The sequence below is a fragment of the Dunckerocampus dactyliophorus genome, chromosome 1 (genome assembly GCF_027744805.1).
Source record: "Dunckerocampus dactyliophorus isolate RoL2022-P2 chromosome 1, RoL_Ddac_1.1, whole genome shotgun sequence".
NCBI classification, from domain to species: domain Eukaryota; kingdom Metazoa; phylum Chordata; class Actinopteri; order Syngnathiformes; family Syngnathidae; genus Dunckerocampus; species Dunckerocampus dactyliophorus.
In genome coordinates, this window is record NC_072819.1 from 31847295 (window position 1) to 31973524 (window position 126230).

The 126230-nt window shown below is 40.5% G+C and overlaps 3 protein-coding genes across 6 annotated transcripts; 2 read left to right on the top strand and 1 right to left on the bottom strand.

Annotated features, from left to right (window-relative positions):
- Nucleotides 1-7342: 7342 nt before the first annotated feature.
- sp5l (Sp5 transcription factor-like) lies at nt 7343-9941 on the top strand. Its single transcript, XM_054783912.1, has 2 exons — nt 7343-7805; nt 8484-9941. The coding sequence occupies exons 1-2, from the start codon at nt 7752-7754 to the stop codon at nt 9522-9524; spliced, it is 1095 nt and encodes a 364-aa protein (XP_054639887.1). The 5' UTR covers nt 7343-7751; the 3' UTR covers nt 9525-9941.
- Nucleotides 9942-14566: 4625 nt separating this feature from the next.
- On the bottom strand, nt 14567-104673 carry arhgef25a (Rho guanine nucleotide exchange factor (GEF) 25a). 4 transcript variants are annotated; one of them, XM_054770600.1, is made up of 17 exons: nt 104543-104669; nt 97636-97747; nt 46361-46668; nt 43206-43316; nt 37479-37612; nt 35619-35685; nt 33267-33370; nt 33085-33154; nt 29543-29632; nt 28206-28298; nt 27900-27950; nt 27725-27802; nt 27445-27636; nt 24558-24738; nt 19294-19523; nt 19081-19209; nt 14568-15587 (listed from the first exon to the last, which is right to left on the bottom strand). In XM_054770600.1, exons 1-17 carry the CDS (start codon nt 104645-104647, stop codon nt 15465-15467), a joined length of 2178 nt encoding a protein of 725 aa, XP_054626575.1. In that variant the 5' UTR covers nt 104648-104669; the 3' UTR covers nt 14568-15464. The 4 variants fall into 4 exon arrangements, with proteins under 4 accessions (XP_054626596.1, XP_054626575.1, XP_054626582.1 ...); XM_054770607.1 differs by lacking the exon at nt 104543-104669 and adding an exon at nt 100745-101205; XM_054770621.1 differs by lacking the exon at nt 43206-43316 and having other exon boundaries at nt 14567-15587; nt 104543-104673.
- A 4798-nt stretch (nt 104674-109471) lies between these two features.
- On the top strand, nt 109472-118395 carry ankrd33aa (ankyrin repeat domain 33Aa). Its single transcript, XM_054770658.1, has 5 exons — nt 109472-109774; nt 111884-112199; nt 112797-112926; nt 113008-113148; nt 114344-118395. The coding sequence occupies exons 2-5, from the start codon at nt 111942-111944 to the stop codon at nt 115156-115158; spliced, it is 1344 nt and encodes a 447-aa protein (XP_054626633.1). The 5' UTR covers nt 109472-109774; nt 111884-111941; the 3' UTR covers nt 115159-118395.
- Nucleotides 118396-126230: the final 7835 nt, after the last annotated feature.

Here is a 126230-nt window from a genome sequence, read left to right on the forward strand (position 1 = left end):
TTTGTCTAAATGAAGGTGATTTTATGGTTCCCTTTTTCATATTATATAGCCAGTAGCCAGGAATCGTGGGTCCCATGAACAAAATCACGTTGCCCCACCCTTGCAAAATAAATTTCTCATTTTTATTAGTAGTTACCTATTTTATGGGACCCCTTGGCAGTCAAAGGACATTGGAATTGTCCTGACTTTTCCCCTTTATACGGCACCCCTGGCCGATAGCACTCATCATAAATAAACTGAAAAATGTATAATTAATCCATGTGATTGGTATCGGCCCATTTCAGTCCTGGATGATCGATACTGGAATCGGCAACATAAAACCTTATTTGAAGCATTATTAAAATTATAATTTTTTTTAAATGAAAAAAACAAAATAAATTAATACATTTTAAACCAATTAGGGACGAGACGTACACCACTATCTGTATCTGTATCTGGTCACCCATCTAAATGATCCATATCCGTGGCTCCGTGGAAATTAATCGGAGTGGGCGGGGCGTCGACCGGAAATGGGTGTGGTCTGACCGGAAATGGGCGGTGCTTAAAGTGGTAAATTATTTTAAGTCTGAAATTGACATGGATTGATGAGAAGTTGCTATATTTATTGTTTATTATTCAGCTATATGTGTACTGTGTATGTGTGTAAATCATCTGTAAGACTTTTTAAATTATTTTCTAATGATCTTTGTGAAGTTGGTGATTCATGCAAACATCCACTGATGGCAAACAGGTAAATAATCTGTCAGCCTTGTTCACTGTAGCTTTCTCAAAAGCCAACTGAAAACTAACAAAATTCTTATGTTATAGTTTGCACGCCTGTTTTATGATGACTTCATGGAATAAGACAAAAATACATTTCAAGGGAAAAAGCGGTCATGAGTTGCATAAGTGACTAACGCAACACAGCGCTGTCTTGTCAAATGCATCGCGTACTTTACGAAACAAGTTGACCAAGTAACTTTAGATACCAACCGATATCGAGGCGATCTGGGGAAAACCTAATTAAGCGGAGGCAACGCCACACGAGCCGTTTTCAACGTGCCAATTGCACCGTGTACGTGAATGAGGCACCGCTCAGCTCCTACGTGGCCCCAGGCCTGCGCAGTCTGTCTCGGGAGGGGCGGTCGCTGTGTGTGACTGGCCAATCACAGGGCGTGAAGAGTGAATACGTAATGAGGATTTTCTTTCGTCACGATAACAGATGTACTTGTATCATGCTCGTATTCGGCAAAAATGCATTAACCGTAATGGATACTCGTTTATAACGAGTATCCGGCTCATCCCTACTATGAACAGTCCTATTTTTAGGACGGCTGCTATTATATTTACCTTTAAAAGGCTGTACCAAATTAATTATTAACTAAGCATAAATTAAAAAAAGATTTAATGAAAATATTTACATTTTTGTCATTATGTTTACCCTACAAAGGGCCTAAGAATTTAATTATTTACACATAAATAAATAAGCATAAATAAATAAAAAATAATTTAAAAAACTGATCAAATAACTTTATTTTCAGGTTTTATTTAATGTAATTGCTACTATGAACAATGGTATTTTTAGGGGTGCTGAGATTATTTTACTTTAAAATGGTCTAACTAATTAATTAAATAATAATTGTAAAAAAAATATATATTTTTAATAATTAATTTGTATTAATTTTTTAATAATGAAAAAATAATTAAATTTTTTTAAATGAAAAAAATTAAACACATTTTAAATAAAATGTGTAAATCAAATTCAAATGGTCAGAAAAAAACAGTAAAATGAAAAACAAATAAACATAATTCAGCACTAAAATAGCAAAATAAAAGAGAATTAATCATAACCCAAAAATTGTGTCTAAATGCCCTCCTCTAATAATAGATAGCCATGTCATAATTGCCATTACATTGTCTTTTTAAAAATGACTTAAAGTCAGAAAGTGGTTACATTTGTTCAAAGCATTCCATGTGGCTGCTGGAGCAGTGACTGTGACTGTGTACGGGTTTGACCTTTGACCTTAGCTACTTTAGCCACCTTGTGTGTTGTGCTTGATATCGCTATCAAATTCACGGTGTTAGCGCTTTGAAACAAGACAATGATCCCTGCAAGTGTAAAGAAGATGCACTTTTAACCTCCACTATCTTGAGCTGGATAAACAATAGGGTTGTTACTTTGAGAAAAACAGTTCCTCATCCACTGACCTCTATGGAGACAATGAGGTGAATTTAGGTGTATTTTCTTCACGTTACCTCTTTAAAATGAACTTGCTATGCTGGTTTTCCAGGATTTAGTGCATGTCGGTTTTGGAGTGAAAATGTGTGGCAGCCACCCAGTCAGTCAGAGCAGCACAAAATGTGTGACGGTGTGGGCCTGATTAGCGGCGATCTGAGCAGCTGTTTAATGAACACAGGGACGTCTTTCTGTGGAAATGAGTTTTCCCTTGAAAACCCTGGAAGCCGTATCCAGGTCTATTTAAATGAGCTAACGTGGGGAAGGTAAGCAGCGCCACATGAGCATTGTTTTCACAGTTCAAAGTGAGGAGAGGGTACTTTGCACTTCAAAGCCACTCATCTGGGAGGCAGCGTGCTGGGGGTGGGGGGCGCTGGCATGGTGGTGGGAGAGATTTGGGGAGGGAGATGGGGCTGATGAGAGGGGACAGGAAATAAGAATCAAAGTAATTAACAACTTGTGCTCTGTAATAAAGCCGAGATGCAGCGCACCTCTCCCTCCGTGACACATTCCCATGTCCACAGTTCAGTCCTGAACATTTTGGACAATTAAACGTCTCACTGATATTAAAGCCGATTGGAGGATTACTTCAATAAAATACAAGTATTCATGCTGTAGTGGCCCTCGATCATCTCACTGGCAAACATTTCAAACATTTTATATCGCCTTAGCTGCATTTTATGTTGCTGAATATGTGCAAGAATATATAATCTTATAACATGGACTCCAAAATAAATAGTCTTTGCAGCATTAAAACTGTACTGTATTGCACATGGCGTTTTCTCATATTTGTCTGTTTTGATTTTCATTATGACACCTTGATATACTGCATATATTTTTTCCTTATGCACCAAGGCACATTTTTGCTTGTGTGGCAAAAAAATGTTTTTTCACAGAAAATACACAGAAAAAACAATGGGATTTAGGAGACTTTCTCTTGTGAAACTTGTGCAATTTGTTAACAAGCTAAGTGAAAAGGGCTACTTTGTTGCAAGTTTCAAGGACAACACAAAGTGAGAGAAAAAGCTCAAACCTCAGTCTGCAGGCAACTCAGCTCTACGACACAGTACAAGTGTAAATAAAGTCAGTTTGAACAAATGGCTCAATGTAAACTTTGTATTTTCTGTGCACTTGAATTGTCCCACAAAATTTGCCATCCTACTCAAATGTAATTTGTTTGAGCAGTTTTATTAATTCCAGAGTTGATCTCCCTTTTCCTTGAAGTGTGTTTATTTATGGATTACCGTCTGTGAAACAAGGAGCAGAAGATAAGTGAAGAACTGTGATTTACATGAGAAGCGGGTTCCCAGCCTGGATCTCAACTCTTAACATTGTAATGGTGAGCAGATTTACAGAATGAGATTAAGCCTCAATCTGCATTTAATGGGGCACATCTGAAGTCGCCCTCTACTTGAACTTTCAAATGTGAGATGTCACACAGGGCGGCCTATTTGACGTGTCACCTACTGGTGAGAATTCTCAGCCTTTGATTGAGTTTTATCAATTAGCTTTGTCGATAATGTGTGTGTGTGTGTGTGTGTGTGTGTGTGCGTGTGTGTGTGAGACAGGCCAGGGAGAACATCATCTGACTGGGTAAGAACTTCACAGTCAGTATATTTCCATGCACTAAATTAGTCAGATTACTGAAATAATTTGTTTTCTCCAGTTTTCACACCTAAACGTGACATCCGTGGTTACTTGCACAGTCTCCACTGTGTTTATTGGCCATGCACCGTGTGCCTCCCATCACGCTAAAAAGTGCTTACGCTCCTTTCAACGCCGGTAAAAGTTTGGCTTTTCCTGTTGACCTGCTACGTCACTGCCAGCTTTGCCAGATTCGTAAAAGTGCTTTGTTTTTCGTAAAAGTTGTACTAAATTCCTTGTTGTACTGGGCTCGTGTTTGAAAAGTCACTTGCAAAGTCCCAAGTTGCCTGTTGGTTGGGGCTTGTTTTCAGAGAGCTAATTGCTTGTTTCTCTCGCGAGACCTGGCAACCGTCTCTCCACGTCTCGGCGGCAAATGTGCATGAGGAAGAATTCTACTAGCTACATTGTGCTGTGCTGTCGATGATGTCTCATTTAAAGTGATTATGCAAAACGCTATTCAATTCATGACGAGCATCTTGACCCGGATGGCGAGAGATTTGCACAGAAACAATACAGGTCGCTGCAGTGTGATGGCTACTTTTTTACATCACAAAGTACAGTGTGAGCTTTTAGCTTTCCCCACTTTATGTCTTTAATAACCAGTAACGGAACGGTCCAGTTGCGATCGATTGAATGCCCTGAGAATACAATGACGTGGATCAATGAGAATATTCACAGGCAACCAATAACGGTGGTCACAGTTGTCTGTTTTGTCCACATTCATGAGTGAACTGGCAACAATTTAGGCCGTAGCTAAATTTCCATCTACCGAACATATACTAGCGTGAACTGCTACAAGCAACAACCACTGAACATCCACACATATTAGCTTGAACCACCAGTAGCAATGGGCATACAGCAAAAATGTATCCGTTTCTACACAATCATGACACACTTTGCCACAATTCATTCCGGGTTACATCCGGATGTGCAGACTGGCGTGTGCGTGGCCACTCCGCTCCAGTAGAACACACATGCAAGAGAGACAACTAGTTTCCATTCGCATCATCTAGGTATGTTAATCGGACTTCTGACTGACTTCTGAAGCCAAACGGGATCTAATTAAGGTGTTTACACAGCGAGAAATAACACAAAACCATTGCAAGAACATTCATTCCATTCAGTTTTTCATCATTCTGATAGTCAGGAGGTAAATCAATGTTGTCGAGTGGGCAGCAGAAATGTGAGCCAAGTCAGCGTTAAACTTCATAATTACTACTTGTAACAGATTTATGAACAATGGTACATATGTTGTTGATACCTTGCCATGTAATCACTTGTAAATACCATGATAAATTATGCAGGAAAAAATAACATATGTTGATGATGTATTTAAACATTTTGTAAAAAAAAAAAAAAAAAAAGGGCTGAAAACACTTTATATATACTTCAAGACAAAGCTTTGTGTTGTTATACAGTAAGTTATTAGTATCCACATACCAGCTTCTTCTCTTCACATTTTAGCACGTTGGCCACACAGTCAGGATATCGGGAAGATCTGCGTTCGAATCTCCTTTGGGCATCTTCTCTGTGTGGAGTTTGCATGTTCTCCCCATGTGTGCGTGGTTTTCCTCCCACATTCCAAAAACATGCATGTTAGGTTCATTGGCGACTCTAAATTGTCCATAGGTATGAATGTGAGTGTGAATGGTTGTTTGTCTATATGTGCCCTGCCATTGGCTGGCGACCAGTCCAGGGTGTACCCCGCCTCTCACCCGAAGTCAGCTGGGATAGGCTCCATCATACCTGCGACCCTAGTGAGGATAAGCAACATAGAAGATGGATGGATGGACTAAGGCCCTGTCCACACGGGAATGCTCATAGTTTTTTTTGTTTTTTTTGTTTTTGGCAGGTTGAAAAAAAACTGGTCAACAGTCACATCCACTGGGTGAAAACAATGTAATACATAAGGCACGCCTACGTGTCTAAACAGACACACAGACAGAACCACATGACACCCCAAAGAGGAAAGAATGCATGTGCATAAGATCTGTTGTCTTGTCCAGTTCTTACCACAAAGTGGAAATACTTCTGAGCGTCACTTTGGAGTATAAGACGAATAAATATCCTGAGACTGTCGACTGGGAGTTGAAACATGGAGAAAATATGATGGCAGCGGTACATAGCCGCTCACTTCTGGCCACGGGGCGGTGATGTTTTCCTTTTCAGAAAGCTGTGTTTTGTTTGTCCGCACGGCAACGACAAGGTGGCGTTGCCAGATTTTCTCACCCTGGAAGCCGTTTAAAAAAATACAGTGTATGGATGAAAGACTGAAATGATCAAATAGTTTTCTGTTTTCACCTGAAAACGTTTCCGTGTGGATAGCCCCTAAAATACCGTTTCCTGAAGACGTTCCCCGCCTTAAAAGTCGTTGGTTGTAGTGCCTTTTGGAATGTTATGCACTAAAGGAAAGTATTCCAATACTTGAAGGCTTTTCTTTGAAATCTCTGCAGCTCGTACTTAAATCTTCCTGTATTTAAATTTATCTGCAACATTGTATAGTTGCCGTTTTGCACAATAAAGGTTCACAAAACTACATACTACATGTCTTTCTCTGTCTCTCTTTTTTTTTTTTAACAGTTTGGCTTCAATTTGGGCCGATGTAACCCGTAACCTGAAATAGTCCTATTCTCGTTTACGTGCCAAAGAATATATCTTGATATGTATCATTGTGGCAATAGCAATACTTATTGCAATATGTTATTGCAGTATGGATTTCAGGCCATATCGCCCATCCCTATTAGGACACACCACTGACAAAATGTTTTTTTTAAATAAAGCAAATGACATCTCAGCTGTGTGACATATGAAATGGTTAACAATATTATTGAGACATCTTGTAACATTCAACTTTTTCCTTTTTTCACAGAGTGCGCATCATCCTCCTTGGTAAGGGCCAGGGCTGAGTTTTATTCACTTCTGAATTGATCTATTTTTAGAATATTCTGCGGACAAATTAAAATTAAGCTGCGGGCCACACTTTGGACACACCTGTCCAACAGTAGTCTATACCTGTAAACATTTCTACACTTGGTTGACGTGCATTGCATTGGCAGTTGACTAAAACCTCTCAGTTCCATGCATAATACTGATGTTGAATGTGTCTCACTGTAAATGTAAGCTTGCACATTTAAAAGCTGCGTCAGATGTTGTTGTGATCTAAATAAAAAGTGTATCTATAATATTCAAATTCCCACGGTGGAGTTGAAAGACGTTAAAAATAATTTTTGACTGAGCTGCTCTTTTTTTTTAACAGACTAAGCAAGTTTTGGGTCCTCAGTGTGGATACAAAATGTTGCTGAATTCTTTGAAATGTTTCACAATAATACTGAAAAAGGAGAGGGTATTTGGTGGTGGGGGAGGGGGGGGGGCTCGCCAGTTTATAACAATAAAGGGGTGGAGTCAAATGTCGGGGTCAGTTTTTGGTTGAAATTGAGTTAAATTATGAGTAGCCAACCCCTTCATCTAACGACCCCCTCCTCCTCTTTCTCCTCCTCCTTCCTCCCTCAAATGTTGTCTCTATTGACTGACTCTCCTGCATCATACAGGAGAGACCCCGTTGAGCGGATCTTTAGCCTCTATAAAGACAAGATGCAGTTCAGGCTCCTCAGGAGATGATCGCAGGGATTTATAGCGCGCCTCTCCACATCCCACCGTCCTCACATCTTCACCTCCTCGCTGATGCTTGAACACTTCCACGCTGTGGACGAAATAAAACACCCGTGTGGATCAAATGAGGAGGAATTTTTGATGTTCCTTTTCAATGAGGAGGGATTGTCCCAGTTTGGCCACTGCAAAGAGTGACTCGGGAGAGAGTTGGTGTACTTTCCACACATCCACCCACGCGTGGACGTCTGCGTTGTAAGTGCGTGGAGGAGCAGCGCCAGGACAGATGGCTGCGCTGACGATACAAAGGACTGACAACTTTTTGCACACCTTTTTGCAGGTTTGTGGCATAATTTGATCTCATCAGTGCTGTCGTCTTTTCTTGCCTTCTGTGGGAACTGCGACTCACAGATGATTTCTTCTGTGACTTCATGTTCTTAATTAATAACCGGTTATGTAAAGTGAATCGAAATATTAACTTTGATTGAACATTATTACATTAACGATGTATATTACACAACTGGGTGGAACTCAATGAGCGGAAAATACTTATAACAACTTTTTAAATGATCTAATTCAAACTTTGTGTGCGTAGTAATGGCACGTCAGGAAATAATTGAAGCCTAATTCTAGTCTTATTATTAGTATTGCAGAAATGAATACATTGTCAAGAACTTCAGAGCACTTCAACGAGTGATGATACACTTTTTTTTAATGATACAATACCTCTACGTATATTTAAATTTTATTTTGTAATGCATCCGAAAAATGTACTTTCCTTTTATGTATTTGATTTATTATAGTTATTATAATTCCGCAAAGGGAAATTCATTTTACACTATGCTGTATACAGTGTAATGTTGGATTCATTGGTTATATTTATGTTCACTAACAAATTGACTGATACAAAGCCAACATTGTAGATTATTTAAGCATTATTTCAATAAAATATCATTAAAAATGATTTGCAATTTAAAGATTTTTTTTGTAAACATGTGTTTACCTTGTCACCGCACAGGACCGCACACCCAGCTCCTCTCCAGAGGGCCCCCCCAACGCCCTGTCCTTCCTGGCCACCACCTGCAGCCAGGCCTGGCAGGTGGGCAGCACCATGGGCTCCGAGGGCTCCCAGTTCCCCTACGAGGGCACTGTCAGTTCCACGTCAGGGATGTTTCAGCTGTGGAGCAATGACATGGCGCCCAGCACGGCCCTCAGCACGCACCAAATGACCTTCACCGTGCCCAAGGTGCAGTTCCCTCATGGACACATGCAGTCTGGCCTGGGTCACCACCACCATCATCACCCCCACCATCACCACCATGAGCTGCCTCTCACGCCGCCGGCTGAGCCCGCCTCGTCATACTCATTTGATCTCTCCCCAGTCAAAGTGCTGTCCTCTCAGCCGCAGACCAACGCCTCCTACTACCCTCAGCACAACAGCGTGGGACAAAACTTCCCCAGCTTCCTCCAGAACTCCTCAGCCAGACATCACTTACCTGGAGGTCACGGGGAGGAAGGGCAGCAATGGTGGAGCCTTCCTCAAACCAACGCAACCCCCTCCAACCACCCCTTCGCCCTGGGCAGACAGCTCGTGTTGGGCCACCAGCCTCAGATAGCTGCTCTCCTGCAGGGGACCTCCAAAGGCCTGCTCAGTTCCACACGCCGCTGCAGGCGTTGCAAGTGCCCCAACTGCCAAGCTAGCGGCGGAGGGCTGGAGTTCGGCAAGAAGAGACTGCACATCTGCCATATTCCAGAGTGCGGCAAGGTGTACAAGAAGACCTCACACCTAAAGGCCCACCTGCGCTGGCATGCCGGTGAAAGGCCCTTCATCTGTAACTGGCTCTTCTGCGGCAAAAGCTTCACTCGATCGGATGAGCTCCAGCGGCACCTGCGCACGCATACCGGAGAGAAACGTTTCGGGTGCCAGCAGTGCGGAAAGAGGTTCATGAGGAGTGACCACCTCTCCAAACACGTCAAGACCCACCAGACCAGGAAGAGTCGGTCTGGGCAGCCGTCGCAAGTCACAGACCCTCTGCTCACAAACATCAAGAGAGAGTAATGCCGCCTGTACAGCTTTCCAAAATGATAAAAACTGTGTGACTTTCACTTTTGCACTGTGGGGTAAGCATGCAAGCTTACATCTTTCAAACATTTTTTAGGGGTCATCATGCATCAAGTAAATGTGTGCTTAAAATCAGATTTTAGGCCTTCACAATTCAAAAATGTGTTTTCTGCATCAATGTGAAACCGAATGTGTTTGTTATATATTATTACGCCTTAGTGCAATTAAAGGTAGCCATACAAGAAAATGGGAAAGAATTCCGAGCTGATGTTAATTGTCTGCTTCACTCTTACTTGTAAAACTTGACAATCATCTTCTCTCACTCAGTGATGATTTCTCTGTAAATGATGTAGAAATGTGAACTATGTAATCGGGTTAATGGCTGCATGTACATTTGAATAATAAACGATCTCTGTGTTGAAACAATGCACGCTTCCTTAATGTTACTTTCTCACATCCTGACAGCTAATTGCCATGTAAATAGTGATGACAATGGCTTTAATTTCTTTCACCGGCTCATTCACTAAACGTGTGACTCCTTCCCCTGCCTGGGCTTAAAAAAAACCCTAACATTGTATTTAAATGATAATTTGATCCTCTGCAGTATACAAATGCTGGCCCATTGTGCCACCAGTGTGAAGGAAGACCAACATGCTGAGCTGTTCAAAGACCGTCGCACCTTAGAGTAAATACTGGGCCCATTGATGGGGCTGTTTGTTGCGCCTTCTGCAATCAAGTTCACAGTCATGTGGCCTTTTAATGGCTGTTTTCTTTCTCTCCATGGAGAAGATTGAGTCAACAGATGCCATGGAGGGCACCGGCCAGGAATTTTGTGTGAATGGGACCCCTGTTGCTGAGACCCCCTCAGTGGTGACAGAAATTCCCTTTGATTTTGCACCCTTGTGAAAGTTAATACCCCTCAACACTCCCCCCCCCCACCCAGCACCCCGCCGTTGTATATCACAGTCGTGTTACGATAGGCTCTGCTTTACGGCCCAGAATGGGGCTTTATTCAGAGAGGCCGGCCAACCAGATGTCTGCTCTTCCAGGGGTTCCCTCTCTTTGTTTTTAGTCCGTTTGAAACTTCTTCAAGGGGGACGACAGACGCTTGTATGTGTTCTTATAAAGGTGTCCTATAGAAGAGCAAAATTTTATTTTCCCATTTACAGTGGATCGCTTTTAACAGAAAACTGATTTTAAAAAAACTGTTGTTTCGGTTGCTTGTCTAGCACAACACACAAACACAAACTCGGCTCTCAAAGTGTCATAGTTTTGGTTCAAACATTAAAAATTACAAGACATATATGCGCCAAGATCAAAAAGTGTCCAGTGGCTAACCACCGCATTGGCCACCACCAGCATTGCCTTATACTGTATTATACGTGTCAACATTTGCATCTGAAAATAAGAAAAACTTTCCAAAAAATTAGGGAAAATAAGAGAAATTCTGGTCTTGTGCATGGTGAATATTGTAGCGTCTGGGGGGAGTTGCTGCTGGGCTCCCCAGCATGCTTCACAGGCACTTTGTAAGAGTTTATGTGTTTGTTAGTGCATAGTTGGTGTTGTAATATCCATGTAATAGTAGTAGTTTGTTTATGTTATGTGCTAACTTACTGTGTTAGGTGTTGTGTCAGTGTTTGGTTTGTACCATGAGTAAAACAGACGTTCTGTGTAGCGACCCCTGTCTGTTTGAGCTGTGTTGGTTAAGCTTGTTATTGGCCGTTGGTTGCATCAAAGTATAGAGTAACTTCCCTAAGCAAGCGAAAGTGCCGATTACCATATTCTTTGTGGCCTCTTTGCTAAAATATATTATAATTTCATTTGAACTTTTCTTTAAGACATGTTTATTTTCAAAATGCAAAAAACCATTTCATATAATTATTTTATTTATGTATTTATAATTATCTTATTTATAACGTGTCCGGGAAACAGATGGCAACACCAAGAATTCTTAATGAAAAACATTTCATTTTCTCAAAAGATGAAACAGTGCAAAATTTGAATGGTATAACTAGAACATAAAATAAAGCAAAAAAAACCCCTTTTCTACTTCCAAATGAAAATGAAATAAAAAACTAAATGAAAATAGATCAACCAATACTGCAAAATTATAATAAATTAAGAAATGAAGATTAATAGTGCAAAATTTTAATACAAATATATACACAAATAATGTGTACATTTTAAATTTTTAACTAAATGATGTGCATAATAAACCTCTCTAAAAACTAAATGCATTTTTAGAGTGCAATATATTGTAGCCTGCTTTCTATTGTACCAAATTGGTCCAGGCCTGCCTAAGGTGACTAGGTTAACTATTCTAAAAAAATTATATATACACCATAATACAAAATGTTATATGGGTCTATGTGTTTGTTTGTCAAAAATATATTTTAGCTTTAAAAATAAAATCTTCACCAACAAATTAGTTATATTCAACATACTCATCCAGTTTTGGTCAAACGCACAATACAGTACAGTGGAACCTTGGTTAGTGTCATTAACTCGTTCCAGACTCTATAACCGAAACAGATGCTAACCGAATCCCTTTTTCCCATGACAAATTATGTAAATCCAATGAATCCTTGACAGAAAGCCAAAAATGTTAAACAAATATGTTTTTATAGTTTTACAATTATAGTTTGGCATGCAGAAAACAAATTGAAATGCATATAAATACATATAAATGATGAATGAAAGGGATGAATGAACATTTAAGGTTACTTTTACCTTCATGGACGACTACTGTTCCCAAAGACATTTGATGGTTGTTTGGTGGAGAATGAACGGTTTATACCACTTACCCTCGACTCCTGTCTCCTTTTCAATCGCATCTCCACATTTGGTGACCATTGACGTGGGTGATATGTCGACCGACATCGCTCAATGCTAACAAGACAGCTAACGACTTTTGGCGACACACCGAAGCTCAGTTGCGACTGCAAGGAATAACACAGGACCTGACAAAGTATTTCCATGTAGTGGCCGCAGTGGACCTTCACTTTCTTTCATATCATACAAACGTCATGACGCACAATTTTATTGGTTTTGAAACCCTGACTTTTTCATACCGTTGTGTACCTTGAAACCGGCCCATGCCTACTGCACACTATTTTAATATTTTATAGATTACGATATGAATCATTTCTGAGTAGCTCTGAGTGGCCTCGATAGTAAAGACATATACTGTACAGGATGTAAAAGTGGTAACCAATGTTCCCTCTAATTTGCGCGCGTGCGCAATCGCGCAGGTGAGCGTATAGCTAATGTGCAGCAGAAGTTAAGAGAGCTAAATGTTGCAGGCTAACCCCGTATTATGCCGAAACCAACTGGCAGTGAAACATCCTCTCGCCAAGCTAAAGTAAAAAAAAAAAAAAAGCGTTTTTTTAGCGTGGACTGACTGTCGGGAGTATGCGGGAACAGAAGAACAAGAGGTGAAATTGGGTGAGATTATTATTTTCGAATGAGAAAGGGCTTCTCTAAAAAAAAAAAACATGTTGCAAAGCCAAAGTTTGAATTGAATCCCTTATTGACATACTAAAAGGTGAAGCAAATATTCTTTGGTGAACTACTCAACATCAGCTGGTGAGCTACTGCTAGCTTACGAGCTACCTGTTGGGAGACCCCTTTGACAGCATCACTATCTTAAAGTTGTACACACTACGTGTTTCTTCTGCACAACTTCGACACACAACTAGTGTTTTGAAGACAAGCCTTAAGTATTATAATGATAACAAGAGAGCAAGATTGAGTGACACTTTTAAAAAGTAAGTTATGATGATCGTAGCTGGACAAAAGCGATCTAGCTAGATGCCGCCAGCCAGGTATATAAACAAAAACGCCTTTAAGTGGAATGAGATTGAAACGTGAGCGATCACACACGCTGGCATAGAGTGGCTTAGCATGTGACAAGCTGTCGTCAATTGGCCACACACTTTAGGGGCTATTGTTCATTCCCCCGATAATAAGAAAACAAGTGAAAATCAAGACAAGCAGTGTCGCGTATCTGTTGACATGCGCAAGTGGCAGCAAGGCAGATAGGCGATTCCGGTGCATGCTTATCAAAATAAAGCACTGTAAAACATTTTTATATTTTAAATCGTTTTCAAACTAACCGTGGTCAATATGTGCGTAAACAATAACACATATATAAGTATCTATATAGCACATATATATCCATTCATACAATATATTACTTAAAATTGTTTTCAAGTGAAAAAAAACAAAACTAATTTTTAAGGTGGGTCGGCTTTTATTTTGTAGTGGCACACCGCCACGATCAATTACATGTAGCGGAAACCCTGAATGTTTACTAAACCCCAACCGTGTCCAATAAAATTTTATTACTTACCAAAAGTCTTCATTCACATGTCAAAAAAGCGGTTTAGTGTGTGGTCTTCTTACAATGTGGTATTGCTAACTACTGGCCGGATATGGATATGACAGTGGTTTAGATTTTTGTTTTGCAGGTCCAAGTCAGTCTTTGTCAGTTTTTACCGTGTTGTTGTCAAAATGTTACTTATTAATTTGTGAGCACCAAAATAATTACAGCAAACACCCAAGGGATCATTTCTATCTAAACATGATCATTTTTAAATAAAGCTGTTGTGTTGAATCTCATTTACATATATGAAACATGTGTGTGTGTGTAATTATATATATATATATATATATATATATATATATATATATATATATATATATATATATATATATATATATATATATGTATATATATATATATACATATACACACACACATATATATATACACATACATACATACATACATATATATTTATTTCATATGAAGCATGAAGGCTGTTGGTGCTCTTGTGACCCATCTGAATTTGTGGAATGGAAGGACTGTGTCGAACCCTAGTGGCCAAAATCAAGAACTGATGTTCAGAAGAGACAACCACATCTGTTGTTCATACCCACAAAGAGCCTGTAGAGGACGCCAGAAGGTTTTGTTGCGTATTGAACAGCACAACCTAGAGCCATTAACTTACAGTCAATTTCATCTTAATGATAAGAAACGTTAAAAAAAAAGACTGCCAACAACTGATTACAAGTTTTTAATTCTCTGACATGACAGTATCGTATCAGTCTGAATCCCAAATTTAAAGTCACTTCTCAGCTTTGAATGAAATAAGAAAACCCTAAAAAGACACCAGATAAGTTCACGGTGAACAGATAAAACACACAGCCTGAGTACTGCAGCACTGTCCGACGCTCTGCGCCCTCCAGAGGTCGCATTTGTCCGACCTGATCCACTCCACATGACCCATGACCTGGAGGTTGTGCAAGCCCAGCAAAAAGCAAAATGAAACCAAAACCTTTCTGCAGAGTATGATAGCCCTGTGGTGATACGGATGAAGACGAAAGTCCTTCATGTACTCTTGAATTACGGTAGGTTTTAGTGTGAAACAAATACTGTAGCCAACTCAACCGCTGGCTGAGGAATCACATGTGTGACTGCAGTTTTCAGTTCTTTCCTCAGGGGCCAAAACAAAAATATTAGCAGTGAGTACAGGAGGAGCTCATGCACACTCTCATGCACACAAAATCGCTCATACACAGTCATTGAAACGCGCACTCCAGTGACCGCCCCAATTAGGAATGGATATTTGATGGTCAAACTGCCACTCATACAAATACAAGTAAGTAATAAGCAGTAATTATCACAACACTGACGGTCCTTTCTTTGAGGGCCCAGTGACATCCTGCCGGGTGATTTAAGTTCATGTGCACAAAGGATGGCCGCACCTTCATCTTTCATTTGAAAGCTCTAGAAAAAAAAGAAGTCATTTTACAGGTGCAGCGTTAATTTCCTTCATAGGTTGCTTCAGGTTCCTGAACCAGGCCTAGGTATGTCTTCATTTTTTCTGGTCTTCATGCTGTCCCATTGACTCATGAGACAGAAGCCATCAGAGGTCATAGGTCATCTTCGGCAAGCTGGGCCAGGTTGCTAGGGCGTCGTCCAGCTGAGGGAGTGGAAAATGGAGCATGGCTTCCAAAATCGGCTGGCTGACCCCTGCGGCAGCCGTCGTCTGCTCTCTGCGGGGTGGAGGGAACATTTTTCACACCAACAGAAAGGATTTTAAATAGCATGCATTCAAGTAACAGACAAGTAAAACCTTGACTGACTTTTCCTGCTTGCAAAAATACCAATATTTATGTAAAAATGTAATATTTACAGCCTCAGTCTGAGTAATGCAAAGGCCCAAGTTCCTCCTATTCACTACAGGACACGTACAGGAAACAATTATCTGCTTTTGATAGGCATCTCTTACTGACTTCCTCATCTGGCTCAGCCTGCTTCCTGTTTGTTATGTACTAAGCCATTGCAGCTTGAGTCAATTGAGAACGCTGTGGAGAACAACAACTGCTGCCCTGTCACACCAGAACCCCACACAGAGAGCAACAGATGTCTCGACAGAGTTTTTCTAAATGTGACGTAACGGTCCACAACAGGATGCTCCCAAAGGCGAGTGAGTGGCTTGAACTAAACTCACTGTTTTGCTTTCATTGCCTTTCTTTGTAGACCATATGTTTTAGCGTGCGTCTTATAATACGGTGGGCCTTATGTATGGTTTAAGTAGAGAAATAGACCCCGTAACTGAGAGTACGCCTTATAAAATGGTGCGACTTATAAAATGGTGCGCCTTATGGTGCGGAAAATACGGTAATCATTGTAAAAAAATGAAGTTGGCTACTTCGCAGATTTCATTTATTGCGGGCTATTTTGGGAACCTATACCCTGGGACAGTGTTGTCCCGTTCATTGAACACGTTCATTTTTCTAAGAACATTGAGCTGAACGCAACGTGTTTGTAAATTAAGAACTTGAACATGAACTCGTTCAAATTATGTGAGAATCAGAGCCACTGTTTAGGTCCACTTATTACCTGACAAGAGATATTTGCACTCCTGCTGCAACAGCATGTTATTTTCACTGCCCAAATGTTACACACATGAAGTACTCGACAGCATTACCCACGAAGCATTGCGCATACTTGAATAACAAACCAGCAGTCCAAAGGCAACGCCGGCCAGTGCGGTCAAGTCAAATGGCAAGTGAAGATGAACACACTGTAGGCGATTATTTACGGGAATTTTATGTATTGTCTCCCATAGATTCCGACAGTAAAAACTTAACCTTTCTGTGCAAGTCATGTCCACCTGCACTGACAAAACAAGTCCGCACGTCAGCATTGTCAACTTTTTGGGGTTGAAGCATCCGTTCAGTGTGAGAAAATATCTGCAAGTCCTTGACAATCACAAAAAGTCATCAGGAAAGGGCAAGAACACCCCCTGCCAGCCCCAGACGACCCAAGCCACACTGCCTGCAGCCTTCAGGGGTATGACTTCCCAGCAACAGGTAAACAAATTAATAATGGACTACATTGTTGGAGATTTACAGCCTTTGAGTAAGGTTGAAAAACCCTCCATCATCAAGCTAGTGACTGGTTTGCAACCAAGCAGGCGCGTGCCTTCAATAAGGCAGGTGCAGGGACTGTTAAATAAAGAATTCAGTGAGGTTATCACAAACCTAAAAGCTTGCTGAGATAGACTATGTATGCACAACAGCAAACTGCTGGTCAGCTGTCAACAAAGGATTCATGGGCATTGCCATTCATTGGCTTGACAAAAATGATGTGTCACACAGGAGATCAGCAGTCCTTGCATTCCGCCGTGTCAGAGGAGCACACGCATATACGTGCTGACGTGTGTAAGGAATTTAAAATTCAAAACAAGATTGTGTGCACAGTGACTGACAATGCTTTACATTTTGTGAAAGCATTTAACTGTTTTGGAGCGATTGTTGCTATTAATGCAGCAGCAACTGATCAAGCAACTGAGGATAATGAATCAGAGTCTGCCCCTGCTTGTGAAGACGAAGATGATGATGATGATGGGATTGAGCCTGCAACTCTGTCAGTCCCCCCCCTGCCACATAAGGTGCATGGCTCACACATTCAATCTGGTTGCCAAAGACACAGAAAAGGTAACTGATCAACAATACAAAACACTAGCGAGGCCGGTGTTTTCAACAGAGTAAAACTAAGTCTGAAAGCCTCAGATTTTGTTGAGGAAAAGCTTGAGATTAGCTTTGTCACTCCAAATGACACACGCTGGAACTTTATGTTCCATGCAGCGACTGTCTCACACAGCCACCTTAACTCCCCAGGCCAGCAGCCTGTCTATGGATCCTATTCCTGCAGACTCCTTCTGCACACCATCTGCGATGAGTTCGGTTTTCGTCGGTTCACTCCAGAAGAAATTGACTTTATACACAACTTTGTGAGTGTAATGAGCCCCTTAGCATCTGCGCTAAACATCCTTCAGGGAGAGAAAAGTACATTCCTTGGGTACTTGGCACCCACTATTGTGAAAAGTGATTTGAATGGACTGTTGAAAGATTTTAAAGCCTACTGCGACACAAGGTCTGACTATATACTGTCCCCTCATCCAGAACCTGATGTCGTCACTCTCAACAAGACTGGAGGGCATGCTTGTTAAGTAAGAACACATACTCGCAGCTATACTGCTCCCGGCGTTCAAGCTGGACTGGGTGGAGGACGAGATTAAGCGCTTGCAATACTAAGTGATGTTGAAGCAAGAGTTTCAGTCTGTTGACATGGCTAATGACTCCGATCAAGCCCAGCCCTCTGACCAACTTGAGAGGAAAAGCAGTGCTTTGTCCTTTTTCAAGTTCAACCGCATCCAATCAAGTGTCAAAAAATCTGAGGTGGACATCTACCTGGATGCACAGACCAATGATGAGCTCACTGAGTACATGCTCCTACCCACACTGAAAAAGCTGTTCGTCAGATACAACACAGCCATGCCCTCAAGCGCTCCAGTAGAGAGGCTATTTAGTACTGGTGACCACATATTTAGGCCCAGGAGAAACAGACTGGGTGGTGCAAACTTTGAGAAGCAATTGCTTTTAAATGCCAACAAAAAACAGTATGCTGGACTTAAGTTGCATGTTTTTTTCCTCATGTTTGTTTACTCACTTTGGGAAAGTGTTCACATTCCCATGACAGAGGAATACCTAGTTCTACATGGCTGATGCTGTTGATAAAAGAGAAAAACAACATTCTGGGGACCCTAAAGATTTATTGAATGTTGTTCAAATGCAGTGTGATGTCATTGCCAATTTGTCAAGCTGCCTAAGCATTATTTCAGCATGTTGGAGCATATTGTTTTCTTTCCTTAATATTTAATGCAAGAGGTAATCTGAAAAGTTAATAGTACCTCAAGTTGTTCGAATAATTTGTTATGACTTTATGATTTATTTCTTAATTGAAGTCCTTTTTTAAAGGAACAGCATCGGGGAAACATGCATAAAAGACAATTAAACAAAAATTGTGTCCATTGTCCACACATTTCTTCTATATGCAATAACTTAATCCATTTTATGTAATAGAATTTATACATTCTATTGTAATTCATTGTATTAATTCCTATTTACTTATTAATTTCTTTGATGTTGGAGTACAATTGTGACTCTTATATTGTGCATTAGCAAGTATTTGCACTACCTGTGTAGCCTGCGTGGAGGGTGCGTAGAGGCCATTTGAAACAGCAGGACAGCTCTGCGGATCGGACAAGGTCAGTTGAACATGCGATGGCGAAACAGTGTCAGCAGGGCACGGCTGCACCAGAGTGGGCTGCAAATGCAAAATATTGTGTTCAAAACAGCAGTTAGGTCAGAACATTGTGACTGTACCATAACACAAGTTAGGTAATCCTACACCCTGCAGCATGGAGGTCTCACTGAGACCTCGAGCCGGGCCTTGGCTGGGCAGGTAGAGGGCAGGCAGGGAGGTGTTATGAGAATGGAGGGAGGGCTGCCTGTGGCGGTCAATTGAAGCAGAAGAGTGGGGTCTCAGGGCACTGCCGGTGGACAGGGGGGGCCTCATGGAGCGACCCAGGCTATTGGACTTGCTTTCTCTCCGTTGATACTCAATAGGTGACTGTAAGGCTAAAAGACACAGAAACAAAGACAGTTACTTTATTTAATGCTTCAGGCATTGGCCATCATTGATATACCTTGTTGTACAAAGTCACTCACAATGTATAACAATAAGAAATGCTGATCTAGCAAAATACGTGTCACAAGATTAAGTTATGACAATATTTCTCAATTACAGAAACGTTGTCTTGTGAGACCAGGGCTTAGACTGTGAGGCAAATTCTCTGAGATCCATAATGAAGTCATAAACCTTAAGGAGGACAATAGAGCACTGATACCAAGGATACCAAGGCACTATGAGATGATAACAAGGTACTACAAGATACTGCTGCCTTCACGCTGCTCTTAAAAGAAAACTGCACTTTTTTGGAATTTCATCATCCACAATCCTTATGTGAGACATGAACACATATGTCTCTCTCTTTTCTGCGACTTCTAAAGATACAAAAGCAGATAAAAAAAGAAAGCTCAGTACTGCACGTATGGGACCCTCTTATTCCGCCTATTAAGCCTTCTGAAAAATGCTCCAAAACGCACCAACAATGTTCCATTTACTGTACATATAATGCGACGTGCATATAACATTGTTATTATTATTATTAACATTGTTGCCGCAATCAAACTATGTTACTGGCGCATTGACACTTAGCCATAACACACCAGCTAGCTACTAGCCGGCTAGCAACTAGCTTCACCACAGACTCTGCCTCAGCGCATCAGCGTTGCGCTCACAACACCTCAGACCACTATAAAAAAGGTAAGGTTACAAATTTCAGCTGACACCACAGCTGCTGTGTTTTTATTTCTGGAAAAGTTAACGATTGGTGTCGGCGCTCGTTTCAATATTGTGAAATCTAGAATGAAATATATATATGTGAAATCATTGCACTGAGTACGTCAAAGTTCTGGTAATGCTTAGAATGGGCAAATACGGCAAAATACGTAACAAGTATTACATGTTATCATGTAATGTACCTGTTACTACATGGTCATGGCATGTACTGTATATAAAACCATAAAACGTTGTTGGAGGTTTTTGGAGGTGTTTTAGCTATGTCGGCGGCATAGGTGGATCCTATTACATGCAGTACTGAGCTGTCTGTTTTGATCTGTTTTTTTATTTTTAGAACACAGAAAAGAGAAAGACATATGTGTTCATGTCTCACATAAGGATTGTGGATGATGAGCAAAATTCCCAAAAAAAGTGCAGTTTTCCTTTAAGGAGATAAAAAAAAAAAAACCCAATGGAGGAAAATAGACATTGTGCAATGACAACAAGGTTCTACAGGATGATATCAAGGCACTACTGGATCCTAGCGCATCACTCTTGAGGAAGACAAATAAGCATAGGAAAATATCACTGAGCAAATGAAAAATACAATTGATGAGATGGATCAGAATGCATAAATGAACGATGTGATCCTCACAGGGCTCGGAATTACACCCAGGACAAATGCCAAGGCAGTCCAAAACAGCGAACCAGATGAAATGGATGTTGCTTCAACAAAGCAACAAATTGCCAATTTCCTACAATCAAAGAAGGTGGATATAGATATCGACACAGTCAATACTTGAATCTCACTGTATGGCAGAAACAACAGGTTTAAGTTCACTAAGAGGGAATTCAAGATTGCACTGCTGAGAGGAAGAGAAGCTAAAAGGTACAAACGCCTACATTAATGATAATCTGACAAAACGCAACGCCGACATCGCCAAGAAACCACAAGACTGGAGGAAGCAGAGAAAGATACATAGTACTAGGAGCACCAACGGCAAAATATACATCAAGCTACAGTACATGGAGGACCAGTAGAGGCAAGAGTGCTTGTTGTCAAAGATATCAACGATCTGGATAAATATTAAAGGTCGTATCACCATGACAACAAGGAAAATGGAGCATATAACCCACAAAGAAAGAATCATGCAGCTAGAAGGATTACATTCAATGACATTTGACTTTTGATATCATCGTTGCAAGGGCCTTCTCAACAATGTACTCGAATGAGGAAGCCATGTTTCTACATTCAATGACACAGCACAACATGGAAGACGGCAAGACCGGAAGACCACTAGTTATCCAGAGCAAAAACTATTGGATTGGACAACAACAAGAGAAAAAGAAAAACTTTTTTTGTTCGCTTACAAACAACTGCTTTTATTTTATGGAAGAATAACGTAAATAATGAATTAGTGCAAGTTGAATACAGGAAGTGAACAAATGGTAGGATTAAATAAGCTCTGCTTCTTCCTACTCCTTTTCGGACATGTGGAATTGTGAATTGTAACATGAAGCATTTCAATTTAAACTGTATGTATGTTCGAAATAAATTAAACCATAACCATTGCTACTATGAATGATAATACACGTAACGTGGCACTGGCAGGATTGGAACCGCACATCAGGTGCTATGTGCACACTATAAAAGTCATCTCATCCTCTGTAAGCTTCACGAGTGATATATGCTCTCTTGAAAAAGTAAGTAAAATATGTTTTTGTCTAAATGAAGGTGATTTTATGGTTCCTTTTCTCATATCGTATAGCCAGTAGCAGGGGTGTAGCCAGGAATTCTGGGCCTCATGAAAAAAATCACATTGCCCCCCCACCCTCTTATTAATTAATTATTCATTTAATTAGTAATTAACTATGTTTTTGGGCCCCCCTGGCAGTCAGGGGACCTTGGAATTGTCCTGACTTTCGCCTAATGCGGCACCCTTGGCCAATAGCACTCATCATGAATAAATTAGGGCTGCAACTAATGATTATTTTAATAACCGGTTAATCAGTCGATTATTTTTTTGATTAACTGATGAATCAGATTAAAAAAAACAACACATTTTTAATTTAGCAGCAGTGCCTTTAAGAATGCATGAATTGACTTTTTTCCTCCCCAAAATCATAGCAAAGAGGGCGAGGAAGAGAGATTTCTCCGACACCAAAATTGAAGTAGAGAAGTATAAACAATCAACTGACAAACATCACAAACACTTTACTGCAAATCAATGAGTCACTGGCACAGACCGCTACATGTGCAACACAAATAAATAAATAAGAAATAACAAATAAATCAACTGTTGGAGCAGGCTTTGCGTTTGGCATCGGCCCGTCTGCTCGGGGGGAGGGTCAGTGCCTTGTTTGATGGTCAAGTTGTGAAGCATTTAGCAAGATGATACAGTATGCCATAACTATATTGTAGTTTCACTGTTCTACCACTAGGTTTTGCGGGTACGCATGGTAAGAGTTGTGCATAAATGTACGCATTTTCCTACGCACAAGTACAAGTGGATAAATCCCATACTTTGCATGGGAATGTTCTTACGCACGCTCTACGGACACATCTTTACAGTGGTTTGCTTCGCAAGATATCAGAAAGAAGACAAAATGTCGATTGCTCATCCCAAAGTCAAAGCTCATGTGTGTGACTATGTTGTTTTGCCTGAAACACAAAGATAATAGATTTGCTTTCATGGATGACTAAGGAAATTAAAAAATAGTCACATTTGAGAGGCTGAATGCAGGATGTTTACAGTACATTTTTAAATGAAATGATTTATCGATTACCAAAATAGTGGTCGCTTAATTGGATAATCGATGAATCATCGATTCATCGTTGCAGCTCTAAAATAAATAGAATCATGTATAATTAATCCCTGTGGTCTGTATCGGCGGATTTCACTCATGGATGATTGGTGTCTGAATGGGCAGCATAAAACCCCGATTGCCGCATCCCTAATTAGTACTAGCAGCTATAACCGCCGTCATTTTTATTTATTTTTATTTTTTGCTATTTGTTGTTTGTTTTTTTTAAATTGCAGACACAGCAGCAGCACGACACAGCGGCGGCTGTCTGCACTCCGATGCAGCCCACCACCACAGCTTCAAAAAATCCTAGGGGAAACCCTGAAAACATTTCAATATGTGTGTGCACTGTTTTGTGATTCAGTTAAATGAAAAAGTCAGTTTGTCCAGTCCTTTATTTTGCCATTGTAGTTTTGAAATGTTCAAATATCATCTTGCTTGATCACGTGAACCCAATATTGTGTATTGTCTCGTCTAGTGAGCTGAGTGTATCGTGACTTCCCCAGTAAAAATCCATACACATTTGAAAAAAATTACCAATTGCAATGGCAGATTTCAGATTTTTCAGAATAAAATAATGGAAATTACATTGATTGATTTAACAACATAACATTTTGATTGCATTGACGTTGATATTTTACTCAGTTAAAAAAGAAAAAATAATTTCATTCAAAAATGTAGACTTATTTTGATTAGAAATTAAATATAGGTATTACATTTGTGACATGCCGTGTCAGTTTCCATTCTACTGCTGCCTTACTGAGGAAACTTGACAGTGACTCCCCAAAACTTACAATGCATTCGCTCTGACTGAAAAAAATCAATAACGGCAGTGTCGTGATCTGTGTTGTCGCTCTGCTGCCGCCTGTCTCCTCCCTGTTGTAGCACATGCTGTCCAGCAGAGGCGGAGCTATCAGCGCACACCTGCAGCCAATTCGTCATCCACCTTCTTAAGCTGACTGAAGGCAGCCATTCAGTGCCAGATTGTTCACTCGTACTCACCTGCAACCTGCGCCATCCTGCCTTGTTCTCACCTTGCTTGCTAGCTTTGTCGATTTGCCTCCTACTTTGTAGTGAGTATCTTTTCCTGCTTGGTTATTCCAGCAGGGAGCCTGTCCGGTGTGCTACCGCTAATGATAAGTAGCTGCTTGGTTCTCAGCAGCGTTTTCAGTTACTCATAGTGTGTTTTTTTCATGCAGCTCATTTTTGATGGCAGCGTCTTTCGTTATCTATTTTTCGGTAGATCAGCCCTGTATTTTCATTCCTGGCCTGTGTCACCACTTTTTGTATTTTGTGTTGCCTTTTCCTCCTATTTTCCTACTTTTCCTCCTAAACCCTTTTTTTTGTACTCTGCCGTCGTGTTCCTCTCTGCATCTTGGCGTCCAATAGCTTTAACACACCAGCGCGTGACAAACAGAGCTGAAACATAATTATGGACGGAAGAATAAATGACATGTGAGGTTTACCATTGAGGAAGTTGCGCTGTGTTTCCAAGAGCTGAACCACATCGTTGACCCAGGCCCTGCACGTCTCCAGCGAAGAGGCCAGCAACTGGAAGCGCACTACACTCCCATCTGGATTGCGTGATGTCAACACAAAGCGTGCATCATCACCGTCCACAGTGGGCTCCACCCCCAAGCAGCTCACCTGGAAAAGATTACATTTGAGAAGACATGTTGACGTGCCTTATTTGTGTAATACGTATCCAAATTTGTAGTGTTATTAATAGGAGTGTCATGATACACTCGGCTCACGGGACGACACGATAAGACAGATATTGGCTTCAAAGAGAACGAGACGAGACAAGATACAGTACTTTTAAGAAAACTAAAATGACAAAATGTCGGGTTGGATAAAATAGACCTTTTGATTGAAAACAATGCAGATACATTTTGAAATGTTATGCAACTTTGCATGCATAACCTAAGCATGATGCTTTTAACTGGTGAACTTTTTCCACAAAGTGAAACAAAAACTAAAACTGATAAATGTTCAAATAATGACAGCAATTGTAGCTGCTACTACTAATCATTTATGTTGATGGGCAGTTATGTAAAGACTACCCAACCCCTGAGATGAGATTTTAACATTCATTTTAAAGAAAGTACAATGACAAAAGATGACTGGACAAACTTTTTAAAATTTTTATTTAACTTAGTCACAAAACAATGCAGGAGCGTTTTACGGTATTATCGGTATTATCGGTATTATCAAGATTTATAATAGAGAAGATATATATAAAGATATATAATCATAACAATATATCATAATAATGCAATATTTCCTTTTAATATATATCTTACTCTCTGTAAAGTATGTGTAATCACCGTTTGTGACATGTATTTTCTCACAGGCAATTCGTATTGTGTGTCAAACGTTTGCAGCATTTCTTGAAATGCTGGCGTTTAGTCTACTTGTCTTTGTCTATTTTCGAAAGGGCTGTCCTTTGATATTCATAATTTAACGTGAATTTAATTTAACGTTTAATTTTAATGTCATGCATATATTTAAAGACAAATCTTTGTGTTTTTATTAGTTATTCGTATCAACATTTTTACTTTGTATAGCTAGTCACATTATGTCTTTTTCCTCTACTCAATTGTTTTTTTTTGTTTATTTTATTTCTGCAATGAGCCATGTTCCACAGATGGCCGCTGGGCCACACTTTGGACAGCCATGCGTGTTTGCGAGGCGACGGAGGAGTGTGTCCAAGCTCTGCCTTCTCATCGCGTTTTAATCTGACACCCCTAGTTATTACTACGGGTGTCAAACGACTGAAGAAAAAAAACAAAATTGCACAAATTACCACAGCTTAGCGCAATGTCAACGTCTTTAACAATTTTCTGATATTTCTGACATGCTTACAAGTCAACAATGGTGTGTGTTTTCGGAAGGAATGCTTAAAAGGACCAAAATATGGCAAAATATTGTAAATATTACATGTTATCATGAATGTAGCTGTTACAGCATGTGTATATAAAACATTGTTGAAGGTGTTTTAATAATGATCTTTGTCGGCGGCATAGATGCGTCCCATTAAGTGCAGTAATGAGCTCTGTCTCTTTTTGATCAGTTTCTCACTATCGATAAGGATGGCAAAGTGGTCCTCAGATCAGTTTCTCACTGATGTATCAAAAAAGGAAATCACTGATATTTTCAATAATTGTCAAGCAAACACATCAACTGATTGTAATGGAATCGAAATGGAAACAATAAAAAGGGTTATCAATGAGCTCGTCCAACCACTGATATACATCAGTGACTTATCATTTCAGACTGGAACATTTCCTAACAAAATGAAAATAGCTATAGTAGTTCACATTTTTTTAAATGGAGACAAACATCAATTTACAAATTACCGACCAGGAACAGCGGTTCCACTTATGCTCATTTACATTTGACTGAGCGGCAACTTTACAAGCTGCATTTATCACCGGTTTTGCTTCATAACACACCTCATACGTAAAATAGATCTGTGTTGACAATTTAGCGACATGGTCGCTATATTTACCAACTAGGGGTGCACATTAAAAGTGAAAGTCAGAAAATGTTTCTTGTTTGAAGTAGCAGCCGTGCGCACCTCCGATTGTACATAAGTATTGCCATGCAATTCCAGTTTGATGTCGGTCTGAAAGCTGCATAAACCCCTCCACAATGCAGCCCAACTCCAAGAACCAAGAAGGCAGAGCTTGGACATACTACTCCATCGCCTGGCAAAGACTCACCTTCATGGCCAAACCAAGACAGTCTGACTTGCCGAACACGCTTGGATGTTCAAAGTGTGGCTCAGGGGCCATCTGGGGCCATCACAGAAATAAAATAAACAAAAACCCATCAAAAGTGGAAAAATAAAGAAAAAAGACATAATGTAACTAGAAAAAGCTAAAATGCTGATACTAATAACTAATAAAAACACAAAGATTTGTCTTTAAGTTTGACAGCCAAATTTCCTGTGATAAAATACATGTCACAAACGCCAATTCCGCAACTTCACAGAGTGAAAGATGACCTATTAAAGGAAATATTGCATTAAAGTATTATGATATATTATTATTTATTGTTATTATTCTATATTCTGCGATTGGCTGGCGACCAGTCCAGGGTGTACCCCACCTCTCGCCCAAAGTCAGCTGGGATAGGCTCCAGCATACCACTGCGACCCTAGAAAATGGTTGGACGGATATTATATACTATCATAACTGTGGTTTATTTGGTTTAAAAAAATGTACACCATAATATCGTTTAGCATCTATTTGTGGGACAATAATGATCTCGTCTCATCTTGTGAGTTGCGTGTCTTGTGACACCCTAGTTATTACTAACAAGGATTATGTTTTATATGCAGGCACATACCTTGATGCTGTTTTTAAAGATGTACCCGGGAAGTGAGAAGCCCTTCTTCCTGTCAATGGGCTCACTGAAGATGACCAACTGCTCAAACAGGAAGACCCTTCTTTCCTTAGCTCGGGACAGGAAGCCAGAGTCCTGCTCCGTAACGGTGAAGGTGTCCTGCTGGAGCAGCTTCCCCTGGGCTGTGATCTTTCCCTGGTACACAACAATAAGTGGAAGTGGTTTTCACTGAATTTTTGGCACAAAATGTTATTTTCTTGATGTCCTAATTCTTGACATGTACCTCAAAGCCTTGTAGTCGACCCACATTCATCATGTCATTGCAACGTTTTGGCACAAAGCACATCACTTCTACTGCTTTCTGTTAAAAAAAAAAAAAAAAGCTGAAACCAAATACCGATCATTTCTACACCAAAACAAGGCTTTAACTACCTAACCTAACCTCACAAAATACCGACCTCCAACTCTTCTGTGTCCATCCCAGCTTTGGTGTAATACTTCAGGAAGTCCTGTTCAAATAAACACAGCATGGTCACCACAGCATTCCAGGTTTACTAGTCAGAAAGACATGTGGACCAGAATTCAGTTACATCTTAAATTACTTCTAGATTTCAATTACATTTTGGACCCTAACAAATTTAAAGACATTTGGAAATCACATAAAAAATTGATCCACTCTCATAATGGATCATATTTAATTGTGTAGCTGGACATAATGTTGTGACCAGTAAGTGTTTGTGTGTGTGATGCACCCTGCTGTTCACCTTGAGCAGCAACTGGTACTTCATGATCCTCTGGACGGGTTTGATGAGTAGGTCATTCAGTTGCAACCTGTGACCCAGCTGCTGCCGCAACTCCTAAGAAGCCAACAATGAACACGACAACAGTGACTCCCTACAGCATGATTTGTAATCACAGGAGCAACTAATACACATGTTGGTAATATTCGATTTAAGATTTGTTCGTGTTAAATCATTGTCTCGCTGGGTGACAGCCAAAGAACTTTATATCTCTGTGTGGAGTTTGCATGTTCTCCCCGTGTGTGCGTGGGTTTTCACCGGGTACTTCGGTTTCCTCCCACATTCCAAAAACATGCATGTTAGGTTAATTGGCAACTCTAAATTGTCCATAGGTATGAATGTGAGAGTAAATGGTTGTTTGTCTATATGTGCCCTGCGATTGGCTGGCGACCAGTCCAGGGTGCACCCCGCCTCTCGCCTGAAGTCAGCTGGGATAGGCCCCAGCATACCCACGACCCCAGTGAGGATAAGCGGAATAAAAGATGGATGGATGGACAGCCACGTATAGTTGTAATGTATTAAATATAACGAGAGAATCATTATTTACATTATTAAGAAAAAGTGTTGGGATCCAGATTCTCTCATGAGAACACAACAATGTTGTCCTCACTATTAAGGGAACACTATTAATTTATTAAATGTTTAATTTAGTTAAGTTAAATGTCCCACACTGTGTGCACAGTTATTAGGCAAGTGGGTATTTTGGCCATATCATGCTTTGTATGCACATTTTCCAACTCAAAGCTGTGTACAAAATTCAATGTGTATTTCAGCACATCTTCTGTGTAGTTGTGTCTTAAGGGAGGGTGTGGCCGAAGGAGATCAACACCCATTATCAAGGTTTGCATAATTATTAGTCAGTTTCTGTTCCTCAGGTCAAAAAGGGGACCAAGAATGACTCTGCAAAGTCAAATATTGTAAAAAGTACAGTGCCTTGCAAAAGTAGTCACCACCCGTTGGACATTTCATATTATTTATTATAACAGTGGTTTATTTGGTCTCAAAAATGTCGACAATAATAGAGTTTAGTGTCAATTTGTGGGACAATATATGTTTCAAAATGCACATCGTTTTATGACTCAGTTAAATAAAAAAGTTTGTTAGTCCAGTCATATTTTTTCATTGTAGTTTTCTTAAAATTAATGTTAAAACCTTCTCATGGACCCAATCTCATGCATTCTTTTGTCTTGTGAGTCTCGTGACACTCCTAGTAAATATAAATGTACAATGTACATTATGTACAAATGTACATTATCTTCATATTTGGCACCAATCGGTTGTTAAGAGTGATACACACTCACCTCAAAGTAGGTTTCGATGTACTCTGAGACAATGTGCTCAGACTTGGGCTTGTTCTGACAGTATACCACATACATATTCAGACGCCGCTCCTGCAGGACAAACCAAAGAAAAACATATTATCAAACTTATAGTAATTGGGTCAAATTTGCTTCAAACTTGTGTGATTTTTTTTCTTCCATTTGCTTGTGTGATTTGCTTCCATGTGAGAACCTTTAATGTAATTGCAAAAGAGATACTATATATCAAAGTAACGGGATAAAATGGAGCAGAGAAGCAGAGAAATGAAGCAAACTGTCTGCTTAGCGGCCACTCTTCTGTGACTAATTGGCCTTGGGAGGTGGCGCCATCCTGAGAGTCCCAATGCAGCTAGTGTGTAGATAAGCACCATGTTATGTATAATTTACCCAGGTGACCTTGTGTGTAACCAGAACCTTTCAGAGCCCATCAACACGAGGCTGTACCTAGCAACAAGCTTTGTCACTTAGAAACTGCTGAGCTGCTTCACTGCTGAATATGGACATGTTGTGACACCGCATGGCCTGGATTCCTCACACTAGCATTATTATTGCATTTTAAGTATGTTTACTTATGTGTGGTTGTGCACACATGCTGCATTTTGGTGTTGCAGATCTTGGTAAAAGCAGATCGGATTCTCTGCTTTTCATTACTCCCCAATCTGCTTGTTGTCTTGTTTTTTTCAAGTAGATTTCTGTGCCGACTAACATTATTGTTTTGTTTGAAGCGCTGCAAAGGGCAGGAACACGATAAAAAGAGAAGCCAACATTAATCTTCAACAGAAAAAGAATAGTTGGTCAAATTACTCAGCATGTGTGTCCTGTCTACATGTGACACCACTTAACAAGTAAAAACAAATCGAATTCCCCAGTGTCCAGCCCTGTGACTCTATTGCAGTAAAAATGTGACTATGCAAAATAAAATATACACTACTCGCAAAAAGTTTGGGATATTCGGCTTACGGAGTAAATTTTAGGATGAAGTTAAAATGCACCTTTACAGTTGAACTTAATTTCACCTCCAAACCTTTGAATGCCAATGTCCACCTGTTCAATGTTTCAGTACTTTATCCAAAACGTGCTATTATGGCAAAACAGGTGTTTTTTAAAAACATTTTTCAAACTTTTTCAAAAGAGTCACTCTTCCAGTCTCTCTGTTGCAAACTGCTGATGACACTGTGACGCCCCAAGCTCAGTGGCCACTTGCCTCTGAGAACATCCTGTTTGAAGCCTTACAATGTTGATCAATTGTTAGGCATTGTCTTGATCGCATGATGTCAGAATGTGAACAGCATGATGAAGAGGACTGTTTAAATGCCAATTCCAAATGAACCCGGAAAGTTATTGGCTGATTCATGGATCACAAATAGAAATGTGTGCAAAAAGTACTGGAATATTGAACGGTTGGACATGTGCATTCAAAAAGTTTAGAGAAGACCAATTTAAGTTCACCTATAAAGATTATATTGCATTTTAGGTTCATCGTGAAATTTCAGCTGACAGCCGAATATCCCTAACTTTTTGCAAGTAGTGTACCATATATTGTACTTAGTAGCTCCCTTTTATAATGCATTAGAGTTCCATTCATTAATAATTCACATACGAGTGAATGTGTATGTTGAATACAGAATATCTAGGTCACTTACAGCTGAAAGAAACGAAAGGGTCAGAAGATAAAAAAAAGTCAATGAGTATACAGTGGAACCTTGGTTGGTGTCCGCCCGGGTTAACGTGTTTTTCTGTTAAAGTAAAAAATGTACACTCAAATTTTGCCTCGGTTTGCGTACATTTTCCGGTTAGTGTCCTATAATGTCTTGTTGTGTTATCAATACACTGCATGAGCCCAACTGTGTACTTTATATATTTTTATCACAAACGTCCTCGGGAGCATCCTTAGCTTGCTAACAAAATGGCAACCTGAACAGGAAGTCAGCTATATTGCCCATCTATGACGTCATCAGCGGTTGACTCTCAAAAATGCTAACGCAAAACACCTTTTTATAGTTTTACAATTATAGTTTTACATGCATAAAACAATTATAAATGCTTTTAAATGACAAATTATTTGGATAAATTAACATTTAAGGTTACTTCTACTTCTACTGATGACGTGATTGTTCCCAAAGACACAATGTGGCAGCGAGATCAACATCTTCCTCTGAAACACCACCTTCTTGTTTTGTCATCAGTTCTTTCTTGAATTCAACAGTCTTTCTCACCTTCTTTGTCAAAATGCTGGCACTTGCTACTTTCTTTTGCTCCATTTTGGGTTATTCAGGCTAGAATCACCGTTGAATTTAAGAAATAACTCATACCAAAACCGTAAGGTGGTGTTGAAAAGGAAGGTGTTGATCTCGCTGCCACATCATGTCTTTGGGAACAGTATCAACAAGAATCATGTCGTCTTCAATGACAGTAAAAGTAACCTTAAAGGAAAACTACACCTTTTTTGGTATTTTGCCCATCTTCCTCATGTGAAACATGACCACACGTCTTTCACTTTTCTGTGCATTCTAAAGAGAGAAAAACAGCTAGCATGAGGGAGCTAACGATGCATGTAACGGGACACACCTATTTAGACTATAAAACCCTCCAAAAAATGCCAACAATGTTCTATTTACATAACTGACCTGTATATACAGTAAACCAAGCTACAGCGACATTGTTACTGCAGCAGCTAGCATGAGGAACCATTTTCCTGGCGTAGTGATGCAGCACCTCACACCACTACCGAGAGGTAACAGGCCCTCTCCAAAACAATGCGGTACAACACCAATCTGTACTGTACTGAGAAACAAGAAGAGGCATATGAACAACTACGAATAGACAACCCAATTATCTGTAAAGTATTGGCCCACATTCCATGTTTTGTTTGTACAAAACGTTAAAGGCATTTACATTTCTAAAATGTATATGTATTCACCACTAATGAATCATAATGTAAGACCATCACCAAACAGACATAATCGGAGTCACTGTTTAGAAGTTACTTGTAAGTTTCACTTTTGTGGCTCCAGAAACTATGGTGCGTTCAAGGACCGCCAAATAAAGTGCAAAATTGCTTGATGAAAAAACATTAGCAATGAAGCATAAAGACCTAAGTATGTAAAAATTGTGGACTTTTTCAACAGTGGTAAATGTATGCTGTACACCTTATCTTTATTATTGCAGGTTTATAAATTATTACCAACTTATAGTGAATGAGATGTGTTTTCTGCTAAAAATGTCAGAAAAATAAAAATGTACAAAGTTGTTTGGAACAAAAAGAATACTGAATTACAAATGTGTGAGGATCCATGTAGTTGTTTCCTGTTATGTCTGACCCAAACTTGCACGTGTTGTTTGTAGTCGTGTGTGTGTCAAGTGGAAGCTGGCAGTGATGAGGGATGGAAGGCAGTACAGGATAGTATCAACAGACTCTCTGCATGTTTTCTTTGCTCTATTTACTTCCACTGAAAATAACGCAAGGAAGAAGGGCCAGACTCTACTGGCATGTGTGTGTTTGTGCACACTGCAGCAAAACTCACGTGTTTAATGAAGAGCTGACCCAGCCTCTCTGGCTCTGCCACACACTTCTCCAGCTCTCCCAGGAAATAGCTACAGAGGAAACAAAGTCATGTATTCATTCTTGGCATATTGTTCCTTTGTCTGCCATTTAACACAAAGCACCAGCAAGAAACACACTGGATTTTCATAGTCAAGGACTTACTCTCTATGCCAGTCAAATATTTGGTGAATGTTCCCAAAAACAATCTTGTCTTTTCCCTTCATGTCCTCCGGTATACCTTTAGAGTTCATAGTGGTCATGTACCCCTGAAAGATAATGACACAGGTGCTAATAGTTCACACAGGCCAATGAGTTATCGGAATTATTTAGTAGGAACTATACAAAAAGTTAAGCACGATATTATGTTTGAACCTGACTGTTTTCCAGTAACATGACATCACTGAGCCTGCAGATGCTTGTGTATAAACCTTGCACTTATACTCTTTGCTGTTGTACACTGTAAATACTTTATTTTGTCATTATTTCAATGCAAATAGGTTGCCAGAAGACTGCTTAACATTGTACTATGAGGGAGTAAACCTATGATCTTCACCATCGGGCACCGCCAGGCACGTGACAGTCAGAATTCTAAGGAAATAACCCGAAAAATATTTAAATTAATCGGATGAGACAACCAGCCTTTGTCAGCAGTGGAAGACACCGGGTTCGCCAACTGCTCTCTCATTTGGGAGCCCACCTGTGTGCAACCTGGAAGTCTTGCAAGGGCTATAGGGACCATGTCACAAAATTATCCACACTGATGTCTTCTATGGTTGAGGTGAGTTATGAAATATGATTACCGGTACTTGAACGGTACTGAGTCAAATGCAATGAGCATCAATAGAACCGCTTGATGATTAAGGGTGCAGACAAGTTCGACTATCTACGTGGGTTGATCTGACTCCCTGACGCTAGGAACACCAAGGTAGGTTGGATAGCAAGGTGTGCCTAAAGCACTTGATGTGCGCTTCCAATAATGCCTTGCACACTGCCACTTCTATACTCCTGTCTTATCATTCATAGTAGCGATGCCATAGTTCAGTCTTGGCTGGCTTCTGGCTGCCCTCTTCTCATGATACAGCTTTTCTCCAAAGGAGAAATCTCATCATGTTTTAATCTCGTGAGATTTCGTGTGACGACACCCCTAATACACACCTAATAATTTTTCGTTTCTTATGTATGTTTTTTCATTCATTGTATATATTTTTTGTTTACAGTGCATGTTTTTTCGTTTACAGGATATGTTTTTCCATTTATTATATATGTTGTAAGGCTGTAAAACCCCTCACCACACACTTTATACTTTATACTTTTCTCAGACATGAGGAAATATATATGTTGCGCATACAGAGGGCCTTGAAAGCACCGATCACGCCTCGGTCTGTCTCATCCATATCCATCCAGTTTTCAAAGTAATTAATCATGATTAATCATCATTTGCAATTACGTGTGAACTCTGCTCTTTTTACTGTATTTTACGAACAAAAAGATAAATGACAGGGCACAAGTGTATATTTGTATGTATTAACAATCCCAAATGCACAGAAAATTGAAATCATGCTAAGATAGCATACATGTCTGAAAATCTATTTGCCTAACACTAGTCTCTTTAATAGTAGCAGAACATTTGAATCACACGTTAGCCGTATTATTATGAGCCATGAGGGGTTGCATTCAAAGACACCACGTAATTTTTAAAAGTTGAATTCACTATTTTCAGTGTAGATGTATTTTGAACATACAGAAATGCAGCAAATTGTACTTCCACAATAAAAGTTCCGCTAGTGAGTGATAAGAATTCCACTTCCTATTTTTCTTTGTCTTTGGGTTTATTTAGACCACACATACATGCATAATAAAATTGTTGTTGTGATGTTCAGTGTACCCCTGAATGCACCTTGCTGTCGTCTAGTGACAATTAGGGAGTGTGGTGTTTGTGAGTTGGAGATGCATGCATGGTGTTGGAATAGCACTGCTGTTTATGTGTTCAGGTCAGAATAAAGTTATAAAAGAGCGTCATACTCTGTGTGGGGATGCTATTGTGCCTCTGCCGTCATAACAAAGAGGGGTGGCTTGACATGGTGCGCATGAATTAAGTACACGAAAAATGTTAAGGTAATTTCTGAAATAAATTAGTTACCTTCGTTAATCGTAATGCGTTATTTTTGACAGTCCTAACATAGATGGATGGATAGATACATACATAGATTTATAGATAGACAGATAGATAGATGTTTTCACTTTCACCCCATTGAATCTATTCTAAAGCAAATATTTTCTACATAAACTGCAGCTAAACTATGCCAACATCAGTTAACGTCTGTCTGTATGAACCTCTGTATGAACTGGAATATTTCCAGGTATTTATACCAGAAGATGCATCGCTTTGACACTTCTGCAAGCTCATAATTCCTAAAATCCTCTTCAAACGGGAGACAGTGCAGGCTGGAGGAAAATGCAGAAATTATGATAAGGATTTAGAGCTCTTTTCCGGCGGACTGGAGCGAGCCTTACCTCCACTATGAGGCCCAGGTCTGCTACATAGTGCTTCTCCGTCTCAATAAGCTCCTTCAGTACATATCTGAAAAGAGACAAATGTGGAAGGACAACTGCATGACTTCAAATGCATTGAATTCTCTGATGTAAAACACTCTGAGTAGCTCTACACCAGGTGGGAGTGTACTAACTGAAAAACACAACTATAGTTTTTCCTGGAACGCACAATTATTATTATTATTTTTTTTACAATTGTTGGCACATGCCCTTAAATAAATCATGTTCAGGACATTTTCAGGGAATGTTGTAACCCTCTCACAGAAGGCTCTGAACATGCAAACGGCTGTGCATGTATGCTGATCTTGCCGTAATCCATTCTGGGAAAATGAAACTCTAGTCTTACATTTCATGACACATAGTTGTTGCAATGAAGACCATTTATCACAGGATAGAAACAAATAATGTGAAAATACAGGTCACGAATGAGCTAGTAGATGAGACATTCAGCCAGCGTCTTCACTTTGAGCGACGTCTCTATTGTACTCATGTTCCTTTAAAAACAACATGAACCTGACTGCCATTAAATCTCTTCAAATTGTCTGATGTCCTTTCCGCCATCCTTGGCATCCAGCCTGCATGTACATACTGTATGTCCCTTTGCGTTTGAAACTCTGCAAACATTCAATAATGTCTTCTGTCAGCGCACAGGTTCCACAAACTGCTGTTATTACTTAATCAACAATCTCAATACTTCAAACGTGAGCAATTAGAGACCCAAACCAGCCATTTTAAGCAAAATCCTGATACAACACAAATAGGTTTTCCCGGTCAATATTTAGACCACAGCCTTCCACAGAGACTGTTCTGGTTTAATGTTACTGGATCCCGGTGATGCATTCAACACGGTCCGTTTCACTGAACAGACAAAAATTACTTTCCAAAAGCTCAGTTGTGGAGTTACTTCTTTTAACACCAACGCTATAAGACTTTTAAGGGCATCTGAAGTGCAAAATACAGATTGGGTCTACAAAAATGTCTTTAAAGTTTAAGGCTACATTATGAGTTCAGTCAACAACAACGAATACTATCAAATATTGTAGCTATGAACACTCACATTTGATAGCCTAAAATTATCAATAACAATCTGCCATCGCACTATACAGATTTTATTCAATTCTCAGTTGAAAAAATACCAAAATTTAAAAGAATAAAGTTGTAACAGGGCTGCACGGTGGTCTAGTGGTTAGCATGTTGGTCAACACAGTAACAGTCTGGAGATCGGGAAGACCTGGGTTTGATTCTCCCCTGGGCATTTCTGTGTGGCGTTTGCATGTTCTCCCCGTGTGTGCGTGGGTTTTCTCCGGGTACTCCGGTTTTCTCCCACATTCCAAAAACATGCATGTTAGGTTAATTGGCGACTCTAATTGTCCATAGGTATGAATGTGAGTGTGAATGGTTGTTTGTCTATATGTGCCCTGCGATTGGCTGGCGACCAGTCCAGGGTGTACCCCGCCTGTTGCCCGAAGTCAGCTGGGATAGGCTCCAGCATGCCCCCGCGACCCTAATGAGGAGAAGCGGTATAGAAAATGGATGGATGGAAGTTGTAACAATACAAGAAAAAAAGTCCTTATGTTGAAATTGTGCAAAGTGGCATATCATCAATAATGGACATTGGTATCACATGAATTATAAGACATGTCCAGGTTGTATGAGTCCACTCTTACTGTATGTAGACATTTCTAAATACCAACCAAATAGCAACATTGTGACAAAGTGCAATTTGCACTTTGGTCTAAAAAATGGTCTACCCTGCTTTACACAAGTGACATTGTAGTTCCTCCAAGAAAAGTATTGATGCAAACTCAATAGAAGACCTACAAGCTTTTTTCCAAGGCGCTTCTCCGCTCCTCCTCAGTGTCAGCCGCTGAAGACCATTGGCTGGAAGTATCATCCATCAGGATAGAGGCACTGTCATCTGGTACAACAGAGGTGGACTGAGTGTCCAGAGTGTCCTGAGGATACAGTCACAGGAATATAGTCATGGGAGGTGTAACTCAAAAGTTGCACATCATCATTATTGCGGATCATGTGAAAAATAATGAGCTGGAGTAGAGATAAAGAGCAAGAGGTACATGATAGATAGGTTGCTAAGGTGACAAGAGACAGCGAAGACACATGAGGAATTGAATGATAAGAAGACCAGACTGAGATTGTCAGTGTTGTAGCTCAGTGGACATCAGCCCCAGATACATAAAGTGAAAGTGATGAGGAGATAAGCATGAAATGTTAGCTGTGCAGCTACAGGACTTGACAAATGAAGGCTCTGTCTTGATTGAGTTTTGACTTTGGAGACATACAATTACAGCGGAGCTCAGCAGCCAGCATTACTGATTTATGACCTCATAAATGTTATTTTCTTGTTTACCATCTGACAATTCAATCCTGTTGTGGTTCATCACAAGTATTATGGTGACGGGTGGTGCATTTTGTACCTGGGCCTTCAGTGGAGACTTAAGCGACCCAATCCATCTATTAAACCACCAAAATCACGTAGGCCTGGGCAATAAACCGAAAATTTACCATTACCGAAATTGACTATGATAACTGACATCATTTTGCCCATGTCACTAAATTTGGTGTTTTAATAAAAAATTAAATAAAAGTATTTTGTCTCTTTTGACTGTGTGTGCTGGTATGCTATGTTCATTCCCCTTTAAGACGAGGTACAGCGTGTGTAGTCACATGACTCCACCCATCCAGCCTGAACAAGAAGGGAAACAGACGATGAGCGAACGGCTGATGGTTCAAATGAAGAAGCGGCTGTACAGTGCCAGCATTTCACTCGCTAATGCGCCTAGAAAAAGACTGTCAGTAGAAGAACTAAAAAGGGATCACACGTGCGACTATGTTTTTCAAACCTTTCATTCAAATTTTGCTCCTGAAATAAATCCATACAAAGTGAACCAAAGTAGCTTAACATTTTGACGCATCTGTATATAAATCTACAAGTCTCCTACAACTTTTCTTGGCTCACATGGGCAACTCGCATTGACGCGGCATGACATCTCATCCGTACGAGCTGCACTCGCTGACGTAGCTAACTAGTTATGTTATCAGTTGGATACTGGCGCGCTCCTGGAAAGATGACTCCTCTCCATAGTGCTTTCCTAATCATGCGCTAAAAATACTTTTTTTTTCTGCTTGTGTTCATTGTAACGCCGCTCCGAACGATACACAAATACTTGACTTGAAATATGTGGATTTTTAAAGCCTTTAAAAAAAACTAAAAACATATACATCATGGCCAAATATGCAAACTTGACAATTCACAAACAAAGATCAAGATAATAAAAACATTATAAAAGCGTCTTTATAGGAAACCATGACTAGTTTGCTGTTGGTAGCAGTTTTTAAGAATTCCATGCTTTATTTGATGTCACTAATAGATGGTCACGTGGCTGTTGTTAGAGCTGTGTAAGCTCTATTATACACTTTTGTTCAGTGTAACCCTTGTGTTCATTAATGCTAACATTAGCATTCAAGCTAACTGTATAGCGATTTATTATATTAATAATCATCATATTGACTTAATTTCCTTATTGAGTTCTGTATTTGATGTGCCTTTGGCTAATCACTATGTTTATGTGTAATATTAGTTACATTCATTTACTGTTTATTTATTCAGTGACATTTTGTATTCTTTGTATATTGTTCCAGTACCACAGCATAAAGCCTTATAAAGACCACAGTTTACCAGTGCTTGCTGCCGCTTACTGACCAAATCCACCAAACAGAGGACAACTTGCCGTGTTCTTTGACTTGAACACACATCTATACCTTTGACCGCTCCAAACCAGTGCATCCTTGGAGACATCTCAACACCCCGAGAACCCTCTCCGTTTCAATGATGGTTGTCTATCCAGTTTCTAAAGCCAACATGGCACACACATATAGGCAATAACATGACAATGGAATGTCTGGAATTGAATAGAATTGTTAGAAAAATGAGAAAGTCACTATATTTATAAATGGTATTGTTATAATTGGAATATATTACCTGACATGTTTGTGGGTTGATATCAACTCCGTTCTTCTTGCGCAGTGGCCATTAGTAATGTCATGAGACGTGATGCCAGTCATGTTATGTGACTTTATGTGTAGCTTCGTACATGTGTGTACAGGATGTAGTATGCCAGGGTATGGACCATACATTCATATTTGTGGAGGATGTTGAGCAAAAGAACACGAAATGAAAAGTCAGTGAGAAAACCGTTGGAACCACCCGAGGCACATTTTGTAAATGGAGTGTTGTTGGCACTTTTTGGAGTTTTTTTCAGAAGTATTTATAGGCGGAATATGTGCATCCCATTACTTCCATTATATTTCATTGAAAGTATTGTGTGCCAGTTGGTCAATAAATCAACGAAAAACAGTTAATTTGCATTTCCTGCAATTATTTTCAGATGGCAAAGATATATAGTGGTCGGGGTAATTTAGCGTGCATTTATCGTTGTCGAGGTAAAACTGCCCAAATTTACTGTGATCTTGATTTGAGGTCGTATCGCCCAGCCCTAATATCACGTCACAATTATGCAAACCATCAATACAAAAACACAATATAACAATGCGTGACATTAAAGAATTGGGCAGGAATACCATTGTTACTAAAAGAAATCAGTTAACCCTTTATCTTCCAATATATCATCTCTAGACAATCCCGGACTCCAAATTTCTACACTACATCATCTGATGCAGTTGAGTATCAATATTCATGTAATAACAATAAAAATGAATAACATACTGTACATCACACTCACCACTCACTGGAAGACTTCCATTGGAAGTGGCAAACAAACCCTTTTCCAGGTTGACTTATATATAAAATGTAAATGTAAACTCACTTATTTGTTCATATAACACACACAGAAAGATGAACAACTCCATGTCTGTTTCCTTTCTTCATGCAGCCAAGAGCCACGCCACAAAATGTTGGGAATAAATTAATATAATTTAATGCAATAAATACTAAAATGTAAGATGTAAATGTAGGTCTGTGATTCTGAGAGTGTTTAGGCCAGCAGAGAAGGCTTTGCTGGCCATGATTGTACACCACCGCTCTGAACTAGTGTTATATCATGACCTCCATTTAATGCCGCTTTCCTGGAATTGAGATGATTTCCTGGAGCAAATATAGAGTCATTGTGTATGTTGCAAGTAAGCATGCATCTAAAATCAGTGCTAGCTCAAAACCGCGCACGTGCACTCAGCATGTTTTTATAAGCTATTTCGCTGGGACAGAAATGACATATCCAATTACAAATTTATTCCTCTATTTTTAGACCGTGGCTGATTCACTTTCTCTTGATGTTGTAAATATAAATGTATAACTGTCTGTCCTCACCTAAATCCCTGTGACTCAATGTCCAAGTCAACCTGCACACACACACAGCGGCGTAGACAACCTTAGCAAGCTGCCAAATGAAGAATAGTGATCGAAAAAAAAGTAAAGGACATTTTTTTCTTCTCTTCTGGCCTCATTTCACTTCTTCACCTGCTTAACTTAATTTTCTCTGAAGGTGTTTGTGCTTGTTTGGGGGAGAGAAGGTCACACAAAGAGAGTGGTATAGCAGGAGAATGAGAGGCTCTCTGAAGACCCCAACTCCCCCGGCTCATTTTGCCCCACTAAAAGCGCTTCGGCTTGGTTGACAGGTCAGCCTGGCTCCCTGATCACATCCAGATGTTCTGTGGCAAAGCCCAGAGGAAGAATTATCCCCACCTCCCTCTGCTGTGTTTTGTTTTTCAGCCAAGAAGCCTATAAAAAGAGTGGTGTATCTCTACAATTCCATGAAACAAACTTAGCCCCTGTCCACACGGGAACACTCCTGAATTTTGTTTTTTGGCGGGTTGAAAAAAAATGTGTGCCGGATTAGTAAATAGTTAAATCCAGATGGGAACGGATCACTGAGTGAAAACAATGTAATACACAAGGCACACCTAAGTGTGGCGCTGTGAACTGACACGCAGATGGAAACCATACACACCAAAACATAGAAGAAAACCAAATGCATGCACATAAGTCAGTTGTAGACTTACGAGAAGTGGAATTACATCTGCAAATCATTATGGAGTAAAAGTGATATATTTCCGTGTGGATAGACCCTTAGAATAGTGGTTCTTCCATAAAAGTGTCCAAATGTTTAAGTTTCATAAAAAAACAAAGACCTCCCCCTCAAGTTGTAGTGAGACAAAATAATTTGTCAGCCGTGCTGGCCACATGACATGCTAAAATCAGCAATGTCATCATTCTTAGGGCTGCCTCATGTAACACAATGCTTCTACATTGTGTATTAAATGAGATGCTTTTATACAGTACTACTTGGTCAGGCATGGTGTCCAGAAATGTTGGTGGTGGGAGCACCTCCTTAAAATTCAGACTCAGACTCAGGATGCGGTAACAGTGTAAGAAGGAACAGTGTGTTCCGCATGCTCTCATTATGTCAACATCTGGAAAAATGAATTTCAACAGCTTTGTTGTCGGCATCCCCTTTAAGCCAAAGACGACATTGACGATATCGCACAATAACATTTCCTCTCAGTATTTTTTTAGTCTTTTAAAAACAACAATACTCTTGGTGTGCGTTTTTGATGTAGGTCAAGATGACTGTGTAGCCTGTTTCTCAGGGAAAACAATTCAAATGTTGTTATGTGTCACTTTTTGACACTCATGTTGCTGAACAGCAAAATGCAAAATGTTCTATTAAAACAACAAGCCTCAAAAACCATGCACTTGCTGAGGAGTGGTGTTAAATTATCGAGAGAAAAATGTGTAGAAATGAGGAAAAAAGTGCAATGTCCTCATTATTCGATGAAGAGAATGAAGGATAAAAAGCACAGCTCTGAAATGGTTGAACCAATAATTGAATCTACCTCCACCTCTCTTGTTCTCTCTCTAAAGATTGGCAGTACAAACACTGAAGCACTGACCTCACCCGCCTGATATAATCTTATTAGGGCCTTTTGATGTTTTGCCGAGACGCAAATTACCTTTTATCTGCCCCAATGCTCAGATCGTTTTTTATCAGCTGTTTGCCGGCACTTTGTTTCTCTGCAAACTGAGAACCTAACTGAGATGCTCCAAGTGTTTGGTAGAGAGATGAAAGCATCATGTTTAAGCCCGCAGCATCAGTTCATCTCTGAGCACATGTGTTTCTCATGCTGAATGTGAGTCATGCATCACACAGGTTGCATCCTAACATTGCCCTGGCTGGCTCTCTGGCACACTGATCTGCCCAAGAGCTTTGTATTGAAGTAAGGCTCCCTGACATTTACCTAGATGTGCATGACTCAGTGTATTTGAGTGCAGTTTCTGATATCCACCAGTAGCAACAGTGTTAGTCATCTTACTAGAGGGCCATGGAGACAAAGAGCAATGATGATGTCAGCTCTCCATCAAACTTGTCCCCTTTCATGCGCTCTCTACAGTCAAGCCTTTAATAAAATGACATCAAACTCGCCTTGCTCATGTATAAAGTCATCCTCAATCACAAATGGGATACTTGCACACCGTCTATTTGATATTTTAGATAGTATTTTGTGGTGACAGACCTGCGTGTGAAGCAGCGACGTGCAGCCAATCAATGAGTCAGTTATGTAACCGGGGGACTGGAGTGTCGCCGGCGACAGATCCTCAGGGCTAGCCAGGCCATCTTTCCACTCCTGATGCACACACAAATCCACAAGTCCACATGTGAGTAAACCAGTGTTATGTCTCTAGCATATACTATGGATTCAGACCCACAGGTAACTCTGGACTTGTGAAACCTCCTGACACCTGGTACCTCCTGCTGTTAGTAAGCATTTGTACTTCAAAGCATAAATACCATAAACTTAACATAAAAAGCTACACATGGTAAGGTGTTGTTTGTAATCTGTATTTAAAGACAGTTCCCACTCTTTTTACAAATATCCACTAAAAATAGCAGCTTGAGAAAAAAAAACATTGTTTTCAAACCCGCTCAGCTAACTCCATTTTTGTTTAATGGTAAATTCATAGTGTTTTCTATACGGTCAGAGAGTAAACAGAGTTTGGAGTGAGCAGAAAACTCAAAAATATTCACCAAACAATCAGTTTTACGTGGAATAATGCAGGACCCTATTATGCTCTCTGAGGGCAGGCTGACTGTGCCACACTTCGTTAACCCTGACAGTAAAACATTAGATATGTACATACAGTCCTGATCACAATTTTAAGATCAGTTGAAAAATTGCAAGAATTTATATTTTGCACTGTTAGATATTAAGGGAGTTCTAAGTACAGCTTAAAAATGCAAAAAGAACATATTGGTCTGGGACCATAAGCAATTTACTGTAAACAAACATTGCAGTGAAATATGCTGTTTGTCAGCTGATCAAAAGTTAAGACCACAGCCTTTAAAAGCCAAAATCTTGGCAAAAATGTGGATTCAAATTAATTTTCTGTCAGGTATTCACACTGTTATGATCTCTTGATGGCAAAGTCAAAAAGCTTTCTCTCTTTGAACGTGGTCAGATTGGTGAGCTGCATAAGCAAGGCCTAGCAGCGTGCCATTGCTGCTGAGAATGGACGCAGTAAACAGTCATTTTCAATTTCTTAAAAGATCTTGAGGTTTATGGAACATAAACGTCAAACGGTAGACCCAAAAAAATGCCACCGGCGGATCTGATTGCCAGTCCATCTGGACACGGGACGATCCTCGACCCAAATTAAGGTAGTTACTGGTGCTGGGTGTAGTCAAGAGAATGGTTGAAAAATTGACCATTTGGAATTTTCACAAGAGCACCAAACATGGGACATTGAAATGTGGAAGAAAGCTTTATTTGCAGATGATCAAAAATGTAACCTTGACAGTCCTGATGGTTTGTATTTGCAAAAGTTTGTTAGTTTGCAAATGATGTTTTTTATTTGCAAACCACACTGAGTTTGTTTATGGATTGCTGGGCGTGAATAAAATGATGTGTGTGTTTGCAAGGTTTTGGCATGATTTTAACTCACATAAGATCCCACCTGAGCTGTTTGCCACATGGCACAGTGAAGGGGGAGCCATCATGATCTGGGGTGCTTTTTCCTTCAATAGAACAATGGAGCTTCAGGTTGCGCAGGGATGTCAAACGGCAGCTAACTACAGTATGTGTTGACGTTGCATCCCTCATGACTGAAGGTCTGTGCGTGCATCTGTGTAATAATGACTGGCTTTTTCAACAGGGGAACAATGCAGTTTACAATGCCAACCTGACAAAGGACTTCAGAGGAAGAAAATTGCTCTTTTGGACCATCCTGTGTGTTCTTCTGATCTAAATCCAACTGATAAGTGGATCACAGTGGGTCCAGCCATCTTCACCACCTGGAGCAACATTCCCACTAAGCCTCCTGGAAACTCTGGCATCAAGCATGCCCAAACAAATTTTTTGAGGTGATTAACAAGAATGGCACAGCTACTCATTACTGAATCTTTTTTTGAAAATTTTAAGGGGGTGTTTTTTTTTGTTTGTTTGTTTTTATAGCTATGTTCTTCAATTTTTGTCAGCTAATGAACAGCCTTTCAGATTGTTGTTTTTTTTTTGCAATAAATTGCTTACTCAAAAAATGCTTTCTCTCACTCTCATCTTCTTTTTGCATTTTGAAGCTCTACTTAGAACCTCCTTAAGCTCCAAAAGTGCAAAATGTAAATTCTTGCAATTTTTCAACTGGTCTTTTTGACCAAGATCTGAAAAAAAAAATGTAAAATGAAATTATGTTTTTTCTGTCTTCCAGAGTTGAGTCATCCATGTAGTTTGCATGAAAAATTTTATTTAATTTGAAGAGCTAGCTATACTATACAGAACAGAAAACACATTCTCCTACAGTATAGCGACTGGAACTGGAACACTCATTAAAAAAAGCAATAGTAACGTACAAGATGACAAAATGATACTTTCAAACCTACATTGACACATCTTAGTGCCGTTGCCAGAAAATCACTGTTTTGTTAAGAGAAGCCAAATACATTTGCTGTAAGGTGCTTTTTTCCAAACCGTTTAAGACATAAATACATATCTACTACTGTACACTATCATTTTACATTGTTTGATTGTCGCCTTGTCAGACTTTGTAGTTGACTCATTGTTAAGAACAATAAGTAATTAGTGTTCACTGAGTGAAGAGACGGGGCTGTTTTGAGGGATAAGATCGTGACAATGGCATCAAGTCCAAGCTTTTTTTGATGTGCACAATTACAGCAGTCAGTCTGAAGTCTCATAGTGTCTTCAAAGAAATCAGCATTGAAATATTTCTTTTTTCCAACAGCTTCACTCCAAACACTGCGTACTATTAACTATACCTTCAGCAATTGTGACTTCAGTCAGCATAGCAGTTGACAAATGTACCAAGACAAGTTGTGATCTCCTTCCACAATTTCCCTTATTTCCTCATTTGAGAATCGGTATAACGTTGTAATATGTCTACATTAGTGTACAATTTCAAAATTTTCATTTACTGTCCATCAATAGCCCATACTGTAATTCACTGTAGTACAGATCTTCTAATAAGCTCATTACCAAGCAAAACATTATAGGATTCATTAAAGACTGTAACTTCCATTGTTCACATCAGAGCCAGCATGTAAAGACCTTGTGGGAATGCCAGAACTAAAGTTTACTTACAAGATGGTTGCCTTCAAGTACACACTGAACCAAAACAGGCAAAGCCTGCTCATGTGACCAGCAGTAACATTTTCACTGCTCACCAGTTCTGTGTGTGTGACAGGCAGGATGGTGAGAGGCTCATCAGGCCTCGGGGGGCTGGCCAGATCCAGGCTGTGGCTGTGGGACGGAAGAAGTGAAGGTTTTCCCTCAAGTTTGCGAATTTGACGTTCCCCTTTAGCTGTGGCCCCAGCACTAAGCTTGCGAACCGGGTTTGTGAGCCATTTTTTCAGGGTGCTCACAGAGCGCTTGGAGCCAGGGGAGCTGGGGGCCGAGCTGCCTGAAGCCAGCGGAGGCAGGGACGCCGCAGAGGTAGAGATGCTGCCCTCACTGCCTGCTGCCGAATACGAGTCTGGAAGAGCAAAGAGAGGAGAAGGCGATTGGTATCACACTGGGGCTCTCAGGGTGAATAAAGGTAGATCCGAATGCAACCTTACTCTGCATGTGCACTCTGCAAGTATCATTTAATCATGAAATCTATGTGAAAAAACAAGCCTAGCATTTCGTGAACGCCCAGTGGAACATACATGGGGGCAGTGGTGCAGGTCGGCCGGAGGACTGGAAGCAAGAGAGAAAAAAACAACAAAGAGTGGATATATAAAAATAGCCTGCTCCCTAAGACACAGCTGTTTCGCACTGTGAAAGACAGACGCTCTGTTTACAGGAAGCGGAGCTTTTTCAGTTTGAATTCAATCACATGATCGACAGACACTTAAGATGCAAGGTAAAACATTAGTTCAGTACATAAGAGACATTGTGATGTCACCCATAGAAAGGAAGTGACCCGAGGTGTCATGGTCACTATAGAAACTAGGCTACTTGCTATGGACTGTTTGTTTTTTCTGTCTTGTCCCCCATTTTCCTTCTGTCTCACCCTCCCATCGCCCATCGCCCAATGCCCTTTCTCCTGTCTTCCTCAGGCTCAAGTATAAGTTCCTTCTGAGTGTGTACGTGTGCACTGTATGTCTGGGGCGTTTTATCTGTTGCGTGCAAACAGTTCAGTCATGATTCACATTCATCTTTTTGGCACTGACCAGAACTTTGACCCTTGATCACTGCTGCTACAGATGGAGACATACTCGATAGCTAAGGCTCACATTGCTAAGCAGTGTTCTTACTGTATTTCAGGCAAGAAGACTCTGCTAGGTCTAACATAAACTAACTTGGAAGGTGCGGAACTGGAACAATCCCATAAAGGAGAATAATCATTACAGGAACTAGGAATAATGCTTACAATGATGCAGCGGGATACATTGAGCATAATTCCAAGGAAAGGCTGAAGTCCAAACCGCTAACAAAGACAATTAACGGGATGAAAAGACAGTGCAAACACAACGCAATGATCCGGCAACCTTCATTCTGCCTGTCTGGAGGCGAAGGAAGAGGAAAACAGACACGTATGCATCTGGCAATATATCAAGGACAGCAAAATTATCGAGTTCACTTTCATTTATCATGTGATGAATTAATTTATAATCGCAAGACTGTTTTTTTCTGACCGAGAAATCTTGTCACGTTCTAATCTTGAGCTCTCGTGACGACCCTGCTGATTACTAATCAGACACAGGTGTGCTCACAGCGTCCTCAAACCAAAGTACAGGCGCTGCAATGCCAAACAGGAAAAATAAATACAAAATAAGAGTCTCAAACAGGAAATAAAAGGTGGAAATACGAAGTAATGTGACCACAAGGCAAATAATGAATTTGTCAATTTATTGTTTGAAGTTAAAACAACAACAGCTTTATTTATGAATCATAGGACTTGGCTTTGTATTGATCAAAATTTCTAAAAATGCCTCAAAATGAAATCCAACACATGACATTGTGTGCACACATACTTAGTTAATATATATTTTGTGGTTGCTAACAAAAAGCCTCCAGTATATTTCCTCTATAATCTCAGCATGCGCCGCCAATGGCCACGCCTATTCTGCTCCTCATTAAAGACCAGGGCCCGTATTCACAAAGTACCCTAAGGCTAAAAGTAGCTCTTAGTGATGTCATTCTAAGAAAAATCTTTAAATTCCTCAAATTCCCTTGGTAAGATAAAAGTAATCACAAAGCATCTTAGGCCTTAAGAGAGCTACTAAGGTGACAAAATGTTAAGAAAATCAATATAATAATCGCCACGTGAATGATGTATGTTCAAACATTTTGAAGCTGTGTAACAATTTAATTTTGCTGAGTTTCATCATTGACATAATTTAATTTCACAATTACACATTCTTTAATACAGTCCAAGTAATTAAGAAATAATTACTATTGCAACAACACATCATCAGTAGGGTAAAACTAACCTGTCTCACGACGGTCTAACCCAGTATTAGTATCTGTATCCCAGTATCTGTATTTGTGGGTGAACGATCCAGCGCTTGGTGAATCCTGCTTCACAATGATAGGAAGGGCCGACATTGAAGGAAAAAAAAGCCACGTCCAAGTCAAAGCGACAGTCCAAATTATTGGAAAGGTTGATTTTACTGTCCATTCATTACTAGGAGCACAAAGTATGTTTGTTTTTTCTTTTCCCCTGTGTCATATCACTGAGATAAAAGTTTCAGTCCCCTCCTTGCTCAGAGTTGCTCTCAGAAACTTCTTGAATCACCTTTAAACTAAGATTCATTGCTAGGCTAAGTTAGGAGCTCGAGTACGTAGTTAGCATGTTGGCCACACAGTCAGGAGATCGGGAAGACCTGGGTTTGAATCTTCGCTTGGGCATCTCTGTGTGGAGTCTGCATGTTCTCTCCGTGTGTGGGTTTTCTCCAGGTAGTCCGGTTTCCTCCCACATTCAGAATGAAAGTGAGTGTGACTGGTAGTCTGTCTATACAGTATGTCCCCCTGCAATTGGCTGGTTACCAGTCCAGGTCGTATAACCCGCCTCTTGCCTTTCTCAAGTCAGCTGAGATAGGCTCCATGAGAATAAGCGATGGATAGGAGCTCTCTGAGAGGACTCTGAGAAGCTTTGTGAATACAGGCCAGATCTGAGCCTGGATGGCAGTTGAACATGAGGATACAGAGCATTAAGGTGACAAAGCAGGACACTAACTGGACATGGACACTAACTGTGAATAACACAGAAACAAAAAGGAAGCTTTAAGGTTTGCATGTTGTAAACTGGAGATGGCGCTAGGTTGCATTTGTGGTCGTGTGACAATAAAAAGGCTGAGCCAAAGAACACATCCTTCTCAGCTCAGCTGGAGAGGATATGAAAACGATGTTGGCAAATGTGGTACGTGCATGACCGGCTTCTCTAATTTCTAACCCAAGACCCTGAGGATTGTGTTTCCCAGTGTTTCCGCACGGGTTCAACATGGCTGGGTTGCAGAGACACAGCCAGTATCACCATTCCAAACTAGTTCCAGACATCAACAGAGATAACTTATCAAAAGAGAAGGGGAAGAGACGCTGACACTCATTCAACAATGCATTGACACAGAGTGGACAGAATGTGTTAAAGTCTTCATCAGAATGAAACAGCAGCTCTGACTGATGTACAGTACAGATTTCTGATGCACAGGGTGCACATAATCAGTCGGATTCATCATGTCGACATCTGTCACCATGGCAACTCTGCAGTTTCCCTGCTGACCCAGGAAAGCTTCATCTCGGTATGGTTATGAAACCATATACAAGGTACCACGATTACATCTGTGGCAGCTTTTAGTCACAGTAACAGGAAAACAAAGGGAAATGACAACCTCCCCCCACCGAGGAACATGCTACCCCGACAACATTGACGGACGACAGCATTTACATTATACACACACATTATTGGGAGTAAAAAAAGCATTCCCACTCTCCCTTGGCTCTGGCTGTTACATGCTAATACTGCCTAGTGGCATTCATCTTGATAATGGGGCTTCAAAGCAAAGATTACCCACAGTGATTTAGTTAATGCAGCTTAACTATTTATGTGCTAGTGACAGTTCTGAGTTTGAGCAGCAGGCCAGCATCAAGCTGATCTAATTTTTACATTGTTTTATATAAATGTATTTAAATTTAATGCCCACTCACATTAGTGAAGTCAGATAATAGCCCTCAAGAGACAAGTTTATTGTAAGAGACGGACATTTGATTAAATTTAATTAATCAATTAAATAATTTATTGGTATCTGTTCAATATTTCAATGGCATAAGACAGTGTCTTGCCCAGAGGACTTGTGCCATAGTGGAGGTCTGCAGGGACTTTGGACTGCAGACTTGTTGAGACTGAAGCAAGTACACCTCTGCTGGTTGCAGCCAAGTAGTGGATTACACAAAATACAAACATCGAGCCAATATTTGCCATAGGAAATAATGTAAATCCAATGAATCCGTTCCAGACACCCAATTTCATAGAGAATAATTTTGAAAATTATTTAACTATAATCTTTTTAAGAAAGTTTTACATGCAGAAAACAATGCAAAATAATTATAAGTGACGAATATATGGAACTTAATGTTGATTTCGCCTTCGCATACAATCCGGTGAGATCAAATTCACTAGTGTTTGTCACCTTCTTTATGAAACTGCAGGCACTTGCAACTTTGTTTGGCCCCATGACGAGTTACATAGCAGACACATTCAATAAAAAATGCAGGGCAACGCGTACGGTGTTTGGGCCCTCAATTTCTCAGATTGATACAGTACAGGGCAAACAGACTCGTGTGTTAAGTGCAATATTGTACAAACCAAGACTGTACAAAAACCGAGGCAAAATTTTAGCAAAAAATGTTGACAAAATACATCTGCCAGTCGCAAAAAATGACAACGCCCCATTGACACTCCTACTCAAGTGCCTAAATGACGTTGGTTTGCTCAAAACCTTTTGGAGGTCATGTTGTTAAATCACACTGACACCCTGTTGGACTTGGGCCCCCTGAAGAATCTCCCCCACCCCCATTTCTGCATGCTAACTAGTTGGGATGAGCCAGATACTCGTTTTAGACAAATATCCCTCCATCCATTTTCTATGCCTCTTCTCCTCATTAGGGTCACGGGGGTATGCTGGAGCCTATCCCAGCTGACTTTGGGCGACAGGCGGGGTACACCAGCCAATCGCAGGGCACATACAGACAAACAACCATTCACACTCACATTCTATGGACAATTTAGAGTTGCCAATTAACTTAACATGCATGTTTTTGGAATGTGGGAGGAAACCGTAGAAAAGAACATGCAAACTCCACACAGAAATGCCCAACAGAGATTCAAACCCAGATCTTCCCGATCTCCTGACTGTGACTGTGTGGCCAACATGCTAACCACTAGACCACCGTGCGGCCCTAGCCAAATATCCGTTACGAATAATGCATTTTTGCAGAGTACAAGCATGGAACGAGTACAGCTCGTCATGAGCCTCAATCCTGGTGACGGAAAATCCTCATTGGGTAACTACTTATATAGTCATTCTTCACGCTCTGCGATTGGCCAGTCACACACAGCGACCACCCCTCCCGAGGCAGACTCTCTACAGCCATAGTGTGGAGTACGCGGAGCATTTGACAGAGTTGAAAATGGCTCCTGTCGCGTTGTTCACTGCCTCCACGTCGGACGTTTTTTTTTTAATCTAAAGTTCCTTGGTAAACTTGTTTCATTACGTACGTGGTGCATTTGACAAGACAGAGCTGTAAACGGCTCGTGTTGCGTCGGTCACTGACGGTGTTTTTTTTTTTTCGTCTGCTTGCTTCTAATTTGGCTGGTGATATAAAGTCAGTTGGAAAACTTTGCTCGTAGTACTGAATATGGTGCTTTTGAGAAAACTACAGTGAGCAAGGCTGACAGATTATTTCATGTCAATGTCAGACTTAAAATAATGTACCGATTTAAGCCCTGCCCATTTGCGGTTAAACCACCCCCACTTCCGGTTTATGCCCCTCCCACTCCAGGTACAGATATAGATGGGTGAACAGATACAGATACAGATCGTGGCAAACTCGCTCATCCCTAATAACAAGTATATAACTACTGTATTATATAATAAGAAACCCAAAGGAAAACATGTTTTCACAAGATCCTCATTCTGCTCATTTAAATAATCAATTGCCTATCTAGGGCAGGACTTGCCCAGAGATGTAGAGGGAGAAAATATCTGATTGAATATTCTCTAGAGGGTCACAAATATTTAACTGAATCAAAGCTGTCGTTGTTTGAGAAAGAAAACTGGAGAGCCAACAAATGGCAAATTGCACAAGCAAAACAGACTGGAAGAAATGGACAGGCGGTGAGCGTTCCCCCTGCAGAAGTTTGATCCAACTTCCTTTTATTATTGATTCCTTTAAGAGCTGCTGAGTTGATGAATCAGTCTAAAAGCGTCTGTGGTAATGGAGTAAACTTGTTCAAAGTAGATCTACTTTGAAGGTCTCTGCCATTTAGAGACCTGTTAGGTCATTTGAGACTCCACCATCACACAAACAGCAACATACATGAAGCAGATGAGTGGCAAATAAGCAGGTGGCCTTGCAGTCACCACAGATGTAAACGTGTCTGTGCTGAGGCACAGCCAATACATGACAACACCTCCAGATTACAACTGCAGGGGTCCAGGAGAATGATGGGCTCACTGACACCACCATTCTGCCCCTTCTGACTTTATTCTCTTCATCACTATTGGTATACTGCACTTCACCCACTCAGAGGAAATGGACACTCAGCGGATATGCAGACTCAAAGCGAGACAACAAGGCACTTAGTACCCGAGTCATATGGACTGGAAACCCTGAACTCTATTGTGATGGACTCTTATAGATTACATGCTGCCATTCTCAAGGGAAATATAATTTAGACCTTTTGCTGCTCCACTGTGTTGTCTTTTACCCTGTTTCACTTGCTCTCAGTCCAATAAATCCTACTGACCTAGGCCAAGTAACACTATACAGTAGTACCTCGCATAACGTAAACCTCCTTTTACATAAATTCCACTGAACGTAAAGAATTTATGTAAAGTTTTTGCATAGTATTACGTAAGAAATTCCATATAACATAAAGCGTCAAGTCGGTACAAGTTCAGAAATTTGATTTAAATAGCTTGCGCGGCAGAGAGAGGGAAACATTTTCCATGACTAACAAAGTACACTTGGTGACGCCTTCTGACGCTTCACGCTCTCATTGGCTGATTATCGGGGCACTGCCTACTCTCTCATCTCATTGGCTGATTATCGGGGCACCGCCTACGCTCTCATCTCATTGGCTGACTTATACAGCGCGTACGTGAGTTTGTGTGAGAGACAGGCTTCTCCCTTCAACCTCCCTTCTTCATCGTGGCCAAATGGGTGAGTTTGGGAAGATCTTGGAAAGGATTAGGCTATGTACATTTATTTTACACTTCGTGTAACGTAAAAACCCTATAAAGTAAACATTCTCGGAACGGATTATTTACGTTGTAGGGGCGTCTACTGTATAGACAAATTAATGATTCCACCGGAGTGTGGGATTGGCCATTAGTTCCCAGTCAATTTCTCATTTTGCAATTCTGTTTTCAGCTGTGCAGGAATAGTTTGGGAAAGGAGAACAAAGGCATGGTTAGGTAAGTTTTACAAAGAATAACTTGACTATCCTTGAACTCAACACCATCAAACCCCACTGGGATGAACTCAAACATAGATTGTGAGTCAGTATCAGTGATTTCTTACCTCACAAATGAAATCTTAACTAATGCCCACCACCAACCTGGGTGTGGGTGACATTTAGGATATTTCCCTCCTGTCTCCCGACTTTTCTCTTCCCTGCCTCTTCATCTTGCTTCCCCGCCTCACCACGGAGCATTATATCATCCCCCCCACTTTTACCCTGTCACTGGTAGTGCAGTATTGGCTGGGTCCTGCCCCTGGGATGTCAACACATAACTCCCTCCTCAGATACAAAGCACAGCTCTGCCACAAATCTGCTGAGAGCTGCACATGCAGGCAAAAAACAACAAGGCGGCATGATTTGGCATGATTCCACTTGAAGACTTTGAGTCACCTTACTAATCTTCTAAAATGAACATATACAGTCATCCCTTGTTTATCATAATTAACTGGTTCCAGACCCGACCACGATAAGTAGGATTCAATAGTCATAAATATTAATATCAATATTAATGAACAGAATATGTTCGTAGTTAGAGCTTAGAAAACCTCTTAATGACTTTCTAAATACAATTTTTACCATTATTAGAGCCCTGCAGACATGAAATAACCCTCCACAGTCATCTTTACACTCATATTACCCGACATAGTTTATATAATGAGAAAAAACAAGTCATTTAAGAATAAATAAGACTCAAGCTTGTGTGTGTTTCAATAACTGTCTCCTGTACGTGTGGCCGGGAAGTGACGTCAGGGATTCCGAGTTGAGTTTTAGGTGGAGTACGGCTACAACAGAAACCTGTTTTACTATTATGCTGACGACTATTATTATGTTATTAATGTGCTTGTTGTGCGATAAATAATTATAAAATAACAAAAGCCTGTCGTTGGTGATCACGTCTGGTGCATGTTACGAGTGACACGTTGTGGCCAGTAGACTACAGTTCATCAACGTCTTGTATTGCCTTAAACTTTGTATTTTAGTTCATTTAGAACATTTTTATGCTTAATGCTTAATTTAGGCCTGAAATATGTGACTTTTGCTTAAATATGGATTTTTTTTACTAATAATAGGCCATAGTCAACCACAAAACAGTGATCGTTTATTAATTACGGTAATTAATTTTTGAAAAACCGCATAGAATTATGGAGCGATGTTTGAACCGCAATGGAGCGAGGAACGACTGTATGTGTCTTTAAATGAAAGCTGCAAGGTCACAGAGCTATCCACACAGAAATGTTTTCATTTCCAAAAGGCAAAGTATTTTCGTTTATATGGTTTCAGCCTCTCATCCACACGGAAACAGCATGGGAAAATCTGAACGCACCGAACCTTATTTTGCCTTAAATTGCATCATAATAAATGAAAAGATGAGCTGGAAACCTCACATTAAAAATATACAACATAAAGTGGAAAGAAATACATCAATATTGAATAAAGCAAAATTCGTCCTAGATCAAAAATCACTCCATCCTCTCTATTGCTTTCTGGTATTACCATCTAACTTCTTGTGTGGAGATATGCAGAAATAACTATAAAAGTACACCTCACTCGCTAAAGATTCAGCAAAAAAGGTCAGTTAGGATAATCCATAGATAACATACAAACCCTCTAATTCTAAAATCACAATTATTACAATTTGGTGATAGTTAATTTAGAGAGTTTTTTAAACAGCTAAAATTATGAGTAAAGTAAACAATAACCTGCTATGCTTTTCAGTACGTGGACTCAAATTATGGAACAGATTGAGCAAGGAACTCAAACAATGCACTAACATGAGCGATTTCAAGAAAGAATACAATCAGCTGATGTTTGCAAAGTCCTGAAACACTGTGTACAATGCTATGTCTAAACACTACTACACTCACTACTAACTCTGAACTCATCTGAACTCTCTACTGAACTCATTGTCTGTGCTCACCCATTACCCAACTATGTTCTGTTCTATTTTATTTGTCAGTGTTATGTCTAATCACTACTCCACTTGTTAATCTTCATTCCTTTGTGAGTACATTGTCTGTACTCATCCATCATCCAACTATGTTCTGTTGTGTCTACTTCCTACATATTATTTATTATGATTGTCAAATGAAGTAGTTAACGTGACAAGAATTTTGACAACTATTTTACCACATTTTACCACACCACCTTATCATTGTCCTATGTACGGATGGCAGGTAGGATTAAATAAGATTTGCTTCTTCCTACTCCTTTTGGACATGTGGAGCTGTGAATTGTGTGATGTATTCTAATGTAACTTGTATGCATGTTCAAATAAATTAAACCATTACCATTACCATTAAAACAGACTAGCTCATATGAATATCAAATGTAATGAAACCCTGCACATCACCCTACAACCAGTGCTTCTCAAATAGTGGGGCAGGTCCCCCGGGGAGATATGGAATATGCTTGTATGCTTCACTGCTCTCCATTGTGTTGCATTTTGCTGGTTTGAGTTTCGAGTTCAGTCTGTAAAGTACAGATAAATAGATATCAGTTTCTCAGTTGTATTTCAAATCGGGGGGTCACGAAAATATTTCTGTCCCCCAGTGGGGGCATGACAGAAAATAATTGAGAACCACTGCCCTACAACACACTTATTTTGGCACCTAAATTGCATTTAAAAGAAAACAGGACCAAATTTCACAGAAGTAATTAAAAGTTCGACTGTATAAACAATGAACACAAGGCGCTTATTTTTAAGTTAAATAAAACTGCACCGGTTTCGCTGAAAAAATAGTATTAAATAATAACAATTTAATAAGTATCTCTTTAACAGAAAAGCTGCAACAGTACATTCTCTTAAAAGTTTCACATTTTCTTGTTACTGTTGTAGCTGACATTGGGATTTGCCTGCATTTGTCACACAATTCCTCTTTTTATTTACCTTAGAGTAAGAGCTCCGCAGCAGAAGCTCTCCACAACTCTCCCGTCAGCGAAAGATGTTTTGTTTTGCTCCAATATCCACACAATCCTTAGTAAAGACTCATTTGCACTTTGCTGTGCTGTAAATTAATGTGGTATGACTCGTTGATTTTTCATACTGGGCACCGGTGTTGGGCAAGTTACTTTGAAAAAGTAATTAGTTACAGTTAGTACTTACATATCACAGAAAGTAACTGAGTTAGTAACTCAGTTGTTGCATCTAACTCTAGTTTTAAATTACGACAATAAAAATGGTCTTTTTCACAACCTGAAATATAAAAATTTAGTGCAATAATTCCTAATAAATAAAGTAAAAAGAGTAGAGCATTGTTTAGATGTAAAAGCAACATTATTTATTTATCAAAATTATCACACAAACACTGCAATTCTTTTTACGTATAAAACAAGCAGTATAAAATTATTAATATGAACTTTGGATAATAAAAATGAACTTTGAATAAAAAAAAGTAAAATTAGCATGAAAATACAACATTTTCACAGCCTTAACTTTCAAATAATATATTTCAAGTATCTTATTTTTACTTTCAATAAATAAGATATTTCCAGCTATAATAATCCTGAAACAATGTTTAAGTGCAAAAGAAAATAAATAACAATGAGGTAAAATGCTCTTAAACAGTATTGCACTTTAACCTGAACTTTTTTGCACTCTTTCCAACATAACAGAAGTTCTTTTTCTGAACCAATTTAACATTCAGTACTATATTAGGTTGTGAACCACTGATTGTAGCGCAAAAGCAGCAACTTCTCAAATCTTTGGCCTGAGAGCCTGTTCCTCTTGGGAGAAAAGACTAGCTTTCCGAGGCTAAAGAGTCTCTCAACAGGAGCACTGGAGGAAGTGGCAGCATTTAAACGCAGTGAAAAGTGCATTGAGCTCTGTGCGAGTACGCCATTATGTTTTAACGTCGTTACTCCCAACACTGCTGGGCACTACAGTTTCAGAGCAAATGAGATACAGCGGCTTGGCACCGAATTATGGAAGACATATCGGTCTGTCCTTTCAGTCCTTTTAAATGTTCGCTTTCCTCGATCAACTGTTCTAACTTTTGAGCAAGCCATGGTTCTCATGGTTTTGCCGCAAACTGCCGCTGTGATCAGTCTGTGAGCATGATTATCCATCTATCCATCCATTTTATGTGCCACTTATACTCATTATAAGTGGGGGTATGCTGGAGCCTATCCCAGCTGACTTCGGGCGAGAAGCAGGGTACAGCCTGGACTGCTCGCCAGCCAATTGCACAGCACATATAGACAATCATTCATGCTCACATTCATACCTATGCAGAATTTAAAATCGCCAATTAACCTAACCTCCATGTTTATGGAATGTGGGAGGAAACCCGAGTACCCGGAGAAAACCCACGCACGCACGGGGAGAACATGCAAACTCCACTCAGAGATGCCCAAACAAAGATTCGAACCCAGGTCTTCCCAATCTCCTGACTATGTGGCCAACTGCTAATCACTATGGTCCGTAAAGGGCCATCCTTGGGTGCCCGGTATCCGGGTGGTGGCTGGTGTAGACAGTCAATACCGCTGTTTTACAAAAACAATGATGTCACCAACCCAATGCCACCCCGTCACCATCATGTGACCAAAAGTTAGCTTTTGGCAAGGCAAGATAATATATGAATATTTCAACTGACATGACTCACCCCAGTCAACATTCTCCTGACATTTTATTGTCTTATACTCCATATAATGACTCGCAGAAGTAATTCCACTTCTCTTAAGTCTAGATGAGCCTTGAAAAGCGGAAGACGACAGACTTATGCGCATGCATTCTTTCTTCTTCTATGGTTTGGCATATATGGCTCCATCTGCGCGTCTGTTCACAGCGCCACACGTAGGTGTGCCGTGTGTATTACATCGTTTTCACTCAGTGATCCGTCCCATCTGGATGCAACTATTTACTAATCCGGCACAGCGTAGAGGCAATAGTTTCTCAACTCGCAAAAAAAAATTTAAAATTTTAGGAGTGTGCCCATGTGGACAGGGCCTAAGAGACATAGAGTAGAAAAGAGAAGGAATTATTCACGACTTAGGTAAGTACCATAATTTCCGGTGTATAAGCCGCTACTTTTTTCTCACGCTTTTAACCCTGTGGTCTATACAGTGATGCAGCTAATTTACGGTTAAAAAACTACAGTCCCTATGATGCTTAAAGCACAGCTTCAGGCAGAACTGAAATGGATGAGTGAAGTGGACGCTAATATGTTTTGAAGTCTTATGCAGCAATCGTCCTTTGAGCTGACAAATCTTAAATAAGTTTGATCAGGTGTAGAATTACGACGGCTTCTGTTTGGACTGCGGCAGATGTTGAACTCCAATGAAAATAAGCATCTCACGTCTCATCGGTGCTAACGAGTGACGCTGGGAACAACGAGTGGAGGTAGGATTGCAAGTTTTACAGTGTCTTTTTTTATAGTAGGGTTGTCACAATACCAGAATTTTAGTAGTCGATAATACAAATTGTCAAGTATTTAAGATCACTGCAGCTGTCCACTGGTAAATAAACATTCCAAAAAGAACAGCAGTGGCCGATAGCCTGCCAGCCAAACAATACTGTGCTTAGAAATGCTCGCCCAGCTATTGGTTGGCGACCAGTCCAGGGTGTACCCCGCCTCTCGCCCAAAGTCAGCTGGGATAGGCTCCAGCACCCTAATGAGAATAAGCGGCAAAGTCGAGTTTTGTGAATTTCTAACTATACCGCATTCATTCGAATGCAAAGTATCTCCACATGTGACTCCTATACCTGGCTTATTGATAAGCCAAATTGATGAGCTTTCCCCATTTGTTGAGCCATTTTTAAAGACAGCAGGCATTCTTGTTCAGTGCTGATTGCCGAGAGAAACAAGCGACTAGCACTCTGAAAACAAGTCCAAAACAACAGAGAACTTGGGAATTTGCAAGCTACTTTACAAAAACAAGCCCAAAGTGGCTTATAATAAGCAGCCTTTGACTTCATTGCTGCTCAGTCACCTCAAGCTCATACGTGGAACTACCCATGTCAGTTACAGCCGATACGGCTCGCAGAGGGAAGCTGTATAGTCAATTCTGACAATACCTTAAAAAGCATTCAATTTATAGTTTGTGTGTGGAATATCAAATTGTTTTCGATTCTTGTGACAACCCTAATGTGTCAAAAACTCCACTATCACCATGAGGTTTCCAAAGGCTGGACTACTACTACGTGATGAAGAGGCCAACTCAATCTAAAGGGCTAATCTGCCTAGAGAAGACACCGAGAGCGTCAACGAAAGCGAGAGCGAGACTGACAAAGTGTGTGACGAAGGAATTATGAGGCTGTTCAATTCTGACTAAAGAAGACGACTTTTGTGGTTTTACTTCCCAGAAGGAGGACGAAGACGGCGATGAATGACTTTTCTGGTAGGCTACTGTTTAAATAGCCGCATTACATGCACTGTTAGAAAATGTTTGGGAAAAAGCATTTATTTAACCAAACGTTTAAAAAAAATCTTTCTGTGTAACATCTTTCTATGCACTAAATATCCCATGTTAGGATGTGGACACAAAAGAAGATTAAATAGGGGGCAAGCTTCTTTTCAAATATACTGAAACACACCATGTCTTTTCTTAATTGTGGACACATGCTTGCTGATTTAATAATAAAGCTGTTTCCCTTGCATGTATGAAAGAGAGTATTTGTGTGTAGTAAGCAACACGGCAGCAAGGCAGACAAGCGAACTGAGACTTCCTGTTCTCCTATTGACCCACTTTTTAAGTAGACACACAGCTTTGCTTGCAGGAGCACACAGTCACAGTTAAATAACACAGGAAGAAGCTAATCAGTGTATAGCAACACAAAGAAAACCTCCATAAGAGAAAAACCAGGATGCCAGAATTCTTCTGTCTATGAAGCAATTAAAGAGTTAATCCAACAGGTAGATCCAACTACTAGGGTCAGTAAGCGCCCAATGTTGCATAGTTACTGGGGATGAGCCGGAATACTCATTTTAGATGAGTATCCTTTACGGGTAATGCATTTTTGCCGAATACGAGCATGAAACGAGTACAGCTCGTCATTAACCAAAATGGTTATGAAGGAAAATTCTCATTGGGTAACTGCTTATGTATTCACTCGTCACGCTCTGTGATTGGCCACACGCAGCGACTTCCCTTCCTTCGACAGACTCCCTACGGCCGGAGAGAGGAGCCATGCCTTGTTTCATTACGTACGTGGTGCATTTCACAAGACAGAGCTGTACGTCGGCCCGTGTTTTCTTTTTGTAAAGTCAGTTGGAAAACTTTGCTCGGACTACTGAACGCGGTCCTTTTGAGAAAACTACAGTGAACCAGGCTGACAGATTATTTCCCTGTTTGCCATCACTGGATGTTTGCAAGAATCACCACCTTCACACAGATCATTAAAAAGTAATTAAACAATAAAGCCTTACAGATCACTTACACACATACAGAGTACACATATAGCTGAATAATACACAATAAATGCAGCAATTTCTGATTAATCCATGTCAATTTCAGACCGATTTAAGCCCCACCCATTTCTGGTTAAACCATCTGTTTATGCCCCGCCCACTCCGAGTACAGATACAGATACAGAATCATTTCGATGAGTGAACAGTGACACTGAACAGATACAAATACAGATAGTGGTGTACTCGCTCATCTCTAATAGTTGCGCTGCAGCTGCCGTCTGCTGTTGCGCTAATGCCTCAGTCGACTCAAACAAGGTTCTGTGTGGCCTCTGAATGGCATCGTTCTTTGGAGAAGAGATAATTTGTCATCTTTGGTGGGCTGAGGCTAGATGTAGCCAAACACTTTACTTTACTTTTACTATTATATCTATCCAACTATATATGTATATATATATATATACTTGTATATATATATAGTTCCAGCTTGTAGTTAGACAATCTCAGCTCACTGTTTTTGTCTTATCTACTTGTCTTTATCTATTTACGTCAGGGCTGTGCAGCTGTCCTTTGATATTTATAATGAAAAAAAAAAAACAATGTTATCCATATATATACACAAATCTTTGTGTTTGTATTAGTTTTTGGTATCAAAATTTTAGCTTTTTGTAGTTACATCATGCCTTTTGCTCTATTTGTTCACTTTTGCTGGGTTTTTGTTTATTTTATTTCTGCAATGAGCCACATTCCACAGATGGCCCCTGCGCCAAACTTTGGACACCCATGTGTGTTTCACCAGGAAGGCGAGGTGCTGCCAGACGAAGGAGGACTGTGTCCAAACTCTGCCTTCTTGGTTCTGTCTGTCTGTGTCGGGTTGCAGGGTGGCGTTTTAAAGCTTTCAGACCAGCATTGCACTGCTGCTGCACGATCAGAGGTAGAGATCCTGTGCAGCTGACAGTTCACCTTTGTTGACCCCTGTTTAATTAATGAATAAATACATGACGCAAGAAACACTTCCTGTCTTTCAGTTTGAATGCTTGAATGCGCTATTCGCTAATTATAGCGTCCATGCCGCTAAATTGTCAACACGGATCTACTCTACGTATGAGGTGTGTTATGAAGCGGAGTTATGGTCGCCACCGTACGCCCTCTGTCGGACAGACGCTCAGGGCAGCCCCGGAGGCCAGGAGAACTAGAGCATAGAACAGAGAGAGCCACCTGCTGTGGCCGCCATTGTGTGGATGTCGCTTCAGTCGCCATTGTTTACTATTACACTGGAACTTATATAGCTAGTCAAATAGAAATGAGAGTTGCTCATGCTCAGGAAACAACTGCCCCAAGGGTTTTGGTGGGAAATTGCAGGTCAAACACTCGTCCTCGACCGAAGAGCTATAAATGGAGCAAGACGCCGTCCCTATAACAATACAGCGTTTAGTCCGCAAGCAGAGCATACCCTCTGAGTGCACTGCACTGAATGCACTGGATCGAATGGAGCATGCCCATTTCTGTTTGTCAGAATTATATGCCGTAAATTCCGTTGCATAAGCCGCTTTTTTAAAACTTTGAACCCTGCGTCTTATGCAGCGATGCGGCTAATCTATGGCTAAATTCAAATCTCATGACATCTCCTGTTCGAATGTCCATTGGGCATTTCTGTGTGGAGTTTGCATGTTCTCCCTGTGCGTGCTTGGGTTTTACTCCGGTTTCCTCCCACATTCCAAAAAAAACATGCATGTTAGGTTAATTGGCGACTCTAAATTGTCCATAGGTATAAATGTGAGTGTGAATGGTTGTTTGTCTATATGTGCCTGCGATTGGCTGGCGACCAGTCCAGGGTGTACCCCGCCTCTCGCCCGAAGTCAGCTGGGATAGGCTCCAGCATACCCCTGCGACCCTAATGAGGAGAAGCAGCATAGAAAATAGATGGATGGATGACATCTCCTTTTCAGAGCTACTACTAATTGTTTAAATACTGTGCAGCTTGGGAGTCAGTGAGGAAATGCTAGCTCTTTCTCTGGCCAATCACAAGCTATTAGTGCACTTTCAACAAGCTTGTCAACCCACTGGAAATCACAGGAGGTCAGTATATATTACAGTATAACAACATAACAGTTTGACTCACGGTGACATTTTACTAAGAACACTTTACTAACAACACAAAATTCATCACACAGCAACTTAACACTCCAGAGGTGTACCTGACAAGTATACAAACATGTATCAATATGATTTGGAAATGTAAAAAATAACTCTTTTCAAGTTTTCACATGAAGCATTGAGTGTGAGCAACGCATTCATTGGCGTGCTGCAATGGCGTTTAAGATGTTTAAGATGGCGTTTAAGATGTAAAATCACTAAAGCTCTTTATGCAATTTACATCATACTGTCGTACTTATCAGCATATTTAAATAGACCATGCCTTGCTCACTGCCATTTTTTGTAATCTTTCACGGTCTTGTGCTGCTGATCAAGCCAAAGGCAGTTGCATGAGTTATTGTAATATCAGTGTCACAGCTGAGGGTGGCTGCACATTTGTGAATGTGAAAGGATAAAGGGGGGAGAAGATGGCGTTCACTTGTACACTGTGAAGCCAGCCATTGGCAACACACACATACACACACACACTTGATCATCATAATGATTATCTGGGCACACACCAAAGGAGAGCGAGAGAATGACTCACACACTGGCAATCAAGGTTGCCATTAAGCCTGCCCGGGGTGGCTGAGAACACAGAGCAAATTAAAAGCGATTGTGATTCCATATGGCAGCTGTGGCAGTCAGGATGAGGGCGAGGAAAGCTCAGAGACAGAGTGGTGCCTGCTGGGCCGTGGGGATGTGGAGCCTCTAGTCCTGACCCAGGTCCGCACAACTATTATGGTGGTACCAGCCCTGGCCACTTGCTGTTTTACATATGGATCTATAAAACCAAGCAACCACTGAAGTTGAACACAATCCTATGATAACTAGGGTTGGGCATCATTAGAATTTGAACAATTCCGGTTCCGATTCTGATTTCTCGTTTCAATTCCAGTTCACAACGATTCTCGATTCTCATGCTTTTAGGTTTGCATGGTTTAAATAAGGGGGGGCCAACCAGAGTTATGTTTGGATGAAATGTTTGAACTTCTCCATGAATTGTTCAATGATATGAACTTTACGATGAATTTCCTACAGGGCTATTTTCAAGCAGTATATAAATATCAAACGATTCAACTTAAATATAAATGTTATGAAGTCTCATAGTGTACGGCAGTACACTTTACTTTTGAAAAGTATAATACGTTTGCTACCTCAGTGCTGGTGTAAGCTAACACAAGTAAACAGGATATACTGTAGTCCAAAGTGCTCTTATTTTGAAGGTTGGACAAGTGTTGTATGAGTTGGGAAGGTCTCTTGACTGTTGCTAACAGAGACAGACTGTGCAAATCAATAAGCTTGCCTAGCCATAGCCGTAGCTCCCGTCCTTTATTTACAACGAACTTCCACATCAGCTAGCATCCTGAAACCCTTGGTTACATTGGCATGAAACAGACGTCATATGTTCTTTGACTTCCCTGATTCTGATTGCTTAGAGCAGTGGTTCCTAAAGTTTTCACAGTCACGTACCCCTTCAGAAATCGGACTGGAAGGCATGTACCCCCTACTCCTGCACACTGAAAAAGCATAAACCCCACAATGAAGATGGAGAAAGTCATACACATAAGTCTCAATCTGCGTCACAAGGCGTGTTCAAGACCGCCGAACAAAGTGGCCGCAACACACGAAGAAGACACATTACTTACATGTGCAAAATTGGGGGCTTTCTAACATAGTCAGTGCCTCCAGTCAACAAACAAATGGCAGGCTCATACAGCTCACAAAACGCACATATTAGTCACAGCACCACGTAAGAAGACCTCACATTTAGCACACAATATAAATGATCTTGAAAAATCTCAGAGGCTTAGAGGAAGTCCGACGTGTCGCATCAAAGACGAAGTTATTTCTACACCATGAATGTGTGAACATTAATCATGTTGGTCGTGCACCCTCCTTTGCATGATATGATTGTGTTGCAAATGTTGCACTGAGCTGACTGCTCTTTTTTATGACGTTAAGCCAAACTTTTTAGCCGCTTCTTCGCTGGTACTCGCCGGCTTCTTCTTCGTTGGTGTTCGCGGCTATTTCTTACGGTCTGCAAAGTCGAAAACAGGAATCGAAATAAAAACATTTCAACGATCCCGGGAGAATCGGAATGTTAGTCCCTGTTCCCATCAATCCTCGAGACTCAATGCTAATGATAGGGTTGGGCATGATGAACACTTAAAAGTTTAACTTAAAATAACGAAATTTTTATGTCTATTATTTATTTAAACAAGAGCAATGTGCAAACACATTCATCTTTACAAAAAGAAGAGATGCTTTACACCAGATTTAGCTACAGCTACTTTCCATCTGCAGTCAAGTAGAGTAAAACGAGTACCGGTAGGTTAAAACAATAAAATATAATCAATATCAGTAAAGTCAGTAAATCAATAAAATATAATCAATAAAATTCAAATCACTCAACAACCATATACTATAGCCATTTACCCATGTACAACCATTTACACAAAACCTCAGTACACAATTTAAAATGAATACATCAATGGACTTGATAAACTACCATAAATATAGTTAATGTTGACTTTGTTGAGTTTTTTTTTACGGTTCTATGGTCAGCATCAACCTTTTCCTCTGCTATCACAGGTAGCACTCACAAAAAATGCAAAAACCAAAGAAAAAGCATACACATAAGGTCTGACAAAAGCAGTATGACTATGTATGACTTTTTTTCAATGATTGTTGTCATTTTCAAATTTTTCTCCATTAGGAGAGCCACACTGCAGACTAAATGACTACTTGTATACCATGGCACTATAGAGACTGTCATCCAAGCTCTAAACCCACTCTGCAGTATTGAATAGTAAAAATGGGCCAAGCATGAGGGGGGCCACTAGTAGCGACATGCACATGCAGCATTGGCCTGCAGATGTGCGCCTGCTGTGAAAAAGCTGCGCCGTTAGTGAGATTCTCAGTCAGACATGATGGGCTTTCCAGACAAATATTGTCATTCCTTTCCATAGCTCTCCACTTCTCTTCCCTCTCATCGCCATAGCAACTAAACCCAGAAGGAGAAAGTGAGGGACGACCGCACTAAAGATTAGACAACGGAATGACAAGAAAACAACCTCCACATGTGGGCACACACACACACACACACACACACAAACACAGCACAAACACATACAAATTATATGTGGTAATTAGCTTAGATTGCATAAATATTTATACGGAAACAGCTCTAATGTGGTTATGCCTGGTTATTTGTAAAACAATACTGCTGGCACAAAAGATGGCTTCATTTCAAATTCAAAATCATCTGCACCTGTCAGCCTTTCACTTGAAACAGTGCAGTTGAAGCTGAGCTGCTCTGCATTTGGCCATTTGGAGGCTTTCTTATGAATAAACTAAATACATTCAACACGAGGCACTGTTAACTAATCACGCAGCATTAGACCTGGATTTGGAATAGGAGCTAATATTTAACATAGGCTGGCTTCAGCTTCAGCCCATGGACTAATTTGATGTGTTGATGCAAGAAAAATATGTTAAAAATAAAACATTAAATAAATAAAATTGCAGTACCAGGGGCACCAGACCTGAGCGCAATCCCTCTTTAAAGACAAGGGCAGGATGCTCAGAAGACAGTTGGCAGAATTAATTTTATCTTTACGTCCTTGTTAAACACTTGGCAGTAAAAATCACAGCATTTTTCTTTTGCATTTGTTTTCGATCCTGCCGTACTTATGTAATTGCAGCATTTTTAATATACATGCAATTCATGTTGTATTTGGTTTTGGATCATTTCTGCGTTTACAGCATTTGGACGCTGCTGTGTGTTGGACCCTGTCAGCCACTGTAGTAAGGTCATTCTAAAGCAGTATGTTCAGCTCATCTGCACTGCAATGAAGTCTGTTTAACTTGCTGTGAAAGTGTCAACACAATATGCCTTTTGTAGGAAAAACTGTGGAGATGAGCATCTACACACTGTAAAATCCATTAGTTAACCATCCATCTATTTTCTATACCGCTTTTTCCTCATTAGGGTCGCGGGGGCATGCTGGCGCCTATCCCAGCTGACTTCGGGCGACAGGCGGGTTACACCCTGGACTGGTCGCCAGCCAATCGCAGGGCACATATAGACAAACAACCATTCACACTCACATTCATACCTATGGACAATTTAGAGTCATCAATTAACCTCACCTGCATGTTTTTGGAATGTGGGAGGAAGCCGGAGTACCAGGAGAAAACCCACGCGCACACGGGGAGAACATGCAAACTCCACTCAGAAATGCCCAGGGGAGAATCGAACCCAGGTCTTCACGATCTCCAATCTGTTACTGTGTTGGCCAACGTGCTAACCACCGTGCGGCCCCCATTAGTTAACCTTACTTTAAAAAAACATGCAAACCGGTTGCCTTGAAAAAAACAAGTAGATGGAACTTAATAGTATAGTTGACCACAATAGATGTTTACATTTTACTTGGTACACTCAAGTGAGATGAACTTTTTTTTTTTAACAAGTTTATTCTACTTATTTATCTGAGTTGAGAGTGCTATTGGGTTTTCCAGTGCACTGGAAAAAATCTGGAGTAACATTTACTTAAGAAAAGCTCGGTAACTTTTTCCACGCAGACAACCTAAGTAAATATTACAAGGGTCATTCTCATGTAAACTATACATAATTCTCAAGTAAGCTCTACTTGCTTTTTAAGAATGATTTTTATAAAAACATCGTAAGTAACATTTATTAGCATATTGCTTTACCTCATAAAACCTCCCTTAAAAATGTGTAGTTATGTTTACTTAGATTGTGCATGCAAATAATTAACATTTTTTCAAGTCCTACAGAAATTTCTTAATTAATATAAGCCATAATATCCAGCGTATTTTTGTTAAACTATCAACTTACCGATGCAGCTAAGTGATGATCATGTCTAATCTCGTGACGTCTCCACTTCAGAACTACGACTAATCGTTTAAATACTGTGCTACTCAGCAAGTCAGTAGCTCATTCTTTAGCAGAAGCCAATCATGAGTCATAAGGGAGCTCTCGAAGAGCATGTCAAACCATCGGAAATCGCGGATCATAACTCAATATATGCATCGTACAAAGAACACTAAAATCATCACACAGCAAATTAACACTCAAATAATAATAATAATGATAATAATAATAATAGTAATATAGGCTACAAGACAAGTACCAAATATGAGTTTAAAATAACAAACAACAGCTATTTTAACTTTTGCCCCCAATGCATTAGTCCCAGCAGAGCAGGTCATTGGCCAACGGCACCCATGAGTGCCCAGCAGCCATGCCTGGCCGGCCACCAGAGCGAGCTCATAAGTGCCTGACGTCACCATACGAACTTTTTTTGTAGATTTTACTTGGTATTTTCAAAATGTGCTGCTACTGATCCTATTTAAGTAAATGTTACCAAGGTATCATTATTCAAATGTACATTACTAAAGCCCCGGTCACACCGCCCGAACTTTGCTGTAGCATTCCTGGAGCGGTGAAAAAAATTCATCACCGCTTGTAACCGTTCACCACCTTTTAACGGAAGTTGGCCCCCGTTAAGGCAACGCCGTATACGCTCGGCCACCGCTGATGGTCCCTCCGACCGCTCCGAAAGTTTTGAGCTGCACAAAATATTGCAAGCGGTGAGGAGCGGGCAATTTTCCGCTACGGCAAAGTTCATCACCGCTCCAACAACGCCCAGTCAAAGTTTGGCGCCGCTAGACGCAAGTTCGTGGACGCTTGGGTCCGCTAGGCCAACGCAGAAATCTTGAACGCTGGACCACTGCTGCTTCGCCAGCTTTGCCCGGGCGGTGATTAAACGTTGCACAAACTTTGGTGGAGCGGCTGTAAGCGTTTTACGAGTGGACACGGGATTGCTGGAACGGTGTCAGGCGTTGAAGCAGCGATGAAGCAGCGATCCATTGCGGTGATGAACTTTGGTTTGGCGTTGGTATGGAGGTGTTAGAGGGGGACCAGAATTTGGCTATAAATACGGGGAGAAATGGACCAGGAGCCCATTAGTCTGTTGTGGCATTGCTTTGACTTTAGCGCCCTCTGCTATACAGTTGCTGAAAATGCTTGTGTTCAGCCAATTCCTTTCTAAATTATCTGACTGCTGTGTGTCTTTATTTTCACACAGTGAAACGATCTCTATATACACTGAAGCTAACCTAAGCTTCCATTAAAACGTTGCAGATGATGTAAAATACAATACAACGTTGGAGTTTATTGAAATTCACACTGAAGCAATGCAGCATTATGTGTTATGTACAATACATGGATAACTGATCCGCATGCGCAGAACGCCGCTCTATCAATGCTCGCGTCACCGCTAAACCAATGTTCGCTACCGTTAAACCAACACTAAAGCAACGCCGGCTTCAGCGGTGCACCACTAGGACAACGCCTGTGTTTTAGATTTTTTTTTCCCATTTTGTGCATGGTTACGAGCGGTGATGAATTTTTTCACCGCTCCAGGGACGCTACAGCAAAGTTCGGGCGGTGTGACCGGGCCTTTAAACGGGACGCACGGTGACTTAGTGGTTAGCAAATTCCACATTCCAATAGCATGCATGTTAGGTTAATTGGCGACTCTAAATTGTCCATAGGTATGAATGTGAGTGTGAATGGTACCCTGCCTCTCGCCTGAAGTCAGCTGGGATAGGCTCCAGCATACCCCCGCGACCCTAATGAGGATAAGCAGCATAGAAAATAGATGGATGGATGGACATTACTAAGTATTACTAAGTTAATATTACAAAGATTTTTTAAATAAATACATTAACTAAGGTTTTCTGACATGTATAACTAAAGTAACATTTACTGTGACATAAAATCCTTTTTTCCAGTGTACTTGAGAACTCAACACTGAACATGTTGCTGTAACTCTGAGATGTTCTTGCTCTAGTGTCAACACAACCCAGCACAGTAAGAAATTAGAAATAAAAGTTAAAAACATCTCATCCTAGAATTGTAAAGACTTTAAACTATGGGTGTAACTATTTGTCTTAATAACAATACGATTCGTATCACGATTCGTGGTTGCTGATACGATTCAAGGATGATATTAGTTCATTTAGAACAATACGATCCGAAACGATTCAGTAACTCTTGAGCCAAAAATTGAACCAGTGTGACTATGAAATAAATACCTGGATTCTGGACAGTGCAGGTGAAGTTTCCTAGATTCCCATTGTTTTTTGTAAGGGAATCATGTATAAATTATTTCTAATGTTGACATACTTAAGAATAAATAATCAGTGAGTACAAAAAAAATGAGTTAAAAATACAATACAATATCAGGATGAACAGAGGGTGGTATAGCTTGCCATGATGAATTATTTACTTTAAATAGTGCAATCTAAACCTGCACTTTGCACCCAATGAGGGACATGATGCTAATTCCTCAGCAAATTAATGTGGTATAGTATCTTAAATTAGGTGTTGAAACTTTCTCACCTGTAAGGGTCGATAGAAGTAGGGTCTTTTTTGGGCTAATAATCCTCCTGATCAGAGCAGCCATTTGAAAGAACAGTGCAGAAACTAGAAAGAATACACTGACAGAGGTTTTGCAGCACACATATAGAAATGTTACAAAATGAAACATGTAAAATAAAGTCTGTGATCAGTTCTGTCTGATAAAGCATGACTCATACGTCACACCTCATTCACTTCTCTAACCCAAATATTAAAGAAGTTAAAGCAAATTTCATACTGGAAAGTAGTGCCTTTGGTTCCCATTGCTTTAATATTGAGTCGAGACAAAAGCTGTGATCGACCCACGGACCTTGGCAAATATATATCACAAAAATATGAAAAAAATATATCACAGCTTAGGCTAACATTTGTTTTAAAAGTCAACAGAATAGCCTAAAGTCCAGGGAAGAAAATCAAGCGTAATAATGCAGTAGCGGCACGATGTATCAGATTTGAATGAAATTTCATCTGCAGATAGATATTAAAGTGAATTGATATCCTCCATACCTTTTATCTTGTCCTGAAGCGCCGATCCATGAGTTTAAAAGATTTAAAGTTGAACTGAACTTTTCTGACTACGAATGAAATTACACCCGATATTATATGAAAAAAATGCATTTTTAAGAATGTCCCCACGGACTCTCCTAATCGAGTGCGCACACACAGTGTTACATTTTTGCACCACTAAAATACGTGGATTGTATTTCTAACATTCCTTCTTATGTGTTTTGACCTGGACTCGTACACTGGATCATGAAGTCACTAAGCGTCACTGCTACTGGGCCGTACCGTCCAGAGGCATACAAAACATCCGTACTTTGCATATTGTTCCCATAAATGTCACTTAAAAGGCGTTTCAAGTCAGGCCAGATGAGTTGAATATGAATACTGAATAAAGTGAATGAACTGACCCAAAGAAGAAAAAGCAAATCAACTGTATTTCACAGATCAACTACAACTCCCATGACCACCACATACCTGGAAGTCAATGACGTCACCGACAGGCAGACTGTAACATTTAACGTTTTTCTCATTAAAAGTGGTAAAAAAAAAAATGCACATCCATATAAAGCCTGCCGTGCTTAAATCCAATGCTTCATTTCCTTGTATCGATTCAATCGATTCATTACCTTTTAAACGATATATATGTCGTTCTGACTGGAAACTCGAGAAGCCACAGCGATGTAGTTGAATTGTAGGAATATAAATCAATGCATCGATGTAGTGAATGGATCGTTACACCCCTACTTTAAACACACAATGACCCATATGAGATAAAAGTGGGGGTAGAATTGGAAATAAGTGTCTCCTCTGCCTTGCTGCACTGTGAGCGAAATTCTTTCTAAACAAGGTATGGAATGCACTCCTGTGTTTCATAATTTGTTCCCTCATTCGCCTCCTCTTCGCATTTACAAATAGAGCCTTGAGGAAAAAAAAAAGATGGACAGAGTGAAGGAGTTAGGAGAAGTGCAAGGGAACTGTGGAAATATATCTGGGCAAGGGGAGCAAAAGCAAAGGAAAAGTGAAAAAGGAGGGAGACGGTGAACATCATGAAACGAGGGAAGCACATAATTAATAACTGGCTGACTGGCTCAATGCCGGACAGCCTGAAAAAAGTAGAGGAGGTGGGGGTGCAAATAGGAAAGCCCAAGGAAAGATCTAAATGCTCCACTGTTCAAATTCCAAGCCAACTAATCATGCAACACTCAACGCCCCAAAATCCTTGCTAAGAATGCCAGGTTGCCACGAGTCACCTCGTTCTTTCACTCCGGCCGACCTCTACATGCATGCATGTGTGGAGGAAAAAAACAATATGGAGACTGGTTGCACAGCAGAAAGGCTGGGTGGGAGGACAAGGGGGTATGATGAGGTAGAGGGTGGGCTCGGGGGCAAAGATTAAAAATATCTCTGAGTGCCGAACATGAGGCCGCGTTGCGGCAGCGCAGCAGCATACCTTCAATTCGGCTATTTTTGTTGCTTTTTCCATAATGTCTCAAGTCTGCCTTATAAGCTGATGGGAAAAACAGGTTCTCCAGCTGAGACATAAAAAGACATGCTGCTTTTGTCACAATGATTTTCCCTCGCATTTGCCAAAAGGGCTGTTTTCTGTCAAAGTGCAATCGATTTCTCATAAAACATAGCCGTGTGTCATCGGGGTAGCAGCAGAAAAAGTGGCGGGTTGAAGCCGACATGCTCAAGGATGTTGACAAAGTGTCCGTATTTGATTTCTAAGTGCCAGGAAGCTACAGCAAATGAGCCCTGAAGCTCAACATTGCCAGGAGAGGCAAGAGACAAAGATACCAAAAATCATCACAAAATGGACGTTAGGGAAAGGCACTACACTGCACAATCGCTACAGGCTGCAGGCTGCAATAGTACGAGCTAGAGGTGATCGGCATTGAAAGGCATGTATTGGCTTATGCCGATCACATGCTTTTTCACGGATATCGACTGATACTGATCAGAGGCCGATCTATCGGAGCACTCCCCGCCTCTTCCAAAGAGTTTGTGTAACTGTGTGGCTAAATTTCATGCATCCTTCAAACTCGGACCTAGCCTATATAACAAATGACAAAACCTTGGCTGAGTTGTACGATCGGAATTTGGATTTATATTTGAACACATATGCTTGTTTGTCTATATGTGCACTGCCATTGGCTGGCGACCAGTCCAGGGTGTACCCCGCCTCTTGCCTGAAGTCAGCTGGGATAGGCTCCAGCATACCCTGTGACCCTAATGTGGATAAACGGCAAAGAAAATGGATGGATGGATTTGTTATATTGTTATTTCTATTTCATATCAAAATTTGCTCCATTTTCTATTTTTATACATGTTACAGTGCTTTTTGTAAGCTGTTATTTATTGTTGTTTTGCAATAAATGTCAGTTTGTAAAAATGTGTGCCTTTTATTTAAAAAAAAAAAGGTGTTGTGCAGTAGGCTATACAACACTGAAATAATGTAGACATGCATGCACCTTACTTTATGGATTTATTATCAGCCATTTAATTATCTGATCAGCCTATGTCACAGCCAGCAAGCGGTCAAGGGTGATGACGTCATAAGAATCAAGAGGTGTCCCATTTCTTAGTGGCTTCTTCCCATTGGCCCCAGGTTTTAAGAGGTAGGTGAAGGCGTAAGACAAGGGCAAAGACGAAGGGGAAGGGGTAAGGCGTAGAATTGCGATTCAGCCTTAGTGTGCAGGAAGAGATGAGATTTAGGATGCAAAAATGGAAGAGTTGCTGCTGTTGCTGCTGTTTTTGCCGCCATTTTGGACTCATGCAGCTGCTGACTCCTTCCTTGACGGAAAGAGTAGGTCAGAGGTGAATATGGGGGGGGCCGAATCATCAGATATTAAAAATAAATGAATAAAAGGAAATCATTGGCAGCAACTTTTGTTACACGTGCAGTTTCTCAGCCATCCAAACAGATGTTTTAGATCATCAAGCAAATTTAAATATTAGTCAATGACAACGCAACTGAACACACAATGCAGTTTTTATATGAAAGCTTTTATTATTAAGGGAAAAAAAAATCCAAACATACATGGCCCTGTGTGAAAAAGTGTCAGTTGCTATCAAAATTTTACTTATGGCAGAAGTGATGATGAGATTTGCCATATTAAATTACTTCCATGGCTTCATTCACTGCTCAGACTTCAAGGGTTACCCTAAACCAGAGGTGTCAAACTCGATTTCCTTGAGGGCCACATGGCAGTTATGGCTGCCTTCATAGGGCCACTTGTAACTGTTAATATATAAGAATATAAATATAACCTCATGATATTATTACACAATTGCCCGTGCATTTGATTATTATATTTTTACTAACAAAGTTATGCATAACTTGCTTTGAATTGAGAAGGGAAGTGCAAAAGGGAAGCTGGCAAACAGCTTTTACCCACAGGCCATCAGGCTTCTCAACGAAGCACTCGCACACACCGCACGCAACACACGCACACACTCATAGCACTTTATTTATTTATTTATTTATTTGTATTATTTACTTGTATTAATGTCTCTTCTGTTGTTGTTGCTTAATTTATTGGTATATATGTTTATGTGTTTATGTTTCTTATGTTCTTATTCTTTCTTGTGTTTTCTTTCTTTTCTTGGGAGAATGAACAGAATAAGATTTTCATTGCATAGTATAACTGCTGTTTTACTATGCATATGACAATAAAACTCTCTTGAATCTCTTGAATCTTGAATCTTGAAATGACAGGATGACTAGCAGACATTCAAGGATTTATTTTTGACAACAAAAAATCCTTGGAATATCTGATCAGATAATATTAAAGTTTAGAAAAACTCGTCAAAATGAAAGAATAAATACATTTAAAAGGAAAAAGATTAAGTGCATTATTGACACACATTATTCCCAGGCTTTTGCGGGCCACATAAAATGATGTGGCGGGCCACATCTGGCCCCTGGGCCTTGAGTTTGACACCTGTGCCCTAAACATTTCCAAACAGGCATGAGGCAGACTTGAGCAGAAAAGATCGTGCTGGCTTTGGATGCAGAGATTTATATCAATAACAATAAGGCAAACACAGTCGGTGTCATCACTGGGAATTTGTGCAGCCTTTTTATATGAATTCCTTCCCACGTTTCAACTCATTATGATCAGTCCCTTGCTGTGGGGTCTCAGCTTAACTCTCACATACAGCAAGCATCCCCCAAACTGTTTCTATCAGATGTGATTTGGTCAATCCAGAGGTTGAATGTCATCCCTTTGGGCTACAAAGTCACGTGGCTGCGTACGTCATCACTCGATGGCACACCGTCTATTTTTAAATGGTTTGTCAAGTGTGTTTGCTCACTAATGACCCCTCTGGCAGACAATCTGTTAATGTGCCATGCAGAGCTTTACTGACGTCACAGTTCAAATGTTACATGCTTTTCTCTATCATTTGACCCATCTCTCCACCTGTCCGTCTTCCTGGTTTCCCCACTCCATCCTAGTGAGTAGCGCTTGGATCAATAACACCTCCCTGAGTGCACTGTATAGACTGACAGATCATGTTTCTTTGTTGCTATGTATTTACCCCTCAACCTGCCTTTGTCGACCATGATACAAACCTCCATGCAACAGCATATAGTGACAAGGTATTTTCCTTAGCTTTGCTTCACCTTCTCTGCACATTGAATTCATTTATTGATTTGCGTGTTCTTCTGATGTACGGGAGTCCCATTAATCACCAATGTGACTGTACGTGACATAAAGCAAGCGCTTATCCTGTAGATTTATAGTGTGATGAGAGTTACGGTACAGTATATGTTATGGTTACAGAAACAACAAATCAAATTGAATGTAACTGTGGAGCGCTGAAGTGATGAGAACACAACTGTGTGAATGAAAGCCTGCAAACGCACATGATGTGACATAATGGTGCGCCATAATGTGTGTCATCCAGCGCACAAGTACATGTTATTTGTCTAAGTTGGGAATGACTCTTGCCTTGCATTGTAATTTCCTTCTTTTTCAATGTTCTTGTCATTCAAATAAATGATGTACTTATTTATTTCCTATTTCCTTTTTTTTTTTATAAAGATGAAATAACCAGTGTACTGCTTTACCAGGGCAAATATCTAGTCAGTAGGGGTGAAAAGGTACAACATCATCACGATTCAATACGTACCTCTGTATTAGGGCCACAGTTCAGTTCATTCTCTGTCCAGTAAGGGAACAAAATGCGCCTTTGTGTTTAATGACTTTAAAATTAAGCATAATTGCTTCTGTTGGTAGATAACTGTCCAATATACAAAAATCTCAAATAAAAAAAAAGGGCCACACGGTGGCCTAGGAGTTAGTATGCTGGCCACACAGTCAGGAGATCTGGAAGATCTGGGTTCGAGTCTCTGTTGGACATCTCTGTGTGGAGTTTGCATGTTCTCCCCGTGCCTGGGTTTTCTCCGGGTACTCCCACATTCCAAAATCATGACTGTTAAGTTAATTGGCGACTCTATATTGTCCATAGGTATGAATGCAAGTGTGAAGGTTGTTTGTCTGTAGTATTGTCTATATATTACCAGTCCAGAGTGTACCCCGCCTCCCACCCACAGTCAGCTGGGATAGGCTCCAGCATACCATCACAACCCTAGTGAGGATTAAGCAGCATAGAAAATGAATGAATGGATTAAAAAATAAAAATATAGTCCAAAATGTAGTCCAGGCACACTACTCGTGCTTGTGGAGGTCCATCACAACACTGAATGTACTTTTTGTCCCTCACTTGAAATATGTATAGCATGGGAAATCGGCTGTGAGTTTTCAGTTCAGTCCAGCTACTCCTGATTCGATCTGTATACTAATACAGTAATCCCTCGTTTATTACGGTTAATTGAGTGCAGACCCGTGATAAATTAATTTTCGCAAAGCAGGATTCCTTGTTTATAAATGAAATACTTTTGTAGTTGAGCATAAAAAACCTCTTTACAACCATCTAAATATGTTTTTTGATATTACCAGAGCCCTGTAGACATGAACTAACACCACATAGTCACCTTTACAATTGTATTGCTCAATATAGTAGACATAATAAGAGTAAATTAGCCATTTAAAAAATAAGACTCGTGCTTGTGTGTTTTGCTATAAATATGCTCCCTACTGACGTTGGGGGTTCAGAGTTGAGTTCCAGTTTTCTTTGGGTTATGTCAGCAACGGTAGTCCGTGTTTTTATTAAGGATTGTTATTTGGAATTATAGTGCCAAAGCCTGTTGTTCCGGCAATCAAGTATGGTCCTTGTGTGTCTCATCGAACATTACAGTAACATTACTGAAACCTATTGACCAGTATAGAATACTACTTATTGTCAACATCTTTGAATGCGTCTTTTGAATACCATGTGTTTGTATTTTAGTTCATTTTGCCATTTTTATGCTTGAAAATGCATATTAAGGCAAAAAATAGGTAACATTTGCTTAAACATTTGCATAGGTTTTGGCTAATAATAGGCCATATTCAACCACAAACCAGTATGAGTTATTAATTAGTTTATTTTTGAAAAACTGTGATAAAGTGAAGCCACGAAATTCCAACAGTAAAGTGGCGAGGGGCGACCATACATGTATTCGTTCCATCCCTAATTAGTCAACCAATCAGGTGACAGAATCATGACTCAGAAATCAATCAATGCCAAGGGAGACAAAGTAGTTTACAAGCAAATAAATGAACATATGTTTGAGACAAAAAGATGCCTGCCTCAAGAGGAAGTATGGGCGAATCAATGCTGTGTTTAGGAAAATTGTCTTTTCGAAAAAAAAAAAAATAGATCATTAAACTTCTCCCTCCTCCTGGTGGTGACAGATGGTCTGCTCCAACTCTCTAAGAAACAGCTGATCCACTGGGATTTTCATGCACGCCATCAACTATATAGATTATAAACAATGGCTTAAAAATGCAAGACAAAACATTCGCTGACTCTCTGGGTAAGAATGCTTATGGCAGACGTCAGAGAAGAAAGGCCAGAAAGGTGCGGGCCGATAGCGGAGACAACAGTAACTCATGAGAGTGGTGATACTGCACAGCATCTGTGAACATGCAACACATCCAAACTCAAAGCAGATGAGCTACTTCAGCACAAACACAGCGGGTGCTAAGACGACGCTCTATTTCTGCTGCAAGGCTGTTGTTCGCCTGAACATGAAATATGCACTCAATGACCACTTCATTAGGTACACGTACACACACATTTAATAAATTCCAATTCAGACAATCACAATCAATCACAGTCTCCAATTAACAAATGCCAATGCCAATCTACAATACTGTATATGCAATATATTCATATTCATATTATAAGATACAACTCCTATTTACAGTAAATCACTCCTCTCTGACTCATAATAAAATATGAATACTGTACTCATACATAGTCAAAGATAGCCACATATTTTTTGTCTTTAATGATATGGTATTTGTTCACCAAACATATATTCATTTAATCACACTGCCTCGTTCTTCATTCTTTACTGCTTACATTGCAAGTGCAATACTATAATGCTCAGAGAATTGTTTTGCTGTTTGCAGTTCTAATAAAGTTGTATTATTTTCCATTATTACTCATTATAGAAGTTGCTTTACTGTAATAAACCGGATCAGATCTTTGCTGCATATTACTGAACTAATGGTAGCTACATAGAAATGTACTTACATGCTATATGAGCAGGCTGTGTGCAGCAGCCACACATTAATACTTGAGATAAGGCTGCTGTACATTTATAATGTAGCTTCGCTCCAGAAAAGATATATTGTACAGAGCTTACATGTCTCCTCATGACACTGTAAAATAATATCAAGACGTTTTGGCTTGTAACTGTAAAATCTAAACCATCTTATCTCATCCTGCACCCTGTTATTGCGTGTTTATTGTGACCTCTTTTGACAGCCTGATATCTTTTGTTTTGTCCAATCACCCGCGTGCTTCCATATCATGATCTAAGTGGGAGCATATTTGCTATGATAACATGCAAGGGGTCCAGTGTAGAGCTGCAGGCTATGGAAAAGGAGAATATCTATTACATAAGAGATTAAACTCAAGGAATCCAAGGTATTTATCCAAGAACGGCAGCCAATAATAGTAAAGCCTCCTTTATGAGCACCCACCCCCCATGTGTGGGGCCTCAATGGTTAGGTTGGTCGTTTATCCCTTTCATGTAAGCTTATAAAAGGGTGCAAACACACAGCGAGGCATCACAGTGAATGTCACCAATAGACACTGTTGTTTTCTTAACTTTGCTTCTGCGTTATCTGATTGCTCAAGACAGTGACAAGGGATTAAACATACATACAGGTGGCAAAACGCGACTATGATTTTTGTGTCGAGTCCAAACAACAAGAGCGTTGACTCCACGCCACCTGCTGATTTTACTCAACCACACGATAGTCTAATTGACTGCTGCAATTCCTGTTGAGCTTCATTAGAACTTACAGCACAGTTGGGGTGAGGGGGAGGGGGCAGGACTGTTTTGGGTCCAGAGGAATGTTTCAAAATGGACCAAGTCCGCCCCCCTTGTGTGTTTCATTTAGCCACGTGCCGCACATTCCCAAATGACAAACTCATCACCATGAAGACACTTTCCAACTCTGCCTCACATAAACACACTCATCCTGCAACATATTTAATGGAAAAATGCATGATGCACAACCTCCTTTCCTGTTCCTTCTGTGACTGTCCTCTGCAGGAATGTTCATTTTTCACCCACTCAGATTAGTCCATGTGTGTGCGTGTGTGTGTGTGTCACACCTGTTGCTTTTGCTGGAGGCGGACAGCACAGGAAGAAGGATTGAGGTTTTTACCTATTAAATCATTGGCATATGCTCAGTGGAGGAATGGATGAAAACATAAGGCAGAGGTGAGGAGAGAGAAGAACTTCAAACTTGTTTGCTGTGCATGTGTGTATGCGTGTGTGTGTGTATGCATGCGTGTGTGTGGGTGTGCCTGGCACTGACCTCTGACTCGGGCATAGCAGCAGCCACACTTAGTCAGGACTTTCCGGAACAAGTGCTGGCAGCCACAGCAGCCTCGATGGTGGCGGTGGTGATGGTGGCCCCCTTTCATGCTGTTGGACCATGAGCAGAGGTGGGCATGGCCCGCTGCTCCCACACTCCCTCTCGACTACTCGCTCAAGCACAAGTCCCCCCCCGCTCAAAGTTCGTATCACACCCCCAAAAAAATAAATGAATAGAGGTCAGTTTTGCCTCCCACTCAGGTGACCGCAGACACTCCACATCCAGAGGAGTCCACACAAGAAGTCACAAAGAAATCCACACTCTCGGGTTTTGAGCAAGTGATAAACAACTACGCATACATCCCACTGAGCAATTTGTTCTGTCCTCCTTCTCTACTTCTTTCGCTCTTTGGATTTGCCTTGTGTTTTCTTTTTTGTTGAGCTCTCGCCTCTGTGAACTGCCTGGTCAAATGATAAACTGCTTCAGCTATGCAGAGATAGAGTGGAGAGAGAGAGAGGGGCTAAAAGAGAGTAAGGGGAGGGTTGAGGAGGGAAGGTGGAGTCTGCAAGCTCTCCTCACTGGCTATTCCAGGATAAGGTTCCCACTCCCCTAATTTTCTCTCTTCCTGAACGCCCCCAACCAGCAGCAATACCTCCTCTTTCCTTTTCAGCTGTTTTTTCCTCTGCTTCCTTGGCTCACCTCACTTATCTGCTGCCTCCGTCTATTCTTATATGCGCCATTTTACGAGGCTTACACAGGAGTTCTTAAATTTCCTAATACAAGAGCAGATGAAAAGCCCCCCTCGCCTCTGCACGCTCCAAGTTGACCCTGCAGGATACCATTGCACTCACCTGTACTGACACAAAAGTGTTAATAGAAGGAGAAGCCATGTTGGGCTGCAGGTGTAATATTTTCTATTTTCCCCAAAGGGTGACATGGAAAGACGCTTTTGATGGTTTAGGAGTGTGTCTTTCCTGGGAATATCTGTCTGTGTTCTTTTTTGAGCTGGAGTCCTGCACAGTGAACTTTTCTTTTTGTGTGTGTGTGTGTGTTTCCGTGTAGTGAGCGAGGGGGTCTCAAATTTCACAATGTTGGCATTCTTGTGTGTGTGTGTGTGTGTGTGTGTGTGTGTGTGTGTGTGTGTGCGTGTCATTTGACCTGACAATTCATCTTCAAGCTCAGTAAATCTTTAAGTCTGATGCATGAGGACAGACAAACAAATCCCAGATGTACTCCATGCACAGAGAACAGTCGAACAATACACAAGCCACTTCAGACCTGCTCTCAAAGATTAGTGTGCTATGATGACAGTTAAGTGCCAGGGAAAATGAAGGCAATACCTAGGGGTGGAACAAACCATTCTATTCGTCAGCGGTAAATGTTGAGTTACTCTATCATTCTCATCACTACTTATACCTGATAATATTCTGCAAAATATATTTGCTAATATTTCATGTTGGATATCATTGTTTTTCTCTGCCATGAAGCTGTATGAAACATTTTAAAACAAATTACACTTCTTAATTTTCATAAAAGAACAATACATGTATACAATAGTACATGTGTGCTAGAATAGGCACATCCACTTAATGGATGAGTTGTGTGTTTATTTAGCCATACACACACACACACAAATGATGTGCAGTCAGGGGAGGTGTGTGAGGCAGAGGCAAATACAAAAATGAATAACATAAAATAAATATTAATATTTATCAGTTGAACTGTATTAGGGCCGCACGGTGGCCTAGTGGTTAGCATGTTGGCCACAAAGTCAGGAGTTGGGCATCTCTGTGTGGAGTTTGCATGTTCTCCCTGTGCGTGCATGGGTTTACTCCGGTTTCCTCCCACATTCCAAAAACATGCATGTTAGGTTAAGTGGTGAATCGATATTGTCCATAGGTATGAATGATTGTTTGTCTATATGTGCCCTGCGATTGGCTGGCGACCAGTCCAGGGTGTACCCCGCCTCTGGCCTGAAGTCAGCTGGCATAGGCTCTAGCATACCCATGACCCCAGTGAGGCTAAGCGGCAGAGAAGATGGATGGATGAACTGTTTTATAAATTGATTTTCTGTATGATTCCAATTGTTTCACATGGCTGAAATTGCACATTTCCTGATAAAATACAGGGAAGAAACCTAATGTGAGGCCATCGTTAACGTGGCTTCTTAGCTTAGTGTACAAGCCCCGCCTACCATCTGAGTGTACACTGAGTGGAATCATGGCGCTTGCCAGTTTCTGTTTGTCAGCATGTCACCAATAATATAATGTTGCAGAAACATTTATTATCCACCGTGACTTTCTATAGCCTGTGTAATGTATTTAATGGAAGTGTGACATCATTATGGTAATAGTAATAGTGGCAGTAGCATAATCCCCAAATAATACCAACTTAAAGTCTTTCGTCACTTTACAGATGTCATTGATATACAAATTGTTATACAAACAGTTGATATACAAACAGTTTTGGTGCCAATATTGACCCTTGGGGTACTCCACACGTAATATTTAAACTTGTAGATGTGTATTCTCCTAGCTTTAGAAATTGCTTCCTGTTTGCTAGGTAGCTTTTTACCCAATTCAAAACTAATCCTCTGATTCCGTACCTTTCTAATTTTGTTGTTATTATTGCTAATTAGACAATAAAATACATAGAAATGTATCATGAATGAATGAATGAATGAATATGTAGAAATGTCATAAGGGAGGCACCTTTTTTTTCTTTCTTTCTTTCTGCTGGTACGAGCTAGCAGAAAATCAAATGCATTCAAGATACTGTATGTTCATGCTCTACTGAATGAATGAATGAATGAATTTGACTGCCAAGATGGAGGATTATATACCCAAACTCACCAGGAGGTGATCAGACTTTTAAAAGAAAGTATCAGAAATTTTCCTGGGAAAGGCTGGAAAGGAAAGGCTGCATGTACTTCATATACAAATAAAAGGTCAGAACACAAATGTTTTTCAGTTTATAAAAAAAATATATAAATGCATCTAAGAAATATCTGAAAACATTTTAACCAAATAAAATTATTCTCCTCTTTTTTTTTTGGTTAAGATCTTCTTAATGAGCAACCTGTATTAACTTAAAAAAAAAACTCCAAGGGAGTCAGTGCCTCACCAGCCATGAACCTCACTACACAGTCATCTTGCAGTCTGCATACAGCTAGAGTCAGCCCACCAACAAACATGTTGCCTTTCTCCCCCCATTCTTTACCCCTCATGAATCAGCTTAATGAAGCTTAAAGTTGCAAATGTTGTGTAATTGCACGCCAAAGTTCCACACGCACATTAAATGGTTTATATAAAAAAAAAAAAAATTATGACTCGTCAGCCAGTTTTTGAAGACCACATAATACACAAACTGACAGCAGACAAAAAGGCTGGCAATAACACCATTATACAGCATGTATTAGGAAACCCAAATTATTTTCTTCGTACTAAAAGAGAATTAAAAAAAAAAACTGTGTGATTTCATCTCACTTCAGCAACTGCATCACACGGACCGATTTTAATCTGACAAGGCCAATATCTCCCGTTCATCTTCACCATGATCATCTGCTCTATGAGGCTGAGTATCAGGTGGCTAAGAAGCTTCTCAATAAACATGCACACACACCCTTGTGACTCAGGGGTCGCCATGAAAGCCGCTGTCTGTTGTCATAACAGAAAGCAGTGGCTTGCCATGATGCGTATGCGTTAAACTAAAAAAAATTACACAGTACACATATAGCTCGATAATAAACAATAATTATAGCAACTTTTGATCAATCAATCTCAATTTATTAATGTACCAATTTATGCCCCACACATTCCCCTTCTCAATCCCACTGACATACCTTCCATAGAGGAAGCAGAGTCTGAGGACACAAACGCGGACAATCACCGTGGCTGAGGTATGTGGGGTAGTCAAAACGCTCCCCTGTGGCAAAGCTCCGGGAGTGGATGAGTTTCGCCCTGAATTCCTGAAGGCTCTGGATGTTGAGGGACTGTCTTGGCTGACACGTCTCTTCAACATTGCGTGGAAGTCAGGAACAGTACCTCTGGATTGGCAGACTGGGGTGGTGGTCCCTCTTTTCAAGAAGGGTGACCGGAGGGTGTGTTCCAACTATAGGGGAATCACACTCCTCAGCCTGCCTGGGAAAGTGGTGCTGGAGAGAAGGGTACAACCGTTAGTCGAACCGTGGCTACAGGAGGTGCAAGGTGGTTTTCGTCCTGGTCGCAGAACACTGGACCGGCTCTACACCCTTGCAAGGGTACTGGAGGGTACTTGGGAGTTTGCCCAACCAGTCTACATGTGCTTTGTGGACATGGAAAAGGCATTCGACCGTGTCCCTCGCGGTGTCCTGTGGGCCGTGCGGAGTATGGGATTGGTGGCACGCTACTACATGCCATTCAGTCCTTGTACAACCGGAGCAGGAGCCTGGTTCGCATTGCCAGCAGTAAGTCAAGCCTGTTTCCGGTGAAAGTTGGCCTCCACCATGGCTGTCCTTTGTCACAGATTCTGTTCACAGTTTTCTGTTCATAGCATTTCTAGGCACAGCCAAGGTGCCGAGTGAGTCCAGTTCAGTGGCCTTAGGATCTCGTCTCTGGTATTTGCAGACGATGTGGTCCTGATGGCCTCATCGGGCTGTGACCTCCAGCGTTTACTGGGACGGTTTGCATCTGAGTGTGAAGCTTCTGGGATGAGACTCAGCAACTCCAAATCTGAGGCCATGGTTCTCAGTCGGAAAAGGGTGGATTGCTCCTTAAGGGTTGGGAATGAGATCCTGCCCCAGGTGGAGGAATTCAAGTATCTCGGGGTCTTCTTCACGAGCGAGGGAACTTGCAGCAGACTCTCAGGGGTCTGTTTCAGCTGTCTTCCCCTGACGCCAAAAATCTTGATTCACACAAAATGTTTCAAGTCTGCACGAATGTGCCCCAGAAGCCCCTCACCATAAGAGGAATCGTATCTATGATGAGCTCTGTCTATGACCCTATAGGAATGTTGTCAATCATACTGCCTGCCAGAAACATGCTACAAGAATTATGCAGACTCAAGACAGGGTGGGATGACACAGTGCCAGGACATCTTGCACAACAGTGGTCGACTTGGATAGAAGAGCTTCATCAACTCACCAACTTTAGAATGGATCAGTGCTTCAAGCCACCAGAATTCGCAGAAGCAGTAAAGGCTCAGCTGCATCTTTTCTGTGATGCAAGCGAGCTGGGATATGGCACTTACCTTGTGCAGCGTAACAGCAGCAATCAAATGCTAATACAATTCCCAATTAAAGCTGACAGCCGCCTCGCTTGTGGTCAAAATAAATGTCATGCTGAAGAAGGAACTGCAACTGCAGTTGTGAGAATCTACATTTTGGACAGACAGCACTGCTGTGCTAAAATACACTGCCAATAAGAAGATTATGTTAAAAAAAAACTGTGGCAAACAGAGTTTTAACTATTGTACAAGCATCAAAGGTTCCGCAAAGTTGTTGCATTAACACAGACATTAATCCTGCTGATTACACCTCCAGAGTGCAGAAAGTGAACACCTTGCAGAAACAAGTGTACATCTCAGGGTTTGACTTTCTCAGCAAACCAGCGGAAGAATGGCCAGTCCAGCGTGATCACTCTGAGGATCTTAGTAAAGCCAATCCTGAGGTCAAGAAATGCGTAGTAGTCAATGCTACACAGTGGAAAAAACCCTGATGTGATGCAACGGCTAATTGAATACTCAAGTCAGAGCTGTCCCGATTGATTTGTCAAAGAAGAGAAAGGAGATGAATGGATTATACAACGATCAACAACAAGTCGACAAGAAAATGCAGACTTTTAAAAGGAGCCTCAGTACGACCTCTCACTGTTAGCGAGCTACAGGAGGCAGAACTGAACATCATTAGCCACTGTCAGCAAATGAAATTTCATGAGGAAATATCAGCTCTTCAGAAAGATGAGCTATTCAAGAGGAGAAGTCATATCCTCAGACTGAATCCAATTTTGCAAGATGGCATTTTGCGTGTTGAAAGAAGGCTCAGTTGTTCAGCTATGCTAGCTGAAGCCAAGCACCCTACACCCTGTACTGTGAACCGTACAATTCCGATTTTTTTCAAATGTAACTCAGGCCTCGTTCGTATGTAGCTATACATGCGATATGTATTCGATGCGACTGCAGTATGAACAGTCAGGTTGCATATATCCAACATACCGTAAATTCCTGTGTATAAACCGCTCCGGTGTATAAGCTGCACCCACAAAATTTTTAGGAAAAAACAAATATGTACATACGTAAGCCGCACTGGTGTACGTGTTCACGTCATAAAATGACACACAAGTCTGCGAGGACCAAGCAGCTCTATTTGACAAGAGCCAAACTGAAAAAACTCACGACAAGCTTGTCAACCCATTGGAAGTTGCAGGAGGTCATTACTCAATATAACAGTCTGACACACGGTGTCCTCTTACTGTACATCCATCCATCCATCCATCCATCCATCCATGTTCTATCGCTTATCCAGGTCGGGACACGGGGGCAGCGGCTAAACAGGGAAGCCCAGACTTCCCTGTCCTCGGCCACTTCGTTCAGCTCCTCTCGGCCGATCCAGGGAGGTGTCCGGGAGACATCCTGACCAGATGCCCAAACCACCTATTCTGGCTCCTTCCAATGCAAAGGAGCAGTGGTTCTACTCGAAGTTTCTCCCAGAGGACAGTGCTTCCCACCTTATCTCTCAGGGAGAGCCAGCCACCCTACAGAGAAAATTTATTTTGGCCACTTGTACTCGCGATCTTGTCCTTTCTGTCACTTCCCAGAGCTCATAACCATAGGTGAGGGTAGGAACTTAGCTTGACCAGTAAATTGAGAGCTTTGCCTTTTGGCTCAGCTCCCTCTTCACCACAACAGACCGATGCAGAGTCCACGTCACTGCAGACGCTGAACCAATTTGCTTGTCAACCTCGCGTTCCATCCTTCCCTCGCCATGAACAAGACCCTGAAGTACTTAAACTCCTCCACTTGGGGCAGGATCTCATCCCTGACCCGAAGATGTTACTCCACCCTTTTCCGGGCAAGAACCATGGACTCAGCCTTGGAGGTGCTGATTCTAACCCGGCCGCTTCACACTCGTTTGTGAACCGATTCAGAGAGAGTTGAACGTCACGGCTCGATGAAGCCAGGAGGACCACATCAGCTGCAAAAGCAGAAACCTGCAGCCACCAAAACGGAACCCCTCAACGCCCTGTCTGCACGTAAAAATTCTGTCCATAAAGGTAATGAATAGAATCGGTGACAATGGGCAGGGAAGAGTCCAGCCCTCACCGGAAACGGGTCCGACTTATAGCCGGCAATGCGAACCAAACTCTGACACCGGTCATACAGGGAACGAACAGCCTCACGCACTCTCCAGTTGCCCTTCTTAAAAAGGGGGACCACCATCCCGGTCTGCCAATCCAGAGGAACTGTCCCCGATGTCCATGCGATGCTACAGAGTCATGTCAACCAAGAACCAAGACACACCCACAGCATCCAGGGCCTTAAGAAACTCTGAGCGGATCTCATGCACCCCTGGGGCCCTGCCAGCGAGGTGCTTTTTAACAACCCCAGCGACTGCCAGAACCGCAGCCACAGTCAGGACCCGTCCCCGCCCACCCGAAAGCGGAGGGAAACTACCCTCTCGCTCACCGGGTTAAACTCCAACGTACAAGCTATGAGCCAAGGCACAACAAGAATTGCCACCCCTGCCTGTCATCTCTCACTACTGGCAACGCCAGAGTGGAATAAAGTGCAGCCCCTCTCAAGAGGACTGGTTTCAGAGCCCTTTCTGCGCATTGAGGTGAGTCCGACTATATCTAGCCGAAACTTCTCCACCTCGCTCACCAGCTCAGGTTCCTTCCCCACCAGAGAGGTAGCATTCTATGTCCCAAGAGCTCGATTCTGTAGCCGAGGATCGGACCGTTAAGGTCTCCGGCTTCGGCTGCCACCCAGCTCACTCTGCATCCCACCCCTTTGGCCCGTCCCATGAGTGGTGAACTCATTGGAGGAGGTGTCATATTTCAAACACTTAAGTCATAACACCAACTTACCACTCAAAAGGTATAAAAGTAATATACAAACATGTACCAATACTTACTTTCAGTTGCGTGCACTGATTTTGAGTATCATTACAGGGGACTTGAATGTGCATGTGGATGTAGCTAATGACATGCTAAAGAACTCACTGCTGTCCTTGAAATGCTTGGTCTAACTCAGCATGTGACTGAACCTACCCACAACAGAGGGCACACTCTTGATTTGATCATTACTAAGGGTGTTGCTATTTCAAATGTGAATGTTGTGGATGTTGCTTTATCTGATCACTTTTGTTTTCTTTGACCTGTCTGTTACACCCAAACCAGCAGTTGGGTCTGCAGCTGCAGGACACAGTTTATGGCAGGGATTAGCTTTGAAAACACTCAGCAAATGTTGATGATCTGTTGAGCTCTTATACATCAAGTGTTGCAGATGTTTTGGATACCATTGCTCCTGTCAAGGTTAAAATGGTTAAAAGTAGGCAAAAGGTTCCATGGATAAAAGAAGAGTCTGTCACGGCACAAAAAAGGGAGTGCCTGATGAAAATGGCGCAAGCAAAGCTCCAGGTTAATTATGAGGTTTACAAAGGAAAGTTGTGTTTTCAACCAAATCTTGCGTAGAACAAGGGACAGTTATTTTTCTGAAATCATCACCGACTATAGCAACCACTCACATGTACTGTTTGCTACAGTGAACAGATTAACAAACACTCCAGTTTCACTGCCCTTACAACTCATTTCTACGTCTAAGTGCAATGAGTTTGCAACATTCTTTCATGACAAAGTTCAAGGTATAAAAAAATGCAATTATTTCCACAACACAAATAACTATTCTGCAGACACCTACACACCTCGAGCTGACACATTTCACACCTTTCATTGACAAAACAGTCGAAGAGATCATCCGCAGTCTGGGTCCATCAATGTGCTGTCTTGATGAGTTACCCACTAGATTTCTAAAGTCTGTGCTGAACAGTTTGCTACCACAACTCACTTCAGACTGGAACATTTCCAAAGGCCCTAAAACTGTTATCATTAAGCCTCTTGTGAAGAAGAGCACTCTTGATGCCACAGTACTGAACAACTATCGGCCCATACCAAACCTGCCATTCTTGGGAAAAGTCTTCGAAAAGGTTGTATACCAACAGCTTACTGACTTTCTCCTCTCTAACAATGTGTTTTATACTTTCCAATCAGGCTTTAGGCCCCACCATAGCCCTGAGACAGGTCTGATCAAGGTGACAAATGATATCCGTCTGAACACAGATGCAGGCAAAGTCTCACTTTTAATTCTGCTGGACTTGAGCACTGCCTTTGACACAGTTGACCATGTGATCTTATTACAGAGGTTAGAAAACTGGGTGGGAATCCCTGGTACCCGTCTAAACTGGTTCAAATCCTATTTGGAGGACAGGAATTACTCTGTTGGAAATGGTAACTGTATCTCAGACCAAATGACTATGAACTGTGGGATACTCAAGGGGTCAATCCTGGGATCCCTATTGTTCAATCTGTACAAGCTTCCTTTTGGCCAGCTAATACGCAATGGTGTATAGGATCGGAAATTAAATCAGTGGTATCACACATTGCTAGAGCACGCATTGCAGCAATCTTAACTTCCGTAAACACACAGAAATGCGTGTGATGTTGTGCTTTTGCGCATGTTAATCACTTTCCGGACACTTTGCGTTCACATTAACATGTCACATTTTTTTTGGTAATGTGAACAACCACATTAAAAAATCGAATTTAAACAAAAAGTCTGAATTGGGCATCATACCCTGCAGTGTGAACGTAGCCCTACTATTTACCATACTGACACAGACATACCATAGTGAACTAAAGTGAACTGTACTGCATGGACTGAGACAGCAACAACAACGACAACATCAACAACAGATAACAGCATCTATTCTGAGGCCCAGACAGCCCACTGATTTGCCTCCATAAACAGATTATCCCACACCCCCACCTCCTAGGTTCTTCTTATCTCTCCATTTCTTTGCTTGTAATGGATGCTTTAAGCGTCAGAGATTGAAGCGCTAATTTACCAAAGGGAATATTGAACAGTGCTGCTGCTGAACATCTTCACTTGTCTGATGCTGATATGGTTGCCAAACACTGTGTGAGCGGAGCAACGGAGGTCCACAGACAATTGATTTGACAACAGAACAGAGGTTTTCAAATCAAGGCAAGCTGAAACAAATACAGCAATCAGACAATCATTTAAGGTCAAGGTACTAGATGTTGAGCAAACAAAGCTTGTAACATCACTTCACAAAGCTCAGAAGTGCTTCTTATAAGCAGTCAACGGTTGTGTTAATGCCCTTTAAAGCTGGCAAAGTGTCCTTCGAGAGTACATTCAGTAGGTGGTGTTAGTACCTGCATAAAAGACAAGCCTGCATACTGGATCACAAAGTCCTGCACACCAGAACACTGCATTATTTGCATCATTAAACACATTAAAGACACATTTGACATTAAACTGTTATGTCTGATATTAATAAAAAGAAACTTATCAGTCATCACCATGAAGTGGATAATTCATAATGCCAAGTATAGAGAACATACAAACCCTTTATTTTTAAAATCACAGATATTAAAATTCGCAGATTTAGTACACTTTCAAACCGCTAGAATAATGTATAAAGTTAATAATAACTCGTTACCCAAAAATCTAATCAAGTATTTCTCAATCAGAGAGGAGAAATATGATCTTAGAGGAAAATTAAACCTAAAACATTTATATGCGAGAACAACGTTGAAAACCCACAGCATTTCCGTGTGTGGAATTAAATTATGGAACGGATTGAGTAAAGAACTCAAACAATGTACAGAGATGAGCAAATTCAAAAAACAATACAAGCAGTTGATGTTTGCTAAATACAAGGCAGAAGAGTCCTGATTGTTCTGTCAGGTTTGTTATTTTATTTTATTTATTTTTTTATTTTCTATTTTATTTTATTTTATTTTATTTTATTTTTTTATTTATTTAATTAAATTTTATTTTTTATTTATTTATTTATTTATTTATTTATTTATTTATTTATTTATTTATTTTATAATTTTCTTTGTTGTGTTTAAAAAAAAAAAAAAAAAGGAAAGGGAAAAAAAAAAAAAGAAAAAAAAAAAGCTTTGTTCTTATTTATTTATTTATTTATTTAGTATTGTCATCATTATTATTATTATTATTAATGTTCTTTCTTTTTTTGGGGGGAGGGCTATCTCACCGTTATCTATTATGTGTTATCCTGACTATCACTGAAAACATGACATGGAATCCAGGAAGTGAACTACATGTACTGTACTAGATGTAGAATGGATGGGGGGTAGGATTAAATAAGCTTTGCTTCTTCCTACTCCTTTTGGACATGTGGAACTGTCAAAGAATGATTCACGAGATGTATTCCATTGTAACCTTCATGTTCAAATAAACTAAACCAAACCAAACCAAACCAAACCAAACCAAAGTGGAATATAGAGGGAACAATCAAAAATGGCCCTGAAGACGCATGCAAAGCCACACAAATATGGGAAAAAAATGGTCTTCTCTCAATTTGAAGGGGGAACAGGGGATGAGGTGAGGTGTGCATTAAAACATTAATCTCTAGGCTTTCTTCCCTTTTTCTTCACTCCCCCCATGCGTTCCCTCTCTGCATGTCACACATGACACACACACACACACACACACACACACGACAGATGACTAATCTGCACATGCAAGTTTACGCATGTGCCAGCAGTGGGATAGAGTCTAAAAAGTTTATAGACTATTGGTCTATATGTATACAGTGGGTTTGTAGGATAAACCTATACGTCCACATTCAAAGTGGCTTTAAATGTTTTATTTTCCTCCATCAAATTGATTGATTGATTTGATACAACATAAATCTAATAGCCATAGAGTGCCAGCTCAGAAGATATGCATGCATGCAGGTCGTTGCCCAATCCTGCACTGACATTAGCCTCTCCTCAGCACATCAACCAGCTGAACTCCTGCCAAAATATGCTCACTTAAGACTTCTGCCTTCAGCTACTCCCTTTCTTTTTATCCTTCAGCCCCCTTTTTCTCTTCCTTCATCTCTTAACTAAGAGCCAATTAAGGAAAACCAGCATCCTGGTCAGCTCGACATGAGGGAGGCGGTTGTTGGCTAACATCCCGCTGACAAGCTACAGTCACTGTCATGTTCTCTTCTTTACTGTCCTGTCTGGAAGAGCTTACATTTTTCCCAGTTACAGCAGCAGAAACATTGTAGGCCAGCATGTAACAGGGAGTGACATCCGCCACCTGCACACCTGCGTGCCTTAAAACTTCCAAAAAACACACACAAAAATTATTTGTTGATGATTTTTTATCTCATATTACTGACAACTTACTAACTCGCCATAATTTCCATTTTTAACAGAACTTTTTGCTTCACCTACTCGACCCTTCTTCCACTGAGGGCCACATACAGAATAATCCAAGGATGTGGGGGCCACTTTGATATTATTCCCTTTATTTTTATTTTTTTATTTAACACACTAAAAGCACTCCAGTGTAGGTCAAGACATGCTAAGCTGTTAAATATATTACAATAATTATTATTGTTAGTGTGATATCTTGTTCAAACATTCAATATTTCACTTTTTCATTCAAGATTCAATATTCAAGATTCAAGAGTTTTATTGTCATATGTACAGTAGAACAGGTAGTTCTGCTATGCAATGAAATTCTTGTTCTGTTCATTCTCCCAGCAGAAAGAAAGAAAGAAAAACACAAGAAAATGAATAAGAACAGAAGAAACATTAATAACAATAAATTAAGCAACAACAACAGAAGAGACATTAGCTTTTTCAAAATGGGGACTTGGAAGAGCCTTCAAAGCACCTTTCATTTTCATTTTCATCTTTTCAATTTTCAATTTGGCCCCAATCGTGTACATGTACATGTACATGTATGTATCGCCACATCGCAGTTCAAATTCCGCAGTCTCACTCTATCATGGTTTTTCAAACATACTGTATATTAGTTCATAAATCATGCTGTTTCATGATTGGCCTATTAGTAAAAAAAAAAATGTGCAGATTTAAGCAGATTTTACATATATTTTGCTTAAATTAAGCATTTTCAAGCATAAATGAAAAAATGGCTAAATGAATTACAATACAAATAAAAGGCATTAAGGAGATCCACTGAAATTGTGAATGTAGTATTCTACATTGGTCACTAGGTGTCAGTAATTATTCAGTGAGACAAGCACCAGAGTTAATAGCCGGAACAAGAGGCTTTTATCGCAGGTTTAAATTATCTCATAACTGGCACAATAATAATAATAGCACAATAATAATAAAAATCCTAATAATAACACAGGTAACTGTTGTGGCCGTAACCCATGGCAAGCTACAACTCAACTCTGAACCTCCAATGTCACTTCCTGTCTTCCACACATCCGGAACACACTTACTGCAACACACATGAGCACAAGTTCTATTAATGTCTTAAATGGCTGATTTTCTCTGATTACATCTACCATATTGGGTAATACGAATGTAAAAGTGACAATATAGATGTTATCTCATGTCTAGATGACTCTAATAACATTAAAAACTGTATTTAGAAGATTGTAAACAGGTTTTTTATGCCACAACTACAGAAATATTCCATTCATAAAGAAGGAATCCTACTTTGCAAAAACTCACTTATCACGGTCAATGTCTGGAACCAATTAACCCTGAAATGAGGGATTACTCTACGTAATATTCCCTGAGGGCTAAAAAATTGGGCTGCATGCTGAAAATGGCCTCCGGACCGCACTTTGGAGACCCTTGCTTTCACGCATTTGTACTTCTTCGTAGTGTGAGTGTAAAAAGTCAATCTATTTGTCATAGCAGAGTCATAGCCACATTGATACAGACAAAAATTTTATTTTGTATGGATTGGTTGGACCACATACAGTATGTTTGTCGTGTCATACATTTGTATGTCCATTTACACAAACATAGAATGCAAATGTCATCTGGCCCCATGCCTTGGAGGCAAAAAAATGACAGAGGTGTGGACCTCTCAGACCTCAGAGCTGGCTCAGGCCATGTTCAATGTCAAGTGTATCCATCCATGTAGCAGGAAAAACAAATCACACATTAGAAGTGTCCACTGATTACATATTAATCATTCTTCCCATTATTATTGCAGTACTGCAAGAAATCTAAGTTTGTCAAGAGATGTAACAGGACATCATAATTCACCACTGAATAGCACCATGCGCTTGCATGAGATAAAGCTTAGTTTAACCTTCTGGACCTTCCAATGCAATGTGATGAAGCTTCAGGTTGAGCTCTGTCCATTTACGGTCACATGTACAGTTCATTCCCATGAGCCGCCTCTGCAATCGACAGTCCTCAGATGGCCAGTCTACAACCCTCTCGCAAAACTCGATGTAAACAATTTTGTGCATATTCTGTTCACATTACCGCTTTTAACTGAACAATGTTTATCATGTTTTATGTACTCTATATGACATAATGACTTAAACTGAGTTAGCCAAACTAAGCATGCTGGGTACAACTCATTTCTGCTTCAGAGGAAATAGGATATAAACCACTATACAGTATGTGCATATAATCACTATTGCAGGTCAAACACTCCAGTATTAGAAACTATGAGCAAAATAGGCCTAGGTTTGCAGCATCACAAAAAATGCTGTTAGGATTTGAAGGAAATATTATCAGGAGCTCTGTGCATTTGGACAGTAATGCACTACTCTAATACTACTACATTACTCTGAGGTAAAATAGAAGCAGAGATGAGCAGCAACTGGGCAAGAAGAAGATAAGAAATGATGGGAAAGTGAGGGCAAATGAGAAAAGAGGAAGAAAAGTGAAGTCCCACTTGGGAGTCAATTACCTCGAGACAGTCCAAAAAATACGGGTTAGAAGAGCAATACAGAGCTACAAAAATATCTAAATGTCTTAAAGGTTGGTGCTGTCCTGTGATTAATACAAGGCCACGAGGAGGCATCTTGTTTCTAACACATAATAGATGGCGCATATGGCCCTATGAACCATGGCAAAGGCCTTTCCGTTCTTCCATCTCTTCCACAGACATGGAAAGAAATGGAAACAACACGCTCAGACGGACAAACCATGGCAGAATGCAGTAAGGTGCGGTCATGGTAGGCTGGTTTGTCGTCACAAAACAAAAAAGTGTGATAACATAAAATAAATATTAATATTTACCCACTGATCTATTGTATAAATGTATTTGCTCTGATCAACCAATCAGAAGAGGGGCCCTGCAAAGCTGGCCCTGAGAGGCGAATCAGAAGTCTGACTGACTAAAAAAAACAGCCCCATTTATAATAGTGTATATGTGAAAGGGGCCAGAACTCCTAATTCTGAAGGCCCTGGGCAGATTACATTGAGATGGCAACACATACACTGTGTTGCACAATCATTAAGCAATTTGCGTTATTGATTATTAGTTTTATTATTTAACAATAACAGTGCTCTTGATCAATCCAAAATAAACCTCAATATTTAAGGAAGTGAAAGTGACGTTTTGGCTTTTGTTGAGAATATCTCTGTGTGCACAATTATTAGGCAAATATCAGTGTGCAGAATTATTAGGCAACTCAAAGAAAAACAGAAATATTCCCATCTCACTACGTTATTTTCATTTTTTTACATCAGAATGATAAACAAACAACACAAACTTTACAAATTAATATTTCTGACATTTCCAAAAATAAATCAGTGACCAATATAGCCAACCAATATATTTTTATTCACATACACCCATTAGAATTGGTGTACCCCACTTTGAGAACGTAGGCCTTCCAGCATACTGGGGATATGATGTGCTGTTTCACATATTTGAAAATAGTGTAAGAATATCACTTTCATATAATTGGCATCTTATTTTGTCTACATCAACATACATTAACTGTAGAATTGAATCGAATAGAATCGAATCGAATGTACTGTACACTGCATCACATTGTATCGAATCATTCTGTTTTTAAAATATATTGTTTTTGTATCTAGATTTGGATCGAATCGTCTATCACAATTAGATTTACATCCCGAGTAGTCAGTGCAGTGAAGCTAGTACAAGTGAAACATGATAGCTTCTCCTGGTTCTAGTTAGAACTCGCGTAGCAGTGTTTTGGACCTGTTATAGGGTCTTTATAGACTTTGTTGCAGTAATCCAGCCTGGAGGTCACAAAGGCATGGACTAGTTTTTCAAGTCATTCAAGACATTTCAAATATAAATATTAATAGTAAGTATATAGTATAATACTATACAGTAATCACTTGTTTATCACGTTTAATTGGTTCCAGACCCGACCGTGATAAGTACGATTCCTTATTCATAAATCTAATATTTTCATAGTTGGAGCACAGAAAACATGATTACGCCGTTCAAAATAAGTTTTTTTTAACATTATTAGAGCCCTCTAGGCATGAAATAACATGTTGTATGTATGTATGTTCCCTCACTACATCGCAGTTCACCTTTCCCATTTTCGCTGTTTCTTGGACTTTTTATAGTGCAATTTTGCATATTTTTTTTAACTGTGACTCACGCATATGAAATAAGACCAATGCTTGTGTGTGTGTTACTGGTAAATATCACGGACAGCTTTGTCCAGCCCCATGCATAGACTGCTTCTCTTGCACCTCTTTTGTACAACCTGTACTGATCTCACACTGCCACCATCCAACCTAAACTGAGATCCAGCTGCAAAGCTCCTTTTGTTGCATTGCACTCAAGTAAAATGGAAAGGCACGCAAATTTTAATAAGTGCAGCCAATAGTGTTGCCGTACAAGGCAATGAGAGTCTTGTTTTCTGGCTCCACCTGGACAATTAAGCACGCACTTACAGATGTAACCTCTTATTTATGGTGAATTACGGCAAAAATAGCGAGTGTTAATTAAGGGAGCACAATAAAGTCCCTGATGTTATTGCAGGCAAATCACTACCATGAAATACGGACGCCCAGACGCCCAGATGTTTTGGGTCAGACCAACACAAAAGCCCAAGAAAAAACACTCATCATTGTCACGTAAACATGGCCAAACACACATTAACGCACATAGGTGAAAAGTAAGGGCTCATGGGGCACATCTTGTTTGTTGTGTTGTATCTAAAATAAAGAAATACTGACTGTAAAAACACTAACAGTAAGTACCAGTCACAGTATGTAAAGCTGAGCAGAATGTTTTACAACTCATGTCATGTCAAAAACCCAAGCTTGGAAGTTTCGGTAGGCTGAGGGTCTGACTGGTTTAGTGAGGGCCAATGTTTAGACAAGGCGTTGTGGGTTCTGTCACGGTCTGTGGAGCTTTCAGGTCCTACCTGTTCCTTCTCTGGGCTGCTCCCAATCCAGTCCCTCGGGCTCCCAGTGGCCCTGGACTGGCCCCCTTTCCTCTTCACCTGAAGGGAGGTCCGGCTCACCGCCCTCTGAGAGCTACACACAGAAATGCCTTTGTCAAATGGAGTCTTGCTCTCAGGAAGGAAGTCTTGGTAAGATTGCAGAGTTATTATAGTCACACAACCACAAAAACCTAACACTTGCGGTTGTATTTTTCCATAATGTCCTGCACAGCTTTCCTCCTTTCCATTACACAATGAGCAAGAATTCAACAGAAAATTGTTGAGGTAAAAGGTTTACCACTAAGTTTGTGGATAACTGGGCTGGACAGAAGTTTCAGTCTGTACCCAAAACCTCGACCTCACTGATATATAGTGTGTGGCAGATGTGGTTTTAATACAGTATATGAAAATAAACATTGTTCCACAAAAAATCTTTATAAGCAGAACCCAATGGAGTCTCTGTGCAGTACTATACAGTAATACCAGATGTGTCCTTGTAACCATCATCATGTCATCATGTTCACGGAATGAATTTGGAACAAGAATGTAGTCGTTTATAAGGCAAGGAACCAAGGTTGCATATGCCAACCTACTGTATACAGTGTTCCCTCGGTCCATAGCGGTTCACCTTTCGTGGATTCGCTGTTTCGCGGGTTTTTAAGTGCAATTCTGAGTATTCTTTTAACAGCACATGAACGCACATTGTGTTCTGCATCTTTGTGGTGTATTAGAGCGATCTATCACCGCTCTGTTGTCTATTATTGTATTTCCGACTGCTACCAGTAGGGGGTGTTGTATACTCATGTGAGAGTTGAAGACATGTGCAGCCCCACCTTGTTTCAGTGTGTTTTTGTGCATGTACGAGCAATTAGGAACCCACAGCAGACAATAGCCGGCCCAATATAGAGCCACAACAGTCCTTACGTATTGGCTAAGGGAGAACCCGCCCATTGTGTTCTGCGTCCTGATTGGCTGTAGACCATTGTCAATCAATCTCCTTTGTGTCGTCGCTAGCAAACTGCTAAGAAGAAGAAGCTAAACCGACTAAATGAATCTTCGGTTAAAGGACTAGGACGAGGAGGAGGACGACGGCAGAAGGAATATGTTTTAACAAAGATACAAAAAAACGCTGCAGCCGAACAGCGCCAGGACAAAGCACGTCAGAGCAGTGAATATGGTGAGAGACTTAATAACTTATTATGTCCAATCTAGTAGATTGATAATTAAAATTCAAACAAAATTTTAACTTTGAGAGTGTTTAAAATGTGGGAAAATGTTATTGCCTGAGAAAAGTGTATAAAGTGTATGGTGAGGGGGTTTACAGCCTTAAAACATACATAATTGTAAACAAGTAAAGTTGGCTACTTTGCGGATTTTACTTATTGCGGGCTATTCTGGGAACCTATACAACCATGACAAACAAGGCAACACTGTAACGCAATACAACCCTATTCTTTCTCCAAAACAGTTTGCAAAGAAGAGTAATGATAACAATGGAAAGTGTTTTATTAAATATAATGAAACTGTATGAATTGTAATCATTATAGTTAAAACTAGAGAAGCAGACCTCCACCAAGCGCCATAGTTCCCCCCCATATTGTGATTTACACCAAAATAATAATTTTTTGGATCAGTCTTTGATATTTTGTAGAACCTGTTGGAAACGTGTCCTGTATTTTTTTTCCCAAGCGCTCTGACCATTCTTTGTGAGATTGTATGCACAAATGCCGAAAATGGTCCTTTCTCGCAATGTTAAAGAATCCTATAAAAAAAAAAAACTCCGGGATCCAGACAGTGATCCGGATCACCCCCAAAATGTAATCAGTTCTTCCACATTCCCATTTCAGACAATTCCTGAAAATTTCATCCAAATCCATTCAGAACTTTTCAAGTTATTTTGAACACAAACAAACAAATAAACGCCGGCAAAAACGTAACCTCCACGCTGCGCTTGCGCTTTGCGCTGGGCTTGGCGGAGGTAATGAAAAAAAAAAGTATTGTAATGTACCACAATAATACTGCTCCAATTCCCCCACTTAAATGACTGTCCTTAGGGTTAAAGTAGGGTTGTCAGATGATAATTAAATATATTATGATTGGTATATACCGTAATTTCCGGACTACTGAGTAGAAAAGCCACACCCACTAAATTTAAAGAGAAAAAAAGATTTGTAAATATACCGTATAGACCACACCTGTCTATAAGCCACGTCGTAACATGGAAAATTTACTACACAGAAAGGTGTTACACAGAAATGCTCCCAGCGCGACCCCCGACCCACATGCACCATACATTCTCCGTGTGCAAAATGACCGCTCCGAAGCACCCAAGATGTCACAAGACAAAAACGCGACCACAAATTAGCCACATCACTATATAAACCACAGAGTTCAAAGTGTGAGAAAAAAGTAGCGGCTTATAAACCAGTCATTGCGGTAGTCACATGGTATGATTTGTTTCTCAAGAAACAAGAAACATGCCTAACTCATAAATTCTTCCTAGGCAACAAAAAGAGGCTAGCCTCTTTTGTTTAGTTTTAATGGTTAGTTTCAACGGTGCTATAACGTCATCAAAAATATGGTAAGTGTAGAAGAGAGAAATTGGATTTTGTGCTCCACAAATAGTAAAAAAACAGCCCCTTAAAAATATGTCTCTCTAACTGCCTCAGACATATACAGTCTTATGCTTCAACTGAAGAACCAATCAATACACAAATGGCTTTCCATCCATCCATCCATCCATGCATAATTACAGTAGCGCTTATCCTGTTCAGGGTCACAGGGAAGCTGCATGAGCCTATTCCAGTTGAGTGAAAGTGGAGTAGTGGCCAGTCAACTGAAGGTCTCATATAATAGACAACAACAACAATAACAACCATTCACGCCTATTGTCAATTTAAAATTTTCAATTAGCCTAACATGCATGTTTTTGGACAGTGGGAAGTAACCAAAGTACCCGGAGTAATCCCAAGCAAGCAAACTCCACAGAGATGTCCGAGCCGAGATTCCTCCTCGCTGTGCAGCCAATGTGCTAACCACATGTACCATCATGTTAATAAGTGGCATTCCACATTACAACTTAAGGACTCACCCACTGATTGGGCATCACCACAGAAGTGAGCATGTCAGCCATGGCTCCTAACATCTGGTCAGTGCGTCCCTGATTCTTCTGAAGCGCCTTCATTCCTTGCCTTGAGTCTTTTCCCACTCAGATTAACCACTTTAACCTTTGATCACCAAAAATCACACTTTTTATCTGTCCCTCCGTATCTCTTCCCTCTGCTTTTTGTCTTGGAGTCTATGGAGCCTCTGTGTGAATCTGCAGCCACATGCAAGGACTTCATGGAAAAGAATGATTGATTATGCAAGAGAATCAGGGTAGTGCACTTGTTCGGGAGATCTAGTTTCGTCCACCATGCATGTGTGGAATAGCTGTAGAGTCTGGTCCAGCTTATAATAAAATGCTCCTGTGCAAACATGCACGTCCTTGCTCCGTCTTCTTTTATGTACGTATTCCACTTGTGAGGTCTTGCTGACGAACTCTCCTGTCCTCTTCTCTTAATGTCCAACTAGTGAGCTAAGACTCATCACCCTCCCTGGAATCTTCCTGTCGAGTTCTTCATTGGCTGCATAAGATCACCACCCCTTCCCCCAAATCTCTCCTCCCTTCATCTTTCCTTCTCTTCTATTATTTTTCCCTCCTTCACTTCACTACCCAAATGTTTTCCTGTGTACTGAAAATATCTTAAATCTGTCCCATACGTCTTCTTGTCTTCCTTTGAACAAAATCCCCACCTTTTCCCTCTCCAAAACTGTGTCCAAGACTCAGGCTGTGGCACATGCAGTGTGTGAACTGTTGAGCGGCAGGGGCAGCCCCAAATAAGGAATGAACACACTGCTCCTGAAGCCCAACTCTTTGTGAAAAGCCCATGTGCAGTCAGTGCTGATGAGCAACTTTCTATTATTGCTACTTAAAAAAAAATGTTTGGATAAAAAACACTTGTTCTTGTGAGGGAAAAGTCAAAACCTCAGAAGTCAGAAGTGTTCTTTAAATGTGACCTTTTTCCCATTGAAGACACTGTGAAATGCTGTCAGTTGAAATGTTAAAACTTGTTACATATAATAAATACAGTATGTATATACAGTGGTGTGAAAAGGTGTTTGCCCCTTTCCTGATTTCTTATTGTTTTGCATGTTTGTCACACTTAAATGTTTCAGATCATCAAACAAATAACATAACCAACATAAAATGTTGGTCAATGACAAGTTTTTATTATTAAGGGAGAAAAGAATCCAAACCTACATGGCCGTATGTGAAAAGTGATTGCCCGCCCTTTTAAAACATAACTTAATTGAGATTAAATCAGATCTATCAGTCTGGAAAATGTTATAGAGCCATTTCTATAGCTTTGGGACTCCAGCGAACCACAGTGAGAGCCTTTATCCATAAATGGCGAAAACATGGAACAGTGGTGAACCTTCCCAGGAGTGGCGGCCACCCAAAATTACCCCAAGAGCGCAGCGACGACTCATCCAAGAGGTCATTGTTCATGACTGCGTAAATAAGAAAGACACTGGGCAAAAACCACCTGCATGGCAAAATTCCAAGAAGAAAACCACTGCTAAACAAAAACAACTTTAAAGCTCGTCTCAATTTTGCCAGGAAGCATCTTGATGATCCTCAAGACCTTTGGGTAAATACTCTGCCGTCTGACGAGGCAAAAGTTTAACTTTTTGGAAGGTCTGTGTCCCATTACATCTGGCGTCAAAGTAACGCCACATTTCAGAAAAAGAACATCATGCCAACACGCTGTGATAAATGGAACCATGAATTCTGCTGTCTACTAAAAAATCCTGAAGGAGAATGTCAGGCCATCTGTTTGTGACCTCAAACTGTAACCAACTTGGGTTCTACAGCAAGACAATGATCCAAAACACACCAGCAAGTAGACTTCTGAATGGCTGAAGAAAAACAAAATAAAGACTTTGGAGTGTGTTAGTCAAAATCCTGACCGGAATCAAATTGAGATGCTATAGCATGACCTTAAAAAGGTTGTTCATGCTGGAAAACCCTCCAATGTGGCTGAATTACAACAATTCTACAAAGATCAGTGGGCCAAAATTCCTCCACAGCTGTAAGAGACTCATTGCAAGTGCTCATCACAAACGCTTAATTGCAGTTGTTGCTCCTAAGGGTGGCCCAAACAATTATTAGGTTTAGGGGGCAATCACTTTTTCACACAGGGCCATGTAAGTTTGTATTTTTTTCTCCCTTAAAAATAAAGTTTTACTTCAGACCTGCATTTTGTGTTCAGTTGTGTTGTCATTGACTAATATTTAAACTTGTTTGATGATCTAAAACACTTAAGTGTGACAAACATGCAAAAAAATAAGAAATGAAGAAAGGGGCAAACACTTCTTCAAACCACTGTATATAGTAGGTATGACATACTGCAGTAACTTCAATAACATAAAACTGCGAGCAATCACTAAAATGAGTGTCACTTATGATTACTGAAAGGAAAATTACATTTTTTTAAGTTTTATAATCATCCACAATCCTTATGTGTGTCCCATTCCGTGCAGTCATGAGCTCTCTTTTTATATCTTTAGAACGCACAGAAAAGAGAAAGACGTGTGGTCGTGTCTCATAAGGATTGTGGATGATGGGCAAAAATCCCAAAAAGTGCAGTTTTCCTTTAAGCCTCACTGCTGTTGTCAATAGTGTTCTTTGTGACGCACATTTATACCACTCGAAATAAATCGTTTGGAAATGAGTCGCATATTTGAGAATTCAAAGAATATAATGGAGAACTATAAGCCAACTTTACTGGACAAGCTAACCACACAAATATACAAATGACCAAGTCATTTTTAAACCATTTTCTTGTGAAATACAGTCTAGCTTTAAGGAATTGATTAAGATGAATGTTTTTAGGGATTACAGTGCATTCATTTTCATGACAAATGTTACTGATTTCTCTAAAGACCAGAGCTAAAAATGGCCAACAAAAAACATGCATTATTCAACAGAAAGAAACGTGGTCAACTTCTTGGGCCAAGACAAACAGATACCGTACAACTTTTTTGTACAATGTGTTCTCTGGCATAATTCAGTGGCCAAAATTGTGGAGTTTTCCTACACCTGTCACAGGAAGACTTAAGTGGTCAAGCTATTCTTGTGGGGCAGCAAATTACTGTACAACAACGCTCCAATTGTAAATGTAATTTACAACCAAATACAGTGGTGCCTTTGTTAGCGTCATTAATCAGTTCCAAATCAAAATGGACTCTATCCAAGTTAAGTTTCCACATAGAAAACATTGTATAGCCAATTAATCTATTCCAGCTTCACAAATATTTTTAATACAAAACACATAATACACACAATATAGACAATAATTATAGTTATATTATATGTATTATATTATGAAAGAACAACTGAATGTTTAACATCACTTTTACCTTTATTTAACTCTCTTTGCAAACAACAAGCAGAGAGGGGAGCGTTGGAGTGGAGTTTTGCCGAGAGGGAGTGGCAGGAGATGCGATTATGCTTGGAGGGCAATCCCCCTTTTTTTAACCGTTGCTGCACTCATGTGGCACAAAACAATCTATGCAGAGAGGTCTGTGAATGACTTTAACATGCCTAGTTTTACAGAAAAAACAATGCCACAAACATGACATATTAAATGGAGAAATTAACGTTTAACATAATTTTTACCTGTAGTGGACACCCTTGGCAAACAAAAACCAGAAAGGGGAGGGATGGAGGAGTTTGGAGGCACGGTTGTCCGCACTTGCAGCCTCGCCATGCCTAACGACAATGTGTATGACTTTTTTTCTTTTTTTTAAACCAGCCTCTCCTTGCCTTTGTCAACAGACTCACTCGTTGCAGGCGTTTTTTATTTGTTGCATGCAGCAGCCTCACTTCTGAAACAGTGTCTCCCGCTCGCTGTTTTCCGTCGATCCACACCAGCAACAACATCAACATCTTCGATGGTTTGTGGTCTCTGTTTTGTTAACACCGTTAGTCTTTTCACAACATTAGCTAACTTGATTATGTTGTTATTCTGCAGGATGGTATGTATTGTTGAGGAGGGCGGGATCAGCAACACAGACGCCATCTTCAAACTTTGCAATGACTCCACCCTGTTTGGAATGCTGCTGTCACTTGCAACCTTCTTTGGACTCATAGCGGCGTATTTAGAGTTCATCACACTCAACAAAAAAAAGGAGCCACCAACACCGAGGGTCTACCGTGTGGCCACTTGATTCCGAATGCCTTATATGTATGCCTTACAGCAGGGGTCACCAACGTGGTGCCCGCGGGCACCAGGTGGCCCCTCACGACCACATGAGGTGCCCGCAAGCCTGCTTTTCATTGAGGTTTTGAGTTAATAATGAAAGAACAGTAGAAAGAAATGCATTCTGAAATACAAAATGTGAGTTGTGGACACCAGCATTTTGTTAATGTTCTGGTAAAACAAGCATATTCGCTTTGTTTGGGTTTAAAATAAGCTCTGTAAATAAATGTTACAAAAATGAGTAGCTCTTGGCCATTTTCATTTTGTAAAAGTAGCTCTCACAAGGAAAAACGTTGGTGACCCCTGCCTTACAGGCTGCCGTAGTAAAGTGTGATCGCAAGATTTCGTCTTGGACATGTGACCCAAGATTGCTGCATAAACAAAAAAACACAAATACAACAGTTGGTTACGTCTGTGTAGGCTCTCAGTCGTACAGGAGTTGTCCATCAAGGGAAAGGCTTCTTGAGACGTCATCTGTACTTTTGTGAAGAAGGTGTCGGACGTTTCGCTCCTCATCCGAAGAGCTTCGTCAGCGAACTAATAAGTGCTGGTAGCCTAGTGGATGGAATAGACCACATTGCTTATGGCAACACAAAATTCCTACCTATTTCAAACCAGTAAATACCCTGAGACAAAAATTTGTGCATCCTAAAGACAAGGCTCCAAACCAAAAACAGAGCAATGTGGTCTATTCCATCCACTGTAAAGATGAGGAATGCAAAGAGCACTACTTTGGGGAAACTAAGCAAATGCTCAAAAAAAAGGCTTTATCAACATCACAGGGACAATTCTAGTGGGCCTCAATCAGCAGTACATCTACACCTTAAAGCAACCAATCACTCTTTTCAGGACAGCGATGTAAAGATTTTGGCCAAAGAAAACAGATGGTTTGAAAGAGGAGTAAAGGAAGCTATTTTTGTCAAACAACAGAACCCATCATTGAATCGGAATGGTGGTTTGAGGTTTAATTTGGACCCTGTGTTCAGCAGGTTACTGAGACCAAAACCCACAGCTCTTAGTCTTGCAAATGAGGTGGAGCCAGGGCCGAGCCAGTACAATAGATGCTAACGAGCCAGTATCAGGGTCGTTCATACCCAACTCAGGGAGTGACGCTTCCCTTTTATCGGAGGTGTTAATAGCAGGAGAGGATTATACCACTACTTTGCCCAGGCTTAGTGTAAGGAACCAATAGAAGGAGGGTGTTGGCACACCAATTCCGCCCACTCTTACGGTATTTAAGGCCTAGGCTACCAGCACTTATTAGTTCGCTGACGAAGCTCTTCGGATGAGGAGCGAAACGTCCGACACCTTCTTCACAAAAGTACAGATGACGTCTCAAGAAGCCTTTCCCTCAACATTTGGTTACGTGCACCATATTGCACGCTAACCAGATGGGTGAACGCAAACCACGGCAAAGAAAATGTGCTAACCGGGGCAGACCTTAACCGAAGAACCACTGTACATGTATTTAGTATAAACAGGACAGGAGCCCATATTTTAATATTTGAGCCCCTTGTACACAGACCAAGTTTGGATCGAATCAAGTTGCTGCAGCAAGTCTGCACAGTCCGGGCAGTTCAGTTCCAAAACTGGTGCTTAGAGTTATTTATTACAAGTGACATAATGACCTGTCCTTGAGTCCAAGCACAAAAACTACTGTAACTACATCCACTTTTCATTGTCATAACTTTCCCTAAATCACCCTAAATGTCATCACACAGCAAGTTCAGCTCTTTTTCCTCAGCGACTTCCTTCTATTCTATGCATTCATTTACTGGAATCCCAGGTGTTTTCAATCTTTTACAGTGGATGCAGCAGCAGACTGGTATTCTTCAGCCTCTCAGCCACATGCATGGGAAAGCTCAGAGTTGGTAAAACCAGTCCTGGACAAGGTGCCAACTGTCTAATAATAGCCAAGCACATGGTATCTGCAGAATCACTCACCAAGCAGGCTAAACTTGGTGCATTGTTTCTCAAGCCTCTTTCCAAGGTTTTCTTCTCTAACATTGGCCTCTGCTGGCATATTAGGTGGGAGTCAAAGACAGGGGAAATCCAAATATCTCCAATTTTGAGCGAAACAGATATACATTACAGGTCAAATTTTGGACACACCTTCTCATTCAATGCGTTTTCTTTATTTTAATGACTATTTTTACATTGTAGATTCTCAAAACTATGAATGAACACATGTGGAATTATGTACTTCACAACAAAGTGAAATAACTGTAAATACGTCTTATATTTTAGACATATATTTTGTCTTACAATTTTTTTTTCATAGCACTGCAAACCCTTGGTGTTCTGTCAATGAGCTTCATGAGGTAGTCATCTGAAATGGTTTTCACTTCACAGGTGTGCCTTGTCAGGGCTACTTAGTGGAATTTCTTGCTTATTAATGGGGTTGGGACCATAGGGTTGTATTGTGTGTGTCCAAACGTGTGGTCTGTATTGTAAAAACATCAATAAAATATGCTTTTGTGAAATTAGGATAATTGGCTTTTTGTGCAAAGCTACCCTCTTGTGTTCACAAGAGGGATCTTAAATATGTTTTCCACTTAATCAGATGGCATCTGCTGCAATTTTATAGATCACCAGCTTTTGAACAGTATCCAATTAGTCACGCTGTCTGTAACTTAAGCCTTCATAGCAATGACACTCTGTCAAGAGTGTCTTATAGTATGCTGTACTCAGAGTGGGCTGTAGATTACAGCAAATACTTATTGAAGCATGATTTGCCAGAACATTTTGTTCACCCACACTAGATAAGCATGATTCATGTGAAAGTGTTGCTTTTCATAATTTGATCTAAGGGAGGCAGACTTGATCCCCAATAAAGAGGACGTGTTGCACAACACCAGCCACATGAACAAAGTCCCAGGTTAAAACATGGTGTTAATCTGTTTACATGCATCTTTGACAGCATATGATCCAGGCCCTGATGCTTTGTATAAACATGTTGACAACATTCAGCCAGAATCTGGATCCACTTTGCTATGTACTATATGTTGAACAGACAAGGTAGCCAATCATCACTGTTGCACTAAATAGTATTCACAAGTAGTCCCCAAGGGGCGCCAGAGGACTTCAGGGGAGGCACAGCCGCTTAAGAAAAATAAAGATTTTTTTTTTTGTGACGCTAACTTCAGCTACTCTAAAGGCAAAATTAATCAATATTAGTTCCTATGATAAGACAGAAGGATCAAGAAAATGTATTTGTTACCACGGGCAGATTAAGACAAAGTGAGTGCCAAGAACATCCACTTATTGTTTTTCTTTGTATTTCTGTTTATTTAGACCACATATACACATAATAAAGACGTTGTTGTGTTGTGTTGTGTTGTGATGTTCCGAGTGTCCATGAATGCATCTTGCGGTCTGTCCAGGACAATGGGGAAGTGCTGTTGCAATGACGAATGGACTATTGACGTGTTTGTAAAATAGACATAGTTACAAATGGTGATTAATCATGATTAATTAAATAGAAGACTGAGATTAATCTGATTACAACTCATTTGACAGCTCTAGTTATAAGTAAACCACAAGTTAAGTGTGAATGTGAAGAAATGTTAGTTTGAGTAAAATATACTATGTTTGTTTGTGTGATCTAATTTTAAGTCCTTTTGACTGCAAACGTTCTAAACATGTTTAAAAATCTAAAACTTTCACACCTGACCCTATTAACAGTATTTTCTAATATGTCTAGAAAGGGCAAAGATACAACTTAAAACAAGTTTTAAAAAGGGGTAAGTAAGATCTATAATAAGCTGCATCTTGAAACCGTTGAGGCAAAATGGAGTGCACTACTTGGTGGCAACCAGCAGATGATGTTGTCTTGGTCTCAACTAGTTTGTGGCATGCAGAACAAAAACATACGCCTACGTCCAGGCAGATCTCAGCTATGGCACCATCTCGTATGAACAGATTTAAAACAGGAGTTCAGAACATTCACAGAGAGAATTGGCACATAAAAATTGTCCCCATAGTGGGCCTATAGCATCTACAGTAGTCACAAGCCCATCCGTAGCTAGAACAGAGTAATGTAATGTATAATCACTGGTTACAAAATGTTGGGGGCAAAACATTGCTGTTTTACTTGTACTTTTCCTATTACTTTGTGCGTGTGTGCATGTGTTTCCATGCATGTGTGTGTGCATGTGTGCGTGTCATCCCTGTCATGGGAATAATTACTACCACGGCCCCCTGCCTTAGCGCAACACCAGGGGTGGGTTTGTTGTCCCAGCAAATGGATTTGCATTGGAAAACCGAACCACGACACTATAATGTCTCTCTAGACACAGTGGAATTATTCAGGCAGGCGGTGTAAGTCAGTTGGTAAGCACGGATGCCTGTGATTCAAAATCACGACATGATTTGTACACTTAGAGAGGTTTGCTTTGGCACAACAGACGGGCCAAGGGGGCTGTCTATGGACTGAGAGAGCTGTGGAGACAAGTGAGAAAGACAAGAGAAAGAGAGAGAGGGCGGGTGAGAGAACAGACTACCTCAACAGACTGTGAGGGGAGCAAGGGTTGCCTCTGTCTGTTCTCTTAATCCCTAAATCTTCTGTAATCAGGATGACATGTTGCCTGATTTAGGACTGCACAATCTATGTTGGGACTTGGCTGGAGGGCTGGCTGCTCGGACGTTCCTAACAGGCCATTACAAGACATGGAGGGAGCGGGCAGAGTAGAGCTGCAGACAGTTTGGGGAACTTCAACTTAACCACTTTCTCACAAGAGAAGGAGCCCTGTACAACAAAATGTTCAAAAAGAGAGAAAAAAGAAGAGGACTTTCTGTGGTTGGATTCTTTTAGGGTGAGACTTATTGCTATGAATGTATGCTTTAACCGTACAGGGCAAGTAATTGCATAACTTTCATTTGTGCATCACAGTCAGGCAGGCGTGAGTCAAATTAGAGGAAGCTTGAGCATATTAAAAACGTTTTGTTGAACAGGAAGGGGAAGCCACAACCGAAGTTAAATTTAAACAAAAAGCTTTAAACATTTGTGCAAAAGAAAAATTTTACCTCTGACAGAAAATGTTGTGCTTGATTCATGGCTGAAAACAAAACATGCTAGTGGGGTATAAGGAGTTAAACATTTAAGGAAAGAGCTCATTCAAAAGATGCCATTCGTGTATTAACTTGCCAGCAGGTGAGCGCTCTACTGTATAGCCCATCTTTTGTTGTTGCTGAGTGGTGCAGTTACTTTAAAAACAAGCACTTGTGTCATGGTATATTTAAAATATGTATCCCCATCTCAAGAAAATACAGAGATGGTTCATTATTCATTTCCTGAATACACTTTATGTGCCCTGCAATCGGCTGGTGACCGATCCAGGGTGTACAATGCCTTTCTCCCGAAGTCACCTGGGATAGGCTCCAGCTCACCCATGACCCTAATGAGGACAAGAAGTATATGTAGAAAATGGATGGATGAATGGATGGATGCACTTGTATTTCCTGCCAGACTTTGATCTGCAAATAACAAGACTAATTTTGTTTTAAGGTGAATTTGTACAATGCCGTGTTTAATTAATATTGCCACTTTGGCACTATAATAGAGACAAAAAAGTTGAAACAAACTTCTTCCTCCGAAATGTTCTTGGTAGGAAAAAAAAACTTGACGAACTTGATACATCCAATACAGTATGGCTTCTCATTGCTCATTGCTTTCATTCATTGTTGGCTTTTCCATACCATTTGTCTGTCTATAAAGATATAAATTCAATTATTTACCTCTCTCCAGTAGTCAAAAGTGTGATTGTATTGGTGTTACTTTGACATACTCTTCACATTTGCCTAATAATAGTTGGAACCATTTTTTTAACAGCTAGTATAAAGCTTGTTGTACAGTCAGCTAATGCATCAAGTAAATAAGAATTACGGATAAGTCGGCTGAAGTTGGGGAAGCTCCAAATCCTGTTTAGCCCTCAGTCAAGCCCTCTCAGGTCACCACGCCTATTAATAAGTTAACTACAAATGTGCTCTATTGTTAGTCTTACAGAAGAGGAAGAGGAAATCACTGTTGTTTCTGTTGTTATTTATTATCTATTGTGTAAAACTAACACATGAACAACATCACATTAAAAGCACAAAATGAATGCAGACCCACCATCCACCAGTTCAAACCTTGTTTTTCAGAGCGATGATTACATCGCTGTTTGACGTGTGTGGTAAAGGGCAGTGTGCTAGCATGAATTAACTTGAGACAAATGTGCACATTAGCACTCAATAAGGTCATCAAAACTTACTCTTACGCATTCCGACATAGTATCAGCATTTGGCACCAAATATGAGGTGAAAGAAAAACGGTAAAAATACAGTATAGTATTCTATCTGTGCGGCATGAGCAAAAGTTAGCGCACGCACTATGGGATGGTCGAACAAAGTGGGACAGGTCGCCGCTTGCAACAAACAACATATAAATGCCAAAACTATTTGGATTTGTAACTGTATATTATTTTTAAAATAAAATAATGGCCCTTATTTCCAAAATTGATATGCATTTACATTAAAATTAGATGTAGTTATTTACAAGTGTATTTTTTTTTTATTTATCATTGCACCTGAAAGCTTCCAGCAGTGCGTTTCGGCCCCTCCCATGGACCGGCACTGGGCCACGGCACAGTGGTTAGGGACCCCTGTGTTAGTGGACTCACTAAATTACATCATTGTTTAATTTGCATAATTGGCCATGCACGTAATTGTAATAGACGCTGTAGAATTTTTTTTTTTTATGTGACAAAAAAGACAGCCAATGAGTGTTGTTAGATGGGGAGGGGCACACAGCAGCACCAGCAACTCACTGAGAAGAGCGATACATGAGTTCATGTCAGTGTCGCCAAAAGTCTCGCCACAAATAATGAATGTATGGGAAACGCTAGTGTATGTAGTCTGTAATGCTCAATATATCTGTGTTAAAGATGAGAATGGTGTGCAGCAGAAAAGAGACTCTGTGATCCGGACAGAAGGGGGGACTTCATGGCCTCAACGAGCGACGACCCCCACTTGGGCGCTGGCCCATCTGAGTATTCAGAGATCTCCCCGGATGATTCCGACTTTGGAAGTGTCTTTTCTGATGACTCAGTGCTTCCCAACTTTGAGAGAGATGACAAGTATGCAGAGCCACCTAGAACACTCTATGAAGCATGTGCTCGGAATGATCCCACATCCCTGCAGAGGATCTTGGAGAGAGGCGTTACCAAGGAAGAGGCCATGGAGTTGGACATTAACAGTAGGGTGAGAAACATGGTATTTCATATAACTCTAAACCTAAAGATTTACACTCACCATCCACATAATTCGGTACACCCACACAATCTAATGAAAGCCAATTCAAGTTCTGCATCAAAATTGTGCCTTTACAGACTTTATCCAGCTCTTGCGTTGAATTTCACTAGACTGTACAAGTGTACCTAATTAAGTGCCTGATGATCACATGAATATCCCATCTCATTAGAATCATTAGGCAAATGGTCAATAGCTTCTGGACAATTAGTTGCTAAGTCCTGACCCATGCCCATGCAAAGACATTTTAGTTGATGCGGCCATGTTTTTTCAACCAATCTTGCTCAGATTTTATAGATAGAAATTTGTCAGTCTCCTAAAGGATTGTACCAAATATAGCTGTGTGAGAAATGTCAAATAAATTCAACTTATGGAGACAAGTGTGCATTTTTTTTTCCAAATTGTCACCCTTTTATGAGCAGTGGTTCAGGAGTAGAAGAGATACACAAACAAATGCATACAGTCATGTGAAAACATTAGGACAACCAACAGAGTGATGTCTGCAAAAGTTTACAAAATAAATATGTTGTCTATTTTGTTCCCTGTCAGACTGGACTGATGGTGGCAGTGTGCAAAGGATTTGTGGACATTGTCACCAGGCTGCATGTGTGTCCTCTAATAGACATAAACCACCAAGACAGTGATGGCAACACTGCCCTGATGATAGCTGCCCAGGCTGGTGCGTTAAACAACATACCAAAGTACCAAACCTTGATTAAGTCAGCTCATGTGAATGCATGCTTTTGTTTTCTCAATCCAGGCTTCTCCACTATTCTAAACTACATTATGAACTACTACTCTGGTGTAGACACTGAGGTCAGGGATCCTCGCGGCTTCACAGCCCTCATCAAAGCTGGCCTGCAGGGCAGAGAAGACTGTGTGTCGGCCCTGCTAATGCATGGTAAGTTCATGCATGGGATTTATTTCCCGTATTTATCTCAGCTGTGTCATGGTTCACCATAGAGGCAGTTTGCAAGCCTTCTTAGTGAAAACTACATTTACTTAAATATACAGGGTGTCCATAGTCTCTTTACAATTTAACAAATGTATTATAATGTGTGTGTATACTGTATATATATATATATATATGTCTATCTATCTATCTGTGTTCAACACGTGGTATCCCTATAGAAAGAAACACAGGGGACTGATATGATATCTGGTGAACAAGGTTGCCAGGGCATTTGGTCATCCCTTTTCTGAAACAGAACCTTCTCACTGACCCTGACCTCACCTAACGCCCATTTCACTGACCCTGACATCTCCCTATTACTGCATGTTTTGCATGTACAGTATGTATACGCCTGTCAGTGTTTTTAGATGGCTAGTCACTTTTTTGAGTATCGAGAGGTGCTTGATTACTCGCTAAATATAGCAGCAAAGATGCTAAGTTGTCAACATTGATCGCTCCTGCTTCGTCATCTGGCAGACCAGGCGTGTTACAATGTGTTTACAAGTGAGGGTCAGAAGATACGCCAAATCTATTTGTGGTTCTCCAAATGTATTTGTGGCAGGTCACCTCAAATAAATGACTGTATGGGAAACACTTTACAGAAAATATGTTCTGTGCATGTGTATAAAAGGAAAAATAAAGCGGTATCTGTTTCTCTATTATCTTTTTAAATCCAACTTTTTCATACTGCTTTTTTCCAACTCATTAGATTGTGCTGGTGTACCTAATGACTTGGTCATTGAGTGTAGAAGTGACATCCACAATGTGGTCTTTTGTATACAGTCACCAAAATATCCTCTTAAATTTAAAAAAAACATTGTAAATTGAAAATCAATGTACAATTGGTGTTGTATAATTTGCTCAATGGAGTAACAGGCCTGTCTGGATATACTACACAAATGGTCAAATTACTAATTACTATACACCTTGACAGCATGCAATACACAGCATGCATAATTTTGTGACGCTACAGCAGAAAAATGTTGGAGTGGAGTGCTCTGCTCATATCTATCATAATTTAAAAAATAGCCACATGGTGGTGCCGTATGACTGCGTTGAAGCAGCAACTGGTTCACACTTGCAACCTTACAGGCATTAAAACTGTCCATTTGTAAACGATCTTTCTCTATTTTTTCATGCACAGGTGCAGATATGAATGCAATGGACTATGTCCAGGGACGTGGCCTGAAGGATTGGGTCTTAAGAACCGGACGATTTGAGACAATGAACAGAATACGGCGACTGCACGCTCTTCCTGTCGCTCAACAGTTTTGCGAGAACTACACTCCTGAGTGGCCTGAGCTCGAGCAGATGGTGGCAAAGGCTGTTGCCGCCAAAACAACAGGTCAGAAACTGAGACAGCGCTTAAAGGAGAGCTTCAGTTTCAGCTTCCCTCAGGACCCCCAAGACAATGGAGTCATGGACCACATGGTGCGCATGACTACAAGCATCCACAGCCCCCTCATAGCCACCGGCTGTCATCCACTGTGTCCTAGTAGCCCTCCTGAAATTGGCAAACGACGCTTTGCTGTTCCCGAATTACTCGACAAGCACGGCAACAAAGAGCTAGAGGAGAGCACCGTGTCGCACAGTAACGGCGCCATCACCTCCTCCTCTCCCACCGCTGCATCAGCTGCCTCTGTATCACTGACCTCCTGCTGTCAGGAGTCAAACCGTAGGGAGAGCATGCCACCTGGCGGAATGAGAGGCTTCATTCCCCGCAGCGTGGCTCACAGGAACAGCATCTTCCCCTCCGGTTGCGTCCCTAAAATTGAAGTGACCAGATCTGGTGAGCCTACGCCAAAGAAAGAAAAGAAGAAGAAAAGGCAGAAGGGCTACCTGGAGCCTCCTGTATGGAAATACAAGGAGGTCAAGGAGGAGAAAAGGCAAGAAAAGAAGCAAAAGGACAAGCAGCAAGACAGAATGTCCAATGGGTCTAAACAAAAAGAATCAACATAATACCAAATATGTATGTTTTCTTCATTCACTGTGGTCAGGTGACAGGACATTATTGATGCTGTGACCTTACAGACTATTTTAACACAAAGCCGCTTGCGCAAATATGCAATATTGACTGAACTTTGCTATTACTCATTTTTGTAATGTAGTTGCATGGAATTACAGTTGACTCATTTAACATAGTTACAGTGGTGTGAAAAAGTGTTTGATTTCTTATTTATTTTGTATTTCTTTCTTATTTTTTGCATGTTTGTCACAGATATATTTCAGATCATCAAACAAATTGAAATATTAGCCGATGACAACACAACTGAACACAAAATGCAGTTTTTAAATGAAACCTTTTATTATTAAGGGAAAAAAAAATCTCACATGGCCCTGCGTGAAAAAATGGTTGGCCCCTAAACTTAATAACTGGTTGGGCCACCCTTAGCAGCAACAACTTCAATCAAGCGTTTGCGATAACTTGCAATGTGTCTCTTACAGCACGGTGGAGGAATTCTGACTCACTCATATTTTTGTAATGCAGGAACATTGGAGAGTTTTTGAGCATGAACCGCCTTTTTAAGGTCATGTCACGGCATCTCAATAGGATTCAGGTCAGGACTTTGACTAGGCCACTCCAAAGTCTTCATTTGCTTTTTTTTCAGCCATTGAAAGGGACTTTTCACACAGGGTCATGTAGGTTTAGATTTTTTTTTTTGTCTATAATAAAGTTTCATTTAAAAACTGCATTTTGTATTCAGTTGTGTTGGCATTGACTCATATTGAATTTTGTTTGATCTGAAATATTCAAGTGTGACAAACATGCAAAAAATAAGAAATCAGGAAGGGGGCAAACACTTTCCCACCACTGCATACATTGGGAACAAAAGAAAGGTCATCAAGGTAAAGCAATACAATAGACTTGTGTGCCTGCTTGTTAAAAATTTGAACTTGTATGTCCCTGTAGCAGGTCTGTGCCACGTTACACCAAATTACTTTTACAGTAAGTGTATTCCTTTTGCACAACCATGTGACCCCTAATAATTAGGACAGAGTTTGAGCACTTTTAATTTCCAATTGTAAATGGTTTTACTTCTGCAAAATGTCACATGCTGTAATTGAACCTACATATACGTTTTGACTATCTCTCTGTATGTAATATGGAGCTGCCAGATGTACCAGATGCTCCATATTTTAGGTATTTGTAGACCACATGGGCAAAAGTACTAAGACATACCTCAATGAATTACTAAAAATAGGTTCAGCTGGACTCATCACTTCTCCTTGTGTCTCAGTTCCTCATCTTACCAAAACACATTGTGAACCGTTATATGCTTCCAACTTGGTAAACAAAGTAAAGTCCACAAGTGTGCTTGTATGAGTTTGGATGGAAAGAACTTGAGAGCCCTGACCTCAACCACTCAGCTGAACTACAGGCCAATTGACTTCAGGAAAGCGATCACTCCCATTAAAGACACAAGCAATAATTTCAAATATCAGTCAGATTGTGTTTCTTCCTCTCGCTAAAAATATTGGTGTGTTGAGCGTGATTACATAATACACACACAGCCCAGCAATGTAATGTTCCTGGAACAAAACTACAGTCATCCCTCGTTTATCACTGTTAATTGGTTCCAGACCCGACCATGACAGGTGAATTTTCGCAAAGTAGGATTCCTTATTTATAAATGGAATATTTTCGTAGTTACAGCATAAAAAAACTGTTTACAACCTTCTATATGGGTTTTCACATTATTAGCGCCTTCTAGATGTGAAATGGCACCCATATAGTCACCTTTACACTTGTATTACCCAATATAGTAGACAGAAAATGAGCCATTTAACACAAATAAGACATAACATAGACTCACACGTTAGTATTAGGAGAGTCACATTATACTTGTATTTCCTTAGGTAGCCATTGTCATGTAATTAGGGCTGTCAAAGTTAACGCGTTATGTTTTAACAGCACTTTTTTGATAAACAATTAATATGCACACAACCTGTTTGACCTTAGTTTGAGGAAACACAGCGGCGTGGCAGCTGATGTGAAGCCAAAAGAGGGAACAAAATATTGAGCAGAAATGGGCAAAGAAAAGGGTATTTTGAATGATAAGTTCAGCTTCACAGTCCTGGCAGATGCCTCTCTCAGCAAAACCAAAGTTATTTGGGTCGCTGTGACTCGAGTTGTCACGAAGTACGTCACCGGGAAGAAGAGAGACGTTACTAGTGCACTGCAGGGTTTGTTTTTTTTTTAATTGTCATTAATATAGTGGTACCGTGGCATACCAGTGTCCCAACTAACGAGTGTTTTTTTAGATGCGAACTGTCTCTGGGCTGATTTTTTCTTTGAACTGCTAGCTAAAATTTGGGCTAGGAGCTACTAGTTACGGGCAGGCATAGCCGAGGACAGCTATTTGGGGCTTGTATCAATGACAATACATCTAAATAGCATTAGCTCTCGCTGGCGTTACTCCTGGGAAATATTTCAAAACACACGTAACATACTTACATTATAGCATTCTGATTTATCTTATGTATTGTGCAAAACAAATATGTACATTAGCACTCAGTAAGGTCCTCAAATGTTACCTTTATGCATTCCCAGATAGTATCAGCAGTTGTGACCAAATATGAGGTGAAAGAAAAAACGGAAAAATACAGTAAATTAGTCTTATCTGTGCATCGTGGGAGACATGTGCAAAGTTAAATGGTGCATTCAAGGACCGTGGAACGAAGTGTAACAAGTCGCCGTTCGCATGCAAACATTGTGGGATTTCTAACTATATATTTTTTTTTTTAATGAAACAATGACCCATATTTCCAAAATGTGTATCCCCATTACAAAAAATGGATGTAGTTTATAAATGATTTTATTTTTAATTTTTGTGTTTTTTTTAATCATTGCACCTGAATGTTTGCTACAGCGTGGTGGTTGGGGACCCCTGAGAGCATGCGTAGCGGTATGATGTGCTCTGTTACACATTTGAAAATACTGTAAGCCTGTATGACACTTTTCTACAATTGGCTTCTTTATTTTATAATGTAAGAATAACGCTACATCAACAAATGTAATCGTTGAATCATATCGAATGGAATTGTATCATCTGTACACTATATAGATTTGTTCTGTTTTTTAAATGTTTTTTTAATCATATCTGAACACATGTATCTAGATGCGTATGGAAGTGTTTACCACAAAGAGATTTACATCCCTACTTATTTTAGATAAAAGCTTCTTTCTATCTGCAATTAATTGTGATTAATTATGAGTTAACTATGGACCAAATGCGATTTAATCATGATTCAATATTTGAATCGATTGACAGCCTTACTTGTAATTTACTGACACCTAGTGACCAGTGCATGTGTATATGTGACCAATGTATAATACTACATACATACAGTATCAACATGTATTTGAATGCGTCTTCTAAATGCCTAATGTTTGGGTTTTAGTTCATGTGTCCATTTTTATGCTTGAAATGCTTAATTCAGGCCAGGAAAATGTAAAATTTGCTTAAATATACATATGTTTTGACTAATAACAGGCCGTAGTCAACTATGACTATCCTGATGTTCCTATTATCTGACACGTAACTTTGATAACTCACTGACAATAAGCCATCTTACGGAACAAATAATGCACTTTCTAGAGTGGCATGCAATAGCTCTTGATCTCTGAACTTCTGTAATCTTTTAATCGGATTGGAAGGGTCATTACGTAACAATTAACTTAAAAAAAAAAGATTGGCTGACTCTGTTTTGTTCATGTACTTTTCATGCTCAACTGTAAATTCCCATCTGCAACCAAAGCTAAAAACCAATGACATTGTTGTTTCTGTGGTCAGTTTAAGAGTGTTGCGTCACATTACATTATTTTCAGTATTGTGTCTCACTTCCTCTTCATCGAGGGAACTCACCGAAATGAGGTCAGCTCTGCAATAAATATATCCAGGGTGCAGGGAAAGAGGACATAAGCCGTGACCCGAGCCAAGACGGAGACAATTAGATCAGTGACAGTAACTTTATACTTGTGACGAGGGCTGGGCGATATGGACCAAAACTCATATCCCGAGATATTTACGTTGAATATCCAGGGGACATCTGATGGGTAAAAAAAAAAAAAAACTTTTGCAAGATCTCGCAAAACATTCTGCCTTCCCTCGTAAAACTCTTTTGCGAGATAACGCAAAACTGTTTAAGAGCATTGCACTCTCGGTGTACTTCGGTAAGCATACCACAAAGCCTCGTAGAAAGTAAGCCATGGAGGAAGACTTGGAGCATTTCCTGCATTTGAGAGAGGTCCCCAATGAGGACATTATGCGGATGAAGAGAGACAAGGTGGGTATAAAATTCTTTCAGTAGTTTAATGTAGCAACACAGTTTACGGTGATGCTCACTCTCGTTACTTCTATGCGCCAACCACAGAAGTTATGCTTGGGCGGATACGCTTGCACATCATATGATGCACACGTGTTGCATTTTACTTTGTCGAGCAACGTGTATTTTATCTCATCATGGTAATTGCGGATGCCGTGGCTAGTGGTGACCAAGGACATGAGACTCAAATAGGACCGTCAACTTGGCATCCATTCCCATAGTAGTATGCCCTGCGCGGGTTTGGCTGCCATGATTGTTTCACTCTGTTCCGTTACTTCCTAAACCATAAAGAGCGGATGGTTAGAACTGTACATTTGCTCACTTTAACTTTATTTAGAACGTTACAGCAGGTACAACTGTCAAATGTAAAACTAGCTGCGACTCTATTCCGGTATAGTGTCACACAGCAAACGTTCCCCCTGCCACTCGTGCCAATTCGAAACTTTCCCATCACAGAGATGGGAGAACCCGTCAATGCTCCCATTGATACAGAAGATATATGGCTTCAGTTTATCATATGAGTCCAGGTGCCAGATGAAGTTTGGCCCTTTGGAGAAGGAACAAACTTTTGCGAGAGCTCGCAAAATTTGGTCTTTTTTTTTCTTTTTTTTACCCATCAGATTTTTTTTCCTCCATGTCCCCTCGGGGGCTCTGTACTGTAATATACAATATAAATCCCGCTATTTTTTAAGCAAAGTGAGTTTAAACCAAATCAAAGCCAAATATGTGTGGTGTTTTATTAAAATAAATACTTAACATGAGGATGTTTTTTTCAATTAAAAGCATCATGAAAGATGCACATAAAAAAAATCTGATCTAAAATAGCCTCTAAAATAAAGTAGGCCGTTCTCTTTTTGAAATAAATATAGAAAAAGTCAAATAGAATCTTTTTTTATAACAAACCTTTAGCTATGCTCAAATCCTCAGCTAATAACAAAAGAACAAAATATGAAGGAGTGCCCGGTTAAGAGGAAATTTTAAAATGTCAGCAACTCCAAAATACTTTTAATTGAACCTAAAAATTTTTAGAAGACACAAATGATGTTCTTATTTTGTGCCAGCTCCTTGTACATTTGTGGTAGAGCTTGTCGTGCTTAATAATTGTGACTGCGAAGCTCGTTGGACATTGCGAGTCCATCGTTTTCAGCAGGTTTTTAAAGCCATTTTTTTCACTGTTGCAACTGGGACCATATCTTAGCAATGATAGGACACTTTGCGTTTCCTTTCATGGGGAACGCAACAGGAGCGCGCCAGACAGACGAGGTGCAGCTTCACACACTCCTCGTATTGGAGTTTGTGCTAAGTTTAAAGGTGTTCAAAAAGACTTTTTAAGCTCTGAATTCGAGGCACTTCCACATTACTGAGGTATCGCTTATTCCTTGCTGACTAATTCTTCCACTGTCCCTACACTTCGACCAGAGCCGCTGGGATTCTGCTCCGCCCCTCCTCCCTCCTCCTGCATGCAGGGATGAGGGACATACAGCGCAAATCCAGTGTACGTCGATATCAACGATATGTTCGGTTTTGCTTAAAGTAAATATCGATATTTTAAAAATATCGATATATCGCCCAGCCCTACTTGTGACTAAAGTTAGAAGTACACAGATGAACCCACCCCACCCACAACCACCCAAACAGTACTATAGCAATACCACAGACTGAACAAATAAAGGCCGTTTCATAGAGATGAGAAGAAGGCAAATGAACAAATAGATCTTTTGTACATGTCAGTTAATGTGACAGCTTCCAGGTGTGCCTGCGGCCACAAAGCAAAGAGATTACAAGGACTGAGCGATTATAAACAGCATCAGTCAAGCAGCATGCCAATTAACTTGAAGACAACTGATACCCTTCAATGGTAATCTATACCATCAAATGATAATCACTTCAGGAGGTGTATAAAAAATTGAGCTTTTTACAAAGATAACGTAAAATGCACGGTTGTAGAAGACAACAAAGTATCCCACTGGGCATCTTCCAGTTGATGATGATACTGTTTTACAGTATCTCACAAAAGTGACCACATCCCTCACATGCCTATTACATTATATCCTCTCAATTTAAACATACTTACCTGTATGTTTAAATGAAACTTGGATGTACGCATGGCAATTTTCCAACATAATAAGAAGCCCAAACACACCTTCAGGATGACAAGTGCCTTGCTGAGGAAGCTGAAGCTAAAGGAGATGGAGTGACCACATATGTTTCTAGATTTCAACATAACTGAGCACCTGTGGGCCATCCTCAAGTGAAAGGAAGGTGGAGGAGCGCAAGGTGTCTAACATCAGTGGCATTATGGAGGAGTGGAAGAGGATTCCAGTAACAACCTGTGCAGCACTGGTGAATTTTTAGGCCAGGAGGATTAAGGCAGGGCTAGATAACAATGGTAACACTAAATATTGGCACAATTTGGACATTCTCATTGTGAAGTGTACTCCCTTCAGTACATACAGTATATACTACTTTCCAAGCTGTAAACTGACTACTTAAAAGTAGGTATAGCACAATACCACTTTTTCATGTCAGATACTGATGTACAGTATATCGGCTGATACCAAAACCAATCCAATACTAATCACTTCTTTCTTGTTATGGTAATAGATTTTGTATGCATGCATTTGAGTTAATATAGTTACTTTTTTTTGTCCTGTCCAGCCATTAGGGCAGATAGTATTGTTGATCTAAATCCCCTTACATGCTACACAGATTTTCTCTGCCAGGGAAAAGTGGAAGATACTCTTCCCCTGTTATATAGATTATATTTGACTTTATTTGATGTTTTGTTGTTATGCAAATTGGGAGTGGCCGGATCGGAGCAGGGGGTATAAGGCGAACGTGGCTCAACCAACCCAGGCTTTGTGCTCAAGATGCAACTCAACAAAACCTAAATTCCCCAAACAAAATTGAGTGGTCCTTCGACGGTGGTTAAAGGGGGGCGTTTGACGTCACATTATTCTACTTTCGCTCAAAAATGTAGCCATCCCGGCTGGTGTATTTTTTTAAAAAATGAGTAAGTAATTATTATGAAGCGTGACGAGACTTCCCAAAAGATTATGACTGCTAAAAGCAACACTGTCGCCGCCAATAGAGCGAGGGAGGAGCATGATGCATGTTCACAGTCAGGAGATCGGGAATATCTGGGTTCAAATCTCCGTTGGGCATCTCTGTGTGGAGTTTGCATGTTCTACCCGTAGGTTAAAATTGTCCATAGGTATGAATGTGAGCGTGAATGATTGTTTGTCTATACAGTATGTGCCCAGGGTGTACCCTGCCTCTGGCACAAAGTCAGCTGGGATAGGCTCCGGCATACCCGCGACCCTAGTGAGGATAAGCGGCATAGAAGATGGATGGATGGATTGTGTTTTGTGGCGATTTGTTTTTTCCTTTTTTATAATAAAAGAAAAGTGTTTTAATGAAGTTGATTGATGCATCAGAGTGTTTATTCCTCCAGCAAATATTGTAACATAAGAAGAAGGCGCCCCCAGAACCAATGGCCCGAACCCCGACAAGCCCGCAGACCCACCGGGGAAAAGCAAAGAGGCGGAAAACAGAGCAGCAAAGCACAAAGACCGGCAGAAACAAACGGCCAAGCGCACGGTAGAGCACCATGCCTCCGGCAGACCTGGCCCCGAGGCGCACGCTACCCATACCCTGCCCGCCATCCTGAGACAAAGCCCCACCCCATCACACAGCTCGGCACTCCTATCAGCCACCACAGCGCAGCAACCCCCTGCCATCACGGCGGTAGGCCACCAGTAGCACAGGCCCCGCACCCCGGATACTGCCCACGGCCCAGGTCAATCCAAGGGAAGCACTGCAAACCGCAGGCAAGGGCAGGCAAACCAGACAAAAACAAAAACACCCCACAAGCCAAGCCACCCTGAGTGATACACCGCGCCCCGGCGGCCAGCGGACAGGTCCACAACCGCAGCCCCAACTCCGCCCGGCGGACAGGTGCCACGGAATAGGCAGGAGGCACCCCAATCCAGCCCGCTCCACCCATGTATGTGATGAGATGGGATTGTGTCTATTATGCAATTAAAAAAAGAATAAAAAAGGACAGCTGTGAAGTGATGACCTCTATTTGCATGAGGGGTGTATGTGTGTGTATGTATCTGGTCGGGATGTATGTGAGTGACAGCTAACAAGGGGGGACAAAATTGGGGGGACAACTGAGGTACCGTTGGCCCCTCACCTGCAACCAAGTCAGAGGCATGCCAGGGGCAAAGGAGCCGCCGCAAGGCAACCCCACACCCCGGCCCGCCCCGACCGTGGACCACCCCCCAAAGTCCTATATGTATGTGAACTGGTACAGAGAAGCACAAAGGACAGGGGAACCAGCGCCACCAAGCGCACATGGTCCCCACTCCCAGCAGCAGCAGGCAACCGGCACCCGCAGGATGCGGCACCCCGCCTACCCACCACCTCGAAGGATAGCACACACCGCTCCCGCGATGGCCACCACCACCCTGCCCACGTCCCACCCACCAGATCCCCCAGGGGGAAGCCCAGCAGACCAGACCAGGGACACCCAGCCTCCACCCGCCCACCCCCGAAGCGCCAGGGCCACCCAACAACCAGGACCATGCCCCCAGGTATAAGAACGAGACCCTCGGGGCAGAGCCAGACACCCTCAGCAATTGGAGTCATTGTGTGGTTATACATTTTATGATAGCTAACACTAGTAGCTAACAATTTAGTAGCTAAACTTTTCCACATTGCTATGATTCGCTGATAATAAACATAACTAATGCGTGTGCGTGGGTTATGGCTTACGTACTCAAAGCAGGAAGAGGCAGGATATAATGCTATTTCTACGTTCCAGGCAGCTGGAAGAATTTGCCGTCTCTGTAACTGCCCTCACAATTTAAATTAAATGTCACTTCAATATGAGGGGCAGATTGTTTTTCAAGATAGATTTACATTTCAGCCTTCTCAGCTGTCAGTCTGCTCCTCTTTTCAGGTATCTTAATGAAGGCTGTGCTGAAATGCCTCTTGTTCTCCACAACTGCTCAAGGTACACAAAGAAATCTTTTAAAACAACTGTGGATTGAATTACTTTTGTCGTGGCTCACCTCTCTTCTAAACACTAGCTGACTGAAATCTCTGCACACTCTTTACCGTGACGCGTTGTTTTATCAGATTTGTGGTGTTGAAATGTTCAATGCTGCTGCCGCCCTTTGAGACACTCACGTATCGTTAAATTCATCCTTAATGTGATCATTTGGGCGGATCAGAAGGGTTAATAATTTCCTTATGATATCTGATCCAGTTAATTTGAGTTTATCCAAGTTTCATTTCCACAGTATTGTCCACTGAAAAGAAATAATAAAATGGAAAAATATGAGAGGTGTACAGTAATCCCTCGTTTATCGTGGTTAATTGGTTCCAGACCCGACCGTGAGAAGTGAATTTCTGCAGAGTAGGATTCCTTATTTATAAACCAAGTATTTTTGTAGTTACGGAATAGAAAACCTGTTTACCATCTTCTAAATATGTTTTTTAACATTCTTAAAGCCATTTAGATATGAACTAACACCCATGTAGTCACCTTTACACTCCTCTTATCCAATATAGTAGACTTAATAATAAGAGAAAATAAGACATGCTCGTGTGTGTTGCTATAAGTAGTGGAGGGGTGACAGGAAGTGACTGCGTGTTTCACCGAACATTACATTACATGGACACCTTGTGACCAGTGTAGAAACCTACCGTACATATCATTCACAGCATCTTTGAATGCGTCTTCTGAATGCCTTATATTGGTATTTTAGTGCATTTAGCTAAATGCATTTAAAATGCACGTTTTTATGCTTGAAAATGCATAATTTAGGCAAAAATACATTAAATTTGCTTCAATGTGCATTTTTTTTTGCTAATAATAGGTCGTATTCAACCACAAAATAGCATGATTTATTAACATTAATTTATTAACATATGTCATAACTTCATCAAACCTGAGATCTCAAGACAGTTCCAAAGACAAATTTTCAGCATGATTCAAATAAAACTGTTATGTTCTGCTCGCAACAGAATCTCAGACAGACAACAATGAATTACATGTAACCTTCTGGTTCCCCCAGTGGCATACAATAATGCTCACTTTAAATGGTGCAACATCATATTGACGATCATAGTTGAAGTTGGTCTTATTTGGATATTTATTTGGTTAGGATCAAAATATTAAAAATGTCTCTCAGTACGATTCAGTGTAGTTCTCTGACAGTGTAAATCACCACTGAGCATTCTTATGTTCGTAAAGGCTAAATTAGGGAAACAGGTTTTGCATTAGATCGCATTAGATTGTGGAAACTATCTAACTGTGTGAACCTAGCAACAAAAAATGAATTCCAGTTGGTCTGTTTAATTTTTGTCTTTGTAAAGACAGAAATGTTTCTGCATATTGTACATTCAATCTCACTGAATTGTACGGTTGTAGCTCATGTTGTGACCTGTGCGCGTGTATATGTTCATTACCTGAGTATTTCTGGAGCATCACAGTGAAGAATGCAGATGCATGTTGAAAGTGGCTGTTTGTGGCTGAAGGTGTTGGAAGTTCCACACAACCTGAAACTGTGCACAGCAAAAAGTATGATTGGTAAACTTCAAAGCACAGAAACATAAGTGTCACACTTTCCGTTAAAAGGGAGAAAAAGAGTAGAAGTCTTTGCACAAGCCAAGACCTGATCTGACTTCTTTCT

What these genes read in the sequence shown, in the direction of transcription:
- sp5l (XM_054783912.1), top strand. Translation starts at nt 7,752, where the DNA reads ATGGCTGCGCTGACGATACAAAGGACTGACAACTTTTTGCACACCTTT. An exon ending in TTTTGCACACCTTTTTGCAG is followed by an intron (nt 7,806 to 8,483) that starts GTTTGTGGCATA and finishes GTCACCGCACAG; the next exon opens with GACCGCACACCCAGCTCCTC.
- arhgef25a (XM_054770600.1), bottom strand. Translation starts at nt 104,647, where the DNA reads ATGTTGATGTTGTTGCTGGTGTGGATCGACGGAAAACAGCGAGCGGGA. An exon ending in AGTACCAGTTGCTGCTCAAG is followed by an intron (nt 27,951 to 28,205) that starts GTGAACAGCAGG and finishes TTATTTGAACAG; the next exon opens with GACTTCCTGAAGTATTACAC. An exon ending in ACAGCGCAACTTCCTCAATG is followed by an intron (nt 19,524 to 24,557) that starts GTAAACCTCACA and finishes TGTGTCTTTTAG; the next exon opens with CCTTACAGTCACCTATTGAG.
- ankrd33aa (XM_054770658.1), top strand. Translation starts at nt 111,942, where the DNA reads ATGGCCTCAACGAGCGACGACCCCCACTTGGGCGCTGGCCCATCTGAG. An exon ending in AGTTGGACATTAACAGTAGG is followed by an intron (nt 112,200 to 112,796) that starts GTGAGAAACATG and finishes GTTCCCTGTCAG; the next exon opens with ACTGGACTGATGGTGGCAGT. An exon ending in GATGATAGCTGCCCAGGCTG is followed by an intron (nt 112,927 to 113,007) that starts GTGCGTTAAACA and finishes TTCTCAATCCAG; the next exon opens with GCTTCTCCACTATTCTAAAC.